The following is a 144,179-nucleotide window of genomic DNA, read 5'->3' on the forward strand; positions in this document are numbered from 1 at the left end:
AAAAATGAAAAAGTTAGAAATATTGCAAGAATTACCAAAATGTGAGACACAAAGTGAGTAAATGCTATTAGAAAAATGGCACTGACAGGCTTGCTCCATGCAGCACTGCCCCAAACCTTCCATTTGTAAAAAACACCATATCTGGGAAATGCAATAAAGTGAAGCACAATAAAACAAGATATGCCTGTAAATATTTTCAGCTTTGTAGTCCATATAGTCTCTGTGGCAACTACTGAAACCTGCCATTGCCATATGCAAGCCATAGTCAATATGTAAGCAAATGTCACACTGGACAGTGTGATATTTATGGACACTGAAATTTAATTAATGGACACTGAAATTTAAATTTTACATAATTTTCTCATCATAACATATTACTCTTCTTTTGACTTTTTCCAATGTGTTATATTTGAAGATGTGAAACCACTCTTAGCTCAAAATTAGTATAAAACCAGTCTGGGGGACAGGTTTGTCCTACAGGTCAGTTTGCCAATTCCTGACTTATCAATTTTGATTATAAAGTCTAAGCTTTTCTGAGGATGAATTTTAAATCTGTTACTGCTTTTCATATCCAGACTAATCACAATGTCCATCTTAGAAAATTTTAAAAAATGTATCTGTGAAGTTGCCTTCTGACCCACTATTTGTTGGATTTTCAGATATAACATGTTCACATCTTGCTATGGCTGATATTTCTGGATGCCCTGTGGGGCAAAGCTCCTCATTTAGAAATCATCATAGTTCAATCAGTCATTCTCTAATTTTATTACATAAAAATAGTGGTGTGTGCCCTTCCCTACAACACCAGTGCCTAATTAGCATCCTTTTTTCAGCTTCTCTATCATACTGAAGATAATATGAGTAAAAGACCCTCAATCTTCCAAATGATGCCAAGAGTCCAGCAAGATGTGAACAGCATTTTGCTATTTGTGAACAAGGGACTGGAGATGCCTTTTCTTGATTTTTTTTCCTCCCTGAATTTTTGTTGAAAATGAGCTACAGTCCAGAGTGTATGCTCGTATTTCTAAAAGACTGGGTTATTACCAAGTTAAGACTAACTATAGTGATACAAATCTGTTACCCAATTAACTCCCATTCATGGTCTTCATTTCTAGGGGAATTTCTCAACTTATTAAACATGATTTCATAAGTATCTGAAAGCCAAACAAGAATTCTGGAGGGTAAACTCCAACTCTGCATCATGAAATCAACAAACATTGTCAAAATGGAATCTAAGTACTTACCTATTAGGACCAAATGAAAAAAACAAACACAAATCAAGCACATTCCTGCTTATTGAAATGCCTTTCAACTGGACTTATCCAAACATTACTTCATCCCTTAAGCAATGAAAACTTAGTTACCTGAAGCATTCAAGCCTCTATCCATCACTTCATTGCCCACCCCTCCTCCCAAACCAAATACTCCATTTAATAGCATGAGGATATGTTCTCTTCTGATGGAGCCAGAGAGAACAGAGAAGTCATAAATACCTCCTCCCCACACCCAGGTCTAAACATCAGTTTAGCGGCTGCTTTGGAGTCATATTCTACAAGACCATGAGCCTGCCTTTCATCTTCTCACAAACACTCTCTTCTAGCCTCTGAAGATAATACACGGCCCACTGATTCAGGTGGAGAGGCAGAAATCTCACAGGAAAGACTTAAAACCCAGGTCTGTTGACATATGAGAAGGCCCTGCGTTTCTCATCAGTTGGCTGATTTGTGCACGGCCACATTTCTGGAGCTCAACCAATTGCCTCCCCTGATGGAAAATGCTTATGAACTTATAAATCATCTTTGAACACATTCTCTCAGTAGAAATAAAACAGATTGCTAGCTCCCAATTGCTGAAATGTGGCTATCAGCTTCGATAACCAATTTAACAATTTGAGACAATTAAGGACTAAAAACTCTATTTGAAAAGTTCAATTAAAAGGAGACCATAGCGAATTGCTTTGTTTAGGGCTGGGAATTCTGTAAGTAATATAGGAACTGCAAATAAAAATAAAAGATAATTTTAATTTTGTTTTCCTCACAAAAAAATTATAGACTGAAGTTAAACAGTGGGCCTATTATATGAGTGCAGTGGTTCTGAAACCTGGCTACATGTTATTAGCATCACTCAGAGAGCTTTAAAAAAAATTCCAATGCCCAGGCTGCACCCCACACCAATTAAATCTGAATGTAGGAGCTGGGGGATGGGGCCCAGGACTTCACAGTTTTTAAAGCTCCCCAGGTGACTCCAATGTGCAGCCAACATTGAGAACCTCTGCATTGGCCTTAATGAAGATTACTTAGTTTTACAAAATCTACTTAGTGGAGGACAATTTCCCTTCCTTATGTCTGCCCATAGGTTCTTTATAGCTGGGATAGGAAATAAAAAATGACAGATTGACTGACTGCTTGCTAGATCAATAGAGTCACACACACATATAAAAAAATATACATGCACGCATATTTTTATTTATTTAACTTAGGCCCTGATGATTAGCATATAAATCAGAAAAACTGAGTGCCTTAGAACGTACATATCCTCTCCAAATCTTTAAAGAGCCAAACTCTAAAAATCACATGTAAAAGATATTGGTCATAAAACTCACACACACACACACACACACACACACACACACACAGACAAACTTTAATCACCTTGAGGAACAATGATCCAATAATATATTTAATAGGTAAGATTTCATTCATCGATATACAAAAAAAAAAAAAACCACCCCGAAACCTAAACTTTGATTAAGACATGTGCCCTTAGCAAGAGCACTTACAGTTAGAAAGGTTTATCGGTAGCACTTTGAGGTAGCATATTTTATAAAGTAATAGAAGTCACAGAGCTGCTCTGCAGTTTCTCTTGGACATAAAAGGACAGGCCATCAGCCGTTGCTCTTGGTAGAGAAAAGTGAATTTGTCTGTACTCACTGCCAAAGTCAACCTGAACATACTCCCTCCAATCTTGCCATGGCCATCCCTCCACTACACTTCATGCATTGTGGGTTTAGGAAAAGGTAAAGGCATTACAATGCTTCGTTCCTCTTGGTGTGGTGACATCCCAGGCTGTGGCACCAATCTTTTGCGACATGCAGAGCTCACTGGCAGGAGATGCATGCACCTAGGGGGAAGAAAACTATGGCATCACAGTGTCTTTTTTTAATAGGCTCTAACAATTTAGTTAAGAGTAACGGATTCCTCTAAGGCTAAAAAAAGGTTTCTGAATATTCCCTCCATGATTCTGGCCCTTAAAAGGCTCTCCCTTTTTTCTCCCCCTGAGTACAATATTTTGGGGGTATCATAAGCTTTCTGCAATTGTCCTGCCAGGTTGGTGAGCAGTAAAGCTTAAAAAAAAAAATCCACACACAAAAACAACAAAAAACTGGGTGCAGGAGAAACTCCAAGAACAGACTTCCTTTGTGCAAGTTGAAACGACCCAAGTTTATAGTTCAGGAAAATGGCCTGCTTCTTTTTTTAAAAAAAATGTAAATATTTAGCTCAGCTCTGCATTTTAAATACAAATATACAGTCAAAACAGGCTAAAGATTAAAGCTGCAAAAACGGTCCCACCAGCATCAGACCATGGTGCAGGTCAAATTTTTGCCCAATGGTCACAGATTAAAGGGATGTCTAACCCCTAAAAGCCCTTTGTCCCAATATATTCCATACTTCTTGTTTGAAAGTTGAACCCTTAGAAGGAATCAATATACAAATGAATAAAAATAGCACATGTCCAGGCAAAAAAGGGCATGAGCTGGGCCTGAGTTGCTACTTAAAACTCTACCATTCAGTATCATACCAAATCCTCAAAGGCTGCCTGGAACCAGGGCCCAAGGCATTCCTGAACATGCCAGCCACGCAGGTCAACTGCTGACCCAAAGTCAACAACACAACTGAGCATTAGACTTCAAGTATCCAAGGTGCTACAAGAGCTGGTCCTCTCAAGGACTCAGGCTGACTCTCAGAAGCCCCCTCCCTCCCCCAAGACGTCCCATTGTACAAAAGGTGAAGCACTGCTTATGGTCACTACAAAACACAGGAGTGGGAGGTGAGGAATAAGAGAACTGATCTCTGAAATACACCAGCCTAACAAATACAAATAAATTCTTTAACATTTTGTACAACTAGAAGGTGCGTAAGCCCATATTCAAGCAATCACTTTAAATTCTTTCTTTTCTCCCCTTTCTGTATCAAACAGGAAAATAGTTCTGTTGGGTTAACAGTGTCATTTTTAAATGCCATAAATTAAATAAGTTAGTTCACATTTTTTCCCCCAGCTAAGTTACAGTTAGTCTTTAATGTGCTTTTGAAGTTTGCTTCAACAGCTCCAAGTCTCTTCGGCGGACCGTGCCAGCTCTGGGACAACCATATCCGTCCAGCTGCAAAGGTACGAATTGTTCAAGCAGCCCAAGGCCCTCTCTAGCAGGACTAGTAAACAGCTTAGTCCATGATGGTTTAAAGTTTCCACTGAATCCCAAAAATATGGTACTCCCTTAAAAAAAAGAAAAAGAAAAAGTTCAATTTGTACCTCTACTAGTTCCATGCAAGATAATGTGGGAGGTGAAGCGGAGGTGAGCAAAAACAAAGATGGCTGTGAAACAAAAACAAAAAGAACTGTACTTCCTTACGTCAGAGAATGAACTCTTACCACCCACCTCTTGCCCCAAATAACAAGCCACGTCCCAACACACTTCCTCTAACACTGTCTCCTGATTTAGAAATTATCTTCATGGTACCCACCCACCCCAGCCAAACAAGCTCATGAAAACAGTCGTAGCTATACTCCACTGTAAAAATGCGTATGTTGCTGGCCTCCTAAGAACTTCACAGATGAATACAAATACAAACCTTTGTTATAAAGATTGGCTGGTTTGGCTAATCCCAGAGATACTAACGAATCTGAAATATTCAACTGCTTTATCTCTCCTCTTGTGCTCAACAGGACAATTGACCTATAAAAGTTAGAAAATCAGAGCAAATTTCAGTAATTCAGCATGTATTTATTGAGTACCGTTCTGAATTAAATACAGTATAGAAATACTACATAAAAGTAGAACTCAAAAAACAAACAAACTATTTTAACAGAGGAGGTTAGTTTTGTTAGTTTCAGATGCTCTATATACCTACTTATGTTCTATTATCTATTTACTAAGTAAGTGGATAAATGCCAATTCTAAAAAAAAAATGAAATAAAATCTGTTCTCCATGGTTTGGTTTAAATTGCTACTTTTATTGTGAGTATATCAACACACACATTCAGATCTTTTTGTGGATTCTCTCTTCTGATCTCTCTATCCTCTGCCACTACTACACAGGCTTAATTACTATGGCTTTACAGCTTATTTCAACACCTTTTGTGTCTGCCCAACACGAAAAAAGAAAGATTTCTCTCCTGTGTACCTTTGTTCAGAGACTAACAAAGAAAAATGAATCAGACTAGGGCTCTTAAAAGAGAGACCACACACTCATTCACTTAAAAATCAATTTACTCGTGGGGAATTCCCTGGCGGTCCAGTGGTTAGGACTCCACGCTTTCACTGCTGAAGGCGAGGGTTCGATCCCTGGTCAGGGTAAGATTCTACAAGCCACATGGTGCAGCCAAATTAAAAAAAAAAAAAAAAAAAATCAATTTACTCCTTTCCAGTCACTTCCAAGTGACCCAGGTGACAACTTCCTGTACCACAGTCATAGCACAATGCTGTCCGAGGGTTCATCAGTGGGACAGATGGCTGCAAAGGTAAAATTGTCTATAAAATTATCTATAAAATTGTTTTAAAATGATAATGAGCCTTCTGAGTGCATTGGGTACCATGTAGACTAACTTAATACTTAAAAGTGGGATAGGAATGATCCAAAATTTTGAGCCTTTCTCCTTCCAAGAGACTTCCCATCATTTGCAAACTCTTCTAACATCCAGGTCCTCACTTATCAATGACAAGCAACTTGGATCACACAGGCATCAACCTGAGACTAGGAAGGAATGACTATCTTTCAAGAATCCTAAATACCCTAAAAGGGTAAAAGGGCAGGTAGATAAACGAAAGCTCAGAGTTAACCGGATGTCATCTTTAAGGTACCTTATCCCTCACACAGAGCAAGCTTCACCTACCTTGGAGGGATGCTTGTTTTTAAATACTCTTCCATGAGACTGACATCAGCAAAAGAGAAAACCTTTTTTTCTATCAACCGGAAGGGAACGCTGCAGGCATCCACAATCAGGAGGAGGACGCCCTCACTTCGGAAGGTAAAGTCAGTGCCGTTGATCTGAGAATACAAAAACATCTGCGGTCATCACCATTTCGGCATTTCCAGGATGACTCGTCTTTCCAGCCCCTTTCCCTCTTCTAAACCCATGAATCAAATAATAATTCCCAAACTCAAACTGCATGTTCCATTACTCTTCCTCTACCAACATTTGAAATTGAGCCTGTGTTCTCATAGATTTTTGCCTTGACTGGTCTTTTCTGACTGGCTAAGTTGCTAAAAGCAAGGCATGGCAGCCCACACTCAGCTGAGCAGGGTGACTTTCTCTGCAGGCTCAGGGCCTTCATTCTTACACACGTACTCTCTCATTGGGGTCAGAGTTTTCCAACTCAGTGATCGGGTGGCAGCCTCTATACTGCAGCTCAGATACTGTCACATTGGTTCAGGAAAAATACATGTATCTATATGAAATAGATATCTAGTCAGATAGATAAATAGATCGCATGCTTTAACCCACATAACCGCCCCCCATTATATTTTAGATTTAGAACATCAGAGGAGCCAGATTGCTTCATCTCCTTTGTTCCATATGTAGCTCTCCTTTAAAATCAAAATGGAAAAATGGTAATTTTACCAGGATTTAAGCCACAGGGTATTACTATATCTTGTTCACCATTACTGTGAACTGAAATTTCCAGTTGTCCTCTTTAAATTAATGGTTTGAGACCTTTTCAGGAAAAAGGAATTCCAGATACATCCAAATCTCATTAATTCCTCAACCAAAAAGGAAGGGAAAAAAACTTATTAGACTGAAAAATGATTTAACACTAATTTAAGTCATAGGCACTGTTTCTCTTTAAAATGTGTGAAATTATAAACTATGTTAAAAGCTAACAAAGGAGAGATGCTCTCTTCACTATACCTGTCCTTGCTTGGAGAAGTTATACTTAAATTTTATTTCTAATCACTAATGATCTCATAGGAATCCAAAATGGCTTTTTGCCTATATTTAAATAGCCCTAGTCTAGAGAATAATTCTAGAAGTGCTTGACATAAAGTGCCATTTTATATTTAGAAAGACTGAAAGTGACTCACCTATTTTTAAAAATCTGAATACTTAGAACTGAGACACATTTGATAAAAAATATACATAATGATCCTTAACACACCCAAACTGTCCCCTTGAAAAGTACCTCCCCCAAAAACCTGTTACTTAAAGGAAACACAAAATTTTCCGTAAAAACTAAAGCAAGGCCATGTCCAGCAAAGACTCTTCAGGTAATACATGTGAGAAGTATTGGAGCTAAATGTGACAAACCACAGTCCTCTGTGATCTCTTTTAGGGTCCCAGGCACCCAGTGTGCAGCAATAGAGTCAAACAATGTCTACAGACCCAGAGGAATACCGTATCTGAGATTGTCTGGGCAAAACAATATCTTCTTTAATTATCTAGTGAGCTAGTAGAGCAGAGAGACTCAGCACCAACTTGCTTCCCTTCGCAACTGACACCCACCAGATTCCACGCAAGTAGGCTGGGATGGGTTCTTCATTCAGCTGACTGCATTGAGCTGTTGAGCTAACAAACTTCATACCAATAAAACTACATCATGAACATACTACAAAATGAAGAAATGCTAATGTAGGGCAATAGGTATATATACTTGAGAAATCTTTGAGTTACACAGGGATCTTTCACTCTTTCTCCCTTTCTTTCTAACTGTGGTAAGAACACTAACATGAGATCCATCGTCAAAGATTTTAAGTGAACAATATATTATTACTGACTACAGGGACAATGTTGTACAGCAGATTTTGAGAGTTTATGCATTTTACTCAACTGAGACTTTATGCCTTTTGATTAATAACTCCCCATTTCACGCCCCCCCCTTAGGTAGCAGTATTTTTAATTCAGGGTTGTTAAAAAGTTCTTAACTCAGAGTTAAGTTCTAGAGATGGATGGATAATGGTGATGGTTGCACAATAATATGAATGTATTTCATACCACTGAACTATACACTTAAAAATGGTTAGGATGTTGAATTTTATGTTATGTGTATTTTAACACAATAAAAGAGATTGGGGAAGAAAAAAAAGAGTAAGAGTTAATTTTGCTCACATATATGTGGACTTGTGAATGTGTTGTCCACCACTTAAAAAAAAACCGAGCTCCTAAGGAGACCACATGAGACTGAGCCCAGATCTTAGCTGGGTATCAGCTGGATGGCTAGATACCTCCTACCCAAAGAGCTCTTTATTATATAGATGCTCTCAGGTCAACTCGATTTTGGACAGGCCACATGCCTAGAGCTGGTTACCTTGTGGGCTAGCTTGGCTCTTAGCCCAAATTCCAGTATTGATATGAGGTTAAGGCTTTTAACTCCCATTAATCTACTTAAAAAAGACAACTAACACTTTGCATCTTCGCTTTCTTCATCTGAAAAAAATGGGAACCAGGCAACTTCAAAATAAAATGCCAAGGAAATTTTAAAACCTTCACTTCCCATATTTTAAAGAAATAACTGAGGAACTTCTTTTACATTTCTAAATCCAAGGTTAAAATTTCTGCATATTGATTATCTATGACAATTTTTTTAAACCAAAAACACCTTGTCTCCTACAGAAATCTGAATAATTACCTGAATAATTTTAACATTCGCCTAAAAGTAATCAATAAACGTAACTGACTGAGAAAAAATTTTTAATAAATTTATTTTATTTATTTAAAACGCAAATGTTTAGGAGGTATTTACACTTCTACTCTATTGCTCACCACTAATAATCAAAATGTGATTATAAACAAGTGAATGTTGCCAGAGATAATTCATGTTACCATGATAAAATGTAAAACCGAGAAGCTGAGGCAATGTACACACCAGATGGTACTCACAGAAATAACAGACAGGTCTCCACGCTGAGTCTCTGCTTGACTAGGTGACTGGAATTGCACAGGGAGGTAGCTTTTATGAGGATCACTTGTAAATACCACCTAGACAGGAAAGAAGTTCCATATCTATGTCAACTGCATCTTCCTCCAAAAAGATTCTTCAAAATAAACTCAACTATACCAAAGCCAGTGAGTGGGTTTTTGTTTTTACTTTTGTTTTCTCTGAACTTTCTGTACATATTTCATGACCTGGAATTCTATCTTTTGATACAGGCTTTATACGAGAAGTGTATGTTCCTAACTTTCTGGAGCAATCTCAGTTTCAAATCATTGTAATCTTGTTAATAAAATCAGTTCTACAAATGACTACATAAATATGCTTTATATCTACATCTTTGCAAACATTTCATGCAAAAACAGTCACAAATCTTTTCAAAGGTCCTTTTCAGACCAGTTATTCTGAATTGGGACTCAGTCACTCCAGGACTGAGGAAAGAAGTGTAGATGACAAGCACTATTCCGTTTAAAAACTTTCAGGGGCCTGTACATCACCAGGTCTAAATTCCTCCACCAGACCTGCAAAATGTTCCACAAATAGAGCCACGTCTTATACACACAGGACCCTATTTCCCACTATTCTATCACATTCAACATGCAGGGCAGTTCCCTCACTTTCCCACAAACTCTTTACCTCCTCTGCTGCTACCCTGCCTTTTCAGATGCTGTTCCCTTCCCAAGAACACTCTTCCCTTTTTCCTTCTACTCCAAATCACTGCCAGTCTCCAAATCCTACCACCCACCTCCTCTCTAAAGGCTGTCTTTTCATTCAAAAGCACTCTTAACTCTTCACACAATTTAGCACTTAAAAGTATATGCCCTGGGGAATTCCCTGGTGGTCCAGTGGTTAGGTCCAGCGTTTTCACTACCATGGCCCAGGTTCAATCCCTGGTCAGGGAACTAAGATCCCGCAGGTCATGCAGCGTGGCCAAAAAAAAAAAAAAAAGTGTATGTCCCTATAAATCGATGCCAACAAGAGCAAATAATTATGGCAAGAGCAGATAGTCATGATAGTAAGCATTCAGAAGCTGGACATTGCTTTGAAGTCTCAGGTCTGAAGTCAAAAAATTCATGTGAATTTTCCTACTTATTCCTAATACACATGTGTTTTTGACATTCAAAACAAAAATTCCCCTCAAATTTCCAAGTAAAAGTGATGTCCCCAGATGCTTCAAATACTTCTCAACTGCCAGGTCACTAGTCAATACAGCTTTAAGAAATGAATTCTGATCAATGTTTTAAACCCAAAGAATAAAGAATGCTAAACATCAATGCATGGAACCATTTAACAAGATAGGCCCAGAATAGTTCTGAAGATGATTAAATTATTTTATAAATTGTAGTATTTCTTATAATAATTATAAATTATTTGAAGTCTTTTCAGTAATGAAGGACTTTCTTAACAAATTCAACTTAAGAATTAGGCTGGAAAATTTACTTCCCCACAAAGACTATCTGAAAATTTCACTTTAACAGTCAAAACATTACACAGGACAGGCAAGGATTCATATAAACTTCTTCATGTACCTGGTTTATTGTTTTGTCTGTTCGTTGGTTGGTTGCTTTAGTTGAATTGGAGAATAGAGGTGGCTCAAGGGTATGAGCAACCAAGACTATGACAGTGAGTTGTCATCAGAAAAATCCTTATCATATATCACTATAGGAAGCATAAATCCCCCTTCCTTTTCCCTGTTCTTACTGCCTCCAATGGACAGAAACAAGAAAAATTAGAAATAAAGAACCTGTGCAATGGAAGAATTTTTGTTTTCTCAAATCACTTATAATGATAAGAAATAAAAATAAAGATTTAGAGGTTTTTCTCCATAATAATAGCAAGCATTTCTGTGGCAATAAGGACTTTTTAAAAACTCCTCTAGGCCAGTGAAACTAAAATGTGAACATGTATCAGAATCACCTCCAGGGCTTGTTAAAGCACAGACTGCTAAGCCCCACCCCTGAAGTTTCTGATACAGTAGAACTGGGTGGGACCCAAGATTTAGAGTTTTTCATAAGTTCCCAGGTGATGCTGATGCTGCTGGCCTGGGGAACACAAGTTGAGAACCATTCTTCTTGACCCATGTTTGCTTATATAAAGGTTAAAGATCAATTAGGGCAATATTAATTCTGTATTTCTTTTTCACCTGGAATTGGTCTGACTTCCTTTGGAAACCCCATGCCTGATTTTAGCTCATACTTTGGATTTACTTTCATTGCCATGTTTTCTCAAGATCCAGAAGGAGACCATCTCATTAAGAATATGTCATAAGAAGCATTTCACTTCTAGCCAAAGTCAGTTTGTACTTTTTTTTTTTTTTTTTTTCTTTTTTGCGGTACGCGGGCATCTCACTACTGTGGCCTCTCCGTTGCGGAGCGCAGGCTCCGGACACGCAGGCGCAGCGGCCATGGCTCACGGGCCCAGCCGCTCCGCGGCACGTGGGATCTTCCCGACCGGGGCACGAACCCTTGTCCCCTGCATCGGCAGGCGGACTCTCAACCACTGTGCCACCAGGGAAGCCCAGTTTGTACTTTTAATTACAGGTAAACATAATAGCACATGCTTCAAATTAATGGTATTTCATCTTGAAGGAAACAATTTTCATACGAGTGTCTTTTCTGAAGATAAATTTCACACTTCCAAGAAAACAAATTATTTTTTGATATCACTGACATGCAAACGTAATAGCGATACTGTAATGGAATCACATCTGAGAAAGAAAAGATGACAACCAATAAATCCACAATCATCCAGGGCAAACTGATATATCACAGGGGGAAGGTAGTTTTATTATAAATTTGGACTGGTTTGCTTCTTATGAGTATCACATTCTAGAATGGGCCAAAATTCAGGAGAAACCATGCAATATTTATAAATTGGCAGCACAGATGTTTCCAAAAAAAAAAAAAAAATGTGCTGATTGCACAGAACCTTTTGACTTTTTCTCCTGGACCACAGACCACTTTTATTCCCTGTTTACCTGACGGGTTCCGCAGCCTTGACAGAGTCCCTTGAGCATGGATGGCATCGGCTTGAGTGCTGATGGCTTTCTGTAATACTGGGGATACGCTTTGGCCATGCAGTTACTGATGTCTTTTGAGTCTGTTGCTGCCTGGATCTTGACTCTTTCGCATCCCTGAGATGAACAGTAACTGTGACCATCCCTGTGGCTTTTGGCTTTTAGATACAAAAACAGCAACCTGCACAAAACAGAAACCAGTCCAACGGGTGTTAGATTAACTTTCAAACACGTACAAAAATTCTTCAAATAAACTCATGGCCAGAAGGGATATTCCTCCAATAAATTAAATTTTTTTTTAAAGAAAAATAAACTACAAAACCAATAAAGTTGTTTCCCTTTCCTTTCTACCCTCCTAGGGTTCTAAGTCAAATGCAATACCACTTTAGAAAATATTTTGATAACCTGATTCAGTAGTTATGGGCAGTATCAAAGTCGATTTCTGGTTTGAATTAGTTCAATAGGTAATTTAGGAGGATGTAATTTGGCTTGGCTCAAAAATTCCTTAGAAAACTTTACACTTGAGTTTAGGATTTGGTAAATTAGTGTAGTTTATTCTTTTTTTTTTCATTTGGTTTACAAATTGTTTTGGTTTAAGGCACAAAACTGGAATAATTAAAACAGCAACTGTGAGACTTGTTTGGTTAAGGCCAAGATATGGTCTCAAATCAATTTGAGAAATTCCTTAGAAAACTTTACACTTGAGTTTAGGATTTGGTAAATTAGTGTAGTTTATTCTTTTTTTTTCATTTGGTTTACAAATTGTTTTGGTTTAAGGCACAAAACTGGAATAATTAAAACAGCCACTGTGAGACTTGTTTGGTTAAGGCCAAGATATGGTTTCAAATCAATTTGTGTGATGTTTACTAAGAGCAGATGGGCCTGGGGTCCTTCTGTCTCTACTTTGGCCAAAATCAAGCGAAATGAACAGTCCTACCCATTCTGAGTTCTCCTCCTACTGCCAAGATGAATGGAAAACCAACTTCCAGGCAGTAGTCCAATGTGTGTCAGCAAACCTAGGCCTTCTAAACCAAAGGAAGTCAAGATTCTAAAAAGGACTTGATCAAATGTGATTGATTACTGGAGTTCAAGAGTTCACATTTTATTTGTTTGTTTGTTTATTTATTTATTTTTAACAGTAAACATTTATTGAAGACATACAACATCCCAGGCCCTATGCTGAATGATTTGCATGAACTGTGTGCTCTTCAACCTCACAACAACCATGTAATATAGCATTTTTATTATTCCCAAATAACAGATAAGGAAACTGGGGCACAGAAATAGTCACTGAATTGCCCAAGATCACACAATTAAGTAAGGCAGAATATTATATAAAGTCAGGCAATCAACTGCAATTCTCCAATTGCAGTCATGAAGAACCTTCTATTTATAGACTCAGCTCTGCTTGGCAAAGTAAGAACCAACAAAACAAGATCACCCTGGATCAGTAGAATCTCCTGGTAATACCTGCTTTCCCAGAGGGGGACCCACACTAGCTCAACTTTCAGAATTGAGGAAGGCAATGCAACATCTAAAGTGCCTGGTTTACTGAACCCTGACATGACAGCCCATAGCAGTCCTTTCTTTGGAGACGTCACTCTTAAAGAGTCCACATTTTAATATGAGGTCAATGAACAACACAAAGTTGTGATGAGGTGAAAATCAGCCACTGTTCCAACATCCAGTAATTTTAACATATATTTAAGGAATGACAGGGACATGATTAGGCATGGGACTTTTGATATATAATTTAAATCATCAAAATGAATAGAATTAAAAAAGAATTTGAACCTCAAAGGCTGAAGGACTCTTGAAATATCCAGATGAAGAAATACTTCCCATCTTTTTACATATCAATCATTAATTCGTGATCACCAGAGTGTCTTTACAAATTTGGGCGTTCCATTTATTTTTGTGGAAACAAAATCAACTGAGAATGTGGCAGTTCTATCATCTATAGAATAAAAGCTCAACTAGGTTGTTGAAGTTGAAATCAGAGATAATGATGATTAAAAAAAAAGATTTAAGCTGATAATACTGGCTGTTGCACCAGCCCTGAAGGGCAAATAGTTGCATCTTATTCAAAGGCTAACAAGACACTTGACTGAACCCTAACCTCATTCCCCCCACAGTAAATCTTGCTACCCTTCTCTCCAGTAGGAAATTTTGTCTTTCCCCAAACATGTCGTGCCATGTTCTTCATGCCTCCATGCATTTATCCACACTGTCCTTGGAACACCTTCCTCATCTCCTCCTAGTCACTCAAGAGTCAGCCCCACGGTTATCTTCTTGGGTTGTCACTGGCCACCCAAGGCTGAACCTCTGGGTTATCTCAAAAGGCACACTATAGGACTTGCAGCATTTAAACCTTTTGCCCTCTGATTACTTGCTTTACATGACCACATCCTTCAATGGACAGTGAATTTGCAGAAGAAATGTGTCTTATTTACATTAGTATCTTTATAGTACCTAGACAATGACATACAGTAGAAATGCAAGCTTAAGGGATAGATATTGAAGGAGCATGCTACTTTCTGGAAGAGTACAGGAGAGAGAGGCTACCATAACCCAAAGGCTGAGAGACTGTAACTGGATAAAAGCAGACAAAGCCAACAGGACCCCAGGTGAACAGGATTAGAACTAAAAAGTGGAAAGATGCAGCCTAGAGAAAGTTGAAAGCAAATATGCCATGGTTACAGTGATTTTTTTTAAAACCCAAGGTCAACTTGAGAGATAGTCTTAAAGGAAGAGAAAAATGAGCTTTCACTAAAATATGAACTATATTATATGGAAATAATCATCTTTAGAGTCGTTATGGAAAACATTATTTTAATTTTCAATTGGGCCTACTGGTTCTTTATTGACAAGGATAATTTCTCTTTCTAAATCGCCTTAATAGGTAAACAGCAAACATCTCACTCGATTCCTACTGCCAACTGTAATTATGAGTCATTCTAGTTCTCTTCTAAACCTCTAATGGTGATGAGCAGAGAATTACCCACATCAGCTGCTTTTCTAAGCAGCCATCACATCACAATCTATTCTTAGTTATACTGAAGAACTAGTAATTTCACCACTAAAGAAAAACAGCAATAATTCTCATTCATTGGTTGCCCCGAATTACCCCGTGCTGGAGTCAAAATAGAATTTCCTCTCAGACTGTTTCCTCTGCAATTCCTCCAGCGAATGCAAGGGCTCATACTCTTCCATTCTGGATAATGAGCCATTATGCCGCTGTAGAAAGCCAAAGGTAACCTGAAAACTTGTGTTTGATGGATAGCAGAGCCCAACTCGAATCCAGTCATTCCTATAAAGGAGAGACAATAAAAACATGAATTCACATTTGAGCCAGTACATTTTGAGTATTACAGCATATGTAAATTTTAGCCATCGTCTTCTCCTCCTTAAATTTCTTCTTTGTATGGAGCCACTAACAATGAAAGTCCTGAATCCTAACACACTAATGAATCATCGACTTTTACATGTTACCCAAATTTCTCTCCTCAATATACGTACAACAATGATATGGCTTATAAAAAATTCTTGGTTTCAATAGGACTTCAGGGAATGTGAATAGAAGCTGGATAAAATGTACTTAGATACTGCAAGCAGATAATAAAATTGAGACGTTTGGGTATGGGTATACTAAAATGGAAGAAACACTAACAGCCTGATAGTGGAAGTGTACACTGGTAAAATCTTTCCAAATAATTTTTTTATTCATAAATATATTTTTATCTTTTATAATTACCTTAGGATAAATTGTTAGTGGTAAATTTGCTAGAAATAAAGGTGTATGCATTTTTAAAGTCTTTGATGAATATTACCAAATTGCCATAGTGTTTTTCTTACCTAATGTTCTAAGATTTAAAATTAATACTTTTTGAAAACCATTAAGAATATTTTCCTCTTTTTTATCATTTCTTTTTTTTTTGGCATTCTTTAAGTTGTGGCAAAATATACATGTGGTAACATAAAATTTACCATTTTAGACCTTTTTTCACTTTACGGTTTAGTGACATTAAGTGCATTCACAAGGTTGTACAACCATCACCACTATCCATTTCCAGAACTTTTTAATCATTCAAAACAATTTTAAAACAATATGTAACAATGCCTTAAAATTGTTCACACAGATTTCATCTAGTAATCCCACTAAGAAATTAGAAATACAGACCAAAAATGTATAAGAAAAGATATTCTACCCAGTAACATTTGTAATACCAAAAGGGGGAGAGAAGCAGGAGAAAAACAATCTAAATGTTCATAGGGGAATGGAGTACTTAAATAAATTTTGGCATGTTTATATGCTCAGAGAACACTTGAGGGTGGAGAGACATGAGACCCCTATAAATGTTTATAATGCTTCAATTTGATTAGAAGAATTATAGGTTATTGTACTTTTTTAAATGTTTTTCTGTATTTCCTTATTTTGTTTAATGAATAAGTACAGCTTTTATAACTTTTAAACCGTTATTTTCAAAAGTGCCACTATGACAAAATCCATGACCTCTCTATAATTAGATTAAATTTGGAAAAAAAATTATCCATCTCCTCCTCTTGCCTCTGCCCATGACGTAACTTTTACAAACTTTTGATAATTAAACAGGAAAGTTGGACTGAATTTCAAGCCCATATGGAGTTTTGAAACTTCTGGGCTCATCCTTTTTTTCACTTTAAAATCTTTTTACTTTTTTAGTATTTATTCAAAAGTTATGCCTTGTAGGTGCAGAACCCTGCATACCATTTGATTATAATACCTCACCTCAGATTCATAACCTGCCAGATATAACTTTTTGGATTACGGATCACTCTTTCACATATCTCCTCCACCCTCTCTGACGATTGTTTCTTCTTTCATTGACTTCTAGGCAGCTCACTGATGGGGGTGACAATATCAGACTGGCTTTTAGAACCCGCACCCTGGACACAATGTGGACCAAGGATTGAAGGTGGAGGGAGGTGGGGAGACCGAGTAGGAGGCTGCTGCAGGGATCCAGGCAAGAGAGGAAAATGACCTAAACTCAGTCACAAGCAGTGACGGTGGAAAGAAGTGGAGAGATTTGAAAACATTAAGCAGATAGGATCAACAGGGCTTGGCCACTGATAGGATGGAGAAATGAGAGAAAAGAAAGAGGCAAGGATGAGTCCTGAGATTTTTTTGGCTTGGTTGACTCAGTAAGTGAAGGTGCAATTGTCCAGCAAGGGCATAGAGAAGCAGCAGCCAGTGTTACAGGAAAATAGTAATGGTTCAGTTTAGAGCATGTGCCAGAGGCCTATCATCTCAGAATAAGAGCATCTACCATGATGTTCAGCCATCCTTAGAGGGGAATTCCTACATGTTCTATGTCCATCTCTGTTCATTCCAATTGGGTATTTTAAGAGAGTTCTGATGAGTCAACCTTTATGACCAGTCAGGTGAACAAACCAATTTTTCAGGTACATATCTGAGCAGTTTCATGGAGTCCCATGGGTTAACCATCACACGTCTAGATAGTCCCAGCTCTTGTTGCTAGTCTCATCTTCTGTCACTTCCCCGACCTATGCTCCCATCACACTCAATCCATCAGTCCCTGAGCAGAACTAGCCCTTTCCCAACTCTGCTGCTTTTGTAACAAAACTGATCACTTGCTATCACTTCTCTGAGCAGCCTGGCCCAACTCCCTTAGGCAGAATAGTTGCTCTTATCTTTTGTCCCTTAAAAAATAGTACTGGTTTATTTACTTAAATTTTGTTCCACCTGTATACTGCGAGCTCCTGAAAGGCAAGTACTTCTCTCAGTCATCTTTATATCAACTGGCATACAGTAAACGCTTAAATAAATTAATGCAAAAATAGAGCCCTTGGGGCTTCCCTGGTGGCGCAGTGGTTGAGAGTCCGCCTGCCGATGCAGGGGTCACGGGTTCGTGCCCTGGTCCGGGAAGATCCCACATGCTGCGGAGCAACTAAGCCCGTGAGCCATGGCCGCTGGGCCTGCGCGTCCGGAGCCTGTGCTCCGCAACGGGAGAGGCCACAGCAGTGAGAGGCCCGCATACCGCAAAAAAAAAAAAAAAAAAAAAAAAAAAAAAAAATAGAGCCCTTGATTGAAAGTAATATTATTAGTGCAGACAACTGAGAAATCAAGAAGGGATAGAAAGATGCTTTCACATTCTGGCAGGGATGGCAAATACCTGGCATTATCCATGCCACAGTTCTTCCACTTCTTGTCCATTGCTGACATGACTAATCAGTCACACTACTCTCTTCTGTCAAGTCTAAACTTGGCCTCAAAAATCTTTTTACTTTATAGGTAACCAAGTGCTCAGTTGGAACACCAGATAAAATTTATTCCCATCCCAGCTACAGAGAATTAAAGTATTCAGCAGATGGTATTAAAACCTACCATTAAATGGCTTTCTGCCCACAATTCCTTGATCACAGAGGAAAAAGACATGCTTTTAATAGGACAGAATTCAATTTATACAATCTCTTAATTCCATCAATATAACATTATAGCCTCCCCACAGGAGGAACAAAGTACATAAAGTTGGAGTTCTTTACTTGCTACAAAGAAGATAGATTATTGTTTTTCTCCACTAAATTATTACTTGCCCAACTATTTGAAATAACAGTAATAGAAGCATACTTGTTGAAGTTTATGAGGTATAGAAAAGCAGTCTTCGGTGCTGGCCCATTCCAGTGGATGGTGTAGCCCTTCTCCAGCATGATCACAGGCTGGTACTGTGGAAAGGTTGCCTTCTGGTTAATTCCCCGGAGCACCATAGGGTAGGCTGGATACTCATCTCGTGTGATGGTCATAGTCAGATTCTGCGTGCTCCATGTCTGCACATAGACCTTCAAAAATTAATTAAGGATTAAAGGGAAGAGAATGAAAATTTAAATAGCTAAAGAAAACATATCTAGCACAAAGTCAAATGTCTCTACTTTCAAAAGAGAGATTCTATGATCCGTGCCAGACTGAGTAGTAGCCAACTTCTTCCTAAGCTCCACTTACAATGAAGGCTGCTTAAACTGAAATAGTAAAAACAGACCATGTGTTCTGCTAGCCAAGATCTTCATCATCTCTTCCACAACAGGCCAGCTTATTCGTTAGAATATAAAACCTTTGTGGTTTACATAGCCTGTCAAAGAAATCCCTCAATATGAAGTATACACATACAAAAAATTAGTAAATTAATGTGAAAACTGATACCCTCTAGTCAAATCTGAAAGACTTTCCTCTGAAATAAGAGATGGAAATTTAAAATATCTCGGAGCTTTGGCTTTCAATTTTCCATGACCTACATCAGCCCAAGAAGTCATTTTCCACCCATTAAAAAAAAAGTTATATAAAGTGTTCTGCAAAAACTGGAAAAACATATTAAACTGAGGCAAATTTGAAAGCCTTGAATTTATTCCAGTGGCATTTGAGCCCCATACTGTGCCAAAACAAAATCTTCCCCAAATGCATCCTCCAAAGAACAAAACCTCAGAACAATTTCCTAAAACAAATCAGTATCCTGTAACAGAATTCCCCAGACGTGTTAAAACATTTGCAGAATGTTGCATTTAACCCACGCCACTTCTCTATGTTTTCTTTCTCTGATTTCTGCAGTTTTATCCATATTGATTCCTCAATTATAAATTCTTTGAGCCAGAAAGTCTTCTTAACTCTCATTCATGTTTGACTATAGTACTCTTCTCTGACACCACTTAAAGATTAAAATAGAGATAGGAAATATATATTTTGAGACTACTTTTAAATATATATGTTTAATATATTTATTTATTCTTTATTTAAATGTTTATATTTGATCTGTACTACATTATATAATAGGTTAAAATATAATAGAATACACTCCCCCAAAACACACACATATATATCCTGCCTTCTTCCAAATCCAAGAAGGATTTGAGATGGCACATTCTCCTTATGTTACCACCTTTCTTCCCGAGCATCTTTACCCTTGGGTCAGCAGAGAACAGACATCCCATTAAAATATACTTACAAATAGCTAAAGAATGATTATTCTATCTTGAGATCCAGTTGCTTCTACCTTTTGCTAAAAAATACAGTATTATACATCATCCAAGAAATCACAAATGGCTACATGTCTGGGCTCCCAGCCCAAATTCCAAATTCTCAGGAGAAAATTTCTGTCCTACCATTCCCAGAGCCACCTGGGCAGTATTAGACACTTTTTCCTTTCTTCATCTTCAAATAAAAATTACTACTTTGCTTTTTAAGATAGAAGTTATCAGGTTCACATTCTCAAATACCTTAGAAAATCCAAAGACTATATAGAGACATTTATAATAAAATATAAAGTTTTCATGAGTGAGCACATACCACTTTAAGACAGACAGATACATGTACCTTTGAATACACATGGCTGGCAATTTAACTAAAACTGTAGCTACTAAAGAATTAAAAGCTTTTTATCTGTTTTAATTCTAGAATTTCTATATCTTCTTGGGCATTAATGAGTCAACTTAATTTTAGAGGGCAATTCTGGTTAAGAATAAAACGAATGGAAGAAGAAATCACATTTTCAACCACATTCTTTTCTTCTTTATTTTACTATAATTATTTCTCCATCCTTTCCTTGTCCTTCCCAGAACTTAGGCAAGTATGACTCCTCTCGCTCCCATGGGGATGAGAAATCCCACAACAAAGAAGCTAATACTCCATTAAAATAAACCAGAGAAAGCTCTCTAATATTTACCCCTCTTAAGCCCTTTGTCTTGTCTATAAATGAGAATCTTTTTAAAGTTTTCTTTTTAATTTAAGAATCATAGCATTCTTTAACAGTCATGATTCAAAGTCTGAAGAGTAATAAAGAATTCTGCTCCAAGAAGCTCCCACCCACTATAGAAAGCTTAGATGGTAGAAACCACATACAACTTAGGGGGCTCAAGAAGTTGAAAAGCAGGAGCCACAAACACACCGTTGATGGGCAAAGTAGCCAGAGCTCAGTGGAGGGGCTCCATCACAGAACTGGTCCTTCCCCAGGAAGAACCCACCCTGCAAATAAGAGCACTCAGCAGCACATTAACAAGGGAGGCTTCTTTCCTGCCTTTCAGGCTATCAGAGCCCAGTCTGCCTTGGAAGATACTTTGCTCTTCCTCTAATTCTCCTCTCCATGCTCCAATTATCCTTTTCCTTTATTCTTTTATCTCTCTTAACATCTATTATTAAATATGACCATATAATTGTCTAATATATGGAAATAAAATTCTGCTCTCTTCAAAATTCTGGGCAACTGGTACCTCCATTCTGCAGTCTTTCATCCATCAAATACCACTATTAAAATCATCTTTGCAACTTAGAGCCCTGCTCTTCAAATAATACTAATTGCAGCAAGCACTTCACTATGTGCTAGGCCACGGGTGAAATGCTTTACCAACACTCGTGCATTCTATCCTCACAACAGCCAGGTACGAGAGGATCTAATATTATCCTCATTGAGCAGAGGCACAGATCAATTAATTAATTTACCCATCTCATATTTAAGGAAATAACAGAGCCAGAATTCAAACCCTTGCAATCTGGTTCCGGCGTCTGTGCTCTTAACATACTACCTCCCTAATTATTCCATCCTCTTAAACTGGGTATACAGTTAATAAATGCACACTAGCTTAATGTTTTCAAAGAAGTGTTTCCCAATCTATATCATCCCCTTCATATTTTCATAGACATTATATCATAATATAATTTGCAGAATTTCCTTGGATTCCTTCCTTGTCCACTCATTCCAATTCCTAGCTCTGTTTCTGAGAACATCTCACTTTCCGTGTGATCTATTGATATTCTGCCTCACAAGTCAGAGACCCTAATTTAGAGATAAAATGGAGATAATAACCCTGAAAGTGAAGAGTGAAACGCCCTCTCAGGGGACACAGCTGTAGCACAGCAAAAAAAACCTGGCCTAGGAACTCAGGAAATATGGGTTCTCACCCCAACTACATCCCAACCATATTTAACCAAGAGCAAGTTATCTGACTTTTCTTGGGCTCACTTTTTCACTTTTAAATTGGTTTGGAGTGGGGGAACTTTAAATAAAATTCTGTGAGTCTATGATTCCTAATGAATTTTTTTCTTTTTTTTCCCCTAAAAAAAAAGACCCAAAAAACCCATGCTTTGGAAAGTATCAATCATCCCGAAGAGCTGAAGATTACTCCTCACAGAAGCAGTGTTGTCAGGAGCTGGTAAGGAAATCAGGCATAGATTCTGGCCTACCTGGGCATAGTTCCCACTGCACACCACTGCATTCCATTTGGTAACATTTACACAGCTTGGATGGCGGATCAGGTAGTTGTCAATTCTTCCCACGTAAGCATCCTTGTATCCTGTCACAGAGCCATCAGTGTCATGGAATATGGAGTTCTTATCACCATCTAGCTCACAATCTTCAAACCAGGGACCAGGCTTTCCAAAGAAGACATTGAGAGACACCTGAAAGGACATCATAAAATGAGGGCTCCTGCCATGTTAGCCAGCATTCCCTGCAAGGACCCAACTTCATATCCATTATAATTACTTTAAGGTTAAAGCAGTTCTTTGTCACAGCATAACTATCAACCAACATTTTTTTTTTTTTTTTTTTTTTTGCGGTACGCGGGCCTCTCACTGTTGTGGCCTCTCCCGTTGCGGAGCACAGGCTCCGGACGCGCAGGCTCAGCGGCCATGGCTCACGGGCCCAGCCGCTCCGCGGCATGTGGGATCCTCCCAGACCGGGGCACAAACCCGTGTCCCCTGCATCGGGAGGCGGATTCTCAACCACTGCGCCACCAGGGAAGCCCTCGACCAACATTTTTGATTAATTATGACATGCACGGGGAAAAAAATTTCCCAAAGCCTTGTAGAGTTCAAGCAGCAAGCGTTCAACTTCATCTTTGGTGTTTTCCTTTTTTTAACTTAAAAACTATTACCTGTTCCCCAGATAAAACTAATCCATGGTAAGAGAAACTAGAATAGTTGTGGGAAGGGGGACTATGCAGTCATATGTATTTGTTAAAACTTATAAACTTTATACTTAAGATCTCTGCGTTTCCCTGTATGCAAACCATACCTCAATTAAATAAAAATCTATTATAAGTTCTATCTCCTGAGCTAATCATTTTATTTCACTCCAAATGCTTTAGTTAACTTGTTAATGACTCCTCTCACCAAAAAGTAAGTACAGTTCCAAACTAAAACACAATCTAAGTGTTGCCTTGGTATGGTTGCATGACCACTGGACTCACTATAACTTGTTGAAAAGTGTGTGTTATCTTCTCTCTCCTCAACATAGACCAAGTCCAGCTCAGTAATTTTCATGTCGGGTAATTCAATGCCCTTATCGAACACATAGTACACACAGCTGCAAAGCAGGCTGCAGGTTACATGCTTTATAATCTTTAGCTGCTTCTTATTAGTGGTACGTTACTAATGTTATTCAATCCATGCAGATACACCTCTACAAGGCTTTTATTGGGAAGTTTTAAAATCAGCTGAACATCTAAATGATAAGCAGCTCAATGGAAAATCAGTGATGTGTGGGACAAGTGGCTCTAAATTCTTAGTTCTAGGATCTTTTCTCTTTTTCCTTATACCTCCTATGGTTAAATCTAAAAGAAGTCTAGGGCATATTGTCCACCTTTTTAGGAATAACAAATATGACAGACCATTCCCTTTATGAATGGTTTCAGAGCATTGCCACCTTAGAGAATTACAGGCAGATGAAACACTAAACTCAAACGGCATGGATTCTCTTAGGCTGTTAGAACTCTAGAACTCTGCAACAAACGAAACATCTAAAAACTGTTTTTTCAGTATGACCATGTCAGTGATCACCAAACTCTGTGCATGGGGAAACCCATGTGGGCAGTAAGCGAACATCTAACCTCTACAATGGAGAGGTAATCCAAGAACCACCCTATTTATTTACATGGGACCCTATCCACAGTGTAGGATAGGGTCCCACGTGTAGTGTAGGCCCCTGGAGTTATGTGGCCTAGAAGAGAACTAGTCAACCAAGCTGACAACCCAGTTTGTACGTGTGCCTCTGTTCCATGCCTCAGCTATTCATGAAAACCAGATATAGACTTTGGTAAACTATCTTTAAGTTCTCTTTAAACTGGGCAACCACAGAGTTTGCCTGGGGACGTGAATGAGAGAACTATGAGCCACTTTCCAATTGTGGCTGCCTGTGGGAGCAGAAAGCAATATGGTCTGAGACTCAATCTCTACACCACTGTTATCTTAAAAGTGGAAAGAAGGGGAGAGGCTGGGGGTATATAATCAGATTGTCCTGTGTATTAATGGTAAAGAGCGTACTGACGAAACTACTAAGAAAACTATTTCTGTGGCCTACAGCATTGTAAACAATTATTTCTAAGTCTTCTTTGCAATCTTCATAAAAATCTTCCAATAGTTCATATAAGAAATAACCTAATTTGTTTCATATCACCCCACTATTCCTCTTCTTTCCCAATCTTTTATCCTCTAGTTCCCCAGAAGAATAGACCCCAGAAAAGTAAAATACCAGGTAAAACCCAAATCTCTTCATGGATTATTATACTGAATTTCACCAAATTATATGTCCTCTTGTTCCTATGAAATTCTACAATTCCCATCCCCGTGTCATCACTTTAAGTCATTTTCCCTTTGAATATATCACCAGAATATCAGAAATACTCCAGGTCATATGGGACTCCTGTTCTGACCTTGAACTCAGCAGGACAGAGTACATGGAATTAGGAGTTGCTCTTGCATAGATTTCTCCTCCCAATAGTAAAAACTCAGCACAAACCCTTCATTTGTGTTTTCGTCCTTGGAAATGTGCCATCCCTCCTCTTCCCACCATACTCACTGTGTAGGAACCATGAGAACATACTTACATGTGGACCAAACTTCACAAGGGAGATGTTATTCCTGGGGGTTATCTGCCAAGAATTCTTCATGAGGAAGCCAATAGCACTGGTATGCCTATCTGGAGTTGGCACATATTGTTTGAAAGTGCACCTGGTGACATGAATGGGCCCATCATAGATCTGAAAGCCTCTAATTGGGAACGTCCTGTTGAAATACAAGATTTTGTTTAATGCATATGGGCCCGTCCCTTTAACAGCACTTCACTTGCGTACTTGTTTTATAAATACTGTTGAATATCCCATATACACTAAGCACAATTCTAGGATACAGTGGTAACCAAGCAAGATCTCCAATCAAATGAAACCTACACTGCAGTGAGAAAGGCAAACAGAAAAACAATGGACAATTTCAGATAATAAGTGCTTGAAGAAAGTAAAGACATAGTAATACAATAGACTGGGTAGAAGAGAGATGTTATTTTGTATAGAATGGAGGCTTGTCTGAAAAGGTGACTTGGCTTCCTTGAATCAACTCAGTTAAGATCTTTTCTTTGATAACTCATATACTTTAGCTTTAGTTCCAAAATCTCTAGCATGAGAACAAAAGACAAATCTGTGCTTAAACAGAGAGAACCTCCTTTCAAGCCACTAAATGATAGTAGTAAGGAGAGATGATATGCTTAAAAGTACAAAAGTGTAAGTCTGCAAGGCTTACTATGTCAAAGGGGATGGCTAGATTGAGAAATTCATTTTATTCATTTTACTCCTTTCTGTTCCAACACAAACTCCTTAACCTACTAATCATATACTATTAACCATAATTAATATATAAAACCCATAATATTCTGGATCTCTTGGGTTTTTCCCCTATTACGTTCTTAATGGCATTGCAGAGGACCTCTATAGCAACTAATTAGTTTACAACTTGGTGGTGTTTTACAATAAAAACATAGACGCTAGCAAGCAAATCAAATAGCCTAGTTAAAAATCTATGCCTCTTGATGTGTTTCCAAGGATACATCACAAAACAGTCCTCTGCCATAGAAAAGGTTGTAAAGATACAGTAAAATAAAAACTGGATCCATTGACCAATTAGGAGTCTTCATTTCGAAAATTCCTCCTTAGCAAAGAAGCAATAGCATTTCGAAATAAAACTAAAGGCCAGTGTAAAATAAAAATAATGGAATTGAATTGGCCACCATTTTTACTGCAGCCCATACCCAACTAATACAGCCTTTTTTCTTTAATTTACATATTAGAAGAGGCAGCTTTAGCCTAGTTGTAAAGAGCAGAGCACTGAAGCCAAACTAACAGGGTTCGAGTCCCACCTTAGCTATTTTTAGTAAGTTACTCACTTATAAAGCAGGATGATGACAGCACCTGCCTCACTGGGCTTTGCAAGGATTAACTGAATAATAAAGTATTTTAGAACAGGGCCTAATACATCATAAGCATTTAATAAATGTTAGCCATTAAAAATTCATGAAGTTCCTTTCCTAGTGGCTTCCACGGTCTAACAGGAGTTCTACACATAATGTAGCTTATAGTAAAGACGTTCAATATTTCCCAACAACAAACACAGGTGAGAGGAGCCAAGCATAGGCTGCCCTTTGCCAGAAGCTAGTTAAGCCCTTTGGCCAACACTCATTACCTGTCCACCAAAGCCAACTATCTATTTGCCCCATCGCCCTGACGTGTCCTAGCCCAATATCCAGACACAGGGTATAGCTTTAAGGGAATTGATGTTTGATGAATTCTGACATTAGCTCCAATGTAAGGCCTTTAGAACACTAGTTTTTCTCTACCTGGTTTTCTTACGAGTAAAATGACAATTCCAAACTGTGTCTCAGAACTGAGGTACAGATTAATTAGGTAATAGTTCCCTAAAAGTTCTGAAGAATCTTTCTAGTACTAAGTACTATTTTAATGACTGTGATTATTTTGGCAGAAAACATGCCAAAAGTCCACCCCCATACCCTTTCAACATCTGAAACATTGTTAATTATAAAGCTGTAGTTAGGTTTTGAGTCAGCTTTGGCATCTATCACCTCATTTTCTAGGACTCTTTTCAATAGGTAATTTCCTTTTTCCAGTGGCTATTTCTGAAAACTAACATCACATATTGAGGGAAAACTGACTCAATGTCCGTAGTTTATGGTTTGGCAATTTTCTCAAGAAAGAAAAAAAAGATTACCAGCTTATATAAGGCCTTATACAGGAAGGATAAACAAGATAGGTTCCTTCATTATAAAATTGATAATGAAATCTATAACGTGTTTAATAGTTAATGCTCCAGAATTCCAGAGGATAATACACACAATAGTAATAGCAGCAATAATAACAACAGGAATAATAGTTTTAATAATAATAAGATAAGGTGGGAAAAGTGTCACAGTGGGAACCAATCGATACAGGATTATTACAGAAACTTTTGTAAGGGTTAGGTTTTCATTTATTGCTTAAATTTAATACTCCTCTGATAAAGCAATGCTTACCTGTTTCTGGGTAATGTCCGAGGCTTCTGGTCTATTCCTCCAGTGCCTACATATTTGTTCTGACCACCCTGAAATCCGTAATTCCTGCTCTCCCCAACAAAGAGAGATTCAGATACCTCTTGGCTGGAACCTTCATCACTTGGGAAGCTTCCGTCACTGTTAAAATGAGAATAATTATTAACCACACATCTCCAGGAAATTTAAATTGACCCTCAAATGAAGGCAAGCTATAACTTTAAAAACCTAAAAATTTTCAAAGTAGCCAGTAGCTTTTTCTGATACATATTAGTGAGTCATCAAAAGGTGCCTCAAGGGCTTCCCTGGTGGCGCAGTGATCAAGAGTCCTCCTGCCGATGCAGGGGACACGGGTTCGTGCCCCGGTCCGGGAAGATCCCACATGCCGCGGAGCGGCTGGGCCTGTGCGCCATGGCCGCTGAGCCTGCGCGTCCGGAGCCTGTGCTCCGCATCGGGAGAGGCCACAACAGTAAGAGGCCCGCGTACCGGAAAAAAAAAAAAAAAGTGCCTCAAAATTGAACATACCTCTTATAAATTAATGTGTTTGGCAAATTAGATTTAAACAAATGAGATTTAATTTACAGCAACAACTAATTATTTCAGTCCCAAGCAACAATAATGCAAATGAGGAGAATAAACTTGCCCTGGACAATAATTAGAGGACAAGCATGTTTAAGACGGCAATGAGAATAACTGCTATCTGGAGAAAAATATATAACATAAAAAGTTTAGTTCTAAAACAAAAAACAAAAAAAACAAGAAAAAAAAAAAAGTTTAGTTCTTAAAGACCATTGTGAAATTAGACCAACTTCTAAGAAAGAAAATATTTATCTGCTCCCAACTTTTACTCCCTTCCTCTTTATTCCCCTACTTTTTAAGACCTTTAATCTAAAGCTCAAGTGTTTTCTTTTAAGCAAAAAATATGGTGGGCCTACCCTTCATTGTAATTCCAGCTAGATTCATCTCCTAATTTGGTATAAATTCAATTAATCAATAAAAATATATTTTTGGCCCTCAAGTGGCACCAGGAAGTGAGTGCTAATTTTTTAAATGTTAATAAATGATATAACATTCCTGTGTTATCAAAAAATATATATCAAGGTTATTTTACCTTACAGCTTTAAAATAATCAGATAAGTATTTTTAAAAGTAATTACAAACCTGGCAAAGGTCAGTCCTATTCCATTATCTGCAAATCTGTAAGAAAAACAATGAGGGAACATTTTAATTTATCACATCATATAGGAAGAGGTAATTCTCTCAAAATATTGTCATAAAATCCAGGAAGTTCCAGTAATGTTTACTGTCCAAGACTACACAAAAATTTCACTTTCCAATAATGAAAAGCATAGGCTCCACAGTGAAGGCACCTGGTTCCAATCTCAGCTTTGCCAATTACTAGCTGTGTGACCTTGGGCAAGTTATTCAACCTGTTTGCCCCTCAGTTTTCTCACCTAAAGGTTGAAATAATAATATAAGCTTCCTCATAGAATACTTGAAAGCATTAAAATGCTAATTAGTGTCAACTATTTAGAACAGTGTCTGGCACAGAGTAAGCAGCAGGTGTTAGCTATAATTATAATTTTTATCATTATACTTGGCCCCCATATCTGTGTGTTCTGCACCCACAGATTCAAGCAACTGTGGATCAGAAATATTAAAAAAAAAATTCTGGAAAATTCCAAAAAGCAAAACTTACATTTGTCCAGTGCTGGCAATTGTTTACATTGCATTTACAACTACTTAGAGAGCATTTACATTGTCTTGGATATAATAAGTTATAGAGATGATTTAAAGTATACAGGAGGGGCTTCCCTGGTGGCGCAGTGGTTGAGAGTCTGCCTGCCGATAGAAGGGATGCGGGTTCGTGCCCCGGTCCGGGAAGATCCCACATGCCATGGAGCGGCTGGGCCCGTGAGCCATGGCCGCTAAGCCTGCACATCCGGAGCCTGTGCTCCGCAACGGGAGAGGCCACAACAGTGAGAGGCCCGTGTACCGCAAAAAATAAAAATAAAGTATACAGGAGGATGTGTGTAGGTTATATGCAAATACTATGCCATTTTACATAAGGAACTTGAGCATCAGGATTTTGGTACTCATGGGGAGTCCTGGAACCAATCCCCCACGGATACCAAGGAATGACTAATTTTTAACATTTAGATCATGGTATTCTCTTCAAAACTTTTCAACATTAATACCCAAGCTATTTCTACAGATTTTATACAATATCCATTTTTTTTGCATGATAAAAGTCAGAGATGATGGTAAAATGCCAAGCAGCTAACGTCAGTACCAGCCGGAAAAAAACATTTTTCTAGACTCCTGAACACCAAATCTTACCTCAACATACATCAGACTTCTCCTAAAATTATACAAATGGAAAAGAAGTGAGATGCTTACTGCCTCAAGTCATGTTAAGACATAAGTCAACAGACTTATTAAGGGAGAATTCAAAACTTTTATTTTGAATGGCAGTGGAAGAGCATTAGGAAACTGAGTTTCCAAAAGGAAGAAAAAAAATGCAGGTAGGTTCAAAATCTTTATTTAGCTCTCTGACATAGACCATGTTTGTTACATAAAGTTAAAGTCCCAGTTTCTGTTTAATCTCATCAAAGAGCTCTCATGTCACCAGACAAGTTCAGTTCCAATAAAAGCAGCAGAATGAGACGATTCCAAACATTTGCAGTCAGTTAATGCTGGCATATTTCCTCAGAGCTTGTTCTATTAGTAATGATACTATGATTCCAGAAACCACCACTGTACTTTCAGTCTACTGGGTTTTTTAAAAAGCCTTAAAAAATGAATACATCAGTATCATCAGATAATAATTTCATAGAAGATACCCACGCTGAATTCTGAACGACAATGTCTCCCCCTCTGACCCAAGCTCCGTTATCATTATTTTTAAAAGCAATGAGCCTGTCAATTAAAGCAGCAACACGTGGCTTTTCAGGGTCTGCATCCTGATGAGGTCGAAACCTTGGGGTTAGGAGAAAAAAAAAAAAGACTTTTAAAAAGAGTAATGAAAAGGCAATGTAAATAAGCTATTTACGATTATAAGCTTAAGTGTCAAAAAGCAGAATTTAACTTTGAACAAAACAAAACTAAAAAAAAAACTCCTTAAGACACAACTTAATTATTTGCATTTCAAATATTGGAAAAGAATACAAATTTGCAGAGAACTCTTTCATATTTCATAGTTTATTTTTAATCAATTTATATTATAAAAGTGACATTATAGAACACTAAGCACTGAAACCATTTCAAAAATAAACAAAAAAACCTCAGACCAGGAAATATAGTATGTTTTCACAAATTCTCAAGCTACATGATATTAATATAAACTTACTGAGTAAATTAATCATATATTTCAACATACATATATGTGAACCACAGTATTATTTGAGTTGTGTGCTGCTGAAATGCTTTAGATAGAAAACTGGATCCAATATCTTTAAAAAGCCTAAATTTAAAATAGACTATATTTATGGAATATTACTTAGCCATAAAAAGAATGAAATTCTGTCATTTGCAACGTGGATGGCCCTAAAGGGTATTCTACTTAGTGAAGTAAGTCAGACAGAGAAAGACAAATACTCTATACCCTATCTCCCAGTCCTGTCAAAGTCCTGCAGTCAAATCCCGCTAGGCTTCAAAGTCTGATTCTCTAGGAATTCCTCCTCCCGTTGCCAGCCCCCCAGCTTGGGAAGCATGACATGGGACTCAGAATCTTCACTCCAGTGGGTGGACTTCTGTGGTATAAGTGTACTCCAGTTTTTGAGTCACCCACTCAACAGTTATAGGATTTGATTTTCTTGTGATTGAGCCCCTCCTACCGTCTCATTGTGGTCTCTCCTATGTCTTTGGAGGTGGGGTATCTTTTTTGGTGAGTTCCATTGTCTTCTTGTCATTGATTGTTCAGCAGTTAGTTGTGATTCCGTTGCTCACAATACTCTATACCCTACCTCCAAAGAAACAGAGACTCCACTCTTGGCGGGCACACACAAACTAGTGTGTGCATTTGGACCCCGGGGAAGGAGCAGTGATCCCCATAGGAGACTGAACCAGACCTACCTGCTAGGGTTGGAGGGTCTTCTGCTGAGGCATGGGGTGGCTGTGGCTCACCGTGGGGACAAGGACACTGGCAGCAAAAGTTCTGGGAAGTACTCCTTGGTATGAGCCCTCCCAGAGTCTGCCATTAGCCCCAGCAAAGGACGGGTAGGCTTCAGTGTTGGGTCGCCTCAGGCCGAACAACGAACAGGGAGGGAACCCAGCTCTACCCATCAGCAGACAAGCAGATTAAAGTTTTACTGAGCTCTACCCAACATAGCAACAACCAGCTCTACCCACCACCAGTCCCTCGCATCAGGAAACTTGCACAAGCCTCTCAGATAGCCTCATCCACCAGAGGCCAGGCAGCAGAAGCAAGAATAACTACAATTCTGCACCCCGTGGAAGGAAAACCACATTCACAGAAACACAGACAAAATGAAAAGGCAGAGGACTGTGTACCAGATGAAGGAACAAGATAAAACCCCAGAAAACAACTAAATGAAGTGGAGATAGGCAACCTTTCAGAAAAAGAATTCAGAATAATGATAGTGAAGATGATCCAAGACCTTGGAAAAAGAATGGAGGCAAAGATCGAGAAGATGCAAGAAATGTTTAACAAATACCTAGAAGAATTAAAGAACAAACACCTAGAAAAATTAAAGAACAAACAAACAGAGATGAACAATACAATAACTGAAATGAAAAATACACTAGAAGGAATCAAAAGCAGAATAACTGAGGCAGAAGAACACGTAAGTGACCTGGAAGACAGAATGGTGGAGTTCACTACCACGGAACACAATAAAGAAAAAAGAATGAAAAGAAATGAAGACAGCCTAAGAGACCTCTGGGACAACATAAAATGCAACAACATTCACATAATACAGGTCCCAAAAGGAGAAGACAAGAGAGAAAGGACACGAGAAAGTATTTGAAGAGATTATAGTAGACAACTTCCCTAACATGGGAAAGGAAATAGCCACCCAAGTCCAGGAAGCACAGAGAATCCCAGGCAGGATAAACCCAAGGAGAAACACAGAGACACATAGTAAGCAAATTCACAAAAATTAAAGACAAAGAAAAATTATTGAAAGCAACAAGGGAGAAACAACAAATAACATACAAGGGAACTCCCAAAAGGTTAACAGCTGATTTCTCAGCAGAAACTCTACAAGCCAGAAGGGAGCAGCATAATATATTTAAAGTGAAGAAAGGAAAGAAACTACAACCAAGATTACTCTACCCAGCAAGGATCTCATTCAGATTCGAGGCAGAAGTCAAAAGCCTTACAGATAAGCAAAAGCTAAGAGAATTCAGCACCACCAAACCAGCTCTACAACAAATGCTAAAGGAACTTCTCTAAGTGGGAAACACAAGAGAAGAAAAGGACCTACAAAAACAAACCCAAAACAATTAAGAAAATGCTAATAGGAACATACATATTGATAATTACCTTAAACGTGAATGGATTAAATGCTCCAACCAAAAGATACAGGCTCTCTGAATGGATACAAAAACAAGACCCATATATATGCTGTCTACAAGAGACCCACTTCAGACCTAGGGACACATACAACTGAAAGTGAGGGGATGGAAAAAGATATTCCATGCAAATGGACATCAAAAGAAAGCTGGAGTAAATCAATACTCATATCAGATAAAATAGACTTTAAAATAAAGAATGTTATAAGAGACAAGGAAGGACACTACATAATGATAAAGTGATCAATCCAAGAAGATTGCCTATAAATATATAGGCACCCAACATAGGAGCACCTCAATACATAAGGCAACTGCTAACAGCTATAAAAGAGGAAATCGACAGTAATACAATAATAGTGGGGGACATTAACACCTCACTTACACTAATGGACAGATCATCCAAACAGAAAATTAATACGGAGACACAAGCTTTAAATGACACAATAGACCAGATAGATTTAATTGATATTTATAGGACATTCCATCCCAAAACAGGAGATTACACTTTCTTCTCAAGTGCACACAGAACATTCTCCAGGATAGATCACACCTTGGGTCACAAATCAAGCCTCAGTAAATTTAAGAAAACTGAAATCATATTAAGCTCCTTTTCTGACCACAACACTATGAGATGAGAAATCATTTACAGGGAAAAAAATGTAAGAAACACAAACCCATGGAGGCTAAACAATGTTACTAAATAACCAAGAGATCACTGAAGAAATCAAAGAGGAAATCAAAAAATACCTGAGACAAATTACAATGAAAACACGATGATCCAAAACTTAAGAGATGCAGCAAAAGCAGTTCTAAGAGGGAAGTTTATAGTAATACAAGCCTACCTCAAGAAACAAGAAAAATCTGAAATAAACAATCTAACCTTACACCTAAAGAAACTAGAGAAAGAAGAACAAACAAAACCCAAAGTTTATAGAAGGAAAGAAATCATAAAGATCAAAACAGAAATAAATGAAGTAGAAAAAAAGAAAACAATAGCAAGGATCAATAAAACTAGAATGTGGTTCTTTGAGAAGATAAACAAAATTGATAAAACATTAGCCAGACTCATCAAGAAAAAGAGGAAGAGGGCTCAAGTAAAAAACACTAGAAATGGGCTTCCCTGGTGGCGCAGTGGTTGAGAGTCTGCCTGCTGATGCAGGGGAGGCGGGTTCGTGCCCCGGTCCGGGAAGATCCCACATGCCGCGGAGCGGCTGGGCCTGTGAGCCATGGCCGCTGAGCCTGCGCGTCCGGAGCCTGTGCTCCGCAATGGGAGAGGCCACAGCAGTGAGAGGCCCGCATACCGCAAAAAAAAAAAAAAAAAAAAAAAAAAAAAAAACACTAGAAATGAAAAAGGAGAAGTTACAACAGACATCACAGAAATACAAAGCATCCTAAGAGATTACTACAAGCAACTCTATGCCAATAAAATGGACAACCTGGAAGAAATGGACAAATTCTTAGAAAAATATAACCTTCCAAACTGAACCAGGAAGAAATAGAAAATATGAACAGACCAATCACAAGTAATGAAATTGAAACTGTGATTTAAAATCTTCCAACAAAAAAATAAAAAAATCTTCCAACAAACAAAAGTCCAGGACCAGATGGCTTCACAGGTGAATTCTATCAAACATTTAGAGAAGAGATAACACCCATTCTTCTCAAACTCTTTCAAGAAATTGCAGAGGAAGGAACACTCCCAAACTCATTCTATGAGGCCACCATCACCCTGATACCAAAACCAGACAAAGATACTACAAGAAAACAAAATGACAGACCAATATCACTGATGAATATAGATGCAAAAATCCTCAACAAAATACTAGCAAACAGAATCCAATAACACATTAAAAGGATCATGCACCATGATCAACTGGGATTTATCCCAGGGATACGAGGATTCTTCAATATATGGAAATCAATCAATGTGATACACCATATTAACAAATTGAAGAAGAAAAACCATATGATCATCTCAATAGATACAGAAAAAGCTTTTGACAAAATTCAACACCCATTTATGATAAAAACTCTCCAGAAAGTGGGCATAGAGGGAACCTACCTCAACACAATAAAGGCCATATACGACAAACCCACAGCAAACATCATTCTCAATGGTGAAAAACTGAAAGCATTTCCTCTAAGATCAGGAACAAGACAAGGATGTCCACTCTCACCACTATTATTCAACATAGCACAGTAATCAGAGAAGAAAAAGAAATAAAAGGAATATAAATTGGAAAAGAAGAAGTAAAGCTGTCACTGTTTGCAGATGACATGATACTATACACAGAGAATCCTAAAGATTCTACCAGAAAACTACTAGAGCTAATCAATGAATTTGGTAAAGTAGCAGGATACAAAATTAATGCAGATATCTCCTTCATTCCTATACACTAATGATGAAAAATCTGAAAGAGAAATTAAGGAAATACTCCCATTTACCAATGCCACAAAAAGAATAAAATACTGAGGAATAAACCTATCTAGGGAGACAAAAGACCTGTATGCAGAAAACTATAAGACACTGATGAAAAAAATTAAAGACGATACAAACAGATGAATAGATATACCATGTTCTTGGATTGGAAGAATCAATATTGTGAAAATGACTATACTACCCAAAGCAATCTACAGATTTAATGCAATCCCTAACAAATTATCAATTAGCATTTTTTACAGAACTAGAACAAAAAAATCTTAAAATTTGTATGGAGACACAAAAGACCCCGAATAGCTAAAGCAGCCTTGAGGGAAAAAAATGGAGCTGGAGCAATTAGACTCCCTGATTTCAGACTATACTACAAAGCTACAGTAATCAAGACAATATGGTACTGGCACAAAAACAGAAATATAGATCAATGGAACAGGATAGAAAGCCCAGAGATAAACCCACGCACCTATGGTCAACTAATCTATGACAAAGGAGGCAAGGATAAACAATGGAGAAAAGACAGTCTCTTCAATAAGTGGTGCTGGGAAAATTGGACAGCTACATGTTAAAGAATGAAATTAGAATACTCCCTAACACCATACACAAAATAAACTCAAAATGGATTAGAGACCTAAATGTAAGACCAGACACTATAAAACTCTTAGAGAAAAACATAGGAAGAACACTCTGACATAAATCAGAGCAAGATATTTTTTGATCTACCTCCTAGAGTAATGGAAATAAAAACAAAAATAAACAAATGGGACCTAATCAAATTTTAAAGCTTTTGCAAAGCAAAGGAAACTACAAACAAGACGAAAAGACAACCCTCAGAATGGGAGAAAATATCTGCAAACGAATCTCCAAAGGATTAATCTCCAAAATATATAAACAGCTCATACAGCTCAATATTAAAAAAACAAACAACCCAAGCAAGAAATGGGCAGAAGACGTAAATAGACATTTCTCCAAAGTAGACACACAGATGGCCAAGAAGCACATGAAAAACTGCTCAACATCACTATTAGAGAAATGCAAATCAAAACTACAATGAGGTATCACCTCACACCAGTTAGAATGGGCACCATCAGAAAATCTACAAATAACAAATGCTGGAGATGGTGTGGAGAAAAGGGAACCCTCTTGCACTGTTGGTGGGAATGTAAATTGATATAGCCACTATGGAAAACAGTATGGAGGTTCCTTAAAAAACTAAAAATAGAATTACCATATGACCCAGCAATCCTGCTACTGGACATACACCCAGAGAAAACCATAATTCAAAAAGACACATGCACCCCAAGGTTCATCACAGCACTATTTACAATAGCCAGGTCATGGAAGCAACCTAAAAGCCCATCAACAGATGAATGGATAAAGAAGATGTGGTACATATATACAATGGGATATTACTCAGCCATATAAAGGAACAAATTGGGTCATTTGTGAAGAGGTGGATGCATCTAGAGACTGTCATACAGAGTGAAGTAAGTCAGAAAGAGAAAAACAAATATTGTATATTAACGCATACATGTCGAACCTAGAAAAATGGTACAGATGAACCAGTTTGCAGGGTAGAAACTGAGACACAGATGTAGAGAACAAACGTATGGACACCAAGGCGGGGAAAGCGGTGGTGGGGGGTGGTAGTGGTGTGATGAATTGGGAGATTGGGATTGACATGTATACACTGATGTGTATAAAATGGATAACTAATAAGAACATCCTGTATAAAAAATAAAATAAAATTCAAAATTTCAAAAGAAATTTTTTCTTAAAAAGAAAACAAAGAACCCTGTTTACCGGGAATTTTCTGGCCATTCAGTGGTTAGCACTCCACACTTCCACTGCAGGGGACACGAGTTCAATCCCTGGTCAGAGAAGATCCCACATGCTATGCAGCATGGCCCCTCCCCCAAAACAAACAAACAAACAAAACCCTGTCAACTGTAACAACTCAAATAATTCCATAAGGCCACCTAATTTTAAAAAAGATCATTTCCATCATAATCTTACAAAGCTGGGCAGGTGGGGAGAGAAAAACTACACAGCTTTACAAAAACCAATTCAGCAGGTTGAGATTTTCAATCATACGTTAAAGAAACATCATTTGCACAAATGTCACTATGAAAGTTGCTGTCACATGGTAGGTTCTCATCAAATATGTATGATTTGAAAAGCAGCTATGCCCAGAAAACAGCAAGTGCAAAGGTCCTTAGGCATCAGTGAGCTTGGCATATTCAAGGAACAATAAGCAGATTGGCTGGTAAGTAAGAAGCAAGAGGGTGAGGATAGACAGGAAAGCATGTGCCAGGCAAGGGTGTGGTTCTTTTTTTTTTTTTTTTTTTTTTTTTTTTTGCGGTATGTGGGCCTCTCACTGTTGTGGCCTCTCCCGTTGCAGAGCACAGGCTCCGGACGCGCAGGCCTAGCGGCCATGGCTCACGGGCTTAGTTGCTCTGCGGCATGTGGGATCTTCCCGGACCAGGGCACGAACCCGTGTCTCCTGCATCGGCAGGCGGATTCTCAACCACTGCGCCACCAGGGAAGCCCCGGGGGTGTGGTTCTTTATTCTAAATGCAAAGGTAAAAGTAGAATGGTGGTTGCCAGGGGCTGGAGGGAGGAGGAAATGGGGAAGTGACAGTCAAAGGGCACAAAAGCTTTAGTTATTTAAGACAAATTCTAGAGATCTACTCTACAGCATAGTGCCTATAGCTAAAAATACTGTATTGTATACTTAAAATTTGCTGAGAGTAATCTTCAGGTAAGTTATCTTTCCACAAAAAATTTAATTTTTTTTTAATTAAAAAAAATAATGACCACAAAGGAGGTAGAAGGAAACTTTGGCAGGTGATGGATAAGTCTAGACCCTTGATAGTTCATGGGTGTGTACTTATCTCCAAACTTACCAAGTTCTATATATTATATATGCACAGCTTTTTACATGTCAACCATACCTCAGTAAAGCAGGTGGATAAATAAATAAGTGTGATGGAAAGTCATCAGAAACATGGAGTCAGGGCAGTGATATAACCGGATTTCACTTTTTAACTGGTCACTAGCTGCTACTTGGTGAAAGGATAATGGAGAATGGATGGTAAGGAGACCAATCTAGAAAGCGCTACATCCACCCTTATATTGTGTACATAAGCCCTTACACTAAATGGCCCTGACCTAAGGGGTAAAAAGTCTGACTCTGAGCCATCATCCACTCTTCTGGTATTGTAGTTGCTGCCAAACAGCTTTGCAGTCATCACATAATATCAAGCAGATGGAAGAGTTCTGGTAAGGAAACTACACAATGTTCTAAAAGAAAGCCAAAAAGAAAAAAAAAAAAGTACAGTAAAGCAACATCTGATTTTCCGCTGTAGCCGTCTCATTTTTTCTGAAATTTCTATCCATATAAATCACTGACCACTTGCTTGGATAACCTTTATTTTTCATCCTCTTTCCCACTTGGTATGTAGAAAATGCAGTTAATTTTCTATCACCTTCATGTCTAAGCCTTCAGCACACTTCCCAACTCTCCCTTAATTGTCCTCTGCTTTAAATGCACTAGTTGGTTCTCATGCTCTTTTACCCTTTTAGATGAAATTTCCCAATCTTAAACTGGGAGCTTTCTGGATTTAAAATATCCCATCTTTGGATTCCTGTAATTTCATATCTTGAAGACCAAGGAAAAGCTCATCTGATTAACTATTAGGTCAACTTGGTCAACTTCCCCTTTGATGAACAGACTAAATATCTTCTGGATCCCATGAGTCTGATGTTTAATTCATGGGCTGGCTTATTACTCATTTGTGTTTGAGTTTTATCATTTTTACTCATGTCTGAACTACATGAATGCATGAGGGCGTATCTTATACATTAGTTTATACAAAATTAAATGTATATACTAGCTGCCAAATGTCTTGTTACTCCTCTCCTATAATCAGTTCTTTTCAATAACAACTTCCAAATGGAGTCTAATTCCTTACCAATATGTTATGTATTTATACACTAGTGATAAAAGTAATAGAGAGTGGAGGAAAAAATACCATTATCATAATATCATACACTCACACACGGTAAAGAACTTCTTAGGCCACTATGAACAAGTTGTTTTATTGTCAAGTATAATGAAAATATCAATAGATTCTGAAATATATTTTCTCATCCATCTATTTATACACACACATGTAATTTTTTAAGACAGATAAGAGAGTCAATTGTGCTGTGTATAAAGATTTTTCTGTTAATACTAACTTAGCAAAGTACACATTATTAGTTCTACCAGTTATAACAAACTCTTTTAAAAAGCAGCAGCAATCTTCTAGCAAAGATTTCTTTGTTTTGTCAGTTAATATTCTCTTTTTGGTTCATAATTTGTTGTCATCTGTATGCTCCTTTTTCATCTCAAGTTTATCTCCCCTTTATCCATGTCATATCTTGCTCAGCTAGTAGGTGTCCAGTACCTTCCTTGTGTTTTAATTAAACAATGCCCACAATTTCTCCACTTCTCAAACGTTTTCTGATCATTGCTTTAATATATTTCAGGCTCAACTTGACTTTTAACAATGATTAATTTTACTAACTTATTTGCCCCATTTTCTCCTGACCTTTAGTACTGTGTCACAGGATTCTGCTTTACCGACCTCCAATGTGACTCCTACTTTATTCCCTTGTGAACAATAGCGCCTGTCATCCTTTTCTTAAATAACTGTCAACAGAGCCTATTAAATCTAGCACCCTTTCAGATCCTTTAGTTGGTCAATCAACTTGAAGTACAGAAAAATAACATGTACACAGCTTCTACTGAATATGACCTTAAGTTGCCATCTTTTCCAGAAAATTTTGTTTCCATTGGAGACACTTTATTTATTTTGGCTCATATACAGCATGTAAAAAAAAAACTTTGTTGAAATGCTGATCCATATCCCAACCACATTTTGTGGTTATAAAGGAGAGTAACACATAGCCCAGCTAGGATATGAATCTGAGACTACGAACAACTGAACCAGAACTAGCTTAATCATCAAGTTTGAGACTTTTCCCTTTGAAATAGATTTAATGCAACATTCCACTTTGACCACTAACAATAAATGATATATGCCTTGGTTTCCAGGGAATATATTAAAACATCTTAGCTTAACTTGTTTTTCAATGAATCATATTCTACTTTTGGCCAAATTTTGAACCCTTTTTCAACATATCTCTCTTCTTTTTCTTTCTCTTTCTACAACTCTCTCTAACATCCATTTACAACTGTCAAAAAGAGAAAAATCATCAATTTCTTTGGCATCTCAGCAAGATGAAAAGCCCAGCCACCTAGAACAGCAAAATAAATGTTTTTCCAAAACCCTCCTACAAACCCTGAAAACTTCAGTTTAAATATGTTACTGGAGAAAGAGCACAACAGCTTAACTCAGAAAGTTTTACTTTGGCAAAGATATGGCTTGAGTGTGATTTAAAAGGACCAGTTCTACCTTGCACTGTTATCCAAACAGAGGTACTCCCTTGGGTCAGCAGCACTAGCATTGGTTGTTTTGACACCTTTGTCAATAAATAAGCCAGCCTGGAAAATATAATAATGGACTGAAATGAATATGAATCCCAAGTTATAACTATATATATAATGATTCATGAAATAAGTTTTAACTTATCACATCTACCAAAAAAGGAGGGAGAAGGAAATAAACATCAAAGCAAAGGTATTACAAAAAGAGCTACTTTACTATATTTTTAAAAATACTTTTACTCATTTGGTCATTCAGCAAACATTTATTTAGTGCCCACCTTAGGGTAGGCACCAAGCATTATACGTCAACCAGAAAACTATGGTCTTTGCTGTTACTGACACATAAACTAGCAGGAAGACATGCAATTAAATAAACAATTACCATCCAATATGATAAGCATATAACAAAGGAAGTAGATGATGCTTTGGCAGCACATAAGAAAAGCACCAAGATAAGACCTTTTGTGAAGGTAAGAGAGAGAGAATTCAGGGAATGTCTCCAAAAAGAAGTGACATCCTAAAGCTGAAACTTGAAGGAACTAACCACACAAAACAGGTCAGGGATGAAGAGCAGGGAGTGGGTGGGAAACAGTTGAAGAACCCAGCAGAAAGTACTCAAGGGAATCATTTGTACAAAATGTCTGGGGATGAGAGAAGGCATGGCACATCTGAGGGAAAAAAATCTTAGCTGGACTAACAGGAAATGTATGGAGGGAGGAAAGGTAAGGAAGAAGACTAAAGAGAAGCAAATGCCAGATGGTGCAGAGTTGATACACTAAAGAATCAAGACAATGGGACATTTAATAAAGGCAATGTAATCAAGTTTATTTTAAGAAAGAATACTGTGGCTACAAGATGGATAATGAATTAGAAAGGGGCAAAAAGAGAGATAAGAGAAAAAATAGGAGCTGACTACAGTAATCCAGAAGAGAAATAAAGTTGATCTAGACTTGCGACAGTAGTAACAGGTAAAATAGTGAGAATTCTTTACTAGGTAGAATTGATACCATTTAGTAATTAATAAAATGTCTAAGGATAAGGGAAAGGAAACAAACAATAAAGGTTCATATATTTCTAGTCTGGGCAATTAAGTGGCTAATGGTTTCATTCACTGAAATGGAGATACTAAAATGGGTCTGGGGACAAAAATAAGGATTTTGGTGTTGAACACATTTTATTTATGTGTCCCTGAGACATCCAACAGGCTGGATGTCTGATATCACTCTGGATAGTCAGTCCCAAATTTAACAAGTTAAAACCTAATAATCCACTCATTATTTAGATCTAACACCTTTTATTTTAAATTGATACAGTAGATTACTACATGTCCTCATGGTATATGACATTAAAAAAATTAATTAGAATAAGGTGTTTTTTGCAATACCACTTATAATTAGAAACTTTTGAGGATTTCTGCTTTGAAGTGCTGCTTTCAACAATTACTAGCCTTAATCAACTATTCAGTTCATAAAAACCACAATTCTTTCTAAGTTTTTTCCTCTCAAGTCTTCATCAAGTGATTCTAAGCTCTTCAAATTATATCACACTTAGGTTTTTAAAGGATCCTCTGAGTATCATAAATGGAAAGTTATTAATTCAACTTTGATGGGCACATCAGAGTAAAGTATCTGGGCATTGTATCACATGATGAAAATATCAAGATGCCTTGTGAGCATAAAATGAACCAGATGCATTTATCACCAGGGAGGTGGGGACAAGTGCCAAATATCATGAAAGTTAGAGTTCTTAAATGGACTTTCGTCTCCTTGACCTATATATCACTTTAAATTAGGTCAAATATTCTTAAACAATATTTCACTATTTACATAACTAGTATTAAATGTCCAATAGGATACCCTATTAGCACTGAGAAGAGAGAAAATATGCTTTTTAAGCTCCAGAAGCATATAATACACGAATGTGTACATCCTTAGAAACATGTAATGATATTAAAGATTGGAAAGAAGGCAAGGGGAGGGAAGGAAGAGGATGAGGATTCATAGGTCAAGTCCATTATTATAATTATTCAGATTGCATGTACATGTGTGCTGTAGCATATATTCCTACGTGTGTATAAGCAGAAAGCTGTCTATACATCCTGAATGTGGCAAGGTTAGGAGTCTGCTTATTTAATCACAAATTACTTTCTCTGATAACAAGTTCTACCTAATATTAACATTTCTTAGTTGTAATCACAGTAGTTCATCCTTTACCCTGCAAATCGTATGTACTGATTGTTAAAATTTAGGAACCTACCTTAAAACTTGAATGGACCCTGTTGTTATAAAATATTCCCAATGGAGTGAGTTCTGGTTTTGCTAAGAGCTGCAATCCACTGGATTCCCCCGTAGGTTCCTTGTGGAATAAATACCATATTCCAGCATCCTATAATTAAAAGGGCAAGATTATTAAAAAGCCTCCTTTTATAAAGCTACTCTATGAAACACTCTCACATAACCTAAGCATTTCACAAACAAGTTTCATCTTTTTAACACTAATTATTCATTGGTTCAGGTTCAGAATTGACTCTAAAGAGTTGTGCACTCATCTAGCACCCTCAAAGCAGTATATTAGGCTTTTTTAAAAAAGCATATTTAATTTTGCTTGTAAGATGGGACAAAAGATAGAATTGGCTGATACCAAAATTTATTTTCGAAGTAACTTTCCCATCATTATCTACTTTAAAAACTCATGCAGCCAGCACATGGAAGCAACCTAAATGTCCAATGTCCATCAACAGAGGAATGGATAAAGAAGATGTGGTGTATATATATACACACACACACACACACACACATACACACATATGTACATACATACATACATATATACACACAATGGAATATTACTCAGCAATGAAAAAGAACAAAATAATGCCATTTGTAGCAACATAGCTGGACCTAGAGATTGTTATACTGAGTGAAGTAAGTCAGACACAGAAAGACAAATATCATATGATATCACTTATATGTAGAATCTAAAAAAAAAGGGTACAAATGAAGTTATTTATAAAACTGAAGTAGAGTCACAGAGGTATTTGGTTGGCCAAAAAGTTCATTTGGCCAATCCAACAGAAAAGAAACTTTTGGTTACCAGGGGATAACGGGGGTTGAGGGGGAGGGAGGGATAAACTGGGAAATTGGGACTGATATATACACACTACTATATATAAAATAGATAACTAACTAATAAGAACCTGCTGTATGGCACAGGGAACTCTACTCAGTTCTCTGTAATGGCCTATATGGGAAAAGAATCTAAAAAAAAAAAAAAAGAGTGGTTATATGTACATGTATAACTGATTCACCTGAAATTAACAACATTGTAAATCAACTATACTCCAACAAAAATTTTTTTAAATCAAAGTATTAGCTGGGGGCGGGGGGGGGGAAAGAGTCATACAGAACTAGAACCAAACAATCCTCCCTTCCCTTCCGTGTGACCAGGACAGCACAGCCTTGTAGCAATATGGGTTTTTTTCTGTTTACCTCCAAACCTGATCAATAGATGAGTCATACCTATTAAACATCTATCCACCAACGTCCAGAGATCACTGACTTCTTTCAAACAACTCCAGTGCCCTTCTTGTCCTGAGGCAAATTTTTGCCAAACAGGAAAAACCACCACACACATGAATCAGGATGCTGTCTCAGGCTGGGTCCTGTCTGTTCAATTTCAGTGTTACTTACCTTAACCAAAGCAGCAGAACGGTTTGAAAATTTCTGACACTCAAAATGAGATATAAAAATCGAAATGAAATGTTCTTAATCTCTGTGATAATTTTTTATTTTACAGTTTAATTAAAAATCAGCCCAATGTGAAGGACAACTTCACATTAAGGAACTTTGATTAAACAGATTGTTAAAACTCAAATATATAGTCCAAAAGTATGGTATCAATTCAAATTTAGCAAACATTTATTTAGTGCCAGGTCTCAAAGAATTCATACTCTAATGGGAAATACAGAGAGAACTAAAATATAATATATGTAATAAGTACTATATTAGTTGTAACAAAGTCCTTTAGGAGCATAGAGAGATGAATTGCGGAAAACATATCACCAAAAGGAATGCAATATGTGGCATTTTTCCATGATAAAACTTTACAGATGGGTCTTAGTAAAACAAACTAGTCTGAAAAATGTATTTGCCACCTCTATTCTTTTGGGCCCAAAACAGACTTGGAGGGCTGTGAAGAAGGCTCCATACCATAGCCCTATAAACTGAGGTCAGAGTAAACCCTCCCAAGATGCAATGGAGTTTCAGGTTGGGGGATAGAAAAAGGGGGGATAAGGAGGTAGCAGCTGTTTCCTGTTAAAACTCTGTGGTGTCAAAACAGGTAAAGGGAGCTTTGTAAAAGGCAGTGGAAAGGTACCAAGAAGAAAGGGTTTGATTTACTTTGGGAGGAAAACCCTTGCCAAAACATGAGCTTTACTGGAACAATTTTTCTAGAGAGAAAAAAAGAACTCACAGAATGAAGAGGACAGAGAACATACAGGAGATGGAAAAGATAGAGACCTGCTTTCTTCTTTTCTCACATGAGGCCTAGTAGATGTGTGGCAACCTCACCTTACTTTTTTCATGGACTATTTGCAATTTGCTTTGATCTTCAACCCATGACTTCTGAAAACAGCTGAAAGGAATCTCTGCTCTGACTGTTGATTTGTAATGTAACAGATCAGAAGATGATCCTGGGGTAAGACTGTACATCAAACCCTTGGTCACCTTTACCCCAAATCTCATCTTCCAACCAGAAACTCTCAACACAAATCCCACATGGGCTCAACAAATATTTGATGAAAAATGAATGAATAGAAGCCTGAAATGATTGAATGTCGAGGTCTCTGCTCTATCAAGTAAGAATTTTATGTTTTTAAGAAAAATCACAGATGTGAATTCCACCATCATCCAGTGATACCTGTTTTCTGGTTATCTTGAAGAAATACTCCATTCAACTAATTTTTTATTTCATCCTGGAAAACAATGCTAGGTATTTCTTTCCTTTTTAAAATGTTAATAGCCATGGTGTATATATATGAATATTCAGGTTTTGCTGCAAAGCTCATATTTCTGTGCTATAGTTTTCAGTACAGATATACTCATAATAGTATCATGTATTAAAGATTCATTTTTATGTTATAAATTAGCACCTCTAAAAACACACAATTACAAATGTAAATTTCTCCAAGCTTATCCAGGAGACATTTCAGTCATCCAAAAACAGTTCATTTATTCTTTTAAGTTATCCCTGTGTATGTGAAACAATTTAAGGTACACAATTGAGTCCTTGCTTTACCAAGGAGATGAAATCCCTAAGTGTATACAATCCCTGTATTTAACAAAAGGATGTGCCCCTTTGACCAGAATGACCATTGTCATAATATTCTACAGAATAATCCACTCTCATAAGGCTTTCTTTGCTCATTAATATATGACTGAAATAGGGAAGCCAGAAAGATTGTACATAATACACTAAAAATACACTCTGGAGATGGCATGATAGCCCTAGATATGAGCCCACCTCTTTTCTGGCATTTAGCGCCTGTCTTACTAGACTCATAAACTAACTGGCACAAATGATTCAGAAGAAATAGAAGAACCGTCTCAACTATAGCCTGCTCTCAATGAATTAAGCTGTACCAGAAAGCAAGGTGCTTGAGTTAGATTACCATAAACTACATTGCATATATATAAACCAGAATACTTACAAACTTGAATACAAAAAAACTAAAGCACTTTATTTAATATTATTTACCTGTGAGCCTGCAGCTGCATTATTAATCAGATTATTGTTGGGATGAGCAATCCAGAAAGTTGAAACAGCCCTGAAAGGCATTTTTTTAAGGTGGTTTAAACATTCATCAGGAAAAATCCCACCTATTAAAAACCTCCCCAAGGGCTTCCCTGGTGGCACAGTGGTTGAGAGTCCACCTGCCGATGCAGGGGACACGGGTTCGTGCCCCGGTCCGGGAAGATCCCACATGCCGCGGAGCGGCTGGGCCCGTGAGCCATGGCCGCTGAGCCTGCGCGTCCGGAGCCTGTGCTCCGCAACGGGAGAGGCCACAACAGTGAGAGGCCCGCGTACCGCAAAAAACAAACAAACAAACAAAAAACAAAAAAAACCCACCTCCCCCAAAACATCTTCCCCAAAAGCCCTTGACCATTACAAGTGAGTTTTTCACTCCGCCAATTACTCACATACAGTCAGTGGCAGGCACGGGGATGTAATTTCCAAACACTTTTTCCCGCATGGTGGTACACATGGAGTTATTCCTATCAGTGGGAAGTAGGGTGCCTGGTTTGGTGAGGAGTCCCAGATTGTGGAACAAAGTGTTTCTCTGTTCAATACCATCTTCCAAAAAGAAACAATGACCTAGTGTGTCAAATCCGATGGTGTCTTTTATCTGCAGAAATACAAGTGTATGATATCATTGGTAACAAGATTGACTGCGGTTTAAGCGACAAGTGCTATTCATGAGGCATGCTCAGTACAAAAACAAAAAGAAGTTTTCATCTTAGCTGATGGGGCAAAGTCAAATGTCAGGGTTCATTGATCTCTCAAAAGAACAGAGAAAAATAGCAGAACTCTCAGTAAAGCAGGACAGAGTAAGACATGTGGTATAACAGCTTACTTATATAAAATTGAGAAGTCATGAGAATGAAGGAGAGTTAACTGTTTCCATAATGTGCATCAACATAATGTGAGGCTACTTACCAGCAAGCCATTTGTCCCATGCACAGTGATGCACCTTGAGAAGCTGTGATGAATAGATAGGCTGTCCACAAATGTTGCATGTCTGTACCCTCCTTTATAATCCACATCTCCACACAGGTGAAAATGAACAGGATACCGCCCCAGGTGCTGCTGACCCATGTGTTTCAATTCCACATGAGAAAGATGAACTGAAGTAAAATTTTTCTTTATCTGTAAAACAAGATTACCAAAATCAAACTAATACATAAGCAAAGTAGCTGCAGCAAAGTAGCTCAGAACAGCAAAGTAGCAAAAAATATTGTTTTAATAGAAAATATCTGAAGGAGACTAGGCTAGACTGTTTTCCTGGATCATAATTTAGCAAATGCTTCTTTACCTAAGTGAATGCTTTAAAGAGCAATAAAAATAGCCTCTCATTAGGAATAAAGGAAATGTAACAAGGAAAACTACAGAAATGGTTTCTGTATATATGTTTGGGTTTGTTCAAATATTTTGGCCATTTCCAGTCTTGTCTTATTCTTTCATTTCTGTAATCTCCACCAGAGTTTGATAAATAATTTTTTTGATAAATAATTATTTCTAAATCCTCCCTCATAGCACATACTGTTGTTTGAGTCCTTTTTAAAAAGCCTCTGTTGATCCACCACTTGAGCGATCTCAATATTTACAAACACTGGATTTTTTATCACACTACTAAAAACAAAGAAATGACACTGACCAACATTTTAGAAATCAGTGCAATAGAAACGTACCCAACAATAATAGCCTACTCAATGCACAAAAACTGATTTTAAGACACATGTAGCCAAAATGCAGCCCAGGAGTCCAATACATTAGTACACAGAGCAATGCTTAGCACACAGTAAGTGTTTAGTACTTTTACAGAATAAAAATCTGCATACAAAAAAATCTTTACAGAAACATATTTTGAATGTATACTGCTTACTGTTTCATAATATGTTTAAAAAAAAAATGATTCTTTCAGAGATTGCATGCATGATACTGAGATTGTTTGTATAATTGGTTCTTCCCAATGTAAATTGATTTAATCCTTCACAGGACAATTCTTAAATGGCTTAACTATAGGTCCAGATCAACTAAATAAAGATATAACCTTATCTTTTAATCATCTAAAATCTCATTGTTATTGGATAAAGAAATAAAATACGATTTCAATAGCCATACAGATCTCATTCCAAAACTTGAAAGTTTTTTTCAACATGCACTTAGCAGCCAGAGTTTCAAAGAGTTCCTTAAATCCTTTTGCCTACCATGACATGTCCCCCAAAGGTATCATAATCAAAGAATTGGCACTGGTTTTCAGCGTAGCATGAGTCTTCCATTTCTCCTCGGATTACAATATTCTGGGTAAGAATTCCAACCTCAGCTCTCATGTCTACACCATCTATAATCTCACCCATGTGCAGGAACTGAGGCGTTTCTGGTTGATGAGAGCAAAGCAAAACTAACATTAGAACAATGAAAACATAAAACTTATGTTAAAAAGATAGTCCTCTTTATTCTGTAACTCCAAGACATTATTAAAATTTATTGTTTTCTTCCATTCTTCAATACCTCAGAACCACAGAATCCCAGAAATTAAAGATTTTAAGGATTATCTGTTCTAATCCCCCACTCAATGCCTTAACCCTCACTACCAACTATCAAACCCACACACAGAAAGCTTACTCCTCCCTGAAGTAGTTCAGTCCTCTCTTGATAGCACCAATAATCCAGAATCTAACTAAGAATCCATACTGTCTCTCTCTCTCTCTCTCTGCTTCCTGTCCATGTGCTCTTGTTCTACTCCCTTGAGGACACATGAAGACTCACATGCATGTTGGATCTAGGAAAACGAATGGTTTTGTACATGTTGATAACAGAGTGTCAAGTTGTTTCTGCTTCTACTTCAAAGCTAAGGTAATCTGCATTTGGACATTAACAGTACAGAAATAACCATCTTTCCTTTCCTACTTCTTATTGTAATATTATTATGCACTTTTAAATTCCCACCTTTATTGGAAGCTTAGAAACACTTTAATAATGAGCTTTTTTTTTTTTTTTTTTTTTTTTGCGGTACGCGGGCCTCTCATTGCTGTGGCCTCTCCCGTTGCGGAGCACAGGCTCCGGACGCGCAGGCTCAGCGGCCATGGCTCACGGGCCCGGCCGCTCCGCGGCACGCGGGACCTTCCCGGACCGGGGCACAAACCCTCGTCCCCTGCATCGGCAGGCGGGCTCCCAACCACTGCGCCACCAGGGAAGCCCTAATAATGAGCTTTTATCTGATCTTTACTATATAAACTCAGGAAGGAAAAATACAAATAAATCAAGGAGTTGAGATTATGGAGACTCATTATCATGTAGACTTGTTAACAAGAGTGGGAATTTCCAAATGAAATTAATGCCAGATCGTATCATGGTTTTTTAGCTTTTTGTTTTCTGCTTATGCCTTGTATTGTCAAGAAAGAAAAGTACAACACTGAATGAAACAGGAAAAAACTGCTAAGTGGGCCAATCTCATTTTTTTTTCTTTTTTCTTTTTTTTTTGAGGTACGCGGGCCTCTCACTGTTGTGGCCTCTCCCGTTGTGGAGCACAGGCTCCGGACGCGCAGGCTCAGCGGCCATGGCTCACGGGCCCAGCCGCTCCGCGGCATGTGGGATCTTCCCAGACCGGGGCATGAACCCGCGTCCCCTGCATCGGCAGGCGGACTCTCAACCACTGCGCCACCAGGGAAGCCCTCATTTTTTTCTAAAGCAAAAAATTTTCCTTTAACCTTCAAAGCTCTAAATTACCCATTGAGTACTTATTAAATAGTTACTATAAATTATTTTGTTTTGTTTTGTATCATAAATGTATAATTTTTATTACAGAAGCAAGGAAATATAATGAGTGAAATGCACAATGAATCCCATAATTGAGGCAATGAAGGAAGAAGCTTTGCCTATTACCAGGCTCAAAATAAGTACCTGGTAAATGTCAGTCATCCTTTATAAACACAGCTTACAGTAAGAATCTTATTGTACATTGCTCTTTCTCAAAAAATATATTATTCAAGATTATGATAGGAAATGTTTTATGAAAATACCCTTTTGGTTCCATTTTAAATATATTAGTGAGATCTACTTTTTGCCAAGAAAGTAGACACTCAAAAACCATGAGTTTCATTTTTTTAATTAAAAAAAGACTTCTGTTAAAAAATGAATCTGGTTTACTATTATTTAATAGTGGAAAATTAATAAGAAAGAAGTTGGAAAGGATCTTGAAAAAAAATCAATCCATCTAGTCTGCATCTTTTTTTTTTTTAACACAGAAACTGGCACAAAAACACTGATTTGCCTATAACACATCATTAACAGCAACATTATTGCTCAATGACTACTTGTATCTAACATCATCTGGGACTCTAGTGTTCAAAGCACTCCACTACTAAGAACTTCAATATTGATGAAGATGATGATGATGATGACTGAAGGAAAAACAAAGAATTCCAGGAGTCATATCTCAAAAAGAGTGTTTCCCAAGAAGCCTTCTGAACAGTCTGATACCTTTGACTTTGACCTGGAAGCGGTTGCACTTGGGACAGGGGAGAAGAGTGAACTCCTCTGCTTGGTACATGGAATAGTCTGTGCTTGCGACCACAATCTGATCTCCAGGTTTCCAGCTACTAACGTCATCCAGCAGATGAAGTATCACTCCATCCACAGCCTCTACCCGGAAACCTGAAAGAGAAACACCTAAACCAAAAAGCAGGAAAGAAAGTGATTTTTTTTTCTAAAATCAACCCCCTCACTGATTCACAAATCAAAAGTTAAAATAAACACAAGTCAGCAATGCTTCAATTTGATCCATGCACAGGATGAAACAGGACATTAGCACACACATAATCTTAATATTGAGAATAAAAGCTTGCCTTAGGCAATCTCTCATTTCTGTGCCTTTGCTCATCCTTTAGTCTTTATCTACACTGTCCTTCCACTCTTAATTCATCAACCAAGATACTATTCATCTGATAAAGTTCAGGCGAACCTTTAAGTACTTCCCAAACATCCTTGCTGGAAGTAACCTTTATCTCCGGTATTCTCATTTTGATATTCTCTCTGGTATGATTCATATCATTCCAATGGGAAGATAGCTCACCTCCTTGGAAGCTACATCAGTAAAAGCAGCAAAGTACATGCATCTGTGTATTCACTGCTCTGTCTCATAGGTGCATTCATAAATGTCTACTGAAGGGATGAGTATTCCCACTATTATGTGCAATGTGACCTAAAGGCCACATGATAGTGTTCCAGTCCAACTCAGCTCCTTTCCTGGGATAACGTCAGGCTTGCAATCCAGGGACTACTAATTACTGATCTCTCCTAATACCTCCTTTTGAAATTCAGAGTTGGTTCCTAACTAGGCAGATGAAAACTGAAAAGTTGATCCCGCATCTCCATAACTTATACTCTTTAACATGCAACCAAGTGTAGAAGTTTTTCCTGCTTCTAAACTGTCCATGATACAATCTGTCATGGTTTAAAAACTGATTTAATGCAAATGAATATGGAATAGATGGAAGCTATGGAAAATATGGAAATGTGGGAAAACACCACATTTCAAAGATATCTGTTTACTAACTGTACTTCACTATCATCCTTCTAATTAACTGGCAAACTACTCTGGGGCTACTTTAAGATACTGACTCTAAAAGTCGATGATAGGAGTAAAAAAAATTCATTTACTCAAGTTAGGGGAATAAAAAAGAGGGAAATTTAGGCAAGGCACAAAGAGTAACACAAATATCCTTACAGTCTTGAGGATATCCTGATAAAACCTAACCTGAGCAACTCTTGAATTCTGCTCCTTTAGACTCTGATCCACCATGTTTTCCTGTTTCTACAAAGCACCCAAAAAAAAGAAAAAGGAAAAAGAAAAGAACCTAATAAATGTAAAGCATTTTCTTTTTTTATATGTTTCTTGCATATAAATACTAAAGCCTATAGTGGAATTTTGTCTAAATAATAATAATAACTCTAACAATAGCTAACAGTTGTGGAATTTCACATACATAATAACTTTTCATCAACAACTTTGAGATATAGGAACTATTATATGCATTAAGGATAAATAAAGCAAAGGTCAAGGAGTCTGACTGACAGCTGAAAAATGACAGAGCCCACAAATGAATACTAATTTAATTCCAGAGTCCAATTTCCTAAAGTCTGTATCATTCTGCCTTCCCAAGAATCAAAACAGGCAAGTTAAAAGCAAAGGTAAACAAAACCCTCATGGTAGCAATGACAATCACTACCCCAAATTTCAGATTTTACCAAAAAGAATTATCTAAAAAAAGAGCAACTAAGAAACATTAATTTTTTCATAATTGCTTTAAAAAAAATTTTCTAGATAAATAAGTTTTGGCTTAAAAGACCATCAGAATTTGTTTCTGTTTAAAAAATAAAAAACTAGGTTACATGGAAAAAATCTGTATTGTTCTATTATTTCTCACTTTTTTCTGTCTGTAGAGGAAAATCCTACCTGAGATATCTCCTATTAGCACTACCGAATTGGAAGTATGAAAGGACGTAAGTTTTATCCTCCTTGCTTCCTGGAGAAAATTTCTACCTCTTCCAGAAAACAGAAGCCACTGAGAACATAGAACACAAACAATATCCTACAGTAGATAGCTAGAATGTACCCTCTTCCAGAAGAGAGGAGTCATTGGCAATGTGGAAATGAAAGCAAAATTTCCCACAAAGGAAATGTTGACTCAAGGTTTGTCAGTGTTATCCTCTGCCTGGAGTCTTCCTGGAAGCAGTTCCACTAAACTCTTCATGCAGGTCCAAATTCCTGCTTAGAAATACTCCTCATCTACCTATGCTTTTTGCCAGAGGCAACCGTTACATGGTCAAAAGAGCAGTAGTCTTGGAGGCAGAACGCTGAGGCCTGATTCTAGCTTCCTTATCCATAATAGAAACCATCTCCTCACCTCAGACTCAGAAGGCTGCTTAGATGGAACATGTCCCTGTTACATACCAGGAACTCTCTTTAATTACAAGGACACAAAATACACCCAGGTCATGTTTGCATTATTGTTAAAATAGCTAACCTTTATTTAGTGCTTACTATATACACTGTGCTAAAAAACGTCATATTCTTCACATTTGATACTCACAGCAGCTCTATGTGATAGTTTCCATTATTATCCCCATTTTTCAGATGAGGAAACTGAGGGTTAGGAAGTTGAAGTCACAAGCCCATCATCATATAGTAAGTAAAAGAGCTGGGATATGAACCCAGGCATTCTATCTCCAGAAATCCATTTCAGTGAACACTCTGCTACAGTGCTGCTCAAAACAGTTATAAGCTCAGTCTAAAATAAACCTTTCTGGCTAATTACAGATGTAATAAAGCACTTTTTAATGACTCATTTCACATTAATTTTGGTATAATATTGGGTTGGAAAAGAAAGCTGGTGGGCAAGCACAGACAGAAGGCTGCCTATCTACCTGGAGCCAAAAAAATCTAGCAGCAGTCGGTAAGTACAGAAATTCTGCAGTGAACATCCTTAAGAGAAAAAATCAGAGCCATCAGTGCTAGACATGATAGTTCTTGTGAAAGGTGGATTATAATTTTTAAAATATGCTGAAGAAAAAATAAAGACCTAAGGTAACTTTACAATACATTATTTAAGGAGAGGAAAGCAGGTTAAAATAAAATGAACACTAGGGGAGGCAACATAGATTGAAGAGTGCTAATTAACTCTGAATGATAGGGTTAAACATTAATTTTAACTTTGTAGTTTTCTGTGTTTTCCAATTTGTCCATAAGATAAATGTAGTAGCTGGATTATCAAGGAAAAATTGCTAAGAAAATGAGTAATTTGTTTATACAGCATGTGTTCAAAGGTAATATTTGCCGACACTTTTAAATAACGAGAAAATCTAAAGTACAAGATCATTTCACTGTCACAGAACATAACCAAAGACAGCTCACCCGATCACATCCAGATTGGTTCAACTGGTAGCAAATCCAGGAAGCAAATCCATTAACTACACCATATGACTCAAGAATGAAGGACAAAAGTCCAATTGGGGGGTGCCTAAACTAGATCATTTTCTAGTCCAGAAAAAACTCTTGAGTCTAAAAGATTATGTACAGTAGGGAAACTATAGGTTTCATCTTTAACCAGTTGAGAAATCTAAACAGACTGTCATTTGAATACAATACCACTTTAAAAAAAATCTGTCACAATACTTACCAATGTCTTACAAGAGTATAAACTGTACTCGCCTACCTTCAATCCATTCACTATAAGCTGTCACAGAGAACTTCTGACCATCCACAGTATAAAATTCTCTTTGTGCAAGAGCCTTTCCTCCACTACTATGATTCTCATAGTTTCTCACAGATTCATTGCAAGAAGTACTTCCACCATCAATGACACCAACCAAAGCCCAAGCTTGCCTAGAAGGAAAATAAGCAGGTGCATTTGATTATTTGTCATGGTACTGACCCAAATCCCCAACACAGATGTTATGACAGGTGCTGTTAATTCATTTTTTCATTTTTGTCAACCCCTCCACCTCTTTTTCCATATGTGGTTGCAAGTCCAAACTTGACTGCAATAACTGACATCACAGAAGAAAATGCACCTGAATTTTAAATCCTTGTTTGTCCAGCTCTGTAACAGGTGCAACACTGATGACTATGACTTCAATTAATCACTGACTTCCTTCCTCAATGCATACCCATTTCATTCCTATATCATTCTGGGCACAAACCCATTTCTTTTTAAATGATTATTACCTGCTCTCTTTTCCACTCTCCTCTCTGCTATGTTCTCAAATCTAGCTGCATAATAGAATCACATGGAGCTTTAGGAATATATCCATGCTTAGACCCAGCCCACACTGATGCAAACATCTCTACAGGTGGGGCCTGGCATTAGTCTGTTTTTAAAGTCCCCCAGATGCCACAATTGTGCAGCCACACCGGAGAACCACTGACTTAGAGCAGTGGTTCTCAAACTTTGTAGGCATCAGAATCATCTGGAGGGCCTGTTAAATCAGATTGCTGGGCCCCACCTTCTGACTGAGGCGGGGCCAGAGAATTTGCATTTATGACAAGTTCCCAAGTGATGCTGATGCTGCTGGTCTGGGAACCACACTGATAACCTCTGAGTCACAGGTCAGAGGTTAGAGCCATAGGTATTCAACCTTAACTGCACCAATTGCAGGGGGGCGTGTCCTAGCCTTCAGAGATCCTGATGTAAATCATGTAGGGTGGGCCCTGGGCGTGGGATTTTTTTAAGATCTCATGTATGCAAACAAGGCTGAGCACCACTGGATTATTGGTTTCTTAATATTCTTAAATTAAAACTGTAGAATCACTATCCAATAGAGTTAAAATTCTACATGCTTTATATCTATTTGTTGAAAGCAGTATGTTTGAAAAACACCATTTTATTTCTGTGATACTGTGATAAACATCTCAGGGACTTTGCTCAAGCTTGTGGCAAAATCAATCAAAAAAAAGGAAAGAACAAAGATAAAAAGTCACAAAATTTGCCTTAAGACTCTTGGTTTAAAACATGAAAAGAAAAATGTCAACTTCCTACTGTAGAAAAAAAAAAAAAAGCCAAATGTAATCTATGCTAGACAGATGGCTGGATATTCACAGATGAAAGTTAACCAAAGCATGCCTACAACCTTACAAATTCTACACCCACCCCTGCGTGGATTAGCTACCCTTTGGCTGGCTGTGCTTTATAGCTCTATTTATATTCCTTGATATTGCAGAAAGAATCAAACAAAGAATGTCTCAATTTATTATCTCCTGTGTGAGAGGGAAGAGGAAGAATATCAGAGGCTTCCTTTATTTACCAGAACTGCCTCAGCAACTATAAAACAATGTTCTATTCTATTGATATTATCTCCAAAACACTCCTACTTCCCTCCTCCACTTGAGGAAAATTTCAGCGTGCCAGAACATTATCTTCAAAGGGGCATGTTTATGTACCCTGGAGATAATGTCAATGCAATGGAATGTTGGCAAAGGATCATAACTCTAATTCCTCCATCAAATCAGCAGCAATATTTCTAAATTTAAAGGGAATTTAGAAACAGTAGGGAGAGGAACCCAAAAAAAGTCAAACAAAATATTCATAGCTAATGAACACACAAAACCTAGAACAATAATGACATAAAGAAACAAAGTTGTAATCTCCGGTATTACTGGATAGTGAAACAAAGTAGGTGTCTGACTTTGAACAGACCACACTTCCATTCATAGGTCTATAAATTATAGAAATATGTGCACATAAGCATGAAGAGATGGATAAAAGAACACTCAGAGAAGCACATTTTATGAGAGGTCCAAACTGTCCAGCAGTAAATACACTGTGCTATAGTCATACAATAGAAAATAAACAACGATGAAAATAAGCCACCCTGCATGCACCAACATAAATGACACTCAATAACGAGGTTGAGCAAAGAAGCCAGACACAAAATATAACATATTGTCTGCTTCCATTTATAGGAAGTTCAAAGACAGGCAAACCTGAACTTTAGTGTTCTCCACAAATCCAGGGGAGTGGTTTACCTTTGGGGAACAAAGGGAGTGGTCAGTGAACAGGATGGGATAGGATGGGGGCATCCAGGACACTGGCAACGTTCTCCTTCTTGATCTGGGTGGTAGCTTCCCCGATATCACATGGTGATAAGTCATTAAACTCTATATTCTTGTTTTTAGCACTTTTCTGTATATGCATAATGTTTAATTAAACCACCACCACCCCCGAAAACAAAACCACCTCTAAGCCTTCCTTCTCTACAGCCTACACAGTATACACCTAAACTTCCCTTGGGCTTCTCACCTTTGGGAAGCCTCTACTGATTCCCCAAGGCTCCTTCTATTTGCACTCCCACCATACCCTGTAGCTGCACTAAGTGTCTCATTGTACGATCCCCTTCTACTTAGGTCTCTGTTTATCCACGAGATTAAAAGAGGAGTCTGAGACAGTATCCTTTCATCTAAGCATCTATGGGTACCCGGCGCTTAGAATCCCCTAAATATTCCCTGGGTGAGTAAAAAGCATTTTAAGAACATTACAGATGCTTTTTCTTCACTAATTTTTGTCTTCTTAACTTTCTCTACAATTTCTATAGATAATATTCCATTCCAACACTGACGAAAGAAAAAATAATAACTAGATCAACCAACCATCAAAGGAAAAAAATAATAACTAGCTCATTTCAGCATGGGAGTTTTGAAGTCCTCTTACTTTTCACTGCAGATATTCCCTGACTTTACTGTGAACTGTAAGCAGAATTAAAACTCGGTTTTTTTTAAATTAAATGTTGAGCCAGCTGCTTCCCCAGAACCCAGAACTGCATTAAGAAATCATGATTAACTAGACTATGGCACAAGAACACAAGAATAAGTTGTAGAAATGAATCCTACTAACTGGATGACCTCATAGCCCTCCTACTTGTGCTTCCTCACATGTGCCAGGGCCCCAGAGGCCTGTGCCAATCAAACAAGCAGATTCAAATTAACGGATTCAAAAAAAAAAAAAAAAAAAAAAGAAAGAAAGAAGAAGAAAAAGAAAATTGTGCATGTTCCACCCCTCCTCAATCTTTTCAGACAACTTTTACGCCTTAGCACGGAATTGGGCCCTAACCTTTCAACTCATAAGGTACCTCAATTAGCCTGACTTTCATACGATCTTCAGAAGATAATAAAAGAAGGAAGTCAATCTTCTTAAACTGCCTGATTGCTTTCAGTACATTTCTGTTCTTAATTTTTCGCAAGCCCAATACTATGGTTCACAAAGTGCTTCATAAACCAAAGCCAAGAAAAGAACTTTGTAAACAGTCTTCTGTCCTCCAGTTCAAAGCAAGAGGCAATGAGACTTCCAAATGGTAGTGGCCATTCTGGCCTCTGAAGTCAGACTGTGAAGTGTTTTGTTTCTTTCTCCATCCCGCTCTCCTCTCACACAGACACAGACGCTAATACATAGCAGGAAGGAAAGTAAAGAGATATGTATGCCCACCTGTAGCCCAGTCCTTGGATCAGCTTACTTCCCAGCCGGTCCTGGATCATTTGTATGGTTCCTTGTAAGAGGCTTTTGACTGCTGAATCTCCAACAGCTATGGCAACAATCCGTCCTGGATCCTGGTCTCTCAGGAATTTCTGAAGTCGCCTACTTTCATTGTGGTATTCATGGGTATCAAACCTCTCAATTTCCAAAATTTTGGCTGTGTCTTGGTCAATGACCCTCACATTGAGGCCCCTGGAAAAGTCCTTTTCAAAGGCATGGGAGCCAAAGGTCAAGCCTGAGGAATTCAGAGTTCTCACCAACAGCGTCCATGATGCCTTCTGTGCCCCATGTAATTCCAGTGTCCCGCCGGCTTCCACACCAATAAATTTTTTGCCAAATGTTGGCATACTTTCACCTTCATCTGACTTGCCATACAAGGCAATTGTCGCTTTGGATTTATAGCGGCAATTTTCTGCTCCAATATGAAGCGCCCCACCATCCTTGATCAGGATGTAACGAGTCCTCAAAGTAATATTTCTGGATCCATCTTTATCGTCCCCAAATACAAGCAGTCCTGCAGGGAATAACGCTAAGTAAGCCAACTTCTGAAACATCTTTCTGAGGTACAGAGAAATAAATTTCATCTTAAGAGGGGAAAAAAGCACTTCCGCAGTTAAGTTGGGAAAAAGAATTTACTAGAAGTCTGCTTAGAAAATTGAACCTGTTTTCAAAACATATTAAAGGAAGAAATGGAGAGTTCATATCTCAACGCCCATGTGTATGAATTTCAATCCATTCACTTTAAAGGGACATAATTTCTAGAAAAATATCGAAGACTCTACAAATCTGAATCTCATTTTCACATATGTTAATCCACATTAACTCTCTCATCACTCTCCATAGTTGTAACAAAGATTTAGCTATGAGAGATGACCTTCTGGAACTATTTCCTTTTCTATAAATCAAGGGTCTTGACTTGAGTGATTTCTAAGGCCCTTCCAGCTCTTGAATTCTACTGTTCTACCTTAGGAACTTTTCCTGTCTCCATGGTTAGAGTGACACCACATCCGAAAAGCTAAGAATAGTTTTCTACATAAAGAACATCAAATGTTGCCCTGTAGTAAAGAGCAACCTTGCTGTTCCCATAGACAGGGACCACTACTTACCTCCATCCTTAATGACTATAGAGTTCACCGTGGCATCTGAGGTCAGGCGGAACATATCTCCCTCCTTGATAATAACTTGTTTTGCAGAATCTTGTCCTGGATCCCAGTTCCTGAGACGGGGGTTTTGATCTGGGCAATTCTCTATAAAACAATGCAACGTCGATATCCCATTAACCAACAATATGCAAAAATACCGTTAGCCAAATCCAAGTACTACCATCATTTATTGCAACCTGCAAGTAATGGGCTGACATATTTTAATTTCCTTCCATAAGGATGGAAGTCCCATCCATCCCACCAAGCAGAGATGTGTCAAATCCTTTACTTCCTCAAGACATAAAAAAGGTTTCACCACAAAACCAAGTCGCTATCCTCTAGTTTGGGTCAGAATCCACAAGGTGAAAACAGAGTTCGCCTGATCTACTCTGGAAATAAATCAACAGTAAGAGGCAAAACTCTGAATTGTTCTTGGACCCACTCTAGAAAGCAGTTTTAGAAAAGAAACTATGTTCACAACACACTGATATATAAAAAATAGAAATTGCTAACCAATATGTATATTAGGTCTTCCCAGGTTCCTTCCTACGCACAGTGAATCATAAAGTAGGTGATAATAGCATTTCTTTCATTCCAAAGGCAGCCGCTGATAAACATCACTATCTTCAGACATGTACACTTTCCCAACAAAGCTGCAAGAGGCAAATGGCCAAAGACATGACTTCTCATTTTCAGAGACGAGGAAACGGCAGATTAGAGAAGCCAAACCCTAGATTACTCAGCAAGTTGAGTGATATGGAAGTTCCCCTTTAAGAAATGAGGTTTACTTTCCTTGTAGCGTTTCTTTACTAGAATTAGAATTTTCCTCTTGAGGGACTTCCCTAGTGGTATAGTGGGTAACCCTTCGTGCTCCCAATGCAGGGGGACCGGGTTCGATCCCTGGTAGGTAAACTAGATCTCACATGCATGCCGCAACTTAAGAAGTCTGCAGGCAACTAAGACCTGGTGCTGCCAAAATAAATAAATTAATTAATTAAAAAAAAAAAAAAACAGATGTGTATAGTGTACATGGTATGTTAGTAACGTGTAAGATATGTTAAAAAAAAAAAAAAGACTTCCCTGGTGGTGCAGTGGTTAAGAATCCACCTGCCAATGTAGGGGACATGGGTTTGAGCCCTGGTCCAGGAAGATTCCACATGCAGCAGAGCAACTAAGCCTGTGTGCCACAACTACTGAGCCTGCGCTCTAGAGCCTGTGAGCCACAACTACTAAGCCCATGCACCACAACTACTGAAGCTCGTGAGCTGCAAATACTGAAGCCCGCGTGCTGCAACTACTGAAGCCCGTGTGCCTAGAGACCATGCTCCACAACGAGAAGCCACCTCAACGAGAAGCCTGCACACCCCAACAAAGAACAGCCCCCACTCGCCGCAGCTAGCGAAAGCCCACATAGCAACAAAGACCCAACGCAGCCAAAAATTAATTAATTAATTAATTTTAAAAAATAAAAAATAAATGGAGTGTTTAAAAAAAAGAATTTGCCTCTTGAATAGATGATGATGAAAACATAAAAGTATTTTGCATTGCCACAGCTATTTAATGCACGAGACATTTAGTTTCTGCTATAATTTGGAAGAAAAGAGGAAAAAAAATCACACCAATTTTGACCAACTAATGACCAGGTAGTTATTGAGGATCAATTTGTCCACTCTGGACTAGATAGTGTAAAATTTATAAAGTATATAATTTATAAAACTTAGAATGAGCTCACAGCCCTCAGAGCATATAACCTAGCTTGGGAGAAAAAGCCGCCATGTAAGAAATAATACTGAACAGTGTGGTAGTTACTTTAGATGCAAAAGAGCTCAGAGAAAGGAGGGGGCTAGAGTAACTAAGGCAGCTTCAATGGAGCAGATGACACTAGACATAGATCCCCAAAGGGTGGACAGTATTTAAATAAGAGGAGCATGAAGGGGAGATAAGAATACTAGAGATGCAAATATCCTTTACTATCCAAGTCCATTTGGTTGCTCATTTAGAATAGCAAGATACAGCCTACATTTAAACTAAGCAAATATAAGAACGGACAGGATATGCTTGCAAATCATATGAAGGTGGAAGGTATATGTTGGGGGATAATATGATAAAAAGTAGAGACACTGGGTACATCACAAAGATATAATTTTTTTTTTTTTTTTTTTTTTTGTGTGTGTGTGTGTGTGTGTGTGTGTGTGTGTGGTACGCGGGCCTCTCACTGTTGTGGCCTCTCCCGTTGTGGAGCACAGGCTCCGGACGCGCAGGCTCAGCGGCCATGGCTCATGGGCCCAGCCGCTCCGCGGCATGTGGGATCTTCCCGGACCGGGGCACGAACCCGTGTCCCCTGCATCGGCAGGCGGATTCTCAACCACTGCGCCACCAGGGAAGCCAAAGATATAATTTTTTATAGGAAGAAAATTGTGATTCCTCACTTTGAACTTGCACACCACTAATGCAAGCATCTATTTCTAAGCATTCATGTTGGCTCATGATTTCTCTTTGAGGTGATAATAACCACTACAGTTAAAATTAGTCCCACTAGTTAAGACCTTGGCAATTATTTCATGGAATTAGTTTTTCTCCTAGCAGTTTCATAATCATTGATATTTAATTCTGATAAATCAATGATCATCACTATTATACTAAGAATAATCCTTAAACTTTTATTCCCATCGAAGAAACAAAAAACGTCTTGAATTCATTCTGACTTAATACTGAGGATTTCTTGAGCTTTTCTTCTACCTCCCTCTCTACCCATAAAACATTTAGCTGGAATGCTCCATGATATCATAAGCAAATGTAGGCCCCAGGTAACAAGCACTGTACCCAGCTACAGAAGGAAATCCAGAAGGAATCTAAATCTCAAAAGATCTAGAGCCTACTATAGTAGTTATATAATTCCTCTTAATTGTTTATAATTATTCCCCAGGAAAGCATGCTTCATTAGAAATTTTTTATCACCAAAAATTCCAGTCTGCTTTTTTCCAGTAAAGTACACTTAATGAGAAAATATATAGTCTGCAGAAAGCATCAAAAATATAGCTTAGCTAGCCCCACCTTCTCAGCTACCCATTTGTTGAGCAGTGGATGCATTATCAAAGTTACATAACAGCAATAACCACAGTGAGGCTGATCCTGAAATATTTCAGCATACTAGATCTTTCCACTGATATTCTGCAAAATGTGAAACTAAATGATGTTGATTCAAGGAACCACATCAGCAATTCAATGTCTTAGCTGGAATATGAAAACATCAATTAAAGCCACAGATTTCAGCTCTAATTTTCCATAATCTAGCATCCCTTTACTGCAGATTACTTGGAAAGAATGAATCAACAGCAATGAATTTGGTTATTCCTCTGGAGAAAAGGGGAGAGAAAGTCAATGCTATGTGCAATGGAAAGCAGTGTTGCAAGTTCTTTATGTGGTCTACTGGCTTGGCCAACAAAGATGTTAAATGAACGTCTCTATTACTTTAGGCCTATTTTCTTAGAAGTGTTGACATTACCTCCCCCCAAAACCTTAAAGTCTATAAGACCCCTAAATCACCCATGAAAACTAAATAAACTAATACTTCTAAGTCTTATAACTGGTAAAATGCTTCTCAGACATTATACCCATTTAAGGAGGTACTAATTCAACAAAAATCTGTTGCAGACTATAAAAAAAATATGCAGACCAGTGGCCTGGTCTGCTTTTTCCACAGTGCTGAGCCCTTTGATTTTCAGAGAGATGGATACGGTATATTATGAGGCCATTCTGCATTGGTACTATACTGAGGCTGACTGACAATAAACTCTTCAAAATCATTCAAAGTACTGCTATATTACCAACTTGAAAAGCAAAGGCCATTTAAGAAATTAAAATCTCCCTAAATGATGTTTAACTATGAAGACAAGTGTATCAGAACTTATACCAACTAATGGATGTTTTTCTTTAAGGATATGTCTTGTTCCTCAAAAATATTGGAAGCCTCTCTTTTGGAACTGTCTCCTCAACTGGTTTCAAATGGCAGAACACAAATCTTATCACTTTCTCTCTTTTTTCAATTAAATATACTTCATCACTGCATTTAGTAATTTTTATTACTAAAAACTTGTGTCAGTCTGAAAATCATACCTACCACAAAAGATGAAATTGTGCTACCACAGGATTTCACAAAAGACTCTTAAAATTACTATTTTGAAAAGAAATGCTCCAAGAAAGTCTTGAGCCCTGGGACAGAGTGGGAAAATGGAAAGGAAGAGCAATCCTTTAATTTTATCATTTCCAGTGGATTCCTTTAACAATTGCTCTCATTCATAAGAAGATACACCTCATATTATCTAATTATATATTAGTAAGCTAGAGCCAAGTTAAAATAACAAAAGACTTTTCAGAATTTATTCTATTTCCTTCCCTTCTTTCTTCTCCTAGAATGGGTTCTGTATGCACACATACGCACTTACCATCTGGAGCATATTTTGAGGATATTCCTAAAATGATTGCAAGTGCAACAAAAAATGAAAAACTAGTAATAGCAAAGCAAATGAAAGTATTTTTGTGCCTCTTCTGCTTTCGGCTTTCTCTCTGGGCTTGTTGTTCCTCAGATGAGAAAGCAAAGGTGGCCCGGGCTTCCGGTCTGGTAGAGGTAAATTTGGCTGAAGCTTGGCTCTTTGGAGGAGGAGGGGGACGCAGTGGGACAACCTTCCCTGGAACATAGCCAGATGAGCGATGGCTGTTTCCATTCTGAGGTTGCAGGAAAGCAGGGGAGTTGCCCCTGGAATTAGTGGCATGCATGATATACTGTCACTGTGAAAAGAAAAGAAAATTAAGGCTCAGAAATGTGAGAATTGTAATGGCTTTTTTTTAGTATTGTGGTAAATATACATAACATGAAGCTTACCATTTTAACCATTTTTAAACGTAAAATCAGTGGCATTAAGCACATTCACAATGTTGTACAACCATTACAACCATCCATTTCCACAACATTTGCATCATCCCAAACAGAAACTCTATAGCCATTAAGCAATAACATTCCCCCCTTCTCCCCAGTCCCTGGTAACCACTGTAATGACTTTTTGAAAATATCAAGTCAGCTTACATCCTGGTATAATAAACTGTCAACAATCACCTTCACTAATCGTCTTCTAATGCCATGGCTCTTCCACCCTGCACATTATAATCACCCACTAACGTTAATGCCCAGTGCCACACTCCCAAAATTAAGTCAGGAGCCAAGCATCTGTATCTTTTAAATGCCCCCCAAGTGACACTAATGAGCATCTAGTTTGAGAGCCACTGTTCTGTGGCAACTGTTCTCAATTGTGCATAAGAATCACCAGGGAATCTTGTTAAAAATGTAGATTCCCAGGCTTTCCACTCCAGTGATTCTGGCTCAATTGGTGGAAAGAGTGCCCTGGAGTTCACATTTTTAAAATGTACCTTGGTGACACTGAAGCAGGTGGTCACACCTTGAGTATCATTACCGTAAATCTCTTCAAATTGAAGTTAGAGTCCATGTGTCATATGAGGACCATACGTTGGCCCTAACAAGTTCCAGTAGGCAAGCATGCATGTTTAGGTGTCTAATTTTTCCACAAAATTTATCTCCTTGAAAAGCAACTGAACTATTTTTAACCATGTTATCACTTAACAGACTGTGAATTCATTTAATGAGAAAGTCTATATTATTTCTTTAAATCCTCAAATTTTGTTTAAAAAATAGTAGCATTCAAAGATTATGGTTAAGATGATTTTTAAAAAGAGCTAACATTCATAGAGCACTTATTGCCAGGCCCTGTTCTAAACACCTTACGTGTGTTAACTCATCTAATACATTTAATTTGTCGTATTCATCTAACACGACAAATCTATGAGTAGGTGCCATTATCCCCATTTTACATATGAGAAAACTGAGGACTAGAAAAGTTGATTCGCTAGTTTACAGAGAACCAGGACTTGAACCCAAGAATTTTGAATCTAGAGTTCAGGCTCGTAACAGTTACACTCATGTATCTTCCAAAACAATTGAGAGGCAATAATTTCAAAGAATCAATTCTGAAAGGGTATAACTAGAACTGTGTTGAATCTGAAAGGGCACCTTAATATTCTCAGAACTTCTTCATGCAGAAGTTTACCAGACTCTACATGATTCCTTCTTATCTAAGAGAAGCTGACATACACACAAAACGGCAGTCCTTTTTACTTTCTATACTCGTTATAGTAAACATTTACCAGTGTTCAAATAAAAGAATAAGTTTTGAATGAAACCTTACTCTGTAACTTTGCCAAGTTAAAGAAAGAGAGGGAGGCTAGGAGGTAGGGAGGGAGAAAAAGAGAAAGAATGGAAGGAAGGAAGGAAGGAAGGAAGGAAGGAAGGAAGGAAGGAAGGAAGGAAGGAAGGGAGGGAGGGAGGGAGGGAGGGAGGGAGGGAAAGAGGGAGGGAGGGAGGGAAAGAGGGAGGGAGGGAGGGAAAGAAGCACTGTCATTTAATGTTCTTACTGCAGCAACTGTGGATAAATAAGAAACATGACATTCATTACTTCCCTTCCTTAACAACTGCAGCATCTCAGAGTCACCTGACTTCATTTAATACTCTTATAATTAATCCCCCTCACCTTCTGCCAAAACAACAAAAAAGGGTACTTCCAAACTACTCTGAACTACAGCAAATCCATTAAACACAAAATGTGGCCATTAAAGAAGCCACAAATAAGTGTTCCCAGGACCCAAACGACCTGGAAATTAATGCGGACAGAAAGGGAATCTAATTAGGAATTGATGCTGATTTTACATGGGGCAAAGAACATTCTCAGAGTGTGTCTGTCAAAAACACTTGCTTTGTGGGGCTTGATTTCTGAACAAAAGTCATTATTTAGATGACGCTTAAGCTCTATGACAAAGGGAGAACAACATGATCGAAGGTGCTGTTGAAGAAACTGCTGTATGTGTCAAGCAGCAGACCAAAATAATAGATATATCCTGCTGGAACAAATGAGAGAGTATGACAAAGACCCCTTTATGATCATCTATTAACGAAGAAAGGACTAAACTAGATACTCTTGAGTGCCAGGCTCACCAGGGTGAGAGGAGAATCAGACTATAATCTCCTCTGAAAGGGAGTGGAAATCTTTTGTTTGAAGCTGAAATCACTTGATACTTCATTGTTTCAGGGTGAGAAAGGTTGTTATTACTTAACAGCCTGGAGGTCCCTTTTGTGGGAGATAATGTCTCCAGATGTACCCAAAACAACAGAAAAAAAGGCAGTGAGAGCCTAAATGAACTCACCATCCCACTGGGAAAAATATTTGTCTTCACATTCACAAAATGGTATCCTAACATGAAAATTCAGATGGTGCCTGCCACAAACTAACATGATCAATAAATCAAAAATAATCATGGTATGTTTTCCCCACAACCCTTCTGCAAAACTGTATATATTTTTTCTATATATTATGAGTCCATTAGCTCTATTTTACTGAAAAACATGTAAATACATAAGCAACAAATACAATCATTATTTTCCTAAGTAACACATTATTGAAACTATGTTAGAATAAATTTACAAGAAAGTAATAATATGCAGATTTTCCTCGCAATTTATTACAATTTTTTAATAAGACATAAATACATTGCTTTAGGATTTCACTTTACATTTAAGAGCTTGCTTTAGTAGTATTATAAATCAATTATTTTAAAATATATTGATTGCTAGCTAGATTTCAATTATTCATGGGGAAAAACTGTCATTTCACTCATTCAATAAGCAATTGCGAGCTCTTACTGTCATTAGAGAATTGTGGTAGGGACTATGGGGGATAAAGATAAAAGATATACAGCATCCCCAAGAAATGCAATTCCTAAATTCAATTTTATTATTTATTCATTTTTAATTATTCCAAGTATTTATTTTAACAGTATTTGTGTCAATGAAATAGTATAAAAAGTTAAACAGGGCTTCCCTGGTGGCGCAGTGGTTGAGAGTCCACCTGCCAATGCAGGGGCCACGGGTTCGTGCCCCGGTCTGGGAGGATCCCGCATGCCACGGAGCGGCTGGGCCCGTGGGCTGTGGCCGCTGAGCCTGCACGTCCGGAGCCTGTGCTCCGCAACGGGAGAGGCCACGGCAGTGAGAGGCCCGAGTACCACCAAAAAAAAAAAAAAAAAAAGTTAAACAATATTATACATAGAGTCCTAAATTCAATTTTAAATCACTTGCTTGAAGGAAGGGTGAAATTGACCAAGGAAATATCATGAAATACTGTGATAGGTTCCCAGGCTGTTCAGTCCATAAGGTTATTACTGGTTGCATTAGTTTGAATATTAGTTTACGTTCCCAAGAACAACGGAGAAACGTAATAGAGGAAAGAGGATGAAGAGCTTCCCCTGGCTTTCAAGCTTTATTCAAGGCTAGCAATAGGTGTCATTTTAAAATTTGTACTACAGATGGAAGTTTTTACTTAATATACTGTTAATTTGTTTATATCACCTGTCATTTTGTTTGTTTGTTTTGTGTTACGTGGGCCTCTCACTGCTGTGGCCTCTCCCGTTACGGACCACAGGCACTGGACGCAAAGGCTCAGCAGCCATGGCTCACGGGCTTAGCTGCTCCAGGGCATGTGGGATCTTCCCGGACCGGGGCACGAACCCGTGTCCCCTGCATCAGCAGGCGGACTCTCAACCACTGTGCCACCAGGGAAGCCCTCACCTGTCATTTTTAAAGGGGCTGTATTTCTAGTGGAAAGCACACAGTATACAGAAGGAACACACCAGTATTTTAAGATATATTTTAAGAGTTATTTTGGACTGTGCTAAACCCCTAAACACAGACAATCCAAAATGGGGAATAACCCAAGTCATTCATATCAAATTTGGAAATACACTCTACAAAGCTTTTGGAGCATAATTTTTGGTATTTAGATGTTCCTTAGAAGAATTATCTTGTGAATATTTATTTCCTGGATGATTAAAAACCTAGCAGCCCAAAGTCTTGGTAATAATTAATTTGAAAATAAAATCACGCAATTAAAAATTTGTACCAGGAATGTAGGCAAAATTTAAAGTAGATAATGGGGCTTCCCTGGTGGCGCAGTGGTTGAGAGTCCGCCTGCCGATACAGGGGACACGGGTTCGTGGCCCTGTTCGGGAAGATCCCACATGCCGCGGAGCGGCTGGGCCCGTGAGCCATGGCCACTGAGCCTGCGCGTCCGGTGCCTGTGCTCCGCAACGGGAGAGGCCCGCGTACCGCAAAAAAATAAATAAATAAAGTAGATAATGAAAGAAATGTCTAAAAGTACCAAAAAAATCATATCAACTTAAAGATATGCAAATACTGAAAAAAGGGGTAGCGTTCAAAACCTAGTATTTTGTCAAATTCTCAGTTGCCCTCACCAAAAAAAAACCCTTAAAAATTTGTGTTTATTTTAAATAAAATTCTTCTCTTGGATAAAAAGAGTGTATAAACTCAAACAGTAACTGTGGGAGGGGCTCACAGTTGGGAAGAGTATTCAATTAATTAATTTGACTATAAATTTCAATAATCACAGAAAGTAATTTATTTTGAAATTTCAACATTAAAGGAGATCATAGTTGGGGTTTTCTGACCTATTAAAAAGGGGCATGGGGCTTCCCTAGTGGCGCAGTGGTTGAGAGTCCGCCTGCCGATGCAGGGGACACGGGTTCGTGCCCCGGTCCGGGAAGATCCCACGTGCCGCCGCGGAGCGGCTGGGCCCGTGAGCCATGGCCGCTGAGCCTGCGCGTCCGGAGCCTGTGCTCCGCAACGGGAGAGGCCACAGCGGTGAGAGGCCCGCGTACCGCAAAAAAAAAAAAAGGGGGGCATGATTTTAAGAAAATTGATATAGTCTCCTATAAAGTTTTCAAATACTGTGCTATTTCATCCATGAAGGCTTCTTAGGATTCCACAATAAGTTCCCTGCCTGTTCTTTCCTGTACTCTGTTTAAAACTCTTGCTGAATCACCTTACTTTCTGCCTTATGTTTCAGTTAATGTAAGAACATGTCCATCTACTGCAGTTGACCAAAAGCCTCTTGAGAGCAGGGACAACACCCTACTCTTCTTGGTATTCTCACAGGAACTTACACCCAGTAGGAACTCAGTAAGTGCTTACTGAACTTAGAACTTACTGTTTTCCTCGCTCTCTCGCGCTCGCTCTCTCGCTCTCGGACACACACACACACAGACTGGAATTTCCCATTTACTCTTTTTTCAACATCCTTGAGGCTCTGGGAAATTTGTCTAATTTCTATATCAGTTGCCCTAATTTGGGAAAAATTGAGAACATTTATTACTTCAAGCAAAAAAGTCAACGCATTAATTTTTACAAAATGCTAATATGCAATCTAGTGGGTGACTAAAAGGTATTATTAACAACTGCAAATAGAAATTCTAAAGATAAAAAACAGCAAACCATCTAGACAAGCTCAACTTTTCACAATATCTGTAAGTTTTAACCACACACTATGAAATGCAGTAGGTACTTAGGAAAAAGGAAATGTTCCATTCCACTTTATATTGTTATGCTGACAGCAAATAAATGCTATGATCAAAGGAAAAGACTTCTCAATAGAGAGATAGCGGCAATTAATTCAAAACTCCTAAGAACTCTTTAAAAGGGTTGAGTCTTCATTTTCTTTCTACTGCTGAGCTACTAATACAGAAGGCCAATTGCCTACCACAAGTGCTTATCACTTACACAGTGGTTGAGGACACTTGCCCTATAGTGCAAAATTATCCAGCCCCTCCAACCCAACGTAGGGGTGTCCCACAGCCCATTGCTATGCCATGCATATTGGCCCCATCATACTGAACACCTAATGAAAATGCAATACTTTTGACTCATTTAAGCTCTATTAAATCCTGCCTACACTTGGTATAAAAACTTATTTTTGAATGGAAAATTCAGGCTTGTAGGAACAGTCAAGAAATTGGCATGATCTCAAGTTTATCTTTCTTTGATCAGGACATAATTCTTGAAACAGTATCCAACCTAAAGGTCAGTTCCACAAATTAGTCTACTTTCTGAGAGTTTCAGTACAACTGGCCAAAACCTGGCTAAGGAAACTTTTCCTTTTATTAAGATCTTAGTAGGTCTTTGTAACACACTGACTGGTATGCTCAGTTACAGCAAAAATAAAAGTAAATTATGCCAGGAAAGAGAGGTGTTCACAAATTATCATGAAAACAAATGATAATTTTGTTTATAATTACTAGTAATCATGACCTAACAAAATTCTTAACCAGCTCCTAATGGCCTTGAACTTTCATTAATGGTTCTAACTTTCAATCTCCTATTTTTAAGAGAAGGACAAGAGAGAATAACATCAAGGTGATTTTCAGGTTTGGGTTTTGTGTGGGGTGAGGGGGAATAGGAGGTAGGATATTTCATCTAGCTTTGTTTTAGATTCAGATTATGTCTGTAGTTGATAAACAATGAGCTCAACAACTCAATCATACAAAACTATTCAGTAAGAAACAAATTTAGCAAAGTTGACTTTTAGGATCTTTAATTTCACAAACTGTCAAATATTTAAGTGTGATCAATATTCTCATATAAAGATTTTCAAATGCAAAGGATAAAACAAAGAGAGTTTCAGAGAGGGGGAATTCTCTTATACATAGTTTAGCAGAGTATACTTTATTACATATTCTATTCCCAGACCAAACAAGATAAAACACATTTTTTCTACAACAATGACTGCAAAGGAATTCAGCATAAATGCTAGGTCTATTCCTATAGCTATTTGAGAGAAAATAGACAGATGGTGAGGAAAAAAATAAGTTCACTTCCATTCAGAGATCTGCCTCGTTTTGTGTAAGCAGACTCCCAAAGAAATGAATACTCTGAGACTTCTAAACAGGACAGTGCCTTCACACTGTCACATTCACACATTCTCCATTATTACCCAGCACTTGTCATAGCCCTTCTGTCTTTGTCCTTCAACTCTCCAAATCAGGATGAGTCACTAGCACCTGCAATTGTGTGGCACATTCCTAAGAAATAAGACACTTTGCAGAGTTAGTTTGCCTGCATTGATTCCTGCTCATTTTACTAAGCTGATCACACCGAGGCCAATGTTCAGAAATAGAAGGGGAATGCACCAACCTTGAATCATAAACAGCTCCCTATGAAGTGAAAGGATAAGGTACTGAGACACTTTAATTCTAATCTTCTACCTTCTTTTCTGCACTTGGTCAATTTAGACACATAGGATGAATGATATACTCAAAAGTTAACCTATTATTATATATAAACACCAATATGCACCTGACTTCCAGTTTGGTACCATATATTGTTCACATTACCTCCCCCCTCAAAAGGAAATAACTCTCAATACACACTAACTCTATTAAACCACAATACCGAGAAATCACCAGGAATATTTCAAACATATAGTCCTAAAAAGACTAAATTTACTAGAAAGAAATTTTTTCCCACTAAGCATTTGAGTTGGAATAATTATTAAAGTTAGAAGACATTTTTTTCCCTGCTTAGAAATTCACTTTTCATTTAATCTGTACTCGCTTTGCTAGAAAACTATAGTCAGGAAACAGTAAATCCCTGGAAAACAAAAATTAACTACAAATACCAAGAGTTTGCTTTCATGGAAAACAACGAAACAATATATGCTCATGGGTCTGTATTTAAGGATTTCAGATTAGCAAAGTGTATATATCCTTGGCAAATTCTATTGGAATCTTCTGTTAAAATATGGTCCCTCAAAACAGTCTTTATTTATAATATCTAATGCCCAAAGTAAACCCAGTGAACACTTTCCCACTTTAAAGTTAAGTAAGTGACCTTTAAGAAATAGTTTAATTCATTATTTTACTCCTCTCATTTATGCAAGGTATAGGAGGCAGATGTCTGATTTTTCTGCCACCAAATATACTCATTAATCCTGTCTTTTTTCAGATCCGTCAGTGAAAAGCAATGCTTGACCCTAAAGCCAAGATGGCTGATAGAGCGAAAAGGCTGGAGAACATTATCCCGGGAAACAAAAGAGAAACAAAAGGGGCAAAAATACAGATCTACAGACCAAGGCGGGTAGAAAAGGGTGACAACTGAACAATATCTCACATGCCTCGCCCAATCAAAAATAAAATTTTTAAAAAAGAGCAAAGTACGTAGGCCTCTGGGTAGAAGTAAAGAACTAAAGGATAAGCAAAACTAGAGCATGACTGTTCTTCAACTTGGAAAACTGGAGAGAGAAGGAGAGGGTCATTTTACCTACCAGTTCTCTGCCCTTCACTTCTGTTTCCTTTCTTCCGACTGTTATTCCTCAGATTCCTTTTTCTCCTTAATTCTTTCTATTGAAAGCTGTTCTTTTTTCTCCCCTCCCTTTCAAGGGTCTTTAGACCATCCCCCTTCGCCCTTTTTCCCCACTGGCTGGGAGGACACAGCAGAGAGACTCCCAACCTGCTGACAGTGACGGATGGCTGTACAGAGGCACACAATGGCAGGCGCAGGCATGTCATCAGCCTTGCAGCTGGCCTTCGAAAGAAAGAACCAAAGCCTAAGTCTGACCTGAGGGAGGCTGATTTAATTAAGGTCATAGCAAAGGGCAGAGCTGCCTGTGGGCTGCATTCTCTGCCGAGTGCCAGGGGAAAAGCTTTAAGATGCTTCTCCAGAAGAAAAATTCAAGAAAGTCATGTTGGTAGAATGTTGAAAGGTGGGGAAAAAAGAAAAGGCAACAGAGATGTGTTTGATAAATAAGTACAGGTCTACCAAAAGTTTATGAGCCAGTGATATACAGACATCAAAATGCAATGACAGTAGGAAACATATACCAAGTATGTTTTGACATGCCTTTCAAACTAAGAAATATTCCAGATGAATAATGAGATGCCCAGACTGAAGTGATCCAGGCTACTCAATCCAACATCAAAGCAAAGTTTCTATTAATGGCAGGTGCAGGATCAAAATCCAAATGTATATACATATATATTTTAACCTACAACACATTGTCCATTTTTCATACAGTATATTTAAGAGAAAAGCCTTACCAAACAGGGAATGCGTTCAGGTTTGGGGATTGCTTATGAGACAAGGATTTTGCCAGATGATTGGGACCCAGTGGTGCAAAAAATATACATGATCTCTACCTTCAAGAAGCGCGTAGCCTAGCGGGCGGGGGGGGGAGCGTCAGACGATGACACAGGTAAACAAGTAATTACAATATATGTTGAGGCAAAGACACTAGGCTGGTGTGTCTAAAGGGGTGATAGCCAGATTTTATTAAATCCCAAACTTACTTACCCAAAGGTATACCATCAGACTACTACTAATACCTTCCTTTGCATGTGTGAACTAAAATCTAGCACTGAACTCTGCCCCTAAAATGACAACACACTGTCCAACAATAACCAATATAGGGAGAAAACAACAAACTCATGATGTCTTTCGTATGCTCCAGAAGGCTGGCTGGCAGGTGTCACCTGCAGATGAGTTCCTGAGTTCCTGGCCAAAATACAAAAAAATCACAGTCCCTGTCCTCCTAGGGCTTGTGAAACCTAGGCCTACCATAGGGACCATATTACACCCCTTCCACAGTCTCCTTGACATTTGTCAAATTCAGGGGTACCAGAGAGTCAAAAGGCAGGACCCCCAGTGAATGAGCAATTACTCAGCACTAGAGCAGAGGCTGGACTTTGCATGGCTGAACAGGGATAGAATACTGCCAGCAGTAGCAGGACAGGTAAACAGGAGCTGAGTAATGAGCTCAAGTGAGGAGGACAAGCACAAACAGGGAGCAAGAAGAAATACTTTAAGGCTAAAGGCAAGTTCAGATGACATGGTAACCAGGCAGCTGGGGAAGGTTATCCATGAACTGAAGGGGGGCCATATGGTAAGGACAGGCACTTGGGCAAGCAGCAACTAATATCCATCAAAAGATGTCATTAATCATGCGGATAAGACGATTTATCTTTCATTTGGCCTTTTCACCTATACCTTCATACACAGTCCACTTGCTACCAAATTGCTAGCTTCTCAACATTACTAGCACTTCATTCTGTCTGAGTATACGGTATTGGATGGTTGGGGAATGGCTATCACCAAGCACCTATTAACAATTAAAGCCATATCTTTTGAATTAATGAAGTATAATATTTTTTAAATCCTCATACAACGTTGACTTTATAGTGGTGGCACTGGTGGTATTAAAAACAATGGTATGTGTGAGGGGTTTTTGTAGCCACAATTTTTTAAAAAATGACTCATTTTTCTCATTTCTTCTGTAATCGGAATCAGGCATTTGTCCTTGTGCTAAATCTTTCCAATCTCTTAAATGTTAATAATGAATTTTCCAACCTCATTGTGTATTAAAAAACAAACAAACAAAAAATCTCACTCATTCTTCAGGGAAGTGAGTCACCATTAGCAGAGACCATTATGATAAGAGAAGGCTTGCAGTCTCCAAGCACAAGCCAGTAATGAGGCAAGAGCCTCCAAATCAATAATAATTTCTCTCTTCGGAGAGACTTGGTCATCAGACATGACATCTAGTTTGTGGTGAATATGCATATGTTTTAAGATACTAACATCAAACTCAGAGTCAATGAAGACAATTCTTTTCTCAGTTGCTCAATATGGATTGTCTTAAACTGCAAACTTTTCAGGCAAAAACAATGTCCCAGTCGCACTTCTATGCAATGTTAAAGTCATTTTTTAAATACATTAAAGCTAAGACCGCCACAAGCTCTCATAGGCAAACTTTTCATAATATAAAATCGCATCGAATGCTGCCAAAGTTTTACTTATTGTCCAAACTAAGATGAAGCCCTGACAAAGTAAATAAAGTGAAAGGTTTATCACTTGTCACCATGTAATGAAAATACCTTGTTACAAGTCTGGTTAGTCTAATAATAACAATTTCAGAGCAGATTTGCCTACTAGATCAAAGGACTGATTCGCTGGGAGATAGCAATTCTGAGTTTTAAGTCATACACATCTTTAAGTCTGTTTCACTTTTTGTAAAGACACATTTTAATAAAGACCCTATGCCTCACACATCTTTGTATCATTCACAGCAACTTGCACAGTGCCTTGTACATCTTGGGAATGTAACAAAATATTTGCTGGGCATGGTTTCTAACAACCAGCATTAAAGGCTTCCCAAAGCAAGTACAGGAAAAACAAAAGAACATGCAAACCTATTTCTAATATGCTTTTATCATATGTTTCACAACACAAATCTGAGTAATGTTTCTTACTCAGAACTTGCTTCTTTTAAAATATGTGCACTTCAACAATATTTTAAATTAGTAGACTATAGAAAATGCAAGTTAACGTTACTTTTACACTTAGTTCCTTATCTGACAAACTTATTACAAGTAGCTTCACCCCATTCTGTGTACCATATCATATCTAGATTCTCCCAAACAAAACAGAAGGTACAGTGTCTACCTTAAACTTGGGCGCAGTGGGTTTCTAAGCCCGAATGCAAATTATTTCACTATTAAAACATTAAAATAACTAAATTGCTAACAAAACCAAAGAGTAACAAATTAGAGTAGATTGGAGAAAAAAAAATGCTGGCTGGAAATAGGGACAAAGGGGTTCTTGTCCCTGCTCAGCCATTAATTTACTACATGACCTTACCTAATTAGTTAGCCTCTCTGGGTCTCAACTTCCTCATTTTAATATTATTTTTGAGGCCCATTCAAACTACATGCTAAGATTCAGCATGTGTAACTGTCCTGCGAACTGATTTATAGTCATACCACCCTTACCCCAAAAGTCACATTTAACATGGCAGTTTTAAATATCTGAGTATGGATTTCTATCAAAGGCAATTTACTAAAATGTCAGATGAGCTTAAGTCCATTTCAGGGGGAGAATTAAGGCAAGTATATTAAAGAAAGTACTGCTTACAGATTCAAGTTTCACCTAGACAGCAGCTGTTGCTATTGAGAGCACAGCCTCTCTTTAATAGTGTAGTTGAAAATTACACCTCTATACAAATGGAGAAAACTATTAAGGGTGATTTTCATGGTCTCAAAAATGTAGATGTATAGTTTTTCTTGTCCTTTCTTTTTCCTTTTCTATATTCATTTTGTTAGGATCAAGACAAAGAGAAGGACTAGCCTGACTTGGGAGGGAGGGAGGAGAGTACGGAAATTACAGTACAGACCCAGACAAGCCCCTCTCAATTGCTGTGCTGTACTAGACAGCCCATCCTTCTAATTAGTGTTCACAACCCAAACGTGATGAAAAGATTTCCTCTGGCTGAGAAGAAGATGCCTGAACAAGTGAGACTCACCATATGACAACAGCTGAAGATTTGCACTCAAGATGGGATTCAGCACACTCAGGAAAGGGCCAATAAAATAGAAATCTGTGACTGAGACCAATTAGACTAAGTTATAAACTGTATCTATTTACAGCTTTTAAAAAGAACATATTTTGAAAGTACCAAAGAGCATGAGCTTGTATGGTACTTTATCATATACACAGCAAATTAAATCAAAGTTAATCCTCAAAGAATTCCATAAAGTTACTTTACAGATGAAGAAACAATATGTGAATAATTTGGGGATCTGCCCAATAAGCAAATGGTTAACAATTGTCAGAGCTTTGTTTTAAACTCAATTCTGACTTCAAGTCCTCCAATCTTTACATTTCAAAATGGTACCTCTAACACCAGTTTTCAGCCCCTACTATTCTGTCTGATTTAGTAAATTTTATTTTTCACTAAATTGCTTCCCCCTCCCATTCCCAATCTGATCCTCCTCTGGGTTCTTAAAGCATTCTATGCATAATTCTCCAAACACTTATTGGGCTTTCTAATTGTTCATTTCCTTTTGTACCTGAATAGACTCATTTCTTCAACAGCAGAGACTGTTTTATCATTCTTTATAGACGGAAGCCACCAGGTTATCTTTGCTCCTTGTTTTTTGTGGGTTTTTTTTTTTTTTTTTGGCCTCGAGGCATGTGGGACCTTAGTTCCCTGACCAGGGATCGAACCTGTGCCCCCAGCACTGGCAGCGAGGAGTCTTAACCACTGGACCCCCAGGGAAGTCCCTATCTTTGCTCCTTGTGACCTCTTGAATTTCAACCAATTCATCCAACTCCCTCTCCCTACCAAAAAGAACACTCCACAAAGAGAGTGGGCAATCAGATTGCTTCCAGAACGCCTGACAGACACACAATAGGTGATTAATAATTGTTAGCTGAAGGGATGGTGGTTGGGTGGATGATGCAATACTCTTAAATATTTTACAGTACTTTACAAGGTACACATTTACATACAGCATCCCATGAGAGTCTAAAACTGTTCATTTGACAATGATAATTTAAATTTTCTCTTTCTGACATGTGGTTCATCATTCTCAATTTCACAAACTTGCCCAGAGGCACATAGCTAGTAAGTAGTAACTTTTCAAATTCAGAAATGGCCCACAAGACTACCTTACTCTCTGCTTTGTTTCCTCTTCATTTCCAAGATAGCTGTTTGAGAACAGGCTTGATTATGTCTATTAGAACATGAATGAGGTGTTGCCCCATTCTGGTTTCCTGTTGTGAAAGTTTCTGGACTTTTGAAAGTTTGAGGGGTTAAACGCCAAATCAAGAAAACAGACTTTATGGGACTTCCCTCATGGCGCAGTGGTTACGAATCTGCCTGTCAATGCAGGGGACACGGGTTCGAGCCCTGGTCCAGGAAGATACCACATGCCGCAGAGCAACTAAGCCCGTGCGCCACAACGACTGAGCCTGAGCTCTAGATCCCACGAGCCACAACTACTGAGCTTGTGTTCTGCAACTACTGAAGCCTGAGCGCCTAGAGCCCATACTCCGCAGCAGGAGAAGCCACCGCAATGAGAAGCCCGCACACCGTAACGAAGAATAGCCCCCACTCTCCGCAACTAGAGAAAGCCCGCGTGCAGCAACCAAGACCCAATGCAGCCAAAATAAATAAATAAATAAACAAACAAACAAAAACCAATAATCCTTTAAAAAAAAAAAGAGACTTTTACTCAATTAGCTGTGACAAAGGAAATCTAAACAAGTACCATGTAAGAATTTACTGATTCAGTTTTCCTGTCCAGTCAGTCCTCACCTTGCTTGCTCATTCACAGACTCTTAAAGGGCAACAGGTGATGACTCAGAATTCACTTCTAACCTTCCTTTTCTGGGCCTGTAAACACATTCAGATAAGACAGCATCACGTGGACTGAACTGAAAACCACAAGACTTCCAGTTACACACACACACACACACACACACACTCACACACACACACACACACACACACAGATCCTGTCGTGCAGGTACACAGAAAATTGAGAGGAGTGGTTTTAATGTAAAGGATAAAGCACAAAAAGGTGCTACCCAATGTTTACTAAGCAGAGTAAGTGCACTATCTTCTGCTTTGCCCAGAAATGCGAACTCAGAAGAACCCTTTGCATCGCTAATCAAAGACACAACCAAAGTATGATGCCCAGACCAATTTTGAAAATACCAAGTTTCCTTCAAGGGTCAAAAAAACATTAATAGCTCCTTTCTAGACAACCAAAGAACCATAAGGCTAAATATTTTAAATGTATTTGTTTTTTATTTTTTTAACTTTTATTGGAGTATAATTGCTTTAAATGCTGTGTTAGTTTCTGCTGTATAACAAAGTGAATCAGCTATATGTATACATATATCCCCATATCCCCTCCCTCTTGCGTCTCCCTCCCAACCTCCCTATCCCACTCCTCTAGGTGGTCACAAAGCACCGAGCTAATCTCCCTGTGCTATGCGGCTGCTTCCCACTAGCTATCTCCTTTACATTTGGTAGTGTATATATGTCAATTCTACTCTCTCACTTCGTCCCAGCTTACCCTTCCCCCTCTCGGTGTCCTCAAGTGCATTCTCTACGTCTGCGTCTTTATTCCTGTCCTGCCCATAGGTTCATCAGAACCTAAATGTATTTGTTTTTAAAACACAGACATTTCCAACAGGTAAGCCTGGCTGCTTTGAGGACTCAGTCCTCACTCAGCTCAGGTGAAACCCCCCTCCATGCCCCTTCCTCTAAATTCTTCTCACTCTGTACTGGGAAGAGCTCACGAAGATAGTATCTGCACACCCTCAACACGTGCAATTATGCAACATCGCATCACAGTCACACTGAAACAAGGGGAGTGAACACAAGCCAGTGAGTGGCTCCTGTGCAGAATGAAAGTTCTTAAAATTATTAAGCACTCTATCCTTAACCCTTACTGCTGATGAAAAGAGACATATATCAAAAAGTCTGTTTTCCTAACCTAATGCGGAGAATTTAAGTGAGCGGCTTCCGCTCCACAGGAAATCTGGGGACACAAATCAACCCTCAGCAGACAGCATCCAGGGACGTCAGAACCTTGGTTTTATTACAAGGGGTGTAGCAACCAGCACTAACCGCAGCACTTAGGGGTCCTCACAGAGCCGGACCCCCTTCCGTTGCCAAGACCTCCCAACTTTGCAGAGGAAAGCTGGAAGTGGGGTCCAGTGCTAAGCCTTTCCCCAGCTTTAAAGAAAGCTGCACGAGTTCTTAAAGAGTCGCCTTACCTTAACTAAAAGAAACTGGGGTGGGAGACAGGGGGGGCACCAACCCAGGGTAATAAAGAGACAAAGATCACCCCAAACGCGTACGCGCGCGCTCACTGAAGCCGAAACTCTGCAATGCACATTCCACCAACCTTTCACTGTAGTCGGCTTCCTGTGGGGTTTATTCCCCCAAGCCAGCCCTCTCCAGAAAGTTTAAGACTGTTCACACTGACTTTCAAAGGTCCATTGTTTGCTTCCCCGTAAAAGCAATGAAAAGAGCGAGGGAGAGAAAGAAATCAAGATGTGGTTCCCAAAGACCCTTTCTTATGGACAGGATTTACTCGGGGGAGTCTTGTTACTCCTAATCCAAAGAGGAGAAAGGCGGCGCGCGGGGGGAGGGCGGGAGGGTGCTGTGGGAGGCGGGAGGATTTTGCCGTTTCAATAGAAATGCCCCAATGCCTGATTGCCAGGAGCCGGGAAGGAGCGGAGGACCATGGTCCGCGTCCTGGCAGTGGCCCCCAGCGGGCAGCAAGGGAGGCAGGGCGGAGGGGGGAGGCTGGTGACCCCGTTGCTTCTTACCTTCCCCTCCCCCGCTTAGCGTCGGCTAATTCAGGTGCCTACACAGCAGTCCAAAGAGACAGAGCCGAGCTCCTGGCGTCCCCGGGTCTGGATCTTCCCTCCATGGCCAGGGAGCCCCTCCAGCCCCAGCCCGCCGCCGCTGCCGCTTTTACGCAACTGGCAGCCGCAGCCTCTGCCTGGAGGTGAAACACTCTCCTCCCGGGAATGACGCGCACTTCCCTCCGCCTCCGCCTCCTCCTCCTCCAGTCCCGAGCCTCACGGGCAAGGGCCTTGGCTTGCTCTCTCCGGAGCAGCTGCTCCGCCGTCTCCGTTCCTTCCCCTCCGGGAGGAAGAGGAGGAGAATCGTGGCCCGGGCGACTCGGGCCGAAGCGTCCGCGCGACAATGAAGTGGGGCGGTCGCGCGGGGCAAAGCGGGGTTCCGGGAGTCCCGCCTGTCCCTGGTCGGCGGGCGCCGCGGCTCGCTTGGGTCGCGCTCAGCCTCCGCCGCCCAGACAAGCAACCCGGCTCTGCGGGGCCGAGGGCTGCTGATTGGGCGTTCGGGCAGGCGAGACGAAGAAGGCGGGAGGAGAGGAGGAGCCTGCGGCCGGAGGAGGCGGTGACCGCGCAGGGCTCCTCCCGCTGTCCCAGCTCAAGGCGAGCTGCGAACGCCGGCGCTCAGCGCCTCTCGCTGCGGCGCCCAGGAACAGCACCTGACCGCCCGGTTGCTGGAGCAGGCCCCCCCAAGCAGCGCCCCACGCTGCGGCACCCATCAACTCCAGGTTGACCCTAACCCAGAGCTCCCATAACCTCCCAGCTGAGCTTGACTCTGCACCTTCATCACTTCCCGGCTGAGCCTGACACTGCGCCCCCCATCACTCCAAGGCTGACCTGGACATTATACCCGTCACCTCCCGGGGGAGCCTGACTTTGCGCCCCAACATCTCACGGCTGAGCTGGACATGCCCCTTCATCGCTCCTGGCTGAGCCAAACTGCGCCCCATCATCCCCAAAGGGACTTCCACAACTCCCAAAATTTTTCTGTGCGTTCGGCCACCGCACCGCGGCTGCCCCCACCTGGCCAATCACTGGCTCTGGTTTCTTAGTCTTTTCGACTCAGGACAGCTCCTCCGGCAGCGTAGAGCGGTCCCAGCATCCCGCTCTCACGCCAGAATAAATATACCTACGTCTCCCCACGCCCCCTGCCCGCGCCACTCTGGAGTGGCTGCCACTTGCAGGAGTGGCGCTGTAGGCCACTCCCCTGCCCACCCCAACTCCGATATACCTCTCTATGGACACCCACACTAGGGCTGGAATAGCCTGGCCGCCACCACAGCTGGAGCTGCTCTCACCGAGGGAAAGCTTGGCTCCCGCTGAGGGCGCGGCCGGGGCTTTTATCACTCAGACCTACGAGGTCCCGGGCTAGTGACAGCAGCAGGACTGCCAAATCCAGGCTGTCGCCATCCGCCACTTAATCCGGAATTGGAAGTGTTCCCGCTAGGGAGCTCTTTCAGGGAATACTGTACAGAGAGATTGTTCAGTTTTCAGGGTTGCTCTTTTCTTTTTTCTCCACCCTTTAAAAAAAAAACTCAGTCATGTACCCATGACACACCCAGCAGGCAGGAAGGGGAATTCCCTATTTGGAGGGTTTTGGTTCAGGACTTTGCTGGAATCAATGTTTCTAAATCTTGGCTGATAAAATTCCTGTGGGGCACTTTGAAAATTTTAGATTCCCAAACCTCGCACCACCTACGGAATTAGAGGTGCTGGGAATATGAAGGTTTGAGAAACAGTGCTTGAGTGCATCCCGGAATTAAATAAAACCTTGGAAAGATGCCTCTAAAATAGCAACATGGTCTAGTGCTGAGACCTTAAAGAAACCACCCAACTCTGGGAGCCACTGTCCCCTCTGAGAGAAGGAGGAATGTTCTTAAAATAAGGCAGATGGTTTTGAACCACAAACTGGGGGGAACAAAGGACTATTTTAGTAATCTAAAGGTGAAATGTCCAGGACCATGCCTTGGAAGGACAGGACAGGAACTGTGTGACCCTGTGTGATAGGCTAAAAAATAGTCCCCCTAAGATATCAAATCTTTATCACTAGAACCTAGAAATGTCCCCTTACAGAGAAACAGGGCCTATGCAGATTAAATTAAGGATCTTGAGTTGAGGAGATTTTCCTGGGTTTTCAGGATGGCTCTAGCTGCAATCACACGTACCCTTATAAAAGGAAGGCAGAGAAAAAAATTTTTTTTAATTTTTAAAAATTTAAAAAAAGGAAGGCAGAGAGGAAAAGGCAATGTGTCCAGGAAGGCAGGGATTGGAGTGATGCAGTCAAGGAATGCCAGCAGCCACCAGAAGCTGGAAGAGGCAAGAAAGGATTCTCCCCTAGAGCCTCCAGAGGGACAGCAGTCCTGCTCACACCTTGATTTCAGACTTCTGGCCTTCAGGAGCCTTAGAGAATAAATTTCTGTTGTCTTAAGCCACCAAGTCTGTGGTAATGTGTTAGAGCAGCCACAGGAAACAAATATACCCTGTGACCTGTGCAGTGCCAACTTTATGTTAAAATGCCCATTTTCTGAAGCTTTATTATGTGCCAGGCACTTTGCTTAGAGTTGGGACATCTCATTTAATCCTCCCAATAATTACTATTCCAATTTTAGAGATGAGGATACTGGGACTCAAAGTTTAAGGAGCCTGCCAAGTTCACACAGCAAGAGCCTATTGGAATAAAGTCAGCCAACAACTCAAACATCAAAAATAACAAAGAAAAGTTCACATAAACTATTTTAATGAAAGTTTTGGGTTTAAAGGGGTCTTACTTCCATAACCTATATCTATTGCCAAAACCAAAGCAAATGGATGTTGCTAGTAGGGGAGACTGTGCATGTGGGAGAAGGGCAGGGGATAGAGGGGAACTCTCTGTGCCTTGTGCTTTTTGTTGTGAACCTAATACAGCTCTAAATAAATTCTATTAATAACAACAATAACAACAAAAAAGTGGGGGGGAGGATTGAATCTTTGTGTAAACTACCTTTGAGAATTTTAAAACTTTTGTTCTTAGATATTTATCTGGAACATGGAAAATCAAAGCTCCTTTAAAAAAAAAAAAGGCGCATGGTTTTGAAACTAACATGAAAGGAAGTTACAAAGGAGACAAAGTGAGAGGTTACAGAATGGAATTGATGTTGTCACCAACTGGGTCCCCGGGGAAGCAGGCTCTGAGACAGAGTGGTGGGATGGTCATTAAGGAATGCCCATGGGGTTGACACTTGTGGAGGGAGGGACAGGAAGCAGGATGGGACAGAAGGAGAAGTGGAACTTCAGTGTAAACCCAACAACAGGCTCAGCTGACCTCCCCTAGAGGCCCTGCAGCTAGCCTGACCCATCAGAGTTTTGGGCCTACATGGCTGGACCTTTATATCGCTTCCTGAATTAGTCATTGGATGTGATACATCCTGGGAAGTAGTACGACCTTGGGAAGGTGACTCAGCAACTGAGGCAGTCCCTGAGAGGGCCAGCTGTCGACAGCACTCAGAGCTGAGCAGCATGCCTCTCTTGAAGGCAGATCTGGCTGGAGAACTCCATGTCACCCACTCACACTGTAGGTGACACCCTCACCGTCACCATTGTGCTGTCTTCTCCATATGAGGAGGGAAAGCCCCAGGCTGGGTGGGATACTCACAGGATATTTTTTGATTCCTGGTGGGGGCAGTGCTCACACTTTTGAGGCAGGATAGCACACTGACTAAGACCTGAGTCCCCTCAGTCAGACTGCCTGGGTTAGAAGTTCACTTGCCATATAACTTTAAACAAGATGTCTCTAAGCCTCAGTTGCTTTATTTAAAAATGGGAATAGGGGCTTCCCTGGTGGCTCAGTGGTTGAGAGTCCGCCTGCCGATGCAGGGGACACGGGTTCGTGCCCCGGTCTGGGAAGATCCCACATGCCGCGGAGCGGCTGGGCCCGTGAGCCATGGCCACTGAGCCTGCGCGTCCGGAGCCTGTGCTCCGCAACGGGAGAGGCCACAACAGTGAGAGGCCCGCGTACCGCAAAAAAAAAAAAAAAAAAAAGAAAGAAAGAAAGGAATAATAATAGTACCTAGCCCACAGAGTCATTATGAGAATTAAATACGGTAATGCTGTAAGGCAGGGGTCCCCAACCCCAGGTACACGGCCTGGTGGGAACCGGGCCGCACAGCAGGAGGTGAGTGGCGGGCGCCGCTCCCGACCCCTCACCTTACCGCGTGAACCATCACCCACGCCACCCCCCACTCCACTCCGCCCCCCCTCCCCTGGAAAAATCACCTTCCATGAAACCGGTCCCTTGTGCCAAAAACGTTGGGGACCGCTGCTCTAAGGGCCTTAGCTGCACACCTCATAAGTGTTCAGCAAATTGCGTTACGGGTGCCTCAGGTCCTCTCTTCTTTAGCCCTCCATAAATTCGCTAAATTGGAAAATATATCAGGTTACACTCACAACCTGGGGATAGGAAACTGAATGCTCTTTGGATCCAGCTTGGAGGTGAAGGCCATGAGATACATACAATGAGCATTACCTAAAGGAAACTAGAATTTTCTTTTTAATGGTGAGAAACAACAGCCAGACTCCAAACATGTCTTATTCTTGCAAACCTCTCTGGTTCTGTATGTGCTTCCCTTTCCCAATCTCTCTGAAATGCCAGTTCTCCCATTCTGTACCTTGACTGGCCCAACACTTTACCACACTTGCCACTGTCCTTTTCATCCCCTGAGCTGTATCAAATGTCACCCTCTCTGTGAACGTTCTAGGGTCACCATTTGGGGCTTCCCCTCAGCTTCAATGGCTCTGCACACACATCTGCTACAACCATTACCACATGGCACTGTGATTATTAAACAGGTCTTACCCCCAGCTATTCCCATCCTGCCCACTCCCTCACAGCTGGTGAATTGGGGACCTGAAGATTCAGAGATTCATTCATTAAAAGTGAACTTCATTCATTTTTAAATCCTCAGGGCCTAGCACTGTTGTTGAGTGACACTGCTTACTGACTGGGTGACAAAGGAGTTCACAGAGCCCTTCGAGAGAGGGCAGAGGACAAAATACCATGATTCGGAAAGAGTTTGTGCACCTCCGTGCTCAGCATTTTAGTGCCTCTGCTTGCTTTGCATTTTCCAGCTCCCCCTTTTAAGACAGAACCTCGCTTGACTATCACCCACTCCTTCCCTTCTGTTTTCCCCCAGGCTGTAGAAAGTAATTCCTATGGTGTTTCATTCTATGAGGGTCTGAACAGATTGTTTTTAAATCATGTTCTTCTATTCATACTTGCTCCCGGTTACATTTGGTGGAGGGTGTGGAAATGATTCTCCAGGTGATTAATGCTTCACTAGGAAGGTGTTGATATGCTGCTTGCCATCCTCACATTAATTAAAAGTCTTAGAGGAACTTTCCCCCCAGTGACCCAGTGCAATAACATTACAATGTTAGTGTGAACTTTCTCTGCTGTGGTACAGCTGAGCATCTACAAAACCATCTTTCCTTTCTTTATGTCCTTCCATCCAGATAACCTAATTCTCACACTTCATCAGCTTGTTATGAGGACTGTACATATTTCCAGTTCAACTCTCTGGATACTTGCTTTAAAGTATGATGTAAGCAATTCTGATATAGCTAAAATTCTGACACAGTCATTTCAGAAAAAGGAAAAAAATTATTTATTTTATTTTAAGCCTCTAAATTCTGTTAATTAAGTAGGAATTCATTGTCTTTTCTTTTTCCTGTTAAATAACTTGATGTTTTACTCTGAAAAAAGTGATATCCCATCCTGATTTCTACCTTCAAATTTTGTACAAAACCCTCTTAAGTTATATACCCTTAGTATTTTTCTGTTTTAAGGACCTTTACAGGCATCTTTATATAAGTTATATGGCTTTGCTGCTGGCACCCAAACCCAAGAACTAGAAGGGACATTTCACCAGTCGTCTTATTTCCCAATTGAGGACACTGTTCCTAATGTTCCTAAGAAGAGAAACGAGTAGCCTGAGGTCACTCAGGTAGAATGAAGTTGCTACTACAAGAGTTGCTACTGTCAGTTTTGATTAAGATTTTCTTATATGATGCCTAAGATATATACAATATTGCCACCACTATCTTATGTTTGCTGTAGGGGGATTGCAAGATATATGTAAACTGAAAAAACACATATGAGAAATGTAGCATCCTTTAATTATATTCACACATACATGTGTACTGATAGATTTTAAAGAGTGAATTTGTATAAGAATTGAGACAGCTGGTTAGGTACATAGATTTTAATTTGAAATAATGCCAGTATCCTGATATCATGCATTATCTGCTGGGTTTTATCCCTTCTTTCCTGTTCCTTCCCTCCAGGCAACCAGCAAAGAAGCATAAACCCACTCTATTTTGAAAGATTAAGAATCCTGTGAACTCTTCAAAGGAGCATAATGTGAAAGATAAAGCAAGATTAGGAGCACCTTATCTGCATAAATTTATAGCTGCCAAATTCCCCAAAGTATATTGCATAAAAGCTCTCTGCATCTTCCATAGTTATTATTAAAGACTAAGTAAACTACAAGAAAAAAAAAATCCCTGTAGTCTCAGGGCTACCTGGATGACAAAAGACCTCTTCGGGAAACTTGAAATCACCAGTGATTTGAAAATCCACAGTTAACAACTTGCCAGAAGTTACTATCAGTCCAGCTCAATTCCACAAATCCCTTTTGTAACATTTCTACATTCCTCGCTAAAGAAATGAATGAGACTATTTCGAAAGATAATCAAGATTATTTGAGGGCTTCCCTGGTGGCGCAGTGGTTAAGAATCCGCCTGCCAATGCAGGGGACACGGGTTTGAGCCCTGGTCCGGGAAGATCCCACATGCAGAGGAGCAACTAAGCCCGTGCGCCACAACTACTGAGCCTGCACTCTAGAGCCCGCAGGCCACAACTACTGAGCCCACATGTCACAACTACTGAAGCCTGCGCGCCTAGAGCCCATGCTCCACAAGAAGAGAAGCCACTGCAATGAGAAGCCCGCACACCGCAACGAAGAGTAGTCCCCGCTTGACACAACTAAAGAAAAGCCCGCGTGCAGAAACGAAGACCTAATGCAGCCCAAAATTAATTAATTTAAAAAGATTACTTGAAATAGTATAAACTAACAAATGTCATCAAATATACCCCAAGTTTCTAAGAGTACAATGGAACAATGACGATTAATGACAGCAGAAAAATCTGATTTTATGTTCCATTCAGATGTAAGAATTTACCACACTTAAAGGTGTGTCAGTTTAAAGACTGAGGCATTGTCTTCAGAAAACCACTGTTAAAATGTACAAGGTGCTTAAAAATGGAGGAAGGAATTTCAACCCACTCCCTGGTCACATCACCATAGGGTCTTTTGTAAAATGAGCTGAACATAGCTTAGAAAACTCAGAGCTCAGTTATTTATTCAACAAATACTTATTATTGGCCTGTGTGCCAAACACTGACAGATTCTGGAAGTGATCAAGGTATCAGACACCAATACACTTCAGTACATATTACTCTCACTAATAGAAGGAAACAGACAAGTAAATCAATAAGCAAATGATAATATAGGTTATGATAATCTCTCTAAAAGAGATAAACAAAATTATGAATAATGAGTGGTATAGAAGTTACATCAAAAGTCCTCAATGAACCACACCTCCCAGTATTCATGTCCTTGGAGGTCCCCTCGCATGATGACTCTGAACTTGGCCATGTGACTTGCTTTGGCCAACGCAACAATGGAAAAGTGATGTCAGAAGGGGCTTCAAAAGCACTTCACAAGTTGTTGGAGGTGGGGTAGGGGAGGAGGTATTTAAGATAATACAGTCACAGAATACAGTGAACCTTGGAACGACACAGGTTTAAACTGCGTGGATCCAGTTATAGGTGGATTTTTTTCCAATAAATACATACTGCAGTACTACATGATCCAAGATTGGTTGAATCTACAGATGTGGAACCTTGGCATACTGAGAGTCAACTGCAAAGTTATACCAGAATTTTCAACTACATATAGGGTGAGCACCCCTCACCTCCCAATTGTTCAAGGGTCAACTGAACACAGGATGTGATAGTTAAACTGAGATCTAAAGGATGTTAACCCTAAGAACAGAAATTTCAGAAGGAAGATGAGTTATAATGGTGAAAAAGGAAGGACCAGGACAGGGTTAGCCTTAAGGAGCAGGGAATCTAGGCGTGGAATATTATGGACTCAGGAGAGGCCAATGGCAAACGTTTTGCATAATTTCTCCTTCGACTGGCCTTATCCAGATACTAAATAAATCAAAAGTAGTCATTAAGGTTCAAGAATTTTCTGGACAGATTCTTCACTCTATATAGAAATGTAGAAAACTGCTTAGCTGAACATGAGCAACAGGTTTAAGAAGGCCTGGCAGCTTTCATTTTTGTGTCCTTGGTATCCCTGAACTGCCAAGTAAAAGTCTGTCTACCCTGCTGGAGAAACCATATATAGAGAGTGTTGTACCTTCACCTTCTCTTTATACCGAGAGACCATGTGTAGGGAAAGAGGACCAGAGATGATCTTAGAGAGAGAAGAGCCAGCCACCTCAGTATCCCAGCTGAGGTCAGCCCCACCTGCCACACCAAATACATGCAGCCATATGAGCGACCGCTGGCAAGAACAGAAGAGGAGCTGCCCAGCTAAGCACAATCCAGATCTCAGAATCATGAGCAAATCAAACAGTTGTTATTTTAAGCCATTAAGTTTGTTGTTATGCAGTAATAAAAAAAAAACCCTCAACCAGTGGTTCTTGACTAAGGGGAATTTTGTCCCCCAAAGATATTTGGCAACGTCTGGAAGCAATTTTGGTTGCCACACTGGAGGGAGAGGTACTACAGGCATCCAGTGGGTAGAGGCCAGGCCTGCTGCTAAACATCCTGCAATGCACAGAGTAAGAATTATCTGGTCCAACATGTCAATAATGCCCAAGTTGAGAAACTGTGACCTAAACAAGGGTACATGCACTTATGATTTTGATAGGTAATTGTCAAACAGTATTTCATAGAAGCTATGCCAATGTATTTTTCCAAGAGCAGTGTATGAGAATACCTATTTTCTTATTACCCCACCAGCAACATATATTACCAGATATATATAGACATAAATATAGACATAGAAATATGTACCCATCTTTACCATAGGAAAAATGTCATAAGTTTAACATATATTTACCTAATAATAACCAAGGATTAGTACACACATACAAGAGCCATTTGTAGTTCCTTTTCTGCAACTTGTCTGTTCATATCCTTTGCTCATTTTTCTCCTGGGCTGTTTTCCTTATTCTCATTAATTTGTAAAACTCTATAAGTATTAAGGAAATTATCCTTTTGTTTGTTATTTTTAGCTGAAACTATGGTTTCCCAGTTTAGCAGACTGATTTAGAAATGGTAAATAGCTAAAAACCAAGCTATACCAAAAAAACACACTTAAGTGAAAAAGTACGTTTGTAAACTTCAATTTGAACCAGTGCAAGAAACTAACAAATGATGTGTTGAGGAAATAAAAGTATCGTTTGCTGCCAAGAACCACACAATGGGGTACAGAGGGAACCAGCACATGTGAGTAGGGGGCTGAATGGATGGATTGCTACAATCAAGGAAGAAGGGAGCCTCCTTTGAGGCTAGACTGTGAACCCAAGAGACTGAATTTCAAACTGTAGGCAATTATTTAAAATACTAGATGATACCACAGGTCAAAAATCAGCCTCCAAGTTCAGTCTCAGCTCCACTTCACCTTCTGGACCATTCAAGTCTTGTCCCTCTCTCAGTCCCTCCTGATATAAAAATGGCTACCAACCAGGGACCCTTAAACAAGGGTCTGGAGTGACACTGTTTCAGATCCTTAGCAATATCACTTACTTGCTGTTTGACTTTGGACAAGTTACTTAAGCTCTCTGTGCCTGTTTCCTTATCTGTAAAATAGGAATAATCTCCTACCCACCCCCCACAGACCTGTTATGACAGTAAATGAGATAATAAATGTGAGGTATTTAGAAGAGTACCTGGTACATATAGGCATACAGTTAAAGTTATTTAATGCTATTAATATGCACAAATACACACACATACTTACTCTATTTCAGATAAGTAACACAATATCTCAAAGTTTCAGTCACCTGCATTTCTCCAAAGAAGACATGCAGATTGCCAACAAACAAACACATGAAAGGATGCTCAACATCATTACTCATTAGAGAAATGCAAGTCAAAACTACAATGAGGTATCACCTCACACCGGTCAGAATGGCCATCATCAAAAAATCTACAAACAGGGCTTCCCTGGTGGCGCAGTGCTTAAGAATCTGCCTGCCGATGCAGGAGACACGGGTTTGAGCCCTGGTCCAGGAAGATCCCACATGCTGAGGAGCAACTAAGCCCGTGCACCACAACTACTGAGCCTGCACTCTAGAGCCCACAAGCCACAACTACTGAGCCCATGTGCCACAACTACTGAAGCCCACACACCTAGGGCCTGTGCTCCACAACAAGAGAAGCCACTGCAATGAGAAGCCCATGCACTTCAACAAAGAGTAACCCCTTCTTGCCACAACTAGAGAGAAAGCCCGTGTGCAGCAACAAAGACCCAATGCAGCCAAAAATAAATAAATAAATAATTTTTTTAAAAAAACCAAAAGAGTCACGTACCACAATGTTCATTGCAGCTCTATTCACAATACCCAGGACATGGAACAATCTAAGTGTCAATCAAAAGATGAATGGATAAAGAAGATGTGGCACATATATACAATGGATTATTACTCAGCCATAAAAAGAAATGAAATTGAGTTATTTGTAATGAGGTGGATGGACATGGAGGCTGTCATACAGAGTGAAGTAAGTCAGAAAGAGAAAAACAAATACCGTATGCCAACATATATATATGGAATCTAAAAAAAAAAACAGTTCTGAAGAACCTAGGGGCAAGACAGGAAAAAAGACGCAGACATAGAGAATGGACTTGAGGACATTGGGAGGGGGAAGGGTAAGCTGGGACGAAGTGAGAGAGTAGAATTGACATATATACACTACCAAACGTAAAATAGATAGCTAGTGGGAAGCAGCCGCATAGCACAGGGAGATCAGCTCAGTGCTTTGTGACCACCTAGAGGGGTGGGATAGGGAGGGTGGGAGAGAGATGCAAGAGGGAGGAGATATGGGGATGTATGTATATGTATAGCTGATTCACTTTGTTATACAGCAGAAATTAACACACCATTGTAAAGCAATTATACTCCAATAAAGATGTTAAAAATAAATAAATAAAGACTTTTTAAAAATTCAATCACCTGTTGTGGATATATTATCTTCATTTCACAAATAAGGAAACTGAGGTTAGGAGAAAGTCACTTTTTTCATCCCTTTAGGTCACCTGCTAGTATTAAACAAAGTAGTATCTTTACAAAGAAAGCTTGGAGAAAAAAATCTTAGTTACACAGGCAACTGGAAAACCATCTTCAAGTATATGACGGATTATTGTGAGGACCAGAAATTAAACTTGTTCTGTTACTCCAGAGGGCAGAAGTGATATATCAATAGGTAGAAAGTCAAGGGATGCAGAATATGGTCCAGTCTTATGAAGAAATTGCTGTTTTTACTTTCCATTGTATCCCTAGTCCCTATCTCAGTGATTGGCAACAGCTCTCAGCTCTCAATAAATATTTGTTGAATAAATAAATGAATTAAATAATAAGAGTCATCCAAAACGAAACAGGCTGCCTCAGGAGCACTCCATCCTGGCCATGTGTAAGAGGCTACAGCTAAGCAGCTGATGGAGAGTTAGAATAAATGTCCATTGGTACCTAATTATTCTAGCTGAGTCTTTAGGAAGAAAAATGACCCTAGTGAAAATGCAGAAAGAGAAGTTCTTCTCAGAACTACTAGGGGACTGACTTCTGACCTTAAAACTTTCTATACTACAGGAGAAACTAACTTGAAAAGGGATTATTGTCAAGTATTTCTCTACCTGGTGAGTCATTGTCTTTGTGAACGCAGGTGACCAGGGGCAAGACTATGTTACTGATATTTTATACAGGTAAAACCTAGTAAAGAAGAATGTTATAAGCAGCCTACCCCAGCAAGGGAAAAAAAAAAGAGGGAAAGAATGGTTCAAACATATAAAGTATTAATAGAAATTAACAATAATAATCCCTATCATTTGAGAACTTACTATGTGCCAACCACTGTGAAAAACCAAAGTCTCAATGGGAAAAGGGCAGTTACCTTCCAATAATTAAAGACATTGGAGCCTAAGAGGCCCAAGTTCAAATTCTGACAGGATCATTTAATCATTGTTTGACTCTGGGCAAATTTCTCAAATCCTCTGTGCTTCAGTTTTGACACATGTAAATCAATAAAATGAGAATAATTAATTCTACAGGGTAACAACACAATATATGCAAAAAATCTACCATAGGACCCAGTATATTTTTGGCACTCCCTTTCTCTTCCTCCTCCCACAATATAAGGAGCTTGTACATGATAGTTGGAATAGACCAACGATTAAATGGCTTGCTTCATGAGCTAGGGAGTTCTCCATCCCTGGAGCTGTTTATGCAGAGGCTGGACAGTTACATGAAAATTGCAACACATATAATGCTTCCCATGAGCCAGGAACTGCTGTGTGTGTTTTACGGATATAGATAGATACAGATATAGCTAGATATGAAGACAGAGATATATAGATATAGATACATTCTGCTGATCTTCATACAAGAACCCTGGGTAAATACTATTATTATCCACACTTTACAGATGAGGGAACTAAGACAGACCAGCTAAGTAATTTGTATGAGATTATACAACTAGTAGGTGCCAGGAGTTTGAACCCAGGGAGTCTTGCTCTTAACCACTTCACTGAGTGTACATAAGCAATAGTATGAAGGACATTTGACTATTAACTGAGTGGGTGCTGACATCAATGACCTTGACGTTCCTTCCAGCACAGAGACCCCAAGAGCTCCTAAACTTAGTATAGTGTGAACAGCGAAAGGGATTCAACCTGGATAGACAGAAGAGACAAATTTAAAATGGGAAGCAGTATATGCCCACACGTGGTGCAGCCAAAGGCAGCCTCTATCTCCCAAGCTCGGAAGAGCACTTCACTCACTCTGGCTCAAGCCTAACTTGGCTTTATGAGGCAGGACAGTGAACCAAGGATTTTTCCTAAAGCCAGACCCTAGGTGCTACCCGTGTGACAGGACGACCAGTCATCCTTGCATCCTTTTGCACTTTCATTCACACAGGAAATAACACTGTCAGCATTGCCGTGGTTCCGGCTTGCATTGAGGGGTGCTGACGCACGCAGGGCGGAAAGGGAGTAGGTGAGAAGGTGAGACAGCAGGTGGTTTGTGCCCACACGTTTCAGCTGGTCATGGAGCTCTGCCTGCCCCGGGCCTCAGGCCTTTCTTCCTGCCCCAGGCCTCGTCTGCTGGCTGCTTATACAAGGCTCAGGCTGTTTGGAGGGGGGCATATTTGAAACTATGGTTTGAAAAGTCATTTCCATGGACTTAGGTTTGGGGTTTGGATTCTGAAGGGATAAGGGAACAGGAGGATTAATTGGTCGTAACAGAACTTTTCTCCCTTTGTTCCCCTCTGCCTGTGGCAGCGTTTAGATTTATGTCTCATGCTAACTCTCAAGTTAAAAAGCCATTCTGCTGGAGAAAATGATAATAATAATGCTGACTCACATGGGCATGCTAGTAAAAAGAATGCTTTCACAAACTCGGTCTTGTTGGATCCTCATGACACACCTATGGAATAGACATGACAAGGATTATCATCCCCATTATATAGATGAGAAAAGTGAGGTTCAAGGAGCCTGTAAATACTACTCAAAACAGTATGCAGTTTGTCTCTAAGAAATAAAACATCACCTATTTTTTTTTAATTAAATATTTCTGGGGACTTCCCTGGTGGTCCAGTGGGTAAGACTCCACGCTCCCAGTGCAGGCGGCCCGGGTTTGATCCCTGGTGGGGGAACTAGATCCCGCATGCATACAGCAACTGAGAGTCCACATGCCACAACTAAGACCTGGCGCAGCCTAAATTAATCAATTAATTAAATAATAAAATAAATAAATATTTTTAAAAATGTAATACTTTGGTATGATTAGCCCATATTGTATACAAAGACTCAGCCTTATTCAAACTCCTTATTTACCAACCCCCCCGCCCCCGCAAGATTATATTTGCTGGACACAAGAGGAAAAAAGTTACAACCCAGAGCAAGGAGGGAAACAGTTATAGATTAAAAGAGACTTAAAATACACAATAAGCAAGTGTAAGGTGTGGTCCTTGATTGGATTCTGATTTGAATGAATCAGTGAAAGACACATCTGGGAGTAAATGGGAAAATTTGAATATGGACTAGAAATTAGGTGACATTTATTGCTAATTTTCTTAGGTGTGTTAATGGTGTTGTAGTTATAAAGAACACTTTTCTTATTTTTAGAGCTTCCCACTGAAGAATCAGGCATGAAATGTAATGACATCTTTCAAAAAGTTAAAAAATAATAATAATGAAGCATATGTGACAGCATATTGACAATTGTTCACTCTAGGTTATGGATTTATAGGTGTTTATCTCACTAATTCTATTTTTCTATGGACTTAAATTTTCACAGTAAGTTAAAGAAAAACTGTGGAGGAAAACAGTGACTCATTCTTCCTTTTACACGTAAACATCTTTGTCTTTAAAAAAATTTTTTTTGTATTTTTACCTTTTCCTTGGCTCCCTTTCAGTGTATAAAAAATTTTGTGGGGGCTTCTCTGGTGGTGCAGTGGTTGGGAGTCCACCTGCCGATGCAGGGGACACGGGCTCATGCCCTGGTCTGGGAAGATACCACATGCCGCAGAGCGGCTGGGCCCGTGAGCCATGGCTGCTGAGTCTGCGCGTCTGGAGCTTGTGCTCTGCAATGGGAGAGGCCACAACAGTGAGAGGTCCATGTACCGCAAAAAAAAAAAAAAAAAAAAATTGTGACACATAAATGGAGGAAAAGGCCTGACCTCACATTTGACTGAAATCCTACAGCTATAACTGTCTTCGGTCACATTCCACCCTGCATCACTCCAGATTACAAATGGGAGCCCAATACATAGACTGTGAAAAAGATTTCTCAGAAAAGAAAAAAAAAAGATTCTCTAAAGTTGCTGGGTTTTTTTTTTTTTGCTTTTTGCTTTTCATTTTGAAATCATTTCAAACTTACAGGAGTTGCAAAAATATTAGGAACTCCTGTGCATTCTTCACTTATGTTCATCAATTGTTAACACTTTCCCACATTTGCTCATCTCTCTATCTACACAGTTAAATGTATTTTCTCTGAATCATTTGAAAATAAAGGAGAGCTTCAAGATGGTGGAAGAGTAAGACATGGAGATCACCTTCCTCGCCACAAATACATCAAAAATACATCTACATGTGGAACAACTCTTACCGAACACTTACTGAATGCTGGCAGAAGACCTCAGACCTCCCAAAAGGCAAGAAACTCCCCACGTACCTGGGTAGGGCAAAAGAAAAAAGAAAACACAGAGACAAAAGAATAGGACTAGGACCTGCAACTCTGGAAGGGAGCTGTGAAGGAGGAAAAGTTTCCACACACTAGGAAGCCCCTTCACTGGTGGAGACGGGGGGTGGGCCAGAGGGAAGCTTCAGAGCCATGGAGGAGAGCGCAGCAACAGGGGTGCAGAGGGCAAAGCAGAGAGATTCCCACACAGAGGATCAGTGCCGACCAGCACTCACCAGCCCGAGAGGCTTGTCTGCTCACGCAACGGGGCAGGCGGGGGCTGGGAGCTGAGGCTCGGGCTTTGGTCGGATCCCAGGGAGAGGACTGGGGTTGGCGGCGAGAACACAGCCTGAAGGGGACTAGTGCACCACGGCTAGCTGGGAGGGAGTCTGGGAAAAAGTCTGGACCTGCCTAAGAGGCAAGAGACCACTGTTTTGGGGTGCGCGAGAAGAGGGGATTCCTTCCCCGTGTGCCCACAGAAGGCAGAGCATCACCTAAGCAAGCTCCAGAGACGGGGGCAGGCCGTGCCTATCAGCTTGGACCCCAGGGATGGGCATGATATGTTAACGCCGCTGCCACTGCCACCAAGAATCCTGTGTGCAAGCACAGGTCACTAACCACACACACACATACACTCTCTCTCTCTCTCTCCAGGAACCTGTGCAGCCTGCCACTGCCAGGGACAACTTCCCCAGGAGAACACACAGTGTGCCTCAGGCTGTTGCAATGTCACATCAGCCTCTGCCACCACAGGCTCACCCCACATTCCAATTATGACTACCGTACCCTTCCCTCTCCCTGGCCTGAATGAACAAGAGAGCCCAAATCAGCCGCTGCTTTAACCCCCTCCTGTCTGAGCAGGGAACAGACAGACACCTGAGGGTGACCTACACGCAGAGGCAGGGCCAAAACCAAAGCTGAACCCCAGGAGCTGTGTGAACAAAGAAGAGAAAGGGAAATTTCTCCGTGCAGCCTCAGGAGCAGCAGATTAAATCCCCACAATCAACTTGATGTACCCTGCATCTGTGGAATACCTGGATCTACAACAAATGCTCCCAAAATTGAGGCAGTTGACTTTAGAAGCAACTGTAGACTTGGGGTTTGCTTTCTGCATCTGATTTGTTCCTGAGTTTTATGTTTATCTTAGGTTAGTTTTTAGTGCTTGTTATCATTGGTGGATTTGTTTATTGGTTTGGTTGCTCTCTTCCTTTTTATTTTATTATTTACTTATTTTTAAATTTTAAATTTTTTTCCTTTTTTCTCTTTTTGTGAGTGTGTATGTATCTTTCTTTGTGTGATTTTGTCTGTTTCGGTTTGCTTTTACCATTTGTCCAAGGGTTCTGTTTGTTTGTTTTCCTTTTATGAGTGTGTGTGTGTATGTTTCTTTGTGTGATTTGTCTGTTTAGTTTTGCTTTTACCATTTGGTTTGGGGTTCTATCCGTTCTTTTTTTTTTTTTCTTCCTTTTCTTCTGAGCCATGTGGCTGGCAGGGACTCTGTGCTCCAGCCGGGTGTCAGGCCTGAGCCTCTTATGTGGGAGAACCAAGTCCAGGACATTGGTCCACCAAACAACTCCTGGCCCCACATAATATCAATAGGCAAGAGGTCTCCCAGAGATCTCCTTCTCAACACTAAGACCCCACTCCACCCAACGGCCAGCAAGCTCCAATGCTGGATGCCCCATGCCAAACAACTAGCAAGACAGGAACACAACCCCACCCATTAGCAGAGAGGCTGCCTAAAGTCATACTAAGTTCACAGACACCTCAAAACATACCACCGGACACAGCCCTGCCCACCAGACAAGATCCAGCTCCACCCACCAGAACACACGCACCAGTCCCCTCCACCAGGAAGCCTACACAAGCCAATGAACCAACCTCACCTACTGGGGGCAGACACCAAAAACAACAGGAACTATGAACCTGCAGCCTGTGAAAAGCAAACCCCAAACACAGTAAAAAAACAAAATGAGAACACAGAGAAATATGCAGCAGATGAAGGACCAAGGTAAAAACTCACCAGACCAAACAAATGAATAGGAAATAGGGAGTCTCCCTGAAAAAGAATTCAGAGTAATGATAGTAAAGATGATCCAAAATCCTGGAAATAGAATGGAGAAAATACAAGAAATGTTTAACAAGGACCTAGGAGAATTAAAGAGCAAACAAACAATGATGAGCAACACAATAAATGAAATTAAAAATTCTCTAGAAGGAATCAATAGCAGACTAACTGAGGCAGAAGAAAGGATAAGTGACCTGAAAGATAAAATAGTGGAAATAACTGCGGCAGAGCAGAATAAAGAAAAAAGAATGAAAAGAATTGAGGACAGTCTCAGAGACCTCTGGGAAAACACTAAATGCACCAACATTGAAATTATAGGGGTCCCAGAAGAAGAAGAGAAAAAGAAAGGGTTTGAGAAAATATTTGAAGAGATTATAGTTGAAAACTTCCCTAACATGAGAAAGAAAATAGTCAATCAAGTCCAGGAAGCCCAGAAAGTCCCATATAGGATAAATCCAAGGAGAAACATGCCAAGACACATATTAATCAAACCATCAAAAATTAAATGCAAAGAAAAAATATTAAAAGGAGCAAGGGAAGAGCAACAAATAACACACACTGGAATCCCCATAAGGTTAACAGGTAATCTTTCAGCAGAAACTCTGCAGGCCAGAAGGCAGTGGCAGGGCATATTTAAAGTGATGAGAGGGAAAAACCTACAACCAAGATTACTCTACACAGCAAGGATCTCATTCAGATTCGATGAAGAAATTAGAAACTTTACAGACAAGCAAAAGTTAAGAGAATCCAGCACCATGAAACCAGATTTACAATAAATTCTAAAGGAACTTTTCAAGAGAAGGAAAAGATCTACAAAAACAAACACAAAACAATTAAGAAAATGGTAATTAGTAACATACATGTCAATAATTACCTTAAATGTAAATGGATTAAATGCTGCAGCCAAAAGACACAGAATGGCTGAATGGATACAAAAACAAGACCTGTATATATGCTGCCTACAAGAGACCCACGTCAGACCTAGGGACATATACAGACTGAAAGTGAAGGGATGGAAAAAGATATTCCATGCAAATGGAAATCAAAAGAAAGCTGGAGTAGCAATATTCATATCAGACAAAAGAGACTTTAAAACAAAGACGATTACAAGAGACAAAGAAGGACACTATATAATGATCAAGGGATCAATCCTAGAAGAAGATATAACAATTGTAAATATTTATGCCCCAAGCATAGGAGCACCTCAATACTTAAGACAAATGCTAAAAGCCACGAAAGGGGAAATCAACAGTAACACAATAATAGTAGGGAACTTTAACACCCCACTTTCACCAATGGACAGATCATACAACTAGAACAAAATGCTTCACAATTTGTATGGAAACACAAAAGACCCTGAACAGCCAGAGCAATCTTGAGAAAGAACAACAGAGCTGGAGGAATCAGGCTCCCTGACTTCAGACTATACTACAAAGCTACAGTAATCAAGACAGTATGGTACTGGCACAAAAATATAAATATAGATCAATGTGAACAGGATAGAAAGCCCAGAGGTAAACCCATGCACATATGGTCACCTTATCTTTGATAAAGGATGCAAGAATATACAGTGGAGAAAAGACAGCCTCTTCAATAAGTAATGCTGGGAAAACTGGACAGCTACATGTAGAAGAATGAAATTAGAACACTTCCTAACACCATACATAAGAATAAACTCAAAATGGATTAAAGACCTAAATGTAAGGCCAGACACTATAAAACTCTTAGAGGAAAACACAGGCAGAACATTCCATGACATAAATCACAGCAAGATCCTTTCTGACCCACCTCCTAGAGAAATGGAAACAAAAACAAAAATAAACAAATGGGACCTAATGAAACTTCAAAGCGTTTGCACAGCAAAGGAAACCATAAACAGGATGAAAAGACAACCCTCAGAATGGGAGAAAGTATTTGCAAATGAAGCAACTGACAAAGGATTAATCTCCAAAATATACAAGAAACTCATGCTGCTCAATATCAAAAAAACAAACAACCCAATCCAAAAATGGGCAGAAGGCCTAAATAAACATTTCTCCAAAGAAGATACACAGATTTCCAACAAACACATGAAAGGATGCTCAACATCACTAATTATTAGAGAAATGCAAAGCAAAACCACAATGAGGTATCACCTCACACTTACAGAATGGCCATCATCAAAAATCTACAAACAATAAATGCTGGAGAGAGGGTGGAGAAAAGGGGACCGTATTGCACTGTTGGTGAGAATGTAAATTGATACAGCCACTCTGGAGAACAGTATGGAAGTTCCTTAACAAACTAAAAATAGAGCTACCATATGACCCAGCAATCCCACTCCTGGGTATATACCTTGAGAAAACCATAATTTTAAAAGAGACATGTACCACAATTTTCATTGCAGCACTATTTACAATAGCCAGGACATGGAAGCAACCTAATTGTCCATCGACAGATGAATGGATAAAGAAGATGTGGCTTGTATATACAATGGAACATTACTCAGCCATAAAAAAGGAATGAAATTGAATTATTTGTAGTGAGGTGGATGGACCTAGAGTCTGTCATACAGAGTGAAGTAAGTCAGAAAGAGAAAAACAAATACCGTATACCAACACACATATATGGAATCTAAAAAAAATGGTTCTGATGAACCTAGGGGCAGGACAGGAATAAAGACGCAGACATAGAGAATGGACTTGAGGACATGGCGAGGGGGAAGGGTAAACTGGGACAAAGAGAGAGAGTGGGGTGGACATACATACACTACCAAATGTAAAATAGCTAGTGGGAAGCAGCTGCATAGTACAGAGAGATCAGCTCAGCACTTTGTGACCACCTAGAGGGCTGCGACAGGGAGGGTGGGAGGGAGGCACAAGAGGGAGGGGATATGGGGATATATGTATACACATAGCTGACTCATTTTGTTATACTGCAGAAACTAACACAACATTGTAAAGCAATTATACTCCAATAGAGATGTTTAATAAAAAAGAAAAGAAATGGCAGACATCATTCCCTTTTACTCCTATCTACTTCACTGTGTATCTCATGGAAACAGAGACGTTTTTTCATAACAACATAATGATCAAATTCAGAAATTTTAGCATACACAGTCTGTATTCTAACTTTTCCAGTTAGTCCAACAATGTCACATACAGAATATCCCCCCATCAGAATCCAGGATCTAATCTAGGATCATCCATAGCCTTTGCTTGCCATGCTTCTTTAGTTTCTCCTATTCTGGAGCAGTCCCTTGCCTTTTTCTCTCTTTCAGGATGTGAACAATGAAGAGTATAGGTGAGTTGTTTTGTATAATCTCCCTTTATTTAGGCAAAAAATGTAATAACTCTCTTTAACTATAATAATGAGTATTTATCAATTCAACCCCTCTCGTCCCCAAGAAAAGCCAGAATTATATTTATAAAGAGAAAGTTTTAACTGTTAAAACTTGAAAGTATATATAATGAGCATTATTCGCCAGGAGAAGGTTCAGAAGACTCCACTGGTGAATAAGATTAGTTAAATAAATTTACATGGCAATATCAGGTTTAAACTAGGCCAAAAGATACCTGGTGACTGTAACAATTCAGCACTAAAACATACTACTAAATGAATCTCTAGTGATCTCTAAAGGAGTTTCTTTTCTTTTAATTGAATTAATTTTAATTGTTTTACTTTTAAAAATAGCATAAATATTTCATTATCTGGGATGTGTAAGAAATGTTTATAGAAAAGCAAGAAATCAAATTATAACTTAAGATAATCTTTCAGAATTTGAATTCTTAGAACCTTAGAGATCTTCAATTCAACTTCTTGTTTTACAGAAAGAGAGACCAAAACCCAAACTATATCCTACAGAAATAATCAGATAAGTGCACATTGGTGTTTTACAAGGATGTTCACCCAGCACTGTTTTGAACAAGGAGAATGGGGAAAAGGAAATGATCTAAATGTCCATCAATAGGAGGTTGTTTTTTATTTTTATTTTTTTTTCTGCGGTGCGCAGGCCTCTCACTGTTGTGGCCTCTCCCGTTGCCGAGCACAGGCTCTGGACGCGCAGGCTCGGCGGCCATGGCTCAGGGGCCCAGCCGCTCCGCGGCATGTGGGATCTTCCCGGACCGGGGCACGAACCCGTGTCCCCTGCATCGTCAGGCTGACTCTCAACCACTGCGCCACCAGGGAAGCCCTGGAGGTCGTTTTTTAAAATTGTTTAGGCAATACATTAGATTCTCTGTAGCCATTAAATAATAATGGAAATATATATTTAATGAAAGATGGCCATCATATATGAAATGGAAAAGCAAACTCTAAAATAACATGTGTAGTATAATCTATTTTTGTAAAAGTAAACGTGTATATGTGTGTGTGAGAGTTGAAAAAGTCTGGAAATAAATACACCAGAATATCACTAGCAATAGCCTCTAGGCAAGACTAGAATTGATTTCAACTGACTTTTTCATACTTAGTAAAGCGTGAATTTTTGTATCAATTATTACTTCACTAAACAGGAAAAATAAAGTTATTTTCGTTGCAGGAAAAAGCAGGTATCTTTTTTTGATTTTCACTTTTACTGGTGAACATTAACCACCACCAAAAGTGTGTTGAACAATGTTATGAAAATGTTATTGGAGGCATTATTCTTAATGTCCAAGATCAGAATTGCAGTAAAGATAGCAGGGAAGAAAGCCATACCAACAGTGTATTTGAAAATGGAATTATGTCACTGGGGTTACAATCTGAAGAGAAAACAGAATGTATCTCTCTCATTTGAGAATGACATGTTGTGGGGAATTTTTCGGAGGGATGGATAGAAGGAAGAAAGGATGGATGGATGAATGGATGGATGATGGTTGGATGGACTTCGATATGTATAAATGTGCATGACCTATCATTCCATAAAAAACTGGAGGTGGCTGGGAGGAGAGATGGACTGCTAGATTTGATCCTAGGCTTTCATCCTCTAGTATTAACAGCCAACTTTTAGAGTAACTATATTTTTTTGTGTTATTATACTCTCTTACAGAAGAAAAGACAGAAATTCAGGCCTCTGCTACTCCTCAAGCCCCTGCCCAGTCAATAGTCCTATATTGGCAACAAAGATGGATGAAGACACAGTGAATGGTGATAACTGTCATGATTTGAGAAGTTCTTAACCTCTGTAGGAGGTGTTGGGTCTCCTTTAAAATCCAGAAAAATGCACACACAATTCTGACTCAACTGCAGGAGATTCTTGAGTCCCCAGAATCTCATCCATTAATCTCATTGAGGTTCAGCAACTCCATATTAAGAACCTCTGAACTAAGTTGTAGCAGGAGATGACTAGACCTGATGATGACAGGCAGAACTGACTGTAAAAGCTTTGGAGGTCAAGCCCATGTGTTTCTACTTGGAATCTTGGCTGCTTTAAGTGTAGCCGAAGCAAGTGGAACTTAAAATTAAAAAGGAAGAAAATGGAAGTTTATATATTTTTCTAACTAATATTTTGAGTTCAAACAATGCCTTTCAGAATAAATAATTCACCATAGTCCGAAGTGGTGAATTAAGGACAAGAGTTCATGATTCCTTACAAAGAAAAAGAAAGAAAGAAAACTGAGGATGCATTCATTTATTCAACAAATCTATATTGAGTTCCCACGATATGCCAGGCCTTGTTCCAGGAGCTGGAGACATAGCAAAATAGACAAAGTGCCTGCCACGTGGACTAGCTTTCTTGTTGAGGTGGGGGAGGGAGACAATAAACAAGCAAACAAATAATTACATGCTATAATGTCATACTGTAATAAGTGCCAGAAAGAAAAATGCAGCAAAAGAAAGCAAGCAATGGGGAGGTTGTCTGGCAGAGGGCAGTGAGGGAAGGCTGAGAAAGAGACACTTGAACAGGTGCCAGAATGGAGTGAAGGAGTGAGCCACGCAAGCATCTGGGGAGTTTTCCAGGAAAACAGAACAAGAAATGCAAAGGCCCTGAAGAAGGAATGTGCTCCATGTGTTTGCGAAACAGCTATGAGGCCACTGTAGTTGGAGGGAGGTGAATAAGGGAGAGAGTGGTGGGAGGTTCGGGAGGCATCCTGGAGTCTGAGGCCACAGGAGGGACTTGGAGTTGTCTTCTAAGAATTGTGGAAAGCCACCAGAAGGTGTTCAGGAGGGCAGTATCATATCTGGCTTATAGTTTATGATGGGTCATTCCAGCTGCTATGTGGAAAAGAGACAGTAGGAGGATGAGTGTGAAAGCAGAGAAGAGGAAAGAGAATGCTTTCATTCCATTCCCACATGGTACACAGCAGGTTTTTTTGTTTTTTTCGGTACGCGGGCCTCTCACTGCCACATCCCCGCCCCACTGCGGAGCACAGGCTCCGGACGCGCAGGCCCAGCAGCCATGGCTCGCAGGCCCAGCCGCTCCGCGGCATGTGGGATCCTCCCGGACCGGGGCACGAACCCGTGTCCCCTGCATCGGCAGGCGGTCTCTCAACCACTGCGCCACCAGGGAATCTCAAAAAATGTTTTTGAAAGGGCTTTGTGAATCCTATGCAAATGTAAGGAATTATTTTTAAAAACGTACTCCCCTCCAATTCAATCTTAACCCAGCTCAGACCTAGCAGCCACTAAAAGAAGGGAGTGACAAAACAAAGAAATGGTTCTCCTACTACTCTCTTGGACTCATCTCTTGGAGATGGGGGACGGGGTGGAGGGAGGAGGTGTTGGAGGGCAGGCTAGGATTTTGCAGAGTAAGGACAAAGAGAGGAGAAAAGAGAAGTGAATGGAAGAGAGGGGGGTTTGGAGGCAGTGCATGAAGAAAAGTGAGTCTGTGCAGCAGACAAGCACTGCCCAAATCCTCCTTCAAGTCTGGCATTCAGCAGACAGCGTCCAACTATCAGTCCCTCAGGGTCTGCCTTAGCTGCAGAGAGCCGCCTCATCCAAGGGGTTCCTGGGGCAGCTTGCATCTGGTGACTGATAGACAAGTGTTATAAAGGCCTACCTATTTTGGCCCACTGATGGAAAAATATGACAGGCAAATTCACACCAACATTGCCAGCTGAGCTGCTGGAAACACTGTCAGGCCTACATCACAGATACATTTCTCCCGCTGCTTCCCCTTCCTTACAAAAGTGTTGACTCCAACAAATATCCTGCAACCCAAACTCTATCTCAGCATCTGCTTCTGGAGAACCTGGACTGTATCAGGACGGATCTGAAAGAGCAGATAAGATTGGGCTTACAGCCAGATCACTCTGCCCAAACTGGAGATAAGGACTCCATCAGTGAAGCACAGATAATCTCTGTCATAAACTTTCACTGGTGGTGAATTGAGAAGGTGGATCTGTGAAAGGGAATGCACTAGAAGGTGTGATGAATCAGGCATTTGAGACATATGGAGGAAATAGAAGCTATAAGAAAAACAGTATTGGATAGCTACTGCTAAGGACCACTGTTGTGCTACAGAAAGACAAGGAATAACTGAAGGTAAGAAACAAGGAATTGAAAGCCAGATGTGAAAGGAGGAGGGTCTCTTTAGTTGCAGAGAAGTTCTCATCTCCTGCATCTGGAAAATAGAGAAAGTCAAGGTCCAAGCCTAGGTCTTAATGGAATGGCTGAACTTCAGAGATGATTAAAAGCCTAATCAAGGAAACTCTGTTATGCTAAGGTCAGAGCCCTGTTTGGGGAACTAGGGACTCTGACACATGGGCTAGGACATCTGGGCAAAAACCCCCAAAGGTTTTGATTCCTTAGATTTCTTTGAACTTTCTGGGGCTGCAGATGTTGTCCATATCTCCTTATTAAGAAACAAACAATATTGCATCTTAGGACCTAAAGGATTTAGGGATTGTGGTCCTTGTCACATCTTCATTAATTCACTTGTCTGTCACCTGCAGAATGGATCTAGTGGGATGACTGTAGACTACTGATAGTAGTCTAATCACAGATGCCAGGCCAGATGTGATATTTTTGATAGAGGAAATTAATATGGCCTCAGGAATACAGACTGAAGAGGACCTATCAATAGATTTTGGTAGATACTTCTGTTGGACACATGTACCCAGCAACATCAGTTGTAAGCATAAATGATGATCTAGCTTGACTTCTGAGACAAGTCTCGACCTTTGAGGTCTAAACCAATAAAACCCCACTTTGGGATAGTAACTGAGCCAGCAGCTGAAGTCTCTTTCTTCCTCCAGTCTGGAAGAAGATCAAAATGTCTTTGCATGGATCAAGCTTGTGTGCTTGATCATTTTTATATTACTTTCATAAATACTCCTGTCTGCATTCTACTTCACATTTGGCTGTGGTTACCAAGTACCTGTAACCCTTAAATTTCTAGACAGTATCGTACTTTCCCTAGAAAGCCATATTCCAGCAAACTTGTGCTATAGTGTGTACCACCTGTACATACAATACATTGTATAGGCTATGTGTAAATATCCCCCCCAAAACCCACTATTTTTAAGCACTTAGGAAACATTTCTATGTAAATTACTGTAAACTTTTTCAATAGTTGGGACAATGGCAATTCAAAAATTGACTTTGATTTTGCAAATATGTTCTTTTCTCTCAATCAGAAAAGATGAACCAGAAACAGTTTGAGTTCACATAGTAGACAAAAATATATATTTTCAGTTTCCCCCCAAGGATATATTAATTCTCCTTCTGTCACAATATAGTCCAAAGAGATCTGGACCACCTGGGCATCCCACAGAACATCACATTGATCCATTACACTGGTGGCAATGTGTTGATTGCACTGGATGAACAAGAAATGGCTAGCACTTCAGAGGCCTTGCTAAGATACATGTGTTCCAGGGAATGAAAGAGAAACCCTATGAAGATTCAGGGCTTGCCATATCTATTAAAATTTAAAGGAGCCCAATAGAAAGGGGTATGCTAGGATACACCTCCGAAGTAAAAGATTAATTATTGTGGGACTTCCCTGGTGGTCCAGTGGTAAAGAATCTGCCTTCCAATGCAGGGGACGTGGGTTTGATCCCTGGTCGGGGAATTAAGATCCCACATGCTGTGGGGCAACTAAGCCCACACATCACAACTACTGAGCTCATGTGCCTCAACTAGAGAGAGAAAACCCACACACCACAACTACAGAGAAACATGGTGCTGCAACAAAGATCCCGCATGCCACAACTAAGACCCAACTTAGCCAAAATAAAAATAAAAATAAATAAATAAAATAAAAATAAATATTTTTTTAAAAGATTAATTATTGCATCTTATCACCTACCATGAAGAAGGCAACACAATGCCTGCTGGGCCTCTTTGGGTTCTGAAGGCAACATATTCCATACCTAGAGGTATGGCTTTGGCCCATGTATAGGGTGACACAATAGGCTGCCAGCCTTGAGTGAGGCCCAGAGCAGGAAAAAGCTCTGCATCAAATCTGAGAGGTGGTGCTAGCAGCCCTACTGCTGGGCCATGTGATTCATCAGACCCTAGGGTGTCAAAAATACAGGGATGAGTTTAGAGCAAGTCCCAGTGGAGAACCCCAGCACAGGCTATCCTCACAGAGTACAGAGTACAGTGCCGTGAAGCTGGTCGTCAAGCTGTGACTTCAGCAGGCTATTCCAACACTGCCTCAGTGTAGCAGCTTCTGAGTGGCATGGTATGTGATAGGACAATGGTCGGGGACCCACTCCCACATCTCCTTTGCTATAAAGTGAGTCCCTGGTCTGATAAAAAGTTACATGCGATCCCATACCAGTGAGTTAAACACTTTGAAAGTCCTCAGAGAGTGGTTCTATCTGAGGTCCAGAATGCAGGAAAAGGCAAACCCATACCCAGAATATGTGTCTACTCCTGAGGATGAACTGCTGGCCCTTCCAGAATAAAAGGGGCCCAATATAGTCAATTTCTTCTTCAGTCTCTGTTGCTAGCAGGTGGACATTCAGCAGTGGCAGTCTTGGTAAATGAGGATCAATAATGCTTGCTCCTTGCATGGTTTCCATCCCCACTACCACAGCCACTTGATTCATGTATCCATCATGGCAGCACTGAGGTAGCTGATGACAGGGCTGGCTGTCAGTCAACTGGCCAGGTCATTTTGCCTATTTGGTTGTTTAGTGTCTCTTCTGTAGATTTTCTCTGGTAGATATTAACATTTGATGCATTTCATGCCCACTCCTGTGTCTATCCACATGCCTCTACTCCAGACCTCCTTGTCTACAAACTTCCAAACTTCCAGTTTAACCTTCCATCCAGACCACTGGCCAACTGGCCATGCTATTTGCCACTGCCCATGAATTCATATATATTCTAAATTCAGGTTACTTCTCTTTCCATACAAAATGGATGACCAAGTGCACTACTCAACACTCTACCCACTGGAGGATCTTCTGTTTCCATTGTCTTTCAAGTCCACCTCTGAGGGGACTGTAGAGAAGCCACTGTCCATTTCCAGCTTGCATTTGCATTCAGAATGGACCCACCTGCAAAGCAAACCCAGACTATTTTCTCCTCCTTCAGTTGGTCATGCACAATCCCCCACACAGCTATGTGTGTGAGCTGAGGAGGGGCACTGGAGCGACAATGGGAGGTACCATGTGTCTGGGGTACTGTTCATGCAGCTAAGTCGTGCCCTCTGGTCCTGCTTATGCTCAGTCCTGGATGTAGCACCTTTTAAAATCATGGATTGCTTATCTTATGACTTGGTTGATTGGCCACAGCTCGTGATGGGATGTTTCACTGCCTGGTCACTTGGTGACCACTGACAGGCTTTCTGTCTCTACTAGAGCCTTAAAGCAGGGCAGGAGTACTTTTCCAAAGGGATGTGGTTCTCTACTGTAGACAGCACGGCCTTGCTACCAATTCCCAAGGTCCTGAATTATGATTCTCGCACTGGGGCTTGCCACAAAAACCATACAGCATCTTTTCTCACCACTGATACCTCCAGCACCATGGGGTCTGCAGGATCATATGGCCCAAAGGACAGGGTTGATCACACCTCAGCCTGGACCTGCTGTAAAGCGCTTTCTTGCACAAGGCCCCCCACACACCTGGCAGTCTTTCATGTCACTGAGCATATGAGCTGCAGCAGTAACCAAAACATACATATGGCTTCAAGCTTTCATCTGTTTTTGATAAACATGAGAGTGAAGGTGGTTGAAAGCCGGGGGACCCAGCAGAAGAACTTCAATTTGCATGTAGGGACCTAGCCAGAGTAAGTAAAAACTATAGAATACAACCCCAAAGCCACCGGACCTTTTCTTCCTGAGGCATGCAAAAATCAAACTTTCTAGTTGATTAGCCATGTGTGAGAGTTCTACCTTGACAAGAAAAAAGTACATCCTCTTGTCTTCATTTCTTGATCTCAAATGGGCTCTTGTCACACACTAATAATACATTACAATTCTTTAAACAGGGAAGTGGCTAGGACAAATTATTTTCTCAAAGGCTCAGAATGGTATAATGCTTGTTCCTCCCCACTCTCTTTCCCCCGACACACAAAAGATATCTGAGAATATACCTGGCTGTTATGTGTAAGTTTTCATTGACTCAAGTCTAGTAGAAGGGCCTAAGCAGTATATAGCATTGTTCTGTTATAAATAAAAGCTCAGTACTTATTTTTAATTATTTTAAGGGAATTCACTTTGAAAAGTGTTCAGAAAGTTCAAGGGTAGTTATTGCCATTTTTCTGTACCATGTCCTTTAGCATAAGACTCAAATCTAGGGCTTCCCTGGTAGTGCAGTGGTTGAGAGTCTGCCTGCCGATGCAGGGGACACGGGTTCGTGCCCTGGTCAGGAAAGATACCACATGCCGTGGAGTGGCTGGGGCCGTGAGCCATGACCACTGAGCCTGCGCGTCCGGAGCCTGTGCTCTGCAACGGGAGAGGCCACAACAGTGAGAGGCCCGCGTAACGCAAAAAAAAAAAAAAAAAAGATAAACAACAAGGTCCGATTGTATAGCACAGGGAACTATATTCAATATCCTGTAATAAAGCATAATGGAAAAGAATATGAAAAAGAATATATATATGTATAACTGAATCATTTTGCTGTACACCAGAAAGTAACACAACATTGTAAATCAACTATACTTCAATTTAAAAAAAAAAAAATATATATATATATATATATATACACACACACATAGTTCACTGATTTTTGACAAAGGGGCAAAAGCAGTACAATGGAGCAAAGATAGGCTTTTCAACAAATGGTGCTGAAACAACTAGACATCCACATGCAAAAAAGTGAATCCAGATACAGACTTTATACCCATCACAAAAATGAACTCAAAATGGATCACAGACCTAAATGTAAAACACAAAACTATAAAACTCCTAGAAGATAACATAGGAGAAAATCTAGATGACCATGGATTTGGCAATGACTTTTTAATGCACATCAAAGACATGAATCATGAAAGAAATAATTGGTAAACTGGATTTCATTAAATTAAAAACTTCTGCTCTGTGAAAGATTCTATCAAGAGAATGAAGAGACAAGCCACAGACTGGGAGAAAATATTTGTAAAATATATACCTGAGGGCTTCCCTGGTGGCGCAGTGGTTGAGGGTCCGCCTGCCGATGCAGGGGACGCGGGTTCGTGCCCCGGTCCGGGAAGATCCCAGTTAAAATTTTAAAAAAATTTAAAAAAAAAAAAAAATATATATATATTTATATATATACCTGATAAAGGACTATTATCCAAAATATATAAAGAATTCTTAAAACTTAACAATAAATAATAAACCAATTTAAAAATGAGCCAAAGACCTTAACAGATACCTCACCAAAGAAAATATACAGATAGCAAATTAGAAAAAAAAGATCATATATGATCAGGGAAATGTAAATTAAAACAACAATGAGATACCACTACATACCTATTAGAATGGCCAAAATCCAGAACACTGACAACACCAAATGCTGGGAAGGGTGTAGAGCAACAGGAACTCTCATTCATTGCTGGTGGGAATGAAAAATGGTACAGCCACTTTTGAAGACAGTTTGATGGTTTCTTACAAAACTAAACATACTCTTACCATATGGTCCAGCAATTGTGTTACTTGGTATTTACCCAAAGGAGATGAAAATTTATGTCCACACAAAACCTGCACTTGAATGTTCAGAGCAGCTTTACTTAGAATTGCCAAAGCTTGGAAGCAACCAAGATATCATTCAGTAGGTGGCTGGATAATTAAAACTGTGATACATACGTATAATGGAACATTATTCAGTGATAAAAAGAAATGAGCTATCAAACCATAAAAAATGGGGAAATCTTCAATGTATATTACTAAGTGGAAGAAGCCAATCTGAAACAGCTACATAGGTATGACTCCAATTATATGACATTCTGGAAAAGGCAAAACTATGGAAATAGTAAAAAGATCAGTGGTTGCCAGAGGTTGAAGGGTAGGGAGGGACGAATAGGCAGAGCACGAAGAATTTTTATGGCAGTGAAACTAATATGTATGATAATAAAAGGTGGATGGGTGTCATTATACATTTGTCTAAACTCATAGAATGTAAAGCAACAAGAGTGAACTCTAGTGTAAACCATGGACTTTGAGTGATAATGATGTATCAGTGTAGGTTCATCAATTGTAACAAACTCTGGTTGGGGATGTTGATAACGCTGGAGGCTATGAATGTGTGGCGCAGAGGGTGTATCAGAAATCCCTGTACCTTCCACTCAGTTTGGTTGTGAACCTAAAACTGCTCTAAAAAATAAGGTCTATTATACATTCTAAAGAAAAGCCTGTGAGTGAACATATACTTAACGAATATGTTATACCAATAAACTAATTTTAAATTTTAAAAATGATACATGAAGGAGAAGTAAGGAAATTCAGATATGTAGTTTTATTAGTTTCTTTGTTTTTATTTTCTTCTATGAAAAAAAGCTCCAAATAGAGGTACCCAAAAGCAAGTTCCCAGATTGGGTATCCTTTACTACTTTTCAGAAAACTGTCTTTGTTACTTTTCAGCAGAGGAACAAGAGAGAGAGGTAATGCATCAAAGCTTGCGTGTGAGAGGCAACTCTTCCTTTTTCAATTTCTTCACAGGACTGGAGGATTCTCCCTCTGAGTCATAGCCCACTAAGTGTCTACAGGACCAACAGCTATTTCAACTTCAGTAGCTTCATATGGGAAAAATCCCTGACACAGTTCTCAAGTTGAAATGAATGCAGAAATAATGTGTATTTGTGAGCCTTTGAGACACAAAAATAAGGCCACCTATGAAAATTGTTTCATGGGTATTAAAGCACAAATACAAAAGGATAAACATATTATCTAAAAAAAAAAAAAAACTCCATGTACTCTTACCTGCTTTTACAGTGCAAAGAAACTACTTTGTAGCACGGTCTAAACTGCATGTTTGTCCTGAAAGCTTCTTGCATTTGACTTGCATGACAGATAAAGATGTTCTCATAGGGCATTATTTATATAACAGCACAACAAATATTTGATCTATTACCCAATCCTAATAAAATTAGGGCCCATTCATGATTCATCTCAGTCTCATTTGTTTCCTATCAAATCATAGAAGCTTTATATAAATGAAATCAGGTTTAGGTTTAAGGAAGTCAGTGGTTATTTCAACCACCCCTTGGCCCATATGTCTGTCCTTCCCTTTTGTCGCCCCAAACGATGCTTTTATAGCCAATATCCTGCTCTAAGTCTTGGTGAAAATTTCAGCTCCTTAATTTACAAGTGAAGTGAGTTTTGGCAAGCTACTTTAACTTTCTGGGACTTAAGTTTCTTCATCTGTAAAATGGGGATAAGAGTAATACTTATCTCATGACATGGCTCTAAGGATTACATAATATAATGCATGTTAAGCTCTTAGCATACTCCCTGACATATAAAAAATGCTCAATAAATTTTGTTTTTCATTATTATCATAAGGGCCATGCAGTGATAAATAGCAGTCCTTCCTGAGCTGTGTGTCATCTGTTAGGACAGAAATCTTTTCCTTTACTTTTTTTTTTTTTTTTTTTATCAGTAGCATTTATGCAATATTAGCATCATTCTTATCTATGGGGGCTGGATATTGAGAAAGTCACAAAAAAATCCATGTGAGACCTTTGGTGCCAAATGTTGGGAGTATGGGGAACCATCTGGGACTTTTCCAGTGCTCACGGGTGAAAGCTGAATGTCACACGATGCCAGGAAGCAAGGAGATGAGCACCAGCTGAGATCCTGGAAATAATTTTGGAACTAGGAATGGAGGTTCCATTTGCTGGCACTGTCTTGTAAGCTTTCCTGATAAACTTTTGCTTATTTGTCATGTGGGTTTCTATGGTGATGGGATGATGGGAAGGAATTGTACAACAGATGGTCCTAATCTATTTAAACTTTACTACAGTTTACTCCTTTGAGGTAAAACTGTGACAGCACATACCTAGCTGCCAAGATTCCAGTGAGCATCATGAGTTTAGACTTGCCTTTGTCTTTCCTTCTTTTCCTTGTGACCCAGGAAGGCCACCACTCAGGCTCAGTAGTAGGGTTTGGTGAGGGGTTAAGGGTACTGGCAGCAATAAGAGTTTGCTTATGAAAAGACTCTAGCTTTGGGCTTCCCTGGTGGCGCAGTGGTTGAGAATCCGCCTGCCGATGCAGGAGACACGGGTTCGTGCCCTGGTCCGGGAAGATCCCACATGCCGCGGAGCAACTAAACCCGTGAGCCATGGCCGCTAGGCCTGCGCGTCCGGAGCCTGTGCTCTGCAACGGGAGAGGCCACAACAGTGAGAGGCCCGCATACTGCAAAAAAAAAAAAAAAAAAAAAGACTCTAGCTTTTTATTGTGGGGATCATTTCATAATGTATACAAATATCAAATCATTATGTTATACAACTGAAGCTAATGTACGTTAATTATACCTCAATTTAAAAAAAGGAAACTAGGGAGTTCCCTGGTAGTCCAGTGGTTAGGACTCCACGCTTTCACTGCTGAGGCCCAGGTTCAATCCCTGGTCTGGGAACTAAGATCCCACAGGCTGCACAGCATGGCCCCAAAAAAAAAGAAAAAAAAAAAAAGGAATCTAGAACATTTTACTCTAAGGTTATAAAAAGAGCTTGAGATTCACAAAATTAGGAGTTCAAAGTTTGCCTCTACCTCTTAATAGCTCTGTATCCTTACATATGTTAGTTTACCTCTGGAACCTTATAAAACAGGACATTGTCTATTTTCACTACTTTAGGGTTTTTAAGAGAATCAAATGAATTAACAAATGTGGAAACATATTATAAACTGTCACACATTATAACAATATTACAGCACTATCTAAATGATAGCCTTGGAGTGAAGTTTCCTGCAGTCTTTTCGGAGAAAGGAGCTTCCTGCCTCCCAGAACGAGCTGAGTGAACTGAGTTAGAAGGTGACACTCTCCCCAGCAATCCACAATTTAATGAGTACCCCAAATGAGAACTTTGGAAAAGTACTACATTCAGTATAATTTCTTTTAAACCTGTTATATACCTTCTATCAAAAGTTTCTAGTAGGAAACACTACATTCAGAATTAAAACTCTATAGAAATTAAAAGTTCACCTGATGTTTAAAATTACTCACAGCGTGGTCATTTATTTATTTAAAAAAAAAAATAGAGATGGAAATGAGTACAGGTCCCTTCATACCTTACCCAAACAGAAAGAACTAAGCTGTGAAATTTAGTGACAGTTCGAAATAGGATTCGTAGGAATAATGGTATGATGTGTAAGCCACTTAGGCTTCCCTCTATGAAAGGGAAGTATGGGTAAGGTTACTAAATATTTTTCAAGCTGATTTTTTTAAAACAGTTTGACAGGCTATGCCTCAGTTTCCTTGCAGTAGGTATCCCAACTTGTTACCAGGCAAAGCTCAAGATTTTTGTACTTGGGCTTTCAATTTTTAATAACATGCCGCCAGTTTTGAGATTTTCTTCAAATAAGGATATTAAGACAGAGAGACTTTTATTTTTATTAATATTATTAACGGTTTGTCTTTGAATATTTATTTGACCATGTGAGATATATAAATGTTGTGAGGGCTTAAATTTGCCTGAGCCCTTTAACAAGAGCAGAGCAAACCAAATTTCAGCATATGTGATGTTTGTAGTTGCCTCAGATCATTTTTTTAAACATATGCTTCCATTTTCTACCTGTTCTATCTTTGAAGATGTCACATTCTTTGTAAAGAGCATGAATAAAATATAAAGTGTGGCATACTTCCATCATTGCAGAATATTTTTTACTTCATTGAAACCTAATATATAGACTTCTAAAATTATTAGTGTCTATATTGTTTTAACCTCTTTAAAATTGTTTTTCTCATTGAAAATAAAACAATTTTTTTATAATATGCGGTATTTTACAAGGTTTGAAACATTTTATTTATTAAAAATGTTTTAGGGGGGATCAAACCATTTTATTGAGGTGCTCTGGGGGAGGGGTGAAGGACTGGGAGAGCAATGAGATCTGAAAATGAGGACAATGAGATCCAAAAACCACAACAACATTTTTAAAAGAATTTTCTTGTCAGCATGAATAGTCCTTTTTCTTCTTAACTATGCAATACACAGAACTATGCAAAAGAAGCCATTGGTTTAAAAATACATGGCAATGTAAAAGACTTCTGCTTTCTTTTGCTTTAAGGAAATTCAATATAGTGTTTCAGCAAGGTTGGCAGGGGTGCCAACAGAGAGAAAAGGAGGTCCCCTTGCCCCAGTTCCGAGGGTTTGAAACCAAACTTGCTTTCTAGGCCATCTACTATGTGTGGCAGGTAGGCCCTTTTTTCTTCTTTTTTTAATAAATTTATTTATTCATTTATTTCTGGCTGCATTGGGTCTTCATTGCTGCGTGCGGGCTTTCTCTAGTTGCAGCGCGCAGAGGCTACTCTTCATTGCGGTGTGAGGGCTTCTCATTGTGGTGGCATCTCTTGTTGCGGAGTACCGGCTCTAGGCGCTAGGGCTTCAGTAGCTATGGTACGTGGGCTCAGTAGTTGTAGCTCGCGGACTCTAGAGTGCAGGCTCAGTAGTTGTGGCGCACGGGCTTAGTTGCTCTGCGGCATGTGGGATCTCCCCAGACCAGGGCTCAAACGCATGTCCCCTGCATTGGCAGGCAGATTCTTAACCACTGAGCCACCAGGGAAGCCCCGTGGCAGGTAGGCCCTTGAATTAGAAAATTTTACATAGATAAAGAGAGACCTTTTTCAAGGAAGTGTTTCATGATATGTATGGGAAATAAAAATAAGATGGAAGCAATTTGTACCACACAGTGATGTCAGGCTGCTTGTGGCAAACCCTTCATGTCTCAGAATGCCGTAGTCCTCAGAGGCGGGCTGTGGGTCCAATGTTAGGCCTCTACTGGCAATGACACCATGAAAGGAAAATACAAAGTGAATATTGTTATTTTGCTGCACTCTAGTAATAAATGGCATGCAGATTGCCTCTCCAAATCTGGTTCATTGTCAAATGAGTCCTCATCTTTGGCTATTATGCTAATACATGTCTATACCAGCACAAAAGAGCTAGGTACTCATGATTAAGAAGAACAGAATAGTTTAATTTTTTTTAAATGGAAAGTGGCATCTATTTCTTTGTATAGAATGGAATTTGGGATGTTGCATCTAAATTTGTAGCATCCCTCAAGCTACTCTGTGAATAATTGCAAGTTCAGAAGCTAGTGTTGTGTATGTGGTCAACTAATAACTCAAGATTAAACAGGGGACTTTTCTCTCTGAAACAGCTATCTGGTGTTCCTATTGCTCCAGCATCAGAAGAGTCTGTCAGTCCACTGGGTGTACTAATATATATCATTAGTATTGTTGGGGAGGAAACTTTCCTCTCCCCTTCTAGGTTCTTCTGGCTGGTTTAAGAATTAAATTGACATGAGACAGATTAACAGGAGAAAATAAAATTTAGTTTTGTACATATGGGAATCCCACATACATGAGAGGGTCAGAGACCTCACATACATGAGAGGTTTCAAGACAGAAAAGTAAAATGAGGTATATATGCCATCCTGAGCTAAGGAATGGAATAGGGGCCTATGGCTTCTAAGGACAGGAAGATCATTCACAGGATGATAAGAGCAGATGTTTGGTAATTAGCTGTTCACCCTGCCATATAGATGGGGCCACTTAGATAAAATGTATCTCTGGTAATGACTCTTTTTCTGGGAAAAATCCCCAATTAAATTAATCTAGGTAGTTAAGGGAGGGGCAGTCGTTTCTCTTGAGTTCAAAGAGTCTTCACTGCTTTTCGTTCAAAATAATCCACATGCCAAGGTGGCACATCTTGGGGAGGCCTGTTCCAAATGCCTACAAGTATCTTATTAAAAATCTAATAGGGCTTCCCTGGTGGCACAGTGATTGAGAGTCTGCCTGCCAATGCAGGGGATATGGGTTCGTGCCCCGGTCAGGAAAGAGACCACATGCCGCGGAGCGGTTGGGCCCGTGAACCATGGCCGCTGGGCCTGTGCATCTGGAGCCTGTGCCCTGCAACAGGAGAGGCCACAACAGTGAGAGGCCCACGTACTGAAAAAAAAAAAAAAAAAAATCGAATAGAACATCACAAGAATGGAGACCTTTTTTTCAAATATATAAAGATACCTAACATGCACAAACGTATAGAATTTCCCAGCAATCATCCTGAAAGCTACGATTCTTTCTTTTCTTCATTTTTTTTTTTCGGCCGCGTGGCTTGTAGGACCTTAGGTCCCTGACCAGGGATCAAATCCAGGCCCCCTGCAGTGGAAGCATGGAGTCCTAACCACTGGACCGCCAGGGAATTCCCCTGAAAGCTACCATTCTTACATGTGGAATAACTTTTTAAAACACATTGACATAGATCTTAAGAATACTCATATCTTTGATGGGAATGCTGCAGATTTACAAACAGAATGTGATGCATTTGAAAAGACAGTATAAATAAGCTGTAGGAATAGATCTATATTTTGGAGGTAATGATCCTCCTAACAGACACACACAAGGCATTTGCCCTGCACAAGGCAATGGAGGAAGGAGTCTGGCATGTGTGGATGGTTTCCCCTTTCCATCGGCATCCCTGAACTACTTTTGTGTATGATGAAGATGCTATTTTAGAACTAAGAGTTAAAACTGTGAACTGCTTAAAGGTTTAATGTATGTACCCAATAAACTATGATAGAATTTGAAGTGGATTGGAGCCAAATTTTGCTTGAATAAACAGAATACTTTTTATAAGATGTAGATGAATTTCAGCTATGCAGTATGATAAAACATGGGGGATTTCTAAGATTGTCATTTTTAAAAGTCCAATTATCTATATGTTAAGCACTCCATATTTAGAATGTATCTATTTTACACTAGTACTTAGGAATTAGCTTTCATGACTGATCAGCTGTTTATTATAAATAAATATATTAATTACAAATAAACATTATTATACGTAGTCAGCCTATAAACAACACAGAAGTGAAATATCTGCCAATGTAATAAATTTAAAAAGTCACTTTGAAGGTGGAAATTCTGTACATCAAGTACAATTCAGGATGTAACTCCAGTGGCATAATATACATAGGTATATATTTTTAAATTATACAAAGGCACTACAAGCCTTTCAGGTAACAACTATCATTGCAAACCTATATTTTGGAATGATATCTTTATATTTCCTCTGCATTATACACAAACTTTTTTCTACATAATTGCCTTAGTCATCTGCCTACAGTGGCATCTGGACATAGAATATATTGTTGGTAAAGGAAAGCTGAAGAGAAGACAGTACCTAAAAGTACAGTTTATGTCCTTTTGAAAAGTATGTATAGTGCATATTTTTGGTGCACCTTCTTCTTTAGCATCTTTTTAAGAAATGTGCTTTTATTTTTATTTAATGACTTGGGATCATGCCCTTAATATAAATAGCTTGGCTATTATGAGCTTTATACTAATAGCACACTAAGGAAATTCTTTTGATGAAAAATTTCTGATTGTTGTTAAACTTCATAAATGATTAATTTTATTCCTTATATACTGAAAAATGTCTAAAAGAATAATATCATGAAGTATACATAAAAGGAATTACTGTAAACTACTTTCGATTGCCATAGCAATTTGCATTTTAAATTGCAAATATATTGTTTTCTACCTTTAACTCAAAGCTCATAATAAATAAAGAGCTAGCTGGAAGATCTTAGAGTGTGCTATAAAATGATCTATTCCAGTACCCAAAGCCATCAGCAGTCAGATTCTCCATCCCCTTTCTGGAAATGCTCTGCTCTGCCAGGAGAGGGCACCATTGCCTACCAGGCAAAGAGAGCCAAAGGATTATTAAGTACATCTGCTTCTAGCTCTTGGTTTCTTTCTCTTTGAAGAAATAACCCAGCCAGTGTGGGTATGATTGGGGGTAGGTTGCTACAGCACTTGTGTGGAAATTCAAGCTTTCCTATAATGCCCCTGATCATTTCAATACCCAGAAGAGCCTGAGTTCGGCCTTATCCCTGCTGGGAACACAGAGTATAATTATAATTGAATGATTGTTTTTAGAGGCTGATGGCAAAACGGACAGAGTGAGAGTTGAGGACATGGTTTTATGTTTGAGGCAGGTCATGCAACAAAAATAAGACAAGGCCTGGGGGTCAGGAGACCTGGTTCTATTTTCAGCTAGACCCATTCCTGAGTTAATTTCATACAAGCAAAGAGAGGGAACCAAGTTCTGTATATATTTAGAAGCTTTGCCCTGGATTTTATTATGCATGCTCAATATAAGGACTCATATTTCTTTTACTTTGCTGTCATAATTATGAAAATTTGTGTTTCTATCAATTAAATATTTGGTATGGAAGAATACATTCATATTTTTTATGCATAGTATGTTTAAAGATTTAACTGCAGTTACCATTCACAATGCAATATTAATATAATTCAGAATTCCCTAACTAATTTTTAATCTAGCAAAGAACAGATAGCAATGGCTGAGGTTACTGAAGAAATTTGAAAACTTGTGCACATTTGATTCAATATTTCTTTGAGACTCTACTAAAAATAGGCATGCAATGCCTCAAGATAAAAATGCCCAAGTTGGGACTTCTACAGTTTGTCCAGTGGTAAAGAACCCACCTTCCAATGCAGGGGATATAGGTTTGATCCCTGGTGGGGGAACTAAGATCTCACATGCCATGGGGCAACTAAGTCCACATGCCACAACTACCAAGGCCGTGCGCCTCACTGAGAGACACTGGGTGCCACAAACGACAGAGCCCACGCACTCTGGAGCCCACATGCCACAACTAGAGAGAAGCCCATGCGCCGCAATGAAGACCCCGGATGCCGCAACTAAGACCTGAAGCAGCCATAAATAAATAAATAACAATTTATATGGAGGGAAAAAAACCCACATTGTTGAATTGTTCAAAATATTAGACAAAATATATGTGAAGGGGCTGGCATGTAATAAATGGTCTGTTTTTCTGTTTATTCATAACATTTTATGAGTAATGGCTGCAGTTGAAGTAGCTCTCTCTAGCTCATAAGTCTAACCTGAAAACGATAGGACTATCTCAGGTGCAGGTTCATCACATTGTCATGTCTGAAAGAAAGACAAATCCTGCTCTGAAGAGCAATGAAGAGTTATACAGATCTTAACTCTGGGTCTCATTGCACAACACACAACAAAACTTTATAAACATCTTCCTTAGCAAACACCCACCTTTCCTTTCCTTTTCCCCAATATCAGTTTCTCTAACTTCTTCAATCATTCTCCTTAAAACACTCACCATTCCAGGCTTCCTTCTCAATTCTCTCGCTCCCTATTTTTCTTTCCTTGGGTAGTTCCTTGCACTTGCTTCTGTAGTATAATTCACATTTCTTCAGCATTGCATCTTTTCCATTTCATCTCTCAGCAAAAGATATCCCTTGGAAAGTGAAGGAAAGGGAAAGACTGCATTTCTATCTATACAGCATAAGAAGTGATGGGGGAAATTCCTGGCAATCCAGTGGTTAGGATTCCACACTTCCACTGCAGGGGGCACGGGTTCAATCCCTGGTTGCAGAACTAAGACCCCATGACCTATACGGTGCAGCCAAAAAAAAAGTGATGGGAATATCATACTGCCAAAAAGAGAAAGGAAAGAACAGGAGAGAAAGAAACTACTTCTGTGAAGAGATACTTGGCAAAATGATGTTTACTTTTGTTAGATTTGACATCAGCCAAATTTGACACTACCTGGCTAAACTACATTATCAAAATCACAAATAGAGTCAGAAACTCCTTGACCTGGAAGAGATCATTAAGTCCAAATCCAACATTTTACAGATCAGAAGCTGAGACTCAGAAGGGTATTGGATTGTCCATAATTCCCTCATTGGTCACAAAGGTGGAATCAAAATTCAGATGCATTTACCCCGACCTCCTTTGCCCATTACAGCAAACTTTCTTGAGCTAAGTGTTTAGCTACAGCATTTGCATTTTAGTGAGATCTTACATAAGAAAAGCCAAAATCTTAAAACAGAAATAAAATCATCTTTCTTAGGATTTTCTCCCCCGCTGCAATTATAGAAAAACTTTTCTGCCTACACAGAGAATAAACATTCAATATTATAGTATTTATTAATTGCAATATTTCTCATCCAAATGAAACACTATAAATACTTCAGAAAAGTAGTGTATATATTTTTATAAAGGGTAATTTTGCAAATATTTGGGAAACCAAAGGTAGGTAACATTACATTAGTTGACTTAAAATAAAATACAACTACAGAAATTAAAAAAATTAATCGTCTCCATTTCTTTGATAAGAAACATAATGAACTTCTTTTTTCTCCTTTACCATCAATGGTTTTGTTCTCAGATCAATTACAGACCTTCATGAGAAGTAGTAAATTCTGAGTAGAACTTATTTTCCAGCACAGCTATAGGCACCAGAAATACAAAGATGGGTGTGTCATTCTCTTGAGCACAACAACCTAGCCATACTTACTTTTTATTTTTTTATTTTTTTGGCTGTGTTGGGTCTTCGTTGCTGTTTGTGCAGGCTTTCTCTAGTTGAAGTGAGTTGGGGGCTACTCTTCATTGCAGTGTGCGGGCTTCATTCTCACTGCAGTGGCTTCTTTTGTGGAGCGCGGGCTCTAGGTGTGCAGGCTTCAGTAGTTGTAGCACGTGGGCTCAGTAGTTGTGGCTTGCAGGCTCTAGAGCGCAGGCTCAGTAGTTGTGGTGCATGGGCTCAGTTGCCCCATGGCATGTGGGATCTTCCCGGACCACGGCTCGAACCTGTGTCCCCTGCACCAGCAGGCGGATTCTTAACCACTGCACCACCAGGGAAGTCCCCATACTTACTCTTGATTATTGAAACCATCTGACCACCCAGAATGACTTGCTCCTCTCTAACAACCTGTAAATAATTCCACAAAAATGTTTCAAGTTTTTCTTCCCAGAAAGTGAAAAAAAAGTCTGCTCCAACAATACCTCTACTGTATGAAACACAAAATATGATACATTTCATTCTTATCAAAATATTGCTGCACAGAAGCATTTACCTTGACTTTCCTGGCAGCATACTTATGATACCCATGAAATAAATAAATAAAATAAATTATTGGAAATATTTCTTATCATAACTGCAAAAGGCAGGATAACCACTTTTCTTCTCTGAAAAAAAAGAAAAAAGATATAAAGGTTTTTCTGTTCCAGGATGAGTATTAGCATCTGCAAGCTGAAAAACTGAGTCTGAGATGGCATCATAGCTTTTGTGCAAGTAAAAAGAAAAAAAATTATACATGTAAAATGGCTTAATTATGATTATCTTCATCTGGGAACAAATATCACTGTTTACGAATCTTTGCAACTTTAGCTTGGTTTAAATTAAGGCAATGTGTGGTGGTCAACTGCGTGTATTTAAGTGTAAAGGTGAAATGCTAACATTTTTCACTTATCGCATTGGCAAACACTGTACATGCTAACTCCTCATGTTAGTCGGGACACTGAGAAACTGGCTCTCTAATACACCATTGGTGGGAATGTAAACTGGCATAACCTTGCTGGAAAGCAATTTGGCAGTAGATATCAAAGCTTTAAAACTAGGAACTAATGCTATGTTTCAACAATTGTGCTTTTAAGACTGCTTTTGAATATAATCACAGTTAAGCAAAAAAGAGGTTTATCACCACATTACATAAAGAAGCAAAAACCTGAAGAGCACTTAAACATGCAGCAATAGGGTTATAAGCATAGGATGGAATACTATGCAGCTGCTAAAAATAGTGTTAAATAAGATTTAATGGTATACAAAAATGTCTATGATGTATTTAAGAAAAAAATATAATACACACAAGTAGAATCCATATACATACGTTTTTAAATCTCTAAAGAATATATATAACAGGGAATTCCCTGGTGGTCCAGTGGTTAGGGCTCCACACTCTCACTGCTGAGGGCCCAATCCTTGGTCAGGGAACTAATATCCCACAAGCCACGCAGGGTGGCCAAAAGTAAAACAATAAATAACATTTTTAAAAAAAGAGGGACTTCCCTGGTGGTCCAGTGGGTAAGACCCTGTGCTCCCAGTGCAGGGGGCCTGGGTTTAATCCCTGGTCAGGGAACTAGATCCCACATGCATACCGCCACTAAGAAGTCCACATGCCGCAACTAAGAAGCCCACATGCCGCAACCAACATCCTGCGTGCCACAACTAAGACCCGGGGCAGCCTAAATAATAAATTATATATATACATATATATATATGTATGTATATATATAAAACAAAAACTTCCTGATGAGTCCCCCAGGATGGTAATCTAATAGTTATTATTTATTTTCTTCTTTGTATTTGTCTGTACTTTCTAAATTTTCTACAATAAATATGTAGTACTTTTGCAATTAAGAAAAAAAATATTTCTTTTCTTTAAAGCCTGGTCTTTCTCAGTTGATTGTTCCAATGTGATGACATGTATTTAGGAGAAAGTTTGCAAGTGTGCAATTGTCTTCAGATCACACTTGCTGTTGCACATTTATGCAAGCCATTTGTCACCCTTGGCTCTAGAGCTCAGCACAGAGCTTCCTTTCCTTTAGCAACATGCAATCAATCCAAGGAGGAGTGCCTCAGTGGACTGGCCCCAAGCCAACTACCCTTCCAAAACCCTGTTAGAGGAACAGAAAGGCCAATTCCCCCACGAATAGGCAGATGGTGAAATATCCTCTTGGCTCTTGTAAATCCAGCCATATTGGTTCAGACACAGCTGAAAAAAAGGCAAGCAAGTTCCCTAAGGCCAGGCAAAACTAGTCCTCTCTTAAGGGAGTGTTGTTCCATGCCAGCTGGCATTTCCTGCAATGCTCTCAGCTTTTTTCAAGGGTGAACAATGGGCAAAAAAGTAGAGGCTGTAAACATGAGACCTGAGCATCTCAACTGGAGAGGAGATAGGCATTGAGCCCTGTGAATACATGGTCAGGAAGCAAAGGATTCCATATGACAGCAAAGTAGAAAGACCTCTGGATTATGAATTAGAAGCCCTGGGTGCTAGTGATGTCTTCCTTACTCCCCTCTTCGAAATTCAGTTCCTTCTATAAAGTAGTGGGGTGGAAAGTAGATAGATTAAAAGAGCTATAAAGTTGCTTCTAGCTTTCAAAACCTTTACAATGATTTATAATGAGGTTATACAATACACATTTCATTCAATAAAAATTTACTCAATGCCTACTGTACCAGGCAAGCAGGAGCCAAGGTGAAAAAAAACATTTTGCCTACCCTTAGGACTTAGTCCAAAGCACTGACAAATTTCCCAACTCCGATATGTAAAATTATTCACTATACCATTTATTTAAGAAAATATTTTTCAGCAAGATTGAATTTTCTCTTTTGCTAATATAGCTTCTAATCGCATTGTCAACAAGTAATGTGTCTACTATATACTGGGAGGCAATATAGGTGTGGGTTAAAAGCATGAGATAGAATTAGAGTTCCAGTTAAATCTGAGCTTTACCTTATGCTAACTGGAGAAGCTTGGAAAAATTACTTAAATTCTCTCAGCTTCAGTTTCTTCATCAAAATAGGATTAATAATAGTACCTACTTCCTAAGGTAATTGTAGAGAGAAAATGACTTGAAGCATGCCAAGTAAGTTCTCAGTAAATCATTCTTATTTTTTGTTAATATGTAAAGTATAAAAATAATTTTAGGCCATTATCAAAAAATCTACAAACAATAAATGCTGGAGAGGGTATGGAGAAAAGGGAACCCACCTACACTGTTGGTGGGAATGTAAACTTGTACAGCCACTATGGAGAACAGTATGGAGGTTCCTTAAAAAACTAAGAATAGAGCTACCATATGATCCAGCAATCCTACTCTTGGGCGTATATCTGGAGAAAACCATAATTCAAAAAGATACATGTACCCCAGTGTTCATTGCAGCACTATTTACAATAGCCAGGACATGGAAGCAACCTAAATGTCCATTGGTGGAGGAATGGATAAAGAGGATGTGGTACATACATGCAATGGAATATTACTCAGCCATAAAAAAGAATGAAATAATACCATTTGCAGCAACATGGATGGACCTAGAGATTGTCATACTGAGTGAAGTAAGTCAGACAGAGAAAGACAAATATCATATGATATCACTTATATGTGGAATCTAAAAAAATGGTACAAATGGGGGACTTTCCCGGTGGCGCAGTGGTTAAGAATCCACCCGCCAATGCAGGGGACATGGGTTCGAGCCCTGGTCTGGGAAGATCCCACATGCCGCAGAGCAACTAAGCCTGTGCGCCACAACTACTGAGCCTGAGGCTGTGCTCTAGAGCCCACGAGCCACAACTGCTGAGCCCGTGCACCACAACTACTGAAGGCCACACGCCCTAGAGCCCATGCTCCACAACAAAAGAAGCCACCGCAATGAGAAGCCCGCACACCACAGCAAAGAGTAGCCTCCACTCGCAGCAACCCGAGAAAGCCCACGCACAACAACGAAGACCCAACGCAGCCAAAAATTTAAAAATAAACATAAATAAATAAATAAGATTTTTTTTTTTAATGGTACAAATGAACCTATTTACAAAACAGAAATAGAGTCACAGATGTAGAAAACAAACTTATGGTTACCAAAGGGGGAAAGCGGGGGTAGCAGGGAAGGGATAAACTGGGAGATTGGGATTGACATATACATACTACTAACTAATAAGAACCTACTGTATAGCACAGGGAACTCTACTCAATACTCTGTATATAGGGAATAGAATCTAAAAACTAGTGGATATATGTATATGTATAACTGATTCACCTTTCTGTATAGCAGAAATAAACAAAACACTGTAAGTCAACTATACTCCAATAAAAATTAATTTAAAAAAAATTTTTTAATTAATATAATTTTAATGTCAGTTTAAAGGCACAGATTTTTAGAATTTTAGATTAAAAGGGACCTTAGAAATAATCAATTTCATTTCGATTCTCTCATTTTATAGTAATGCAAAGATGTTGAATAGAGCTCTGGGATCCCTTATTCTCTTTACACATCCCAGGAATTAATTAGGTAATGTAAAGTGCTTTTCTGAGGAAAAAAAAATTTCCTAAATCATGTCGATATTATTGCTATGATTTCTATTATTCTGAATCTTCTATTTGCCATTTACTGAAAGTTGACTGCTGTTTCAGAGTCTTTCCAAAAAGAATATGGCATTTTGGCTAAATAGTTCAATTGATCCTTGCCGCAGCTTCTCCAAGTAGACTTAGAATCTCCCTCTCTGTGTGTATATACCATGAAGCCTGTTTTCTCTCTTGGTTTTTCTAGCTATTTACAGCTAGTTAGAAAAAAATAATTTCAAGTTTAGATAAGCCAAGTTTGTTTCATTGACTCCAGTCAGACAAAAAACACCTCCTCTGGAAATCAAGTCTCTAGATATTCAACAGTATCTGCAGGACAACAAGATAAAAAGAAAGGGAGCTCATAGAGAATAGAAAGAAAGCAAACTAACATTTTCCCATGCTTTCCCTGCAGCCAGGGATTCACTTAATCCTCACAATGACCCTGTGAATTAGATATTACTATCCCCACTGCAGGTAAAAAAGCTGAGGCCCAGAGAGCAATTTGTGTGAAGTCACCCAGACAGGAAATGATGGAGCCTGAATTTGAACACAGGCCAGTCTGTTTCCAAACTCTTTCCAATAAATCAGCCACATTCTCTCCCACCCATGGTCTTCACAGCATTCAACTGATAAGAGTATTTTTTAATGCAAAAAATAAAAATAAAGGATTCCTATAAGATAGTGTAGTCACATTTTTGGAGAAAAGAGATCCATTATGCAATTCACTAAGAGTATGTTGAATGTCTAGAAGGTGTTACCAAGGCATCGCACTTCAATCACTAAGAATCAACTCAAGTGATGTTTTAGTCCTTCCTAATAAGATTTTCTTGTATTATGTATTATGATTCTTGTATCATAAGAAGAGAGAGAAACTTAATGGATAAAGACATAGAAAGAATTGTATACATTTTATTTCTATAAAAATTTTTCTCTAAATCCAATCTCCTTGCAATTGATCGAGTCATTTTTCATGGACTTTTGAGGGTAAATGTTTTGTGTTTTCCTTCACCTCCCTCTTCTGGCTTTTTTTCAAAGCATTTTTCCAGTCCACTTACAGTTCAGAACAGATGTAGATGCTGGCCTGCTCCCAGAATCTTGCTGCTATATCACGACTCCACCATTCCCCATGGACTTAGTAATGCCAAAGAAGAAAATGACTTCAACCCACAGCAGAATCTGCGTTGCAGCCAATCCAATATAAGTCCAAAGGAATCAATCCTATTTGCAGCTTTTTATTCTTCGTTTCAGTATGCTGAGAATGTGTAGTATGTTGATTTTGATGATTTATAGAGTATTCTCTCCTCCACTGCCCCAACATTGTCATTTGTCCATTCTCCAGACTGGAAGAGGAGCAAAAAGAGAAAAGTGTTCAGAAAACCTGAGGCAAGCAGATAAAAAGGAACTCAACAAGAAAATAACTGCAAATCATTTTAAATGTGATAAAGTTAGAGTATATGAACCAGAAGATTAATACAACATAACTTTGGGTTACTCAACACGTACTAATGTCAGCAGTGTCATTTCCCCATCACTTACAGGTACGGGAAACAGTACAGTGTTGATAAAGAGCAGATGAGAAGGAAACAGCTGTCAGTAACTCAGTCTTTTATTAAAATAAAGCTACTCCAGAAAACTCTGACTCAAAAAACTACAGTGTGCAACAAACAGCAGGAACACAAAGAGACAAAAAAATATTGTTACCACCTTCAATTACACGGACATTTGGACAATATCCAATAGAAAAGCCCTGGACTAGGTGCAGCTGATCATCTTCATTATAGATCAAGCAGAAGCATCAAGTGGTTTCCAAACGGCAGATTTTGAACCTCAAAGAACCTGTCTCTTCAGGGTTGTCTTTTACACTTGTTTCAATATATTTAGGCTAAATTCTGACATTCCCCCAAACGAGATTACTGACCTCATTGATTATTCTGTCGACTAAAAAAATTATTCACAACATAAAAGTTGAGAGTTATGTTTTATTTGGCAGGAATTTTTAGGACTTCAAGCCTGGGAGGCAGCATCTCAAGTAACCCTGAGAGAACAGCTCAGAGGAGGCAATGGGGAAAGCCAGGTTATATAGAAGTTTTGCAACAAAGGGCAGGTAGTAAGGAACATCAAAAAATTATCGCTAATTAAAGAAAACCAGATATCCCAAGTTAAGGAATTTAGCGCTTTTCTGTGTATGGGAAGATGCAAGAGTCTGGGCTCACTGAAATCATTCCTTTGATATGCACCTCAGCTGTCTATGGGCCATTATCCCCTGTTTTCACATCCTGAGTTTCCTCAGGGCTCACCATATGGAGTGGCTGCAGTCTGATGGCTGCTAGATGGCAGGTATTCTTTTCCTTCCTGAGTTCCTTCAGGGCTCACCAGCTCACCGCTGGCAGTGGCTGCAATCGCTGATGACTGTGACATGCTTTGTTAACTGATATGGCAGGAAATACTGCATTTCTCAATTCATTCACCAAATATTTGTTGAGCTCCTACTAGGGTCAGACACTGTCTGAGGCACCAGAATAGAGTGCTGAATAAAAAAGACAAGGCATTCATTCCAGAATCATACTGCTTATGTTCTCAAAAGACAAATTTTAAGCATGTGATCTATTTCATCAGCGTAGAAACTACTTAGTCCTCACAAGTGTATTTCAAAATGAATGTTTTACTGCCAATGTCCATATTTTTCTTCTTCAAGGGATCCGTTCATTTTTTAGCCACAAAACATATTGTCTTAAATCATAGTAAAAACAAGCAATGAAAACATGGAACTTTCAGAAGAGTCATTTATTGCTATAAACTCTGCTAAGCTTGCCCTATCCTAAAATCTCCATAGAATGAAAACATAAAAATCCAAAGGGACACACATTCACCAAAGGGGCACACTGGTCTTTGACTCATATAACGCTCAAGAAATAACTAGTTTTTTATTAACATTTGATGCACTTTGACAAATTAGCATGAAGGACTAAATGAAATGACCTATTTTAACAGGAAGGCTAAGCAAATGGAACAGAAAATAACATGTAACAGAAAAGGAGTAGGATTTGCCACCCCAAAGTATACCTCTTTGGCATAAGGATTATCTTAGGTTGGTTATTTCTGAGAAGCTGCAGACACAGGAGAATCTCTGAAAACAGAGCAGAAGTTGCCCTTTTGTGAAGGAAATTTATGTGTATAGGGATATCTCCATTTGTAAGGATTTTTCCCTTTGTATCCAGGAAGAGAAGGATAAGACTTCTAATCTCTAGAAACTCTTTACCAATAGAGAGGATTCCATTTAAATGTGCATAACAACCTTACCCTTGTTTACGGTGCTTTTCCTGGTAACCTTTCATTACCGGCTCCACCACTCCCACCCCAAACATCTTTCTTTTGTTACTAGCTGAAGATGGTATTTAAGGTGGTAGCTTGGGCCATTTTGAGGAGTTAATCCGTTTTCCTGGTTTCTCCCATGTGTACAGGAGGTATACATGTTATTCATGTTACTTGTTTTTCTCTTCTTAATCTGCCTTTTATTACAGAAAGCTATGGGGAAGGAAAAATAATTTTCCCTCTACCCTTCTAGGTTCTTGACTGAGAGTTCCCCTTAAAAACCATCTTCAGCTAAAGACAAAAGAAAGATGTTAGGGGGTGGGGGAAGCCTGTTATGGGAGGTTACCAGGAAAAGTACAGTAAACAAGGGTATGTTTATTATGTAGATTTAAACCTTCTGCATTCATAAAGAGTTTCTAGAGATTAGAGTCTCATCCTTCTCTTCCTGGGTACAGAGAGGGAGACATTCTTACAAATGAAGATTTCCCTTATAAAGAGCCATGGCTGCTGAGCCTGCGTGTCCGGAGCCTCTGCTCCACAACGGGAGAGGCCACAGCAGTGAGAGACCTGCGTACCGCAAAAAAAAAAAAAAAAGAAAAAATGATAATCCTTATGCCAAAGAGGCATATATTGGGCTGGCATATTCTGCTCCCCTTCAGGGGTCTCAGCCAAGAATCCAGAAGGGTAGAGGGAAAATTATTTTTCCTCCTCTGCTTAACTCTCTTATAAGGGATGTTGGACCAAAGTGTACCCTTTTTATAGATGGGGAAACTGAGACTTCCAAGAGGTAAAGTGACTGGCTCCAAAACACAGAATTAGAGTTAAGGGAAGGAGGTCACTGAGGTGGGGAGAGCTCTATGGTAACGACGACGACCACTGGATTTCAGCTCCTCATCAGTAAAGGTTCACATCCTTCTCAAGGAGGAAAAAAAAAAAAAAAAGGAGAGCAGCCAGAAGCCAAGTTTCAGCTACGAACAATGGGAAGCAGCAGCAAATCGAGAGTCATTATGGCCACTTCCAAAAGGCAAAAGGTGAGGAACCAGCATGGCCAAGCAAATAAAAATGTATCTTTGAGCAGAAGAGGACAGAAATCAGGATTTCAGACTCTGGGGTGCAATAATGAATAAGACATGGGGGGATCTGTTCTTCAAAAACTCTGAGTTTAGTAGAGGAAACAGACTAATTACGCTATGTGAGAAAAGGGCACAGGAATCAAAATGAGAAAACAGCCCAGGGGAGTCAGGTAATAAGTCAAATAACATAGGCATCATACAGAAGGGATTACATACTGGGTATCAAAGTATAACTAGATATTTTCCAGGTAGAAAGTAGGTGAAGACCATAGCATTCTAACTTAGAGAACAGCAAGTGCAATGGTAATGAACTGAAATCATGTATTGATATTATGGCTAAAGCTCAAACACCATCGGGAGAAAGAGTAGGAGATGAGTCTGAAGAAGTAGGTAAGGGCTTTGGACATTATTCTGAGGAAGCCAGTGATGTTTTTGTTTTGATTGTTTAACCTTGTTTTGAAAATTATTTCAAACTTATAGAAAAGTTGCAACAATAAGAAAAGTACATAGAACACCTGCATATCTTTTACCCAGATTCACCCATTAACATTCTGTCCCATTTGCTTTATCATTTTCTCTCTCTCTCTGAAGGACAGGGAAGAGCAGAACCCAGGTTTTGGGACTGGATATGGTGGAGGCCCTGCCAAGACAGACAGTAATGATAACAGCACAACAATATGAATAACTTACATACTATGTATGCTAGGTATATGCAAGGCACTGTTCTAAATGCTTTAGATGTATTAACTTATTTAATCCTCAAAACAACCGTATGAGGCTAGTTTACTTATTAATTTCATTTTACAGATAAGAAAAATAGATGTTTCGAGGGGAAAGATGATGGAGTCAGTTTTTGAGAGAGTAAGCAACACCTACTCATTCTAGAAACTTCCAAGAAAAGGGCAAGAGACATTTATGACAAACCCTAATGACTCCACACAAAAACTATGAGGACTAATAAATGAATTCAGCAAAGTAGCAGGATACAAGATTAATATACAGAAATCTGTTGCATTTCTTTATGGCAACAATGAAATACCAGAAAGAGAAAGTAAAAAAAAAAAAAAAAAATCCTGTTGAAAATTGCATCAGAAAAACACCAAAAACAGGGCTTCCCTGGTGGCGCAGTGGTTGGGAGTCTGCCTGCCAATGCAGGGGACGCAGGTTCGTGCCCCGGTCCGGGAGGATCCCGCATGCTGCGGAGCGGCTGGGCCCGTGAGCCATGGCCGCTGAGTCTGTGCGTCTGGAGCCTGTGCTCCGCAATGGGAGAGGCCACAACAGTGAGAGGCCAGTGTACCGCAAAAAAAACCCAAAAAAAAACAAAACAAAAAAACCCCCAGCAAGGGCTTCCCTGGTGGCGCAGTGGTTGAGAATCCGCCTGCCGATGCAGGAGACACGGGTTCGTGCCCTGGTCCGGGAAGATCCCACATGCCGCGGAGCAACTAAGCCCGTGAGCCATGGCCGCTAGGCCTGCGTGTCCGGAGCCTGTGCTCCGCAACGGGAGAGGCCACAACAGTGAGAGGCCCGCATACCGCAAAAAAAAAAAAAAAAAACCCAGCAAATTGCATGCTATTAAAAAAAAAAAAAAAAAGCAAAAAATACCCTAGGAATAGCCTAACCAAGGAGGTGAAAGACCTATATGCTGAAAACTATAAAACATTGACAAAGGAAATTGAAGATGATTCAAAGAAATGAAAAGACACCCTGTGCTCTTGGACTAGAAGAATTAATATTGTTAAAATAGCCATACTACCCAAAGCAACCTACAGATTTAATGCAATCCCTATCAGATTATCCATGACATTTTTAACAGAACGAGAAAAAATAATCCTAAAATTTATATGGAACCACAAAAGCAATCCTGAGGAAAAAGAATCAAGCTGGAGGCATAACCCTCCCAGACTTCAGACAATACTATTACAAAGCTGCAGTAAATGAAACAGTGTAGTACTGGCACAAAAACACACATATAGGTCAATGGAACAGAATAGAGCCAAGAAATAAACCCACACCCCTAAGGTCAATTAATCTATGACAAAGGCGGCAAGAATATACAATGAGGAAAAGACAGTCTCCTCAGCAAGTGGTGTTGAGAAAGCTGGACAGCCGTATGTAAATCAATGAAGTTAGAACACACCCTCACACCATACACAAAAATAAACTCAAAATGGCTTAAAGATTTAACTATAAGACATGACACCATAAACCTCCCAGAAGAGAACACAGGCAAAACATTTACAGACATAAATCATATCAATATTTTCTTAGATTGGTATCCCAAGGCAAAAGAAAGAAAAGTAAAAATAAACAAATGGGATCTAATCAAACAAACACAGCAAAGAAAACCATCAATAAAATGAAAAGACAACCTACGGAATGGAAGAAAATATTTGCAAATGATGCAACAACAAGGGGTTAATTTCTAAAATGCACAAAGAACTCATACAACTCAATATCAAAAAAACAAACCCAATCAAAAATGGTCAGAAGACCTAAATAGACATTTCTCCAAAGACGACATACAGATGGCCAAGAGGCACATGAAAAGATGTTCAACCTCGCTAATTATTAGAGAAATGCAAATCAAAACCACAATGAGAAATCACCTCACACTGGTCAGAATGGCCATCATCAAAAAGTCTACAAATAAATGCTAGAGAGGGTGTGTAGAAAAGGGAACCCTCCTACACTCTTGGTGGGAATGTAAATTGGTGTAGCCACTATGGAAAACAATATGGAGGTTTCTTAAAAAACTGAAACAGAGCTACCATATGATCTAGCAATCCCACTCTTGGGCATATATCTGGAGAAAACCATAATTCAAAACGATACATGGGGACTTCCTGGGTGGCGCAGTGGTTAAGAATCCGCCTGCCAATGCATGGGACACGGGTTCGAGCCCTGGTCTGGGAAGATCCCACATCTCGTGGAGCAACTAAGCCTGTGCGCCACAACTACTGAGCCTGCGCTCTAGAGCCCGTGTGCCACATCTACTGAGCCCACATGCTGCAACTGCTGAAGCCTGCGCACCTAGAGCCCGTGCTCCACAACAAGAGAAGCCACTGCTATGAGAAGCCCGTGCACTGCAACTAGAGAAAGCCCGTGTGCAGCAACAAAGATCCAACGCAGCCAAAAAATAAAATAAAATAAATTTATATTTAAAAAAAAAAAGATACAGGTACCCCAGTGTTCATTGCAGCACTATTTACAATAACCAAGGTGCAGAAACAACCCAAATGCCCATCAACAATGACTGGTTTATGAAGATGGGAGATATATATTAATATATATAGATATAGATGTCTATATTAATATCTCAATGGAATATTACTCAGCCATAAAAAATGAAACATTCCCATTTGCAGCCACATGGATGAACCTAGATAATATTGTACTAAGTGAGGTAAGTCAGACAGAGAAAGACAAATATATGGTATCACTTATATGTGGAATTTTAAAAAATAATACAAATGAATCTATATATTATACAAATGAATCTATACATTGTACAAAACAGAAACAGACTCAGAGACATAGAAAACAAACTTATGATTTCCAAAGGGGGCGGGGGGAAGGGATAAATTAGAATACAGGATTAACAAATACAAACTACTATACATAAAATAGATAAGCAACAGGGATTTACTGTATAACACAGGGAACGGTATTCAATATCTTGCAATAATCTTATTGCATCTATGTTCAATATCTTTCCTATAATGGAAAATAATCTGAAAAAATATATATATATATAAAACTGAATCACTCTGCTGTACACCTGAGACTAACACAATATTGTAAATCAACTGTACTGCAATTAAAAAAAGAAAAGAACAAGAGAAATGTGGGAACTATGGGTCAAGAGATTATCTTAGAAAATTTGGAACATTTATCCTTCATTCACATCAGGAGATAGTTTGCCACTCTCTAAACCTCCAACCTTAGGTTGAATGCTAAAGATTACACTAATTTTATATGTCTGTAATGCTGGAAATTATATATATATTAATATAGCTTCTGCTCACCTAGAAGAAAATTAAACCCAAAATACCAAAACGTAAGAGATGCTTTCAACCACAAATTTATTTCAAATTATGAAGTAAAATTAGATATGGAAATGGCAAACCAATTTTATTTGTATTTTAATATTCAAAATGGTTTTAAATTATTGAGATGGAAATCACCATCTCTCAGTCGCCGCCTTGTGGCTTGGTTTAGTGATTTCCAAATTGATCAGATGGACAGACTTTACCTGAAGAACTTTATGAAATAGTTTCCAAGGCTGCATCTATGATCAGAACAGGGTAGGAGAAGACCTATATTTTTAAAAAGCTCTCCGAAGTGATTTTGATGACCAGCCAGCGTAAAAACTGGCAGCGTAAAAATTATCTTTTTTTTTTCAAGTTCACCTGAAACAACTTCAGACACAGTTTTTAGAACAAGGAAACTTAGAGATCATTTTGTCCCCTTGTTTCATTCCACTTGTGAAGAGACTGAAACTAAAGCTGCGAAATGGTTTGTCCAAGGTCACAGTAAATGGCCAAACCCAGAGCAGAACCTAACGTCTCTTGGCTCTAAATTCAGCACGATTAATTGGAACAATTCAGTCTAATCCAATCCATCTCCACCTGTTTATCCCTTAACTTATTGAGAGTTCAACAATGTCCCTACCCTCCACATCACTTCTGCCTAAGGAAAGCATGCGGCAGAGTTGCCAACAGATATTCTTTGGAGAGAAATTCTTTCCTTTTTAATATTTGGCATATCTTAAAGATTGATTTCTAGGAGGCAGGGGAAATTAAGCAGGATAAAATATTCCCTATAAGACAAGCCACCTAAACTGGTGGTCTCTTCCCTTCTCCAGGATCAGTCTACGTCAGCTTTGAAGGAGGGCTGAGCAGGGACTCCTTCCCCCAAATATCAAAGTATCACCTCTCATTCTACATAATAAAGTTAATTATCCTTTGGGTCTAGAAATTTGAAAGTGCCATTGAAAATGCAGCTTCCTGGGACAGGTAACAGGAAAAAACACCTTCCAGTCTGCCCCTAGGCAAGGATTAGTGAGTTAATCTGTAGAAAGATGGACTAAATCGTGGGCAGGTGCTGAATGAGCAAAGGAATTTGAAAAGTCGGGGGGGGGGGGGAGGGGGGGCGGGGGGGAGAGTGGGGAAATAGGCCTGGCAAAGTTTGTCTGCTTCAACCATTTTGCAAGGGTTAGATCTCTTTATCCCCAACACAATTACATTTCTGGGATTCCTTTCAGTCCTTTCTCTCTGATCTCTTTCAGTGTCCACATCAGCTTTGAGAAGTTCTGGGCTCATTTAAAATAAAATCTTGCCTTTTCAAAAGTCAGACCAGCGGCGTGGGCATCTCCTGGGAGGTTGTGAAAAATGCAGAATCTTGAGCCCCACCCCAAACCTACTAAAGCAGAATTGGCATTGTAACAAGATCCCGAAGTGATTCGTATGCACTTTAAAGTTTAAGAGATACTGCTCTAAAAGATAAATTGCAGAATGGTGTGGCTGGAAGAGAACCAAATGTTACCTAGGCCAGTTCAGAGTTTTCTCAACTATATTAAAATCCAGGGTTTCATGAAATGGTTCCATGATTCTAAGAAGCATAATTATGTTTTGCTGAAATTGTTGAATGTATAAATGTTTTAAGCTTGAGGACTCTATCAGAATTCAGTTTCTTTCTCTCTTCCTTTAAATTACACTCTTAACTTCACCTATGGTGGGGCGTTTGTTTCTAAATGCAATCAAAAAGAACTAGTTTGGACTTCCCTGGTGGCACAGTGGTTAAGAATCCACCTGCCAATGCAGGGGACACGGGTTTGAGCCCTGGTCCGGGAAGATCCCACATGCCGCAGAGCAACTAAGCCCGTGAGCCACAACTACTGAGCCTGTGTGCAGCAACTACTGAAACCCACGTGGCCTAGAGCCTGTGCTCCACAGCAAGAGAAGCCACCGCACTGAGTAGCCTGCGCACCCCAATGAAGAGTAGCCCCAGCTCCCTGCAACTAGAGAAAGCCCGTGGGCAGCAACGAAGACCCAACACAGCCAAAAATAAAATATAAATAAATAAATAAACTTATATTTAAAAAGAAAAAGAATGAGTTCAAGCATTGTTATTTGAAGTAGAAGCTGCAAGAAGCCAGCAAGAGCTCTCAGCATGTAATGAGTTACGTGGACTTCAACAAATTACATGGTTTTCTTGAATGTTAGTCACCACATCAGTAAGATGGAGACACTATTGTCTGCCCCTGTATACCTCCCCAAAGAGTAAAGGATCAAAAGAATTCCTAGTTTCTGGAAATAGCACTGCTGATAACTTAGTGGCTCAGATCAGAAACGTAGAAGCCATTCTTGACTTCCCACATCAGGTCCATCACCAATTAATCTCAAGCTTATTACTTCTCCCACAACCTTCCATTTCTTTTCTTCTCACTGCCACTAATCTAGACCAAACCACCACATATTTTTTCCTAAACCATGGCCTCCTCTGGGTGACCCCTGCTCCTGCTGCCCTTTACGACATCATTTACTCTGAAACTAGAAGGATTTTTCAAAAAGCACTGTTTTGATCACAGATTTTCCCTACCTAGAACTCTTCAATGGCTTTCTAGGGCTTTTATGGGAAAGTCCCAAATCCTCCTGTGATTCATTCTGCTTCAGATCTGGCCTTTGCCACCTTCCTTACAATCTCTTCTCTTTCTGCTCTCTAGTTATATCATTTTTGAAAATCAGAACAACATGAAGAAACAGTATGTCTCCCACTGTCCCTTTAACCTTTCATGTGACTGTTTCTTCTCTCACACTTAGATGAAAATACCAGCAGTTGCAATAACTTTTTGGTTCCCTATTGGGTAATAGAAAATATTATGGTCGCTTCCAATGTCAATACATTCTCAGCTCAATATTTCAAAACATCAAGTCCCATATGACACGGAAAACACTCAAGTTGATTTAAAATTGAATTGTGCCCCTCGCCCATGCTGGTGCCCAATGTGGGCTGGTTGCTCGTGGAAGAAGAGGGTGGGTCGTAGTCTCTTCTCTTTTTCCCCCCGCATGGTGCTCCCACCTCTCCCACCCCCCTCCAATGTGCTAAACCTGGTTTCTGATTCCACCAGCGGGTTGAAGCAGGGGAAGAGAGGAGTGGTAAGGAAAGGGTTAAACTTCCTCCCTGGCTCATATTGTCTAAAGATGCCTCACCAGGGCTTCCCTGGTGGCGCAGTGGTTGAGAGTCCGCCTGCCGATGCAGGGGACACAGGTTCGTGCCCCGGTCCGGGAAGATCCCACATGCTGCGGAGCGGCTGGGCCCGTGAGCCATGGCCGCTGAGCCTGCGCGTCCCGAGCCTGTGCTCCGCAACAGGAGAGGCCACAGCGGTGAGAGGCCCGCATGCCGAAAAAAAAAAAAAAATTAAATTAAAAAAAAGATGCCTCACCAAATGTAGAAGTCAAGCTGCTGCCTGCTGACCTCTCTTCTGGCTCTGTAACTGCAGATGACTCCAGTTTTTAAAGCACGAGTTGACAAGAGTCCACCACACCCCCTCAACTCCTCAGGGTACATATTAAATTCTCCTACTGGTCCAAGGGAAGTCCTTCTCTCTAATCTCGAGATGAAAGGGAAAACTGCATTCCCCTCCCCCTTGGAGAGGTTGGAGGAAATAACTCTCTCTCCAAAAAATCATCTCCACAAATCATTCCCTCATTTGGAATTCAGGAGTCAAATAACCAGTTTCTGGATGTTTAATTTGACATTACTATAGAGTGGTATGTTGTACAACTTGCTTCAATTTCAGATCTCTCTTACCTTAAAGTCAAAGCTTGCATTTTAGCATCATATTGCATGGGATTTCTGTTGCTTTCTCAAACTCACCACATTCTCTCGTTGATTTCTGGCCTTTCACACATGGTGTCTTCTCTTCTTCCACTCATTCATTTATCTTGGCACTACTCATGTATCTCCAATTCCTCATCCACATGTCAGTATAAAAGGGTTGAGAAAGTAAAGATAAAGAGAGATAGGAACTGTATTTACCTCATAGATAAGGAAATCAGAAAAGCCAATAAACACATGAAAAGATGCTCAACCAAATAAATTATGTAAGAACTACAAATAAAAACTAATAGACACCACTTTCCACCTACCAGACCAGCAAACATGAAAAAGTATAACAATATCAAACGTTGAGAGGATATATAAATACTTAGCTATTGCTGATACCAGTGTAAACTGGTCTAAACTCTTTAGAAAACAATATGTCATTGACTTATCAAGGTAAACGTGCACACTCCTTGACTCAGAAATTTACTTCTGGGCTTCCCTGGTGGCGCAGTGGTTGAGAATCCGCCTGCCAATGCAGGGGATACGGGTTCGTGCCCCGGTCCGGGAAGATCCCACATGCCGCGGAGCAGCTGGGCCCGTGAGCCATGGCCGCTGAGCCTGCGCATCCGGAGCCTGTGCCCCGCAACGGGAGAGGCCACAACAGTGAGAGGCCCGCATACCACAAAAAAAAAAAAAAAAGAAATTTACTTCTAGGTAGTAACATAATGCTCAGGAGATATGTACAGGATGTTCATGATAGCACAATTTGTGATGGTCAAAAATGGGGAACAATCCAAATGCCCATTGACAGAAAGAATAGATTAAGGTATGTTCATACAATAGAATACTATACATCAGTAAAAATGAATGAACCACAGCTCTATGTGACAAAATGGATAAATCTCGGGAACATACGTTAAATTTTAAAAAAGCAAGTTGCAGAAGAATACTTTAAGTATAATACTTTATATATAAAGTTAAAAACAAAGTTAATAAAATATTTTGCACGTGCATATACATAGACATGTAATAACACCATACAGAAAAGCAAGGGGAAAATAAAAAATTTAAGACACTGGTAATTTATGGATAAAGAGATTTTTATATACATATTATATATATGAAGAAATTTTATATACATGGGTGATGGTCACATATGTGTTTATTTAATGATATTCTTTATAACTTTCCTATTTTATTCATATTTTGTATATAAATGACATATCCATAAATTATTTTATATGTATAAAATATTTGATTTTAAAAGTATGGTTTTACTCATTTCTCCATTTATCTGCCATAATCAGTTGTCTCTGTCTGTTATTTCAAGGTAGGACCTATGATTTTATTTTATTTATTTATTTTTAATATGGAAGGCTTCACGAATTTATGTGTCATCCTTGCGCAGGGGCCATGCTAATCTTCTCTGTGTCGTTCCAATTTTAGTATATGCGCTGCCGAAGCGAGCACGGACCTATGATTCTTGACTATCAACCTGTTTCAGGGCCAAAGTCTGAACCCCAGTTCTGAGGAGCCATTTTGCCTCCATACTAAGTCCAGTATTAGACAGCAGGGAAAGTAGGATAAGAATTACATTCTAGTCAATTTCAGGAATCTCGGCCTCAGTTTTCTTGCCTACAAAATGGGACAATACAACTCCAACCTTGGACTTGCTGTGAGGATTAAATGAGACAAACATTCACGAAGTACTCAGGACGCTAATAAGTGCTCAGAACATGTTAATGTCCTTCTCCATTATGAAAGCAGTAGGTAAGAGGCTGTGTTCAAAATGGTGCACAACCATTACTGTTATTTACGAGTTAAACTGAAGCCTGGGCACTACTTTCTTTAACTCACTATTTCATTTGACAGACATTCATTGAATGGTTACTAGGCACCAGATTTTGATGATGGGTCAGTAGCTTCAGCCTCATAAGAGAAAAATGGCATTTGTTCCTACCTCAGGGCTAGGCCTAATGAAGAGGTTTCTAACCCAAGGCATGCACAACATGAGAATTGAGTTACAGGGACTTAGACTGTGAGCAAGTAAAATGCTTAATAAATAATGAAAATATGACCCTTGGCGCCAGCATGGTACTTAAGGCCATCTGCTGAGTCATTGCTAAGCTGGGGAAACGTAAGTTCCTGAAGCTACCTGGAAAGCTGGTTATGTCATCTCTGCTTGAAATGAATTCTGAGATATATGTCACCTCCTGGGGTGGTGTGGGTGTGGGGAGAGATTTTAACTCCTGGGAAGTGAGATATTACTTTGTTCCATTTTGCAAAAATGATCTATTAGACTCCATTTCCGGAAACTGTCTCCTGAACGGCTTAAAGCAGGGTTAAAGAAACAATGCATATTTTAAACAGATTCTGTCTTTCTTTGAGCTGAACTCCAAGTTGCCTAATAAATTTTTAAATTCCCAAAGACCTAGATGCATTCAGAGTGACTCCAAAAAAGATGTTCTATTTTGGGATGTCACAGGCATCACTGCCATAAATCATCACAAACAAAACTGTTGCTTTGACTAATTGGGGGCTATATAAAAGGCCGACCTCTTGGTCCTCATCTGCCTTCCCCTTCTTCCCTTTATTGGATATCAGTTTTCAGAATTAAGGATATGAATCTGATCTATCTTCCTCTTAATAATTTAGACTTTAGGTCATAGAAGGACCATAGGATTTCAGAGCTGGCAACTGGAACTCAGAGTTCTTGCATGCATTTCTCAAGGTCATACATCTTAGTGCAGTGGTTCTCAAGCTGTGGTGTGTAATAGAATCACATGGAGGGCTTGTAAAAACACAGATTGCTGAGTCCCATTCCCCGAGTTTCTGATTCAGTATGCATGGGGTGGGGCCTGAGAGTATGCATTTCTGGCAATTTTTAAGGTGTTATTGGTCCTTATGGTCCAGGTCATAGTTTGAGAGCTACTGTCTCAGTTATTTGAAGGACAAGATATAGAGGCCAACCCTCAAACTGTCCAGTACTTTCTCCAAGGTGGCTCTTCTATAGCATATAGATTTTATGTCCTATCCTTTATAAAGTTATGGAAACCAGAGTTTCTTCTCCTCCTGAAAGGGGAGAATTCCATTGGAGGTAGAGCTAAAAGCATGAGCTTTGGAATCAAACAGGCCTGGGTAAGGGATTAGCTATTCCACAGTTTAGTTTTGTGATTTGGGGCAAGTTACTTAGTTTATTTGAGTTCTAGTTTCTTCATCTGTAAATTAGTAATTATTAGCTGTTCTAATGCTTTGAGACTCCTGAATGAACTGTTCAAAAACTATCTGACAGAGTTATAGGACTGTAAGCCATTAACAAAGCATCTAATTTAGCTTCTTCACTTTCTAGATGTAGAAACAAAGACCCAGGGAAAGTAAGTGTCTTAACTGAGATCTCATAGTAGACGGCAAAGGAGGACCAGTATCCTGGCATTTTAATGAGTTTTGTTTTGTTTTAATCCTTCACATTGAATGAATATTTCCAAACCAAACACTTAAAAACTAAACACTTTAATAATAGAAGTCAAGTCATATGACAATATATAGACTTATGACAAACATTTTAGAGAGCCATATAAGCCAAGTTCTGTGATTTAATCAGCTTTTCAAAATACCATTTTTTTTGGTACAAGGTTATATATTACACTTATACAATGGGACATATTATATGGGAAGATAATAAAGAATCTATTCTACTCATATTTAACAACTAAAAGAAAACTTACAGCAAGTCTCCAAAATTTATTTTATTTTTATTTACAATGCAATTTCAAAAAAGAACCTTCCTTGTGACATGGTGGTGTTTTGCAAAAGCGGTGTGGCTGTTTATAGAATTCTTCTCTTTGCTGTTAGAATTGAGTACACTTGAAAAATGAGAGTTAGCAGATGGGAAATCATTTTCTACATCAAGGAGAAAAAAGTTTTAAATGTATTAGGAAAATTATAGCAAATGTTTAAGAGAAAAAAGCAACTCAAAGGACACTGCACACTCAAGCTGTACTTGTTTGGGATGTATAAAAATTGGAGTGTTTGGGCTTCCCTGGTGGCGCAGTGGTTGCGAGTCCGCCTGCTGATGCAGGGGACACGGGTTCATGCCCCGGTCCAGGAAGATCCCACATGCCGCGGAGAGGCTGGGCCCGTGAGCCATGGCCGCTGAGCCTGTGCGTCCGGAGCCTGTGCTCCGCAACCGGAGAGGCCACAACAGTGAGAGGCCCGCGTACCGCAAAAAAAAAATTAGAGTATTTGAGGGATAGCTTCAACTCTTCATCTAGTGAACACGGACCCTGGGGTGCAGTGGTGTTGGGAGATTTGTTAAACTGAGCAAATGGCTTTGGCAAAGAGGAGCATGGAGCCCAGTTCAGTGCTTTTGGCATGGTGACCAGCTCATCATCGCTTTCATTTTTTAAAATAGTAATATTTTCCAAAATATTAATATTTTGATGAAGCCAAGAAACAACGGGTCAGTGTTGTAGATTAAAAAACCAAGGTGTGCTTTGGTGCTCTCTTGTTATCTGTCTTGATGTGAGCTGACTGTTTACATCTAAATCACTATTTGGTTTATAGTAAGACAAAAACCAATATATTTTAGAAAGCTTATTTGATCCAAGTAATTTAAAGCTCTTATTCTGATAAGAGATATATCCACTAAGTGACCACTAGCTGGTTGGTTAAGTAGACAAACAATGGGCCTCTTCTCGCAACTCTTTAGTTTCCTGTTTCAACCTGCAGTATCCAGATTTAATCAATGCTGCAGCCATTCCAAGATGGCAGGAATATTCAATTGCCTTGGAAGCATATACTGATGTGTTGCATGATCAGAAGGGGTAAGGCAGAGGGCTTTGTTCACAGCTAAGAGACAGGGGATTGTGCCAATCAGAAAGCCTAGCTTATAAGAAAAGTCTAGA

The 144,179-nt window shown here is 39.4% G+C and overlaps 1 protein-coding gene and 1 non-coding gene across 7 annotated transcripts; both read right to left on the reverse strand.

Moving 5' to 3' along the window:
• Window positions 1-2,436: 2,436 nt before the first annotated feature.
• On the reverse strand, window positions 2,437-81,522 carry CEMIP2 (cell migration inducing hyaluronidase 2). Of its 6 annotated transcripts, XM_067039576.1 has the most exons (26): window positions 81,000-81,463; window positions 78,970-79,047; window positions 77,173-77,253; window positions 64,360-64,702; window positions 59,879-60,019; window positions 58,725-59,286; window positions 54,963-55,132; window positions 51,229-51,417; window positions 48,954-49,123; window positions 47,683-47,892; window positions 47,166-47,371; window positions 46,723-46,792; window positions 43,225-43,353; window positions 40,937-41,025; window positions 30,353-30,484; window positions 28,667-28,702; window positions 27,491-27,646; window positions 25,023-25,200; window positions 22,381-22,596; window positions 18,787-18,995; window positions 15,286-15,468; window positions 12,120-12,339; window positions 9,091-9,189; window positions 6,109-6,263; window positions 4,848-4,951; window positions 2,437-4,491 (listed from the first exon to the last, which is right to left on the reverse strand). In XM_067039576.1, exons 4-26 carry the CDS (start codon window positions 64,688-64,690, stop codon window positions 4,295-4,297), a joined length of 4,152 nt encoding a protein of 1,383 aa, XP_066895677.1. In that variant the 5' UTR covers window positions 64,691-64,702; window positions 77,173-77,253; window positions 78,970-79,047; window positions 81,000-81,463; the 3' UTR covers window positions 2,437-4,294. The 6 variants fall into 6 exon arrangements, with proteins under 6 accessions (XP_066895677.1, XP_066895676.1, XP_058928685.1 ...); XM_067039575.1 differs by lacking the exon at window positions 77,173-77,253 and having other exon boundaries at window positions 81,000-81,508; XM_067039579.1 differs by lacking the exon at window positions 77,173-77,253 and having other exon boundaries at window positions 2,443-4,491; window positions 18,787-18,983; window positions 81,000-81,157.
• Window positions 81,523-140,638: 59,116 nt separating this feature from the next.
• Window positions 140,639-140,745, reverse strand: LOC131762089 (U6 spliceosomal RNA). The gene has a single exon (XR_009337167.1). It is a non-coding gene; the product is annotated as a U6 spliceosomal RNA (small nuclear RNA).
• Window positions 140,746-144,179: the final 3,434 nt, after the last annotated feature.

The sequence above is a fragment of the Kogia breviceps genome, chromosome 8 (assembly GCF_026419965.1).
Source record: "Kogia breviceps isolate mKogBre1 chromosome 8, mKogBre1 haplotype 1, whole genome shotgun sequence".
Classification (NCBI taxonomy): domain Eukaryota; kingdom Metazoa; phylum Chordata; class Mammalia; order Artiodactyla; family Physeteridae; genus Kogia; species Kogia breviceps.

Coding starts and splice junctions, on each gene's coding strand:
- CEMIP2 (XM_059072702.2), bottom strand. CDS start 64,690: ATGCATGCCACTAATTCCAGGGGCAACTCCCCTGCTTTCCTGCAACCT. Junction 43,354..46,722: donor ATGCAGCTGCAGGCTCACAG/GTAAATAATATT, acceptor TTTTAATTATAG/GATGCTGGAATATGGTATTT. Junction 28,703..30,352: donor ATTGTCGTTCAGAATTCAGC/GTGGGTATCTTC, acceptor TTTTTCTTACAG/ATTTGCAGATAATGGAATAG.